The 144,179-nt window shown below is 37.3% G+C and overlaps 2 protein-coding genes across 3 annotated transcripts; one reads left to right on the top strand and one right to left on the bottom strand.

Annotated features, from left to right (window-relative positions):
* Positions 1-27,448: 27,448 nt before the first annotated feature.
* LOC145788612 (serine/threonine-protein kinase TOR-like) lies at positions 27,449-29,114 on the bottom strand. Of its 2 annotated transcripts, none has more exons than XR_014337189.1 (3): positions 28,798-29,109; positions 28,050-28,223; positions 27,449-27,974 (listed from the first exon to the last, which is right to left on the bottom strand). XR_014337189.1 is itself a non-coding variant. In XM_028223085.2 (3 exons), the coding sequence occupies exons 1-3, from the start codon at positions 29,004-29,006 to the stop codon at positions 27,882-27,884; spliced, it is 372 nt and encodes a 123-aa protein (XP_028078886.2). In that variant the 5' UTR covers positions 29,007-29,114; the 3' UTR covers positions 27,450-27,881. The 2 variants fall into 2 exon arrangements, 1 of the variants encoding a protein (XP_028078886.2); XM_028223085.2 differs by having other exon boundaries at positions 27,450-27,974; positions 28,902-29,114.
* Positions 29,115-41,096: 11,982 nt separating this feature from the next.
* On the top strand, positions 41,097-121,576 carry LOC114266467 (uncharacterized). The gene is made up of 8 exons (XM_082885635.1): positions 41,097-41,137; positions 43,550-43,622; positions 43,749-43,852; positions 44,096-44,222; positions 44,305-44,399; positions 44,644-44,767; positions 121,058-121,138; positions 121,382-121,576. Exons 1-8 carry the CDS (start codon positions 41,097-41,099, stop codon positions 121,574-121,576), a joined length of 840 nt encoding a protein of 279 aa, XP_082741761.1.
* The last annotated feature ends 22,603 nt before the right edge of the window (positions 121,577-144,179 follow it).

Here is a 144,179-nt window from a genome sequence, read left to right as displayed (position 1 = left end):
TATCCGGATCTGAGATCAATCTTAGAGAACACTTGAGCACCCTGTAACTGATCAAATAAGTCATCAATACGCGGCAATGGATATTTATTTTTCACAGTTACCTTGTTTAGTTCACGGTAGTCAATACAAAGTCTCAGTGAGCCGTCTTTCTTTTTCACAAACAAGATAGGTGCGCCCCATGGCGAAGTACTGGGCCTGATGAACTTCCTATCTAACAATTCTTGCAGTTGCACTTTCAATTATTTCAGTTCAGTCGGAGCCATTCGGTAAGGAGCTTTAAATACTGACTGTGTACCCAAAATCACATCAACGGTGAACTCAATCTCCCTATCAATCAAATCCCCTGGCAGATCATCTGGAAATACATCTGAAAATTCTCTGACTATATGAATACTGTTCACATTAGCGTTAACATCAGTAGATACAGTCAATACAGAACAGAAATACACTTTACACCATTTTCTAATCAGTTTGTATGCTTTCATAGATGAAATCAAATATGGGGGAGGTACCACTCCACTTCCGTTAAACACAAATTCGGGTAGGCCAGGTGGACGGAAAACAACTTGTTTTGTCACACAGTCTATAGTAGCATGATATTTTGTTAACCAGTCCATTCTCAATATCACGTCAAAATGATCAATGTTCAGAGGCAGTAAATCAATATACAGATGCATATCCCCAACAATAATTTCACATGCAGGGTACATATAAGCACAAGTCACAGATCCCCCAACAAGTAAAGATACAGCTAACAAGTAATTCATGGGTTCCAATGGTCTATTCAATTTTTGCGAAAAAGCATGTGATACATATGAATGTGTAGACCCTGAATCAATCAAAACATACGCATTTTGAGCACAAATTGAGAGTATACCTGACACGACGGTCTCGGTATTTTGTACGTCTCCCGGTACGAGTGCGAACACTCAGCCTTACCTCATAGGCTCTTTTCTAGTAGCTTTGGGGTTGGGTTTTGGTGGAGTAGTTGATGCTGCTGTGCTTGGTGCACTCTACTATTGCCCTGAGGAGTGGAAGGGTAATCTTTGACCATGTCGCCCACTTTGCCACACCTATAACAAGCACCAGATAATTTATAACAGACCTCTCTGTGTTTCTTACCACATTCAGAACAGGGCGGTATGGAACCACTTCCCTGACTGGAACTGGTTGTTGACCCTGTATTCTGCTTCTTATTCGATGAATTGTTTCTGCCTTTCTTGAATTTAAAACCCCGTCTCTTCCCGCACCACTCAATTGCGGGTGTTTCTGTCTGCTTCAAAGCTTCGATATTTGCTTCGGCCATAATGGCTCGGTCAAGAACATCCACATATTTCAGTAACTTTAGCACAATTCTGTCCAGTATTTCTACATTGAGGCCGCCTTCAAACTTCCTGGCCTTCTTGTAGTCAGTGTCCACCATGTGTGGTACATATCTAGCAAGTTCGGTGAACTTTGTTTCATACTTTGCTACGGACATGACGCCTTGTTTCAGTTGTTCGAACTCGGTCACCTTTCTGTCCCTGACACACTGAGGGAAGTACTGTTCGAAGAAGGCTTCTTTGAGTTGAGCCCAAGTCATAACAGTGTTGACATCACAGATAAGCATACACCACCTTCTAGCTTCTTCTTGCAAAGTAAAGGTGGCTAGTAACACTTTGTGTGCTGAAGAACATGGAAAAACATCAAATAACTTTTTAGTCTCAAGAACCCAAGCTTTAGCTTTTAGCGGTTCGAGGCCTTCCTGAAAGGATGGCGGTTTCATCTTACTAAATTTCTGTGTCAGAGCTATGATATCATCATTCATAGGTGGCTCTGGTTGTACTGGAGGAGGTGGGGACTGTTGGTTCTGTTGTTGCTCTAGTCTTTCAGTTAGTAGTTCCACCATTTTCTCCAACCTTGCCATTCTTGCCTCAGAGGATTCAGTTTCATCAACATTTCTTGCGTTGTCCATCTCACTATAAGTAGTTATAACAATTATAAACATGGCAGTTGCATACGTAGACAGATTATCATATTAATAGTTATATTCATGTCTTAGCCACACACACTTATCATGCTCATGTAATGCCCTAATCACTTTTCTAGGACATCCTATAGCTTATTTGGACACGTGTGTGCGGTATAACTCGTGATTTCATAACGCTCTGATACCACTCTATCACGACCCAAACCCGCCCCTATGGGTTTAGCATCGTAACCGGCCAGTAATCCGAGATTACCGAAGGCCTGCTTAACAGTAATACAGTAATACAGAGTACATGGGCTGGAGAAGCCAAAACAGTAATTAAAAGATGTCCAATGAGCTGTGACAGTCTGTATGCAAAAGACTTTTCATATATATATATACAATCAGTACCAAAACAATATGTACAATATATACAATCATTTAGGACAGGGACTTAATCCCTATTAGAATAGTACAGTACAACACCACTCAATCTATACAGTAATTACAAAACAGATATAAAAGGGGAGAAACTAAAACACCCTAAAAGCCCTAGCTTGAAGGACTTGGAACCTCTCAGTGAGGCACGTTGGTTGGCTTGACAAAACTGGAGTTTACCCTGACGCTTCTAGCAACGGTTCGGTGCCTGTACACCTACATATATATATGAACAGTGAGCTAAAATCCAGTGAATAACATAATGTGTAAAGAGGTTAAGAATGAATGTCCTTACAGTAACAAAAACAGTTCATTGAATCAGTATTGTCACGACCCAAACCCGCCCCTATGGGTTTAGCATCGTAACCGGCCAATAATCCGAGATTACCGAAGGCCTGCTTAACAGTAATACAGAGTACAGGGGCATGGCGGAAGCCAAAACAGTAAGTAAACAGTGTCCAATGAGCTGTGACAGTCTGTATGCAAAAAAACTTTTCATACATATATACAATCAGTGCAAAACAGTTTGTACAATATTTACAATCATCCAGGTCAGGGACTTAATCCCTACAAGACAGTACAGTACAGTGTCATCAGTCTATACAACATTACAAAAACAGATACAGAGACAGATGGGGGAAATTAAAACACTCCTAAGCCATAGCTTGGCAGGCTCGGAACCTCGTAGTGAGGCACATAGGTTGGCTTGACAAAACTGGAGTTTACCCCGATGTTTCTAGCAACGGTCCGGTGCCTGTACACCTACATATATATATGAGCAGTGAGCTAAAGCCCAGTGAATAACATAACGCATAAAGAGGTTAAGAACGAATGTCCTTTCAGTATTGAAAACAGTCAATTGATTCAGTATATCAGTCATTTAGTCATAACAGTCATATGTGGTACATCTAGTAGCAAAACAGTACAGTAGGTCTTATCAGACCAAACAGTCAGTTGATGGCCATCATATCAGTAAACAGTAGTGGTTCCAACATGGGAATCGACAGAGATCTCTGTAACAGTAGCAGTAATAGTAAACAGTAACAGTAGTTGCTAAGGATGCCGCAATACAGTTCACAATTAGGACATCATTCTTTCAGTAACAATATCATTTCAGAAAAACAGTACAGTTCAATTGTTCAGAAGATAATCATATTTAAACATATCTTTACACAGTTGTTACTCACAGAGTTCTGGGCTACAGTTAAGCTAGAGCGCGTCCTTAGATGCCAACCCTACACAGTTACAGAGTGAACACACACTAAGTTCACAGTTGGGAAACTAATAACTTAATCCCTATCTTGACTCGGTGTGGTTCTACATTTATATCCTCATTAAGATGCCTTAAACTAGGCCTAAGAATGCCTAGGATGAAATGAGGATACAAAGATACACTTTAAAAATATTTTCAGAATTTTCAGAAAATAGGGGTCTCGCTCGAGCGTAGTGCAAAACAGTCAAAAGTGCTACATGTGTGAAAATTACGCTCGATTGGACGCTCGACATCCGCTCGAGCGTAAGACACAATGTCCCGCTCGAGCATAAATTACCCCGCTAGAGCTGACTTAAAAACAGAACAAAATGCTGGGAGCACGATTTTCACGCTCGAGCGCCAGTAACCCTGCTCGAGCGTGAGTTCAAAATCTGGAATTCCCAGATTTGAACCTCAAGCTCAAATTCAACTCCAAATGTATCAAATTCGATTCCTTTGGGCCCATTTCCTAGAAAAACACTTCAAAACTCATAGTTTAACATGATTCAAAGCTCAATTGTAAAAATCAAAGCCCAAAGGTAGTTCAAATAAATCCAATTTCAAACCAAAAGTCAAGAACATAACTCAAACATGACATGCATAAGTTTAAACCAATTCAAAGCTTCAATTACTTGCTCAAATGAGTCAATTCCTTCAAAACCAAGATGAGTTCATGGTTCAATGCAAAAATATGAACATGCAAGTGCCAAATTCTATGTATTCAACCTCAAAATGCTAGGATATAAGCATGCATGCATGGAATGAACTTCAATTCAACAATTTAAAGTTAATTCATGCCCTTAATCTCTAAACTTCCATAAACCATGCAACATATAACTTGATTACATGAGTAAGAAGGTACAATCTCTACCTTAAGTCCTGAATCAAAGGCAAGGAGGCTCAATTATGCAATCTCTCTTCACTTCCTTCAAATCTCCAAACTAAAATTGATGAATTCAAGTTGAAAACACTCTTTTCCTCTCACTCTCTCACTCTAGTCGGCTATGCTCTCAAAATGGCTGAGGAAGAGTTGTGTAATGCAAGACTAAGTCTTAGACAAAGTTTGGTGTAGTGGCCCACTCAAATGGCAAAGTTGTAATTAAAGGCAACATATGTAATTTATCAATATTGATCCAATTTAATCATACCAAATCAGTTTTCAAATAAACAAACCATAAAATCACATAAATTCTAATGATCAAAAAACATTAATCGATTCCGGATTCGGCCGCTGATAAAGCCTTCAATTCGCAATTTAAACATAAAACATGAACAGATAATTTAACAGTCAAACAGATAGAAATGCATTTAAACTAGTGCATTCAATCAGTTAATTCAGTATTTCAGTCGATTCAATTACTTATCACAATCAGTCTCAGTTTAGCAGTAATCAGTGGTGAGGGTTATTACGGTCTCCTCTCCTTAAAAATAGTTTAGTCCTCTAAACTCGAGTTACCTTCATTCTGGAAGAAAACAGGATTTAGAGGGAATAGTTCAGGATATCTCTTGGCCATGTCATCTCCCCTTTCCCAAGTGGCGTACACGCCACCATGATTTTGCCAGTCAACTTTCACTAACGAGATCTTTTTGTTTCTCAACTTGTTGATCCGTCTGTTTACAATCTGAATAGGCCGTTCCTCGTAAGTGTAGCCATCACTCAACACTACAGGAGTAGGCTCTATCACGTGAAAAGGATCCCGAAGGTAATCCCTCAACATAGAAATGTGGAAGACGTTATGCATATGCTCCATTTCAGGAGGAAGCGCTACTTGATACGCCACCGGATTGATTTTCTCAATAATCTCATACAGTCCGACATATCTCGGCGCTAACTTGCTCTTGACTCCAAAACGAGTCTGGCCTTTCATCGGTGTCACTTTTCACAAAAACGTGATCACCTACTTCATACTCTCTGTCTTGCCTTCTGACATCCGCATAACTTTTCTATCGGCTCTGTGCGGTTTTCAGTCTCTGTTGGATCAGTTTTACTTTTTCTGTAGTTTCATACACAATCTCGGGCCCAAGCAATGGCCCATCTCCAACTTCTTCCCAGCAAATCGGAGATCGACATTTTCTGCCATGCAATGCCTCGAAAGGCGCCATACCAATACTTGAGTGATAACTGTTATTGTAGGCGAATTCAGCCAATGGTAAATGGCTTTCCCAATTTCCCTAAAAATCAAGAACACACATTCTTAGTAAATCCTCCAGAGTCTGGATGGTCCTTTCTGACTGGCCATCTGTCTGAGGATGATAGGCACTACTCAGTCTCAGTTCAGTACCCAATGCAGTCTGTAAGCTTTGCCAGAATCTCGATGTAAATTTCGAGTCCTTATCAGAAACAATAGACATAGGCACTCCATGCAATCTAACAATCTCATCAATATAGAGTATAGCCAATTTGTCCGCATTATAGATTGTTTTGACAGGTAAGAAGTGAGCAGATTTAGTCAATCTATCAACAATAACCCAAATTGAGTCCATACCTTTACTGGAGCGAGGTAAACTAACAATGAAGTCCATGGTGATATGTTCCCATTTCCACTCCGGTATAGGTAAGGGCTGCAGTAAACCTGCGGGTCGTTGATGTTCGGCTTTGACTTGTTGGCAATGAAGACATTTCGATACAAAATTAGCAATTTCTTTCTTCATTCCCCGCCACCAGAAATTCAGTTTCAAGTCTTGATACATTTTTGTATTTCCTGGGTGGATAGAGAGTTTCGAATTGTGGCCCTCTTGCAGAATTCTTCTTTTCAGTTCAGAGTCATTCGGTATACACAATCTTCCCTAAAATTTCAGTACATTATTCTCAAATTTGAAATCTGGTCTTGGTTTAGATTCTCGTTCATCGATGATCTTCTTCAAGAAGTCATCCTCTTGCTGCCTCTCTTTAATCTCTTCAATCAGTGCCGGTTGAGCAGAAATAGCAGTTATTGTTTCGCCTTGTTCTCGCAAAACAATCTCAATTTCAGATTTCTCAAGGTCACAAAGCAACTCTTTCTGTCCAGTGAGTAAACAGGCTAAGTTCGCAATCGATTTCCGACTCAATGCATCGGCAACGATGTTGGCCTTTTTCGGATGGTACAAAATCTGTAGGTCATAGTCTTTAATCAATTCTAGCTATCTCCGCTGTCTCATGTTCAGTTCCTTCTGTGTGAAGAAATATTTCAAACTCTTGTGGTTGGTATATACTTCACATGTCGCCCCATAAAGGTAGTAACGCCAGATTTTCAATGCAAATACTACTGTTGCAAGTTCTAGATCATGGGTCGAGTAGTTCTTTTCATGCGGTCTCAGTTGTCGGAAAGCATAGGCAATAACTCTCCCATTCTGCATTAAAACACATCCCAAACCCTTATGAGAAGCATCACTAAAAATGGTAAAACCATCCGTACCTGAAGGTAGGGTAAGAACCGGTGCAGTCACAAGTCGAGTTTTCAACTCTTGGAATGCTAATTCCCTTTGGTCAGTCCAGTTAAATGATATCCCCTTTTGAGTCAATTGAGTCAACGGTAAGGCAATTATGGAGAAATCTTTGACAAATCTTCTGTAATATCCAGCTAATCCCAAAAAGCTTCGGACTTTTGTAACGTTGGTTGGTCTAGGCCAATTCACTACTGCTTCAACTTTCTGTGGATCAACTGAAATTCCATCCTTGCTAATAACATGTCCCAAAAACATAACATGATCAAGCCAAAATTCACATTTAGACAGTTTAGCAAAAAGTTTCTGTTCTCTTAGGGCCTGTAGGGCAAGTCTCAGATGATGTTCATATTCTTCTCTACTCTTAGAATAAATCAGAATGTCGTCAATGAATACAACAATAAAGTCATCGAGGAATGGTTTAAAGATTCTGTTCATGAGGTCCATAAATGCAGCAGGTGCATTGGTAACTCCGAAAGGCATAACTAAAAATTCGTAATGTCCATACCTCGTTCGAAAGGCAGATTTATGAATGTCTTCTAATTTAACTTTCAGCTGATGATATCCGGATCTGAGATCAATCTTAGAGAAAACTTGAGCACCCTGTAACTGATCAAATAAGTCATCAATACGCGGCAATGGATATTTATTTTTCACAGTTACCTTGTTCAATTCACGGTAGTCGATACAGAGTCTCAGTGAGCCATCTTTCTTTTTCACAAATAAGATAGGTGCGCCCCACGATGAAGTACTAGGCCTGATGAACTTTTTGTCTAACAGTTCTTGCAGTTGCACTTTCAATTCTTTCAGTTCAGTCGGAGCCATTCGGTAATGAGCTTTAGACACCGGCTGTGTACCCGGAATTACATCAATAGTGAACTCAATCTCCCTATCAATCAAATCCCCTGGTAGACTATATGGGAAAATATCTGGGAATTCTCTGACTATAGGAATACTGTTCACATCAGCATTAGCATCAGTTGGTACAGTCAATACATAACACAGATACCCTTTATCTCACTTCTTAATCAATTTACAGGCTTTCATGGATGAAATCAGATACGGGGGAGGTACTACTCCAACCCCATTAAACACAAATTCGGGTAAGCCAGGTGGACGGAAAATCACTTGTTTAGTTACACAGTCAATAGTAGCATGATATTTTTGTAACCAGTCTATCCTCAATATTACATCGAAATGGTCAATATTCAGTGGCAGTAAGTCAATATACAGATGCATATCCCCAACAATAATTTCACATGCAGGGTACATATAAGCACAAGTCATAGAACCCCAACAGGTGAAGATACAGCTAGCAGATAATTCATGAGTTCTAATGGTCTATTCAATTTTCGCGAAAAGGCATGCGACACGTATGAATGTGTAGACTTTGAATCAATCAGTACATAAGCATTTTGAGTACAAATTGAGAGGATACCTGACACAACGGTCTCGGTATTTTGTACGTCTCCTGGTACGAGTGCGAACACTCGGCCTTGCCTCATAAGCTCTTTCCCAGTAGCTTTGGGGTTGGGTTTTGGTGGAGCAGTTGATGCTGCGCCGCTGGCTGCAGCTTTACTATTGCCTTGAGGAGCAGAGGGGCAATCTTTTACCATGTGGCCCACCTTGCCACACCTGTAACAAGCACCAGATAATTTATAACAAACCCCTTTGTGTTTCTTACCACATTCGGAGCAGGGCGGTATGGAACCATTTCCCTGACTGGAGCTGGTGGTTGACCCTGAGTTTTGTTTTTTGTTCAGTGGGTTATTCTTGCCTTTCTTGAATTTAAAACCCCGTTTCTTCCTGCGCCACTCAGTTGCGGGTGTTTCAGTCTGTTTCAAAGCTTCGATATTTGCTTCGGCCATAATGGCTCGGTCAAGAACATCTACATATTTGAGCAGTTTCAGTACATTAATCCTGTCGAGTATTTCTACATTAAGGCCACCTTCAAACTTCCTGGCCTTTTGTAATCTGTATCAGCCATGTGTGGTGCATAACGGGCAAGTTCTGTAAACTTTGTCTCATACTCTCCCATGGACATGGTACCTTGTTTCAGTTGTTCAAATTTAGTCACCTTTCTGTCCTTGACACACTGAGGGAAATACTTTTCGAAAAAGGACTCCTTGAACTGAGCCCAAGTTACAACAGTGTTGGTATCACGGACTAACATCCGCCTCTTCTCGCCTCTTCAGAGCACGGGAACACTTCAAATAACTTTTCTATTTCAAGAACCCAGGCTTCAACTTTTAAGGGTTCAAGGCCTCCCTAAAAGGATGGCGGTTTCATTTTACTAAATTTCTGTGTCAGAGCTATGATATCATCATTAACAGGTGGCTCTGGTTGTATTGGAGGAGGTGAGGGCTGTTGGTTCTGTTGTTGTTCTAGTCTTGCGGTTAGTAGTTCCACCATTCTTTCCAACCTCGCCATTCTTGCCTTAGAGGATTCAGTTTCATTAGTAGTGCTTGTATTATCCATTTCACTATATGCAACATTATAATAATAAACATAGGAAGTTGCATACTTTAAACATTTAAACATAAGCAGTTATATGTTTCAACACATTAACACATATTCATGTCATGTCCACACACACTTTTCATGCTCATGTGATGCCCTAATTGCTTTTCTAGGACACCCTATAGCTCATTTGGACACGTGTGTGCGGTATAACTCATGGTTAAGTATTGCTCTGATACCACTTTGTCACGATCCAAACCCGCTCCTATGGGTTTAGCACCGTAACCGGCCAGTAATCCGAGATTACCGAAGGCCTGCTTAACAGAAATACAGAGTACAGGGCCATAGCGGAAGCCAAAACAGTAAGTACACAGTGTCTAATGAGCTGTGACAGTCTATATGCAAAAAGACTTTTCATACATATATACAATCAGTGCAAAACAGTTTGTACAACATTTACAATCATCCAGGTTAGGGACTTAATCCCTATAAGACAGTACAGTACAGTGTTATCAGTCTATACAACATTACAAAAATAGATACAGAGATAGACAGGGGAAATTAAAACTCCCCAAAGCCATAGCTTGGCAGGCTCAAAACCTCGCAGTGAGGCACATAGGTTGGCTTGACAAAACTGGAGTTTACCCCGACGCTTCTAGCAATGGTCCGGTGCCTGTACACCTACATATATATATGAGCAGTGAGCTAAAGCCCAGTGAATAACATAACGCGTAAAAAGGTTAAGAATGAATGTCCTTTCAGTATTGAAAACAGTCAATTGATTCAGTATATCAGTCATTCAGTCATAACAGTCATATGTGGTACATCCAATAGTAAAACAGTACAGTAGGTCTTATCAGACGGAACAGTCAGCTGATGGCCATCATATCAGTAAACAGTAGTGGTTCCAACATGGGAATTGATAGAGATCTCTGTAACAGTAGCAGTAATAGTAACAGTAACAGTAGTTGCTAAGGATGCTGCAATACAGTTCACAATTAGGACATCATTCATTCAGTAACAGTATCATTTCAGAAAACAGTACAGTTCAATTGTTCAGAAGATAATCATATTTGAACATATCTTTACACAGTTGTTACTCACAGAGTTCTGGGCTACAATTAAGCTAGAGCGCGTCCTCAGATGCCAACCCTACATAGTTACAGAGTGAACATACAATAAGTTCACAGTTGGAAAAATAATAACTTAATCCCTATCTTGACTCGGTGTGGTTCTACATCTATATCCTCATTAAGATGCCTTAAACTAGGCCTAAGAATGCCTAGGATAAAATGAGGATACAAAGATGCACTTTAAAAGTATTTTCAGAATTTTCAGAAAACAGGGGTCTCGCTCGAGCGTAGTGCAAAACAGTCAAAAGTGCTGGATGTGTGAAAATTATGCTCGATTGGACGCTCGACATCCGCTCGAGCGTAAGACACAATGTCCCGCTCGAGCATAAATTACCCCGCTAAAGCTGACTTAAAAATAGAACAAAATGCTGGGAGCATGATTTCCACGCTCGAGCGCTAGTAACCCTGCTCGAGCGTGAGTTCAAAATCTAGAATTCCTAGATTTGAACCTCAAGCTCAAATTCAACTCCAAATGTATCAAATTCGACTCCTTTGGGCCCATTTCCTAGAAAAACACTTCAAAACTCATAGTTTAACATGATTCAAAGCTCAATTGTAAAAAACAAAGCCCAAAGGTAGTTCAAAATAAATCCAATTTCAAACCAAAACTCAAGAACATAACTCAAACATGACATGCATGAGTTTAAACCAATTCAAAGCTTCAATTACTTGCTCAAATGAGTCAATTCCTTCAAAACCAAGATGAGTTCATGGTCCAATGCAAAAATATGAACATGCAAGTGCCAAATTCCATGTATTCAACCTCAAAATGCTAGGATATAAACATGCATGCATGGAATGAACTTCAATTCAACAATTTAAAGTTAATTCATGCCCTTAATCTCTAAACTTCCATAAACCATGCAACATATAACTTGATTACATGAGCAAGAAGGTACAATCTCTACCTTAAGTCCTGAATTAAAGGCAAGGAGGCTCAATTATGCAATCTCTCTTCACTTCCTTCAAATCTCCAAACTAAAATTGATGAATTCAAGTTGAAAACACTCTTTTCCTCTCACTCTCTCACTCTAGTCGGCTATGCTCTCAAAATGGCTGAGGAAGAGTTGTGCAATGCAAGACTAAGTCTTAGACAAAGTTTGGTGTAGTGGCCCACTCAAATGGCAAAGTTGTAATTAAAGGCAACATATGTAATTTATCAATATTGATCCAATTTAATCATACCAAATCAGTTTTTAAATAAACACACCATAAAATCACATAAATTCTAATGATCAGAAAACATCAATCGATTCTGGATTCGGCCGTCGATAAGGCCTTCAATTCGCAATTTAAACATAAAACATGGACAGATAATTTAACAGTCAAACAGATAGAAATGCATTTAAACTAGTACATTCAATCAGTCAGTTCAGTATTTCAATCGATTCAATTACTTATCACAATCAGTCTTAGTTTAGCAGTAATCAGTGGTTAACCAGTAATCAGTGGTGAGGGTTATTACAAGTATATCAGTCATTCAGTCATATGTGGTACATCCATTAACAGAACAGTACAGTAAACAGTAGGTCTTAAAAGACCAAACAGTCAATGATGGCCATTGTAACAGTAAATAGAAGTTCCAAGATAGGAACTGATAGAGATCTCTGTAACAGTAGCAGTAACAGTAACAGTAGTTGCTAAGGATGCCACAATACAGTTTAGAATAGAGGACAAACATTCATTCAGTTAACAGTAAACAGTTCAGAAAACAGTTCAGTTGATCATTTAGAAAATATTCATTTTCGAACATATCTTTACAACATTGTTATTCACAGAGTTTTAGGCTATAAGCAGCTAGAGCGCGTCTCCGAAAGCCAACCCTATACAGTGACAGAACGAACACACACTAAGTTACATATTCGGGAATCAAAGACTTAGTCCCTACTTTGGCTCAGTGTAGTTCTACATCAATATCCTTATTAAGATGCCTTAAACTAGGCCTAAGAATGCCTAGGATGAAATGAGCATGCAAAGATGCCATTTTAAAACACTTAACAAATTTTCAAAAAACAAGGGTCCCGCTCGAGTGTGGGTTTACCCGCTTGAGCGTACAGGCAAAAAAAATACTCCACTTGAGCGCGAGTTACCCCGCTCGAGCGGACTGTAAAACATGTCAAAAGTACTGGGTGTGTGAAAATTACGCTCGATTGGGCGCTCGATACCCGCTCGAGCGTGTGACACAAGTCCTCGCTCGAGCGTCCAATACCCCGCTCGAGCGGACTGTAAAATAGTGTAAAGTGCTGGATGCACGAATTTCACGCTCGAGCACCAGTCACTCCGCTCGAGCGTGAGTCCAAAATCTGGAATTTCCAGATTTGAGCCTCAAGCTCAAAAACAAGTTTCAATGCATCAAATTCGATCCTCTTGGGCCAATTTTCTGGAAAACACTTGTAAATTCATAGTCTAACATGATTCAAAGCTCAATTTGTAAAATCAAGGCCCAAAGGTAGTTCAATTGAACACAAATTCAAACAAATTCCATGAACATGATGTAACACATAACATGTATGAATTAAATCAACTTCAAAGCTTCTAATTCAAGAACAAATGAGCCAATTCTTTCAAAAACATGAGGAATTCATGGACTATAACAATAATATGGACATGCATGCAAGAATTTCCATGAAAACAACTTTAAACTTCCAAATATGCACATGCATACATGAATTAAGCCTCTATTCAACAATCTACAACCAATTTATGATCTTAAGCTCCTATTTACCATGAACCATGCAACAATTAGCTTGAATTCACAAACAAGAAGGTAAATGTCCTACCTTAGGTCTTGAATTATAAGAAGAGAAGCTCAATTTGCCAAATCCTCTTCAAAACTACTAAGTTTCCAAGCAATGCAAGATGAAGACAGGTTTCTTCTAGCTCCCTCTCTCTCTAGTCGGTTGAGTCTAAGGAACTGGCTGAGGAAATGTTTTGCCTAAGTGTATTTAAGCCTCAATATGTGTAAGGAAGTGGGCCACTAGGTGGTAAAGTTGCAAATAAGGCCAACTCTTGTAATTTAGCATTATTTAATCCAATTTAAACGTACCAAAACACATTTCAATTAAATACACCATAAAATCATATAAATCTCAATTAGCATAAAACACTAATCAATTTCTAGTTCGGTCGCCGATAAGGCCTTCAATTTGCAGTTTAAGGCATAAAACGTGAACAAATAATTTAACAGTCAACAGATAGAATTGCATTCAAACTAGCACAATCAATCAATCAGTTTAGTAATTCAGTCAGTCAGTCAGTTAACATGCCTAATCATAGATTAGCACTAATCAGTAGTGAGGGTTGTCACATCTACTATTTTTCTAAAAACACTAGGGCAGAGAGATCAATGAATCTAGGAGAAAATGTAGAGAGACAGAGTATTTTAGAGAGAAAATGTGTCACTTTAGGGTTTTTAGAAGAAAAGATCTAAAAAAGTGACGTAAAAAGTCATTTTCGCGAATTGATATACGCACAGTCCGCTCGAGCGCAATAGTTGACGCTCGAGCGTCAAACACAATAAGTTGTTCTGCTTGAGCGCAGAATGCACACATCCAGTACTTCTGCAGACAACAGAAAAACCGCTCGAGCATAAAAAAGGTCGCTCGAGTGCCCACCCGCTCGAGCGTAAGAAACGCCGCTCGAGCGTAGAAAACACTCTTCTTGTACTTTTGCAGATGTGCAAAGTACTGAGAGTTCGCAAATCCCGCTCGAGCGCAAGAAGTGCCGCTCGAGTGGAGGACCAAAAATTCGGGCAACATAAGGTTTGAAAACCAAGCAACCAACCTATTTTGAACACCCTCAACACGTCCAAATAACAAAATTTAAGGAAGAATAAAGAGAAAACAACAATGAACAACATTCAAAAACCATAAACCCGAATCTGGACTACCACAAGTGTCGGTTCAAAACTGGGATCATTATAGAGAGAGAGAGAGGGAGAGAGAGAGAGAGAGAGAGAGAGAGAGCGAAAATGTGTGAGAATTAAGCACAGCAGAAGAGTGAGTTGAAAAATCAAAGTCGATCCACTCGAGCCTCGACTATTTCAAGTTACCTAGCGGGATTGTTGACATTTAGTAATTGTCAGTACTTGGCCATCGTTTCCTCTAACTCTTAAAAGAGAAACCATTTTAGTTGAAAAAAATAGTTTGACTCGTTAAGTTTGACTATTTATCAATCCTCTATTTCCAAATTTATTTTGATGACGTGAATTATTGTTTTTTTAGAGTTCGTCAAATAAATTATTCATGCAAAAAATTAGTTGATCGAATATTAGCAACCACTTGATTGCATCAAATTTGTTCAAAAAGCAATCAAATGACAATTTGATTTTAAAAAGGCGAACAATTTTTCTCCGTCAATATGTAGAATTCGTTGAGTACATCATTCTTACAACAAATAAAGTTAATTGGATATCAATAGCAATTTGATAAGATTGCATCTGTGTCTGTGATGTATTTTTAAAATTATAGTTACCGTTGAAACAAATGCAATCTGATCAATTGGTTACTATGATTGATCAGCATGATTTTTTGTAAGAATGATATAATCGACAAGCTCTAGATAGTTAATGGTTTGGATTATCGAGATAGGCTTGGAGTCATGCCCACCGTGGCCCAACAACACCATAAAATATGATTCCAGACTATGTTTTCTTTTAAAAATGAAGTTTGTTTAGTTTTTTTCAAGGAAAGTGTCATTTGATTAAGTGCTTAACGATGTTTGATTAATTTAATTTTTAACATAAATAATTTTGCTTACAGGCCTTATAAAATAAACTATTCAAATTGCTAAAGTAAGCCCATAATGAATTGAACTAGATGGAGAGATTAGCTACAATCTAGCCTAATTTTGCTTTAAAATTATGAGACACACATGATACGTGTTGTGCAAAATATTGTTAAATCCGCATTGATTCACATCAACCCGCCCATTAAATACGAGTTAGTTTGATTTGCAATTTGAAAATTATAATTTACAATCAAAACCGTCTCACTCCACTGTAGTATACATATATATATTTTTTTGTTTCTAATAAAATATCAAATTAAAATCAGTGTGAGAGATATTTAAGATGTAAAATTTATTGTAAACTAGAGTCACACACACACACACACACATATAGATTTAAATTATTTTTTAATCAATTAACAAATTGGAATCATTCGTAATTTGACTATTTGTCAATCCATTATTCACAAGCTAATTTATAATTGGGAAAGGATTCTATTCAGGCCACTTTGTGGACTGAACAATACTGTTGGGTCCGTAGGGCCCATCACAAGTCCCATTTTGATAATCTGAACTGTCAATGTGTAGAGTTCGTCGAGTATTTTATTCATACAAAAAATCACGTTGATCGGATGTCAATAGCCCTTGATTAAATCATATTTTTGTTAATGGTAAATAAGATTTTAAAAATAAACTATTAATAAAAATATATTTTGATGAAAAGACTATCGATATCCGGTCAATGTGATTTTTTATAAGAATAAAATACTTGATGAACTCTACACATTGAATAATTCGAATTATCGAAATAAGACTCATGGTGAACTCCACAAACCTAACAATACCCGTTCAATTCACAAAATAGAAAAAATAATTTTACATTTAAATCACTCCACACCACACACACACCTACACATGACAACTTGTTGGGAAATTCTATTTCCACACACCACATTATCTTTGTGTACATCATTTCTCACTCCACTCACTTAGTAATTTGATTCGTAGGCATTTATCTCAGTCCACACACCTTACATTCCAAATATACTTATTTAATAAAAAAATGTGTGCACACCCTCATATTAGCCTACACAAATATTCGTGGTTGTCATGCTGTGCCGGCAGGGCTTGCCATGATTGATGTCTCTGTGCCTGATTTGTTGTAAATTACTAGTGTAGTCCAATACACAATCAGGATGAACCTCACTTGCTTGAGCGGATACTTTATGCACACACACAAAACCAAAAAAAAAAAGAAAAAAAAAAGCTTGGAACTTCAGAGTCGAATATTTTAACGTATTTTGGAAGTTGGAATTCAAATGTTTTAATATATTTCGAAAATTAAGTTCCGAATGGTTTAATATATTTCGAGAGTTGAGTTTCGAATTATATTTCGGAAGTTGAGTTCCGAAGAAATTAATGTTGTTCGATTGTTATTTTTCGTATACTGTCTATGTATTCGGCACTATTTGCCGAATGGTGATTGTGAACAAAAATTACGCAAAACAATTTCTTAGCAAAAAAAGTTACATTTCCATCGCTGCATTGGTTTTTTTGCATATCCTTATGATTTTCTGAAATGTTTGGCAAATCTTCCATCAAGTTTTGTTTGATAAGCAACGGTAACCTAATGAGTGAACAATGGAAGAATGTTAGCAATGATGTCTAATGTGTAAGAAATAATGGAGGAAGAAGGTAGGCAATGGAGTGTGTGAGAAAGAATGAAGGAAGAAGGTAGACAATAAAATGTAAGAAAGAGTAGAGGAAGAAGGTAGTAATGGAGAGTGTGAAAAAGAGTGAAGTGTGTGAGAATGAGTGTCAATAACGTAGGCAATGGACAGTGGATGTGCACAGAGAGCTTTTACAAGAAAAAAATGTATACATAAATCTCTATTTTAAATGTTTAAGTGAGTGGGTGAGTGGATGGATGTCTATTTTGGTCATTTTATTTAAAAATAAATTTGTAATTTAAATAAAGTTCATTAAGGCTCCGTTTGGCAAGAGCTAAACGGGTTTTTTTGGTTATTTTAGCCACAAATGACAAAATAGGCTATTTAGCCACAAAAAATAAAATATCACATTCAACCCATAATCATTACATTCTTTTCCCACAAAAAAAGTCAAAAAGCCAAAAAGTCCTTCCCAAATCAAATTTTTTAGCCCAGACTAAAATAACTAAAAAAATTAAAAAATTAAAAAGTTAACTCATTTCTCAAACGAAAGCTAAGTATGTAAACAGAGACAATATGATATGTGGAAATAAAATTTCCGTAACTTATCTTCATTTATTGGCCAACATCCCAAAAAGTTCCTTTTGGCTCACTTTAGGCCCGCCAAAAGCATTTTATTTTAATTTTACCCAAAATCATTTTACAAACCACCCGGGAAATGTTCTAATATTCTTTTTCATTGGGGACTCCCAAAATTTGAAATCTCTCTCTTCTTCCTACTTTTTCTCTCTGAGACTCAGACAGACAGACATTTCAACCATTTGCCTACTTAAGAATTTAAAAACTACTTTCAAACTCAAAAATAGCATGAAACGAATCCTCCCTCCCTCGATCTAAAATGCTGAATTTGAACTCTCAAAACAAAAAAACTTTGAAGCAAAATACAACTTTTAATCATCCCTCCAAATCAAGCCTGTTTTACCCATCTTTATATCTAGCTCACTCCACCATACAAACCCATCTCACCAACATACCTGTGTGTGTGTATGTGAGAGTGAGAGAGAGAGAGAGAGAGAGAAATGGAGGGTGCCTCTCTCTGTGAGAACAAAGAGACCATCCCTCCATTCAGTGACAATATAACCAATCCAGTTCCTTCAATTGGTCAATCTTCCACATACAATGCCCAGAAAAGGTTCAGGAAGCCTTTGAAGGACATCACCCACCTCTTCAATCCTGGGCTCCAATCAACTTCTGCTCTATACACAGTTTTTTCTGAGCTTCCCTTCCCTGCTGTTCGAGCTGCTGCCCCACCGATTAATCTCCGTAAGCGAAAAGCAATCGATGACATTGATTTAGTTCAGCAAGCTAATTCCAAGTCAATGAGGAAGAATTTCCGATAGTTACTGTTTAATTTTTATACCCTTTTAATTTTTTCATATGATGGAAAAAAATTACACATTTTATTGTATTATTTTTGTGCTTTCTCTATAAACTCTGTTTCAACCTTCAAGTGCGATACAATTTGGTTTTAACAGCTGGTTTTGATTGAGTGAATTGAAACCAAAAAAAATATATATATATTTTTAAAATTTATTGAATAAATAAAAAAAGAAATTAAATTACTATGTAAAATGGGAAGAAATGGAAAGCAATAATGTTCTTTCTAGCGAATTAGGCTCCGATCTTTCGAAGATGGAGCATAAAAAGGACAAGTCTAGTGTGTTGGATTGGAGAGTGAAAAGACATAACGTCACTGAATAGATCAAATCCTATACATGCCGATACAATTGCGAGTCAGGAGCCTCTCCTTGCAAACTTGTGCTTGCGTCCGTCCTTGCAGGCCTTCGGGTCACTTTTAGGCCCAATTTTGATAATCCGAACCGTTTATATTTTATGATTTATTCAGTATATCATACCTGTAAAAAATCAAGTTGATCGGATATCAGAAAGTATGTGTTTGAAAAATTGAACTAAACACTATTTTTTAAAGAATTTAAAAAACAGTTTTCCGAACATATGCTTTCTGATATCCGATCAACTTGATTTTTTACAGGTATGATATACTGAATAAATTATAAAATATGAACGGTTCGGATTATCAAAATTGGGCCTAAAAGTAGACCCGAAGGCCTGCAAGGACGGATGCAAGTACGGAAGCTGCAAGGAGAGGATCCTCACTCATACATTGCTACCATCACGAGACTAATCCATATGTATATTTGTTTGCTTACAATTTTGTTTTGCTTATGTTCTCACAATAATACAATAAGCTTTCTTATGTCTCAACTCAAGCACAGGGACTAATAAAATTTTTAAAAAATGAAATGAAATAAATTATGATAAAAAACTTGATTACTGGATAATAAATACAATATTTTTGTGTGTGTGGAGTTAGTCTTTTTTTTGGGAAAACAAAAAAAAAAAAGAAGTTAATTTATTAACTAATTTACCTTATATCATATTTTTATTTTTTTGGTATATTTTTTTATAATAAACAAATAAATAGAAACAAGCTACTTTTCAAAATAGACTTTAGAAAGTCCACTCACATGTCAATCTACAATCACATCCAATTTTTGAAGCCTAAAAAAAAAAGAAACAGTTTAAGAATTTATTTGCAAATTTTTTTCTTTTTCTTTTTATTTTGTTTTGTTTTGTTTTGTTTTATTTTATGCTGGAAGTATTTCATTTCTTTATTTTATTTTTTATTTTTTCAAAAAACTATTGCCTTATTTGTTTTTCGAGGATCTTGGGTGCTCAAATATACTATCATATCTTCGCCTTTCCAAATCAGTGTATTTTTAAGAATTGTGCTGGTTTTGTTTTGGAGGAAAACACATACGACATAATGTTTGGATTTTACACGTGACAGGACAATGCAAAGAATCATTTGTTCAAGGAGTCAGGAGCCTCTCCTTGCAAGTTTGTGCTTGCGTCCGTCCTTGCAGGTTTTCGGGTCTATTTTTAGGCCCAATTTTGATAATCTGAACCGTTTATATTTTATGATTTATTCAGTATATCATACCTGTAAAAAATCAAGTTGATCGGATATCAGAAAGTATGTGTTTGAAAAATTGAACTAAACACTATTTTTTAAAGAATTTAATAAACAGTTTTCCAAACATATTCTTTCTGATATCCGATCAACTTGATTTTTTACAGGTATGATATACTGAATAAATCATAAAATATGAATGGTTCGGATTATCAAAATTGGGCCTAAAAGTAGACCCGAAGGCCTGCAAGGACGGGCGCAAGAACAGAAGCTGCAAGGAGAGGATTCTCACTCTTGTTCAAGGTTTCATGTTTGAAACCTCTGCTCGTCCAATTAAATTAATTGTGCTAGCAAGGTTGCATCTACCGGCCCACTCCGTCGTCCAATTTAGTCTTATTTTTAAGGTTTGAATTTCGTCCAATTTTTAGTAATTATCTACATAGGTCTTCTATTGTATTCTGATTGAAATTTGATCATATTTAGGATGATTAATGAGTTTCACTAGTGCTTTAGTGATGATTCCCTCGGGTTGAATCAAACAGGTAGTCGATTATCCTGAGAGACTTAGGCTTACAAAAATATCATTTTTTTACGTCGCAAAAAAAAAAAAAAAAAAAATATTGATGTTTTAACTCCTAAAGTAAGCCTGACCAATTTTTTTGACCCATTCAGCCTCTGTTTGGCAAGATGGTTTTCAGGTTTTTTTTGACTATTTTAGCCACAAAAAACAAAATAAGTTATTTTAGTCATAACAAACAAAATATCACATCCAACCTATAATCATTACATTCTTCTCTCACAAAAAAAGTTAAAAAAGTCAAAAAGCCCTTCCCAAACCAAGCTTTTTAGCCCAAGCTAAAATAGCCAAAAAAATCAAAAAGCCAAAAAGCCAACCTACTTCCCAAACCAAGCCTCAATTTTTGGACTGAAATTGGGAAAGAGATTTCTAGCCCTATATAGCCTTCTAATAAAAATACTATGGGCTTGTTTGGTTTGTTTTTGAGAGAGTTGTTTTTGAAAATTTTTTTGAGGAGAGAGTTTAGAATTTTTTTTTGATTTGTTTGGTTGTATATTTTAAAAGTAGTTTTGGAGTTTGGGATGATTTGATATTTTGTTGTAATTGAGTAGGTATGTGTAAGAAAAAAAGTGATTGAGAATGAGAGATGAGAGAGAAAAAGTGATTTTGGAAATTTTTTGAAAAAAAATCACAAACCAAACAAAATTTTGATTTTTTTTTCAAAAATAGCTCTTTCAAAAACTAACCAAACAAGTCCTAAATATTTCTAATATAATTTATTTATGTAAAAATACGAATTCATAAAATATATAAGTTATAATCCTTGATGATATAGCACTCTTTTTTATTTGTTTATTATTATTATTATTTTTTTTTAATACTAAATATAATTGAATTTCTAGACCCCACAAGTAAACATGATTTCCAAAAATATATAATAACAATAAAATTGGGAGATTTGGTAATAGTTCCTTCGGTGTCTAACTTGTCATTTAAAAGAACAATAATTATATAAATTCTTTCAAGATCCCTTATTATTTTAAAATTTATTTCTTTTACTATAATATCTTCATATAAATATATATATATATATATATACTAGTGTATGCTCGTGCTTGAAGACATGTTATAAATAAAATAAGTGAACAAAAAGAGAAAAATAAAATAAAGAATAAAAAGGAAAATAAAAAAGAGAGAGAGAATGTATAAGTGAACAAAAATAAGGAAAATAAGCTGGGTGAATGAGTAGGAGAGAGAGAATGTATAAGTGAATAAAAACGGAGAAAAGAAGGTGGGTGATTGGTAATTAAAAAAATCTTGACCCTAGGATGAATTTGGGAATTAATCTCAACTTTTGAAATAAAATGTATCTCTAAAATATTTTGACATATTTTCAAAAACTCTTCTACTTTATTATGTAGATATATGCATGTACATTAGACTACAATAACTTTCTCACATCTCAATCTCTCTTCTCTTTGTTTCACTTTTATCACCGTTGCTCTCCATTGGCGCCAACATCGCTTTCCACCATCGTTCACCATAGAACTCTTTCTCTATTATTTTCATCACCACTGTCACTCCTCACATCTACAACCACATATTCAAAATCATTTACAGTCGTCGTCACCAAAAAATGAAGGTTTGCAATGTTCACAAACCTCATATCTGAGATCCTTCACATACACACACACACTGTGTGTGTGTCACTCACTATTTATGCTGTCTCTCTTTGAACTCTGTCTCCCTATCTATCTTTTTTCTTCTTATGATGCTCTGTTATTTGAATAGTAAAATTTTACTCTGGTTCATGACACAACATTCTCTTGCAAAGCTATCCACGCAGCTCGTTTCCGAGTAAAGTTTTACTCTAAATCAGAGTAAATTTTACTATGATTCAAAGTGAATTTTACTGTTGTTAAGCAGATCAACATATTTGAGATCATTCACAGTCGTCGTCACTGAAAAATGAAGGTTTGCGATGTTCACAAACCTCATATTTGAGATCCTTCACACACACACACACACACACACACACACACTCTTTCTCTCTCTCTATGTGTGTGTGTGTGTGTCACTCACTATTTATGCTCTCTCTCTCTCTCTCTCTCTCTCTCTCTCTCTCTCTCATTCTTCTTATCATGTTGCTTTATCTTTGAACTCTGTTTTTCTATCTGTCTTTCTTCTTCTTATGATGCTCTATTATTTGAATAGTAAAATTTTACTCTAGTTCATAACACAACACTCTCCTACAAAGCTATCCACGCAACTTGTTTCCAAATAAAGTTTTACTTTAAATCAGAGTAAATTTTACTATGATTAAAAGTGAATTTTACTGTCATTAAGCAGATCAACATATTGTTAACTAGAGTAAAATTTTACTATTACAAAAAACAGAGTGCATACTAAATGAACGAACCAAATTCAAATTTTATTTTTAGATATATGAACAAACAAATAAAAAGCTCTTTCGTTTGATTTAGTTTTTAAATTATGATTTGCGTTTTGAGTTATATTTTGAGTTTTGAGTTTTGAGATTTTGAAATGAGTTTTGAAAAGAATTTTGAGTTGTATTTTAAGTTTTGAGTTTTTGAGTTTTGAGTTGTATTTTAAATTTTAAATTTTGAGTTTTTGAGTTGTATTTTGAAATTTTTCGAATTTATTTTTTAAAATATTAAAAAAACTTCTTAATTTTATTTTTTTAGGGTAAATATTTATTTATTTTTTTAATGTGCGCTGCATTTATTATATTTGTACACAGTATTTATTTTAAATATTTTTTAAAATGTTTTTAAAATTATTTTTTTAAGTATTTTTGAATATTTTTTATTTATTTTTTAAATATTTAATATTTAATTTTTTAAAAAAATTTTTAAAATTTTTTGATCACCCACATATATATATATATATATATATATATAAACCATAACAAATTATTTGGTCAACACTTAAAAAAATAAAAAAAAATTTTCTTTCAAAAAAAAATATATTTAAAAAAAAATAAAAATGAAAATAATTTTATATAACGAAATAAAAAATATTTTATTGGAATTTCTTTTTTCAACAGAGACGAGTTTTGAAAGAATTTGGTTATGAGTTTTGAAAATAGTTTTTGAATTGAGTTTTGAAAACTTTATTTGATTATGAATTTTGAGAAGAGTTTTGAATTTACTTTTATCTAAATCATGATTTGAGTTGAAAATCAAACGCAGTAAATGTTATTTTGCCTCCTAAACTTTCACATGTTTTTCAATTTGACTCTCAGACTTTGATTAATATTAATTTTACACCAAAACTTTTGAAATTTTGATCAATTTAGCCCTTGTCGTTACATTCTGTCTACAATTAGACGGAATGTGCTGACGTGACATCAAAATTTATTTAGAATTTCATTTTATCCCAAAACTATACCTTAAAAATTAATTTATTCTCCAAATATAAACAAAATTAAATTTAAATATTTAATAAATAATTTTTTATCTTAATAATAAAAAATTAAATTTTAAATAATATATAACGAAACATAATTTTTAAATGCATATTATAACTTTACTGGTCATCATTTTGATTATAAAAATTGTACTATCTTTTATCAAAAAATCATAACTTACTCCTAATGTTTAGCCTTTTCTTTTGAGCCCAAGTGTCATTGAACAATTAATTCAAAAGTAATGACTACGGCAACACAGGGTTTTGAGAATTGAATTCCAGCCTCCTTTGGGCTCTACACTTGTTGATCTTTCATGGGGCGAGGTGGGTTTGAAGTTGTATCTTGTAGGGGTGAGCATGGTTCGGATTAGATCGGATTGGGATAAAATCAGGATCAATCCATTATCTACGGTTCCTGAAAAATTGGAACTAATTCAATTCGTTTAAATCATGGAACCAATCCATTTAAATACGGATTGGATCGGTTTAGGACCACAGATTCACATAATTAAATAACAAAAATATATATATAACACTTTAATTTCATAAAAATATAAATATAGCGCTATATTAGTTCCACAATAGTAACATGTTTTTCTATAATAGTGACATACTGTTTTAGAATTTAAACAACAAGAAGAAAATAAGTTTCACCATAAGTATTTAGACCATTACAAATTAAAACTAAAAACTAACAAACAAAAGTAATAAAAGAAGATATTATATAGTTTTAGGTTTGAGTTTAGATTTTATATAAAATAAGAGAAGATACTATGGGGGGATGTATAATAAAAATATAGACTATTTGTATACGGTCCGGATCGGTTCCAATCCGGAACCGTGGGGTTCAATCCGGAACCAATTCATGGACTACGGATTTTTAATTCTTCAATCCGGAACCAAACCGCGGATTCAAAAAATCAATCCAAACCTATCGAATTAGACTGAATTAGATTAAATTACGAATTTTACGAATTCCTTACTCAGCCCTAGTATCTCGGTGCAAGATGATAGATCTATTAATCAACCTTGTCATTCGGCCGACCAGGTATATTCATCTCTTGTAGCCTCTGTATGTGACAAGTTAGTGTTTATTTTTTTTGGCTTGAAATTATTGCATGCCCGACCACCTCATTATTTGCATTTGTTTGCTTTATTTTTTCGCATCTGACAATGCTTCACTTGTTTGTTGGACCTATTATTGGCTTCTGATTACATTTTGTGTGTGTGTTTTTTTTTTGGTTAGAGAGGAAGTTTGTGATTACATTTGAATGTTGTCGTTAACTACAACTATATATTAGGTCTTGTTTGGCAAAGGTTATTTTTTGGCTTTTTAGGTTAAAATTCATAAAAAGATAAAATATGGTAAAATAGTTAATAAAATAAAATATCACATCAAATTCATAATCATTTCACTTTTTCTTTCACAAATATCAAATCTAACTACAAAAAAATTTAATCACCTTTGTAAATACAAAAATTTTAATATATTAAAATAGTTAAAAATTAAAATAACTTAATAAAATAACGAAGGTTCCAAACAAGAGTTATATGTCTTGAGCTTTTAAATGGACTGCTGACAATTAATTGGAAACCATGGGCAAAATTGTCTGTGCTCTCCGTAGAGGGAGTAAGTGATGTCTAAAAGCTTCTATTCACTACTAAAAAAACCACTTTTTGCGACCGCTATAAACCGTCGCAAATAATAAAAAACAGTCGCAAAAGACTTTTTGCGACGGCTCATGCGACGGCAAATGGGGGTCGCGAATATGGGGGTGGCAAATACTTTTTGCGACGGCAAAACAACGGTCGCAAATTATTTGCGACCACCTAAACTACTTATGGCGACCGCTATTTTGCCGTCGCAAAAAACAAAGAAAAACACTAACATGATCTTTGGCGACCATCTTGTTACCGTCGCAAAAAATTAAAAATAAAAATAAAAATAAAAATAAATAAATGAAAGTGTAGCGTTAAGCACTCTAGGAATAACAATGACAAGAATTCAGACAGTATAGCATTATAGTTTTATTGAACATTCTATTTGAGTCTCAAAATTTGAGCTACATGTAAAAGTTATTACAACTAAAAACTTGAAAAAAGTTCTTTTATGAAAAAAATACAATCCAGAACTGGCCAATCTTCTCATCAATTTTTTTGCTCGGGTGTTTCTCCACTCTATCAATGAACTGGCATAACACCTTGCACCCATATTCATCAAAATCATTTCAACAAACACTTCCACTAATGCTTTGGCAACCTATAATTGATGCCAACCAAAATGTCACAAGCAACAAAGATGAACATAAGAAAGCACACACATAATTATTCTATGTCAGATGAACATAAGAAAGACTAGAAAATATAACCAAAATTCTGGTTATCAGAACAAAAACAAGTGAAACAAGAGGGATTGCGGGAACTATAATATGTATAATAGAACTACTAGTGTAATCTATTGCCAAATTAAAAAAACCAACCTTTATTGGGTTGATCCTCATTTCCCTCAGAAATTCAGTAAACATGGCCACTATTTTTTGGGTCAATCAGCATACAGAACTTGGCTCTCTCTCGGTATTCGGTTCATAGGCCTGCAGCCCAACCAAATTTTCAAGGCCTCTTGAGGTGTCATTTAGATGAGCCAAGCCCCTAAAAAATGAAGGATTATAACTCCAAATGTGCTCACATACCCTCACACTTGTCCAAAGTTTTTTAACAGTTCGTCCACGTAAATTTCATCAGACACAACTCTTTTATATGTGGGAACCTACAGATTTAATGAGTTCACTTAGAGACTAGTTATGTTCGGTTCTGTGATCGATTATGTGGAATTAGAATTATTTAAGTTTTAACAGTGAGTGACTGGAGAATTATAATGAAACATATGTTAAAGTTTGAAGATTTAATCAAACTGAAGTTTGGGAGAAAACTAGAGAGTGAAAAGTATAATATAATTTTCTCATATATACAAAGAAAGAAATAAGGAAAGAAAGATTAAGCATCACCATAACCATTTGAACAGCAGAAGATTTTAATAGAGGTTACAACACAACAACATAAGGTATTTGCAATTTTTTGAAATCTATAGAAGTAACAAACACCAGAGAGAAAGGCCAAAGCCAAGAAGAGAACAAAATGAAACAAACAAACAGACTACCATAAACAGCATCCAAATCAAGCGAAAAAAAAAAGAAAAAGGCAGTTTGGTGTTGCTTTCTAGTACAATCATAGGATCAATCGAAATTGGGTCATGATTCTGAATACGGATGTAGTTAGACTGACACCTATGTGATCTTTTAGAAATTCACATACAGAAGTATAAGGAGTCGGGACTCACATTCTACTGGTTCCCTATAGTTAATGAGTGCATCTAAAGTCATCTACATTTAGTTACCATATCAGTTGAATTGAAAAGAAAGACCGTACACAGTGCACAAGTCTCACGCATAAGTGTAGGAGTAGCAGTTAGGTCTGATTTCCCTGACCCATGCCACAACATATCAGTTTAATTATGTATTGTTAAATGCACATGAACAATTACAGATGAAGAGCAAGACAATGTGAAATAATAAATTGAAACATAACTAATTTCTTTTTCTTCTTTTAAATAGTAACAAACAAACCATTTCCCTAACATCCATACAGGTTCAAAAAGATAAAATTACCAACTCTGTTATCTTGCTGCATTAACATCAAAGAAATTAGAGGATCCACCTACTGTCTAATAATGTGTTTACTAAGTTAATCCAGCATTCCAAAAAAAAAAAAAAAAATTGATGATTTTTACTTGTCAATGTAAATTATACTATGGTCAATGACCAAAAATTGTTGCTACAAAATAGAGGGGTAAAATTGGCAACCACAGGAATATAGAAAGATAGAATGCAATCATATGAGAAGGAATAAGAAACTAACCAACGCAGCAAGCTCAGTAGCTAAACATTTCCTTGCTCTCTCAACAAATTCGCGTGCTTCATCATACTGGAGATAAGAGTACCAGACTTTGATCAATAATTAATAAACCTAATTAGAAAAACTAACATAAAAATAGAATACCTTCATCTTGTGAACTAGTAGGACAGCCCTGAAAAATGTGCCATTACTACTTCCATCACCAGTAGCAGCAGTGTTTCCCAAAACCCGCAGTTTGGTTTCATCGCCATCATCCAGTCGAGAAACGTATTCTGCCATCTGATCCCACTCTCCCATGTTCCACGCAGCCCTAGCAGCCTGGAACAACCATGTCAGATGCTTAGAGTAATTCCAACAGCTTCCCTAAAGCTATTTTTTAGCCATTTTTAAGGAGTTTTGTTCCAAAAAAACCACTCTCCAACAACAGGCCATTTGGGTTTAGCCAAATGTAGCTAGCTTTCCATGTTCCCTAAATAATAATATAATATTATGTACAATATTTTGGTATTGTTAATTTTGGTTATTGATAGCCATTTGCTGACACATTTTGGTTGAAAAGCTCAATGCCCTCTGGACATCTAGCTCTCTTGTTAATGTGAGTTGTGCTATTTAAACATCAATTAACATGTAACTCTTGCATTGATGCCGTTTGTGTTCTACCGATTCAATTACTATTTGAAATAATTAATGATGTCCCCCCGCTTTGAATAAAAAAGGGTAAATATGCTTACTATATGTTGAGGTTGGATACTGCCATTACAATCAAATTATAAATTTTTATATTTGAGTTAGAAATTAATAAAAAATAATATTTCAAAAAAATAGAGAAAGAATAAGGAGTAGTGCTGGAGTAGCTTCATGAAAAAGTGATTCCCTAAAATAGGGAACTCACTTTTTAACTAAAATTTGGAGAAGGAATATCAAGCCTTGTTGGAGTTGCTCTTAGGTAAGAGTCTTAAGAATATATTTAACAGCCACCTAATGCCAAAAACAAACCAGTGGTGCCATTTCCAGTCGAGCAGCTGGCTCAACAGGGGTCCAATATTCCTTGCATAGGTTGTTAAGCTCTTCCCAACGAGCCAATGCAGCAAGGCATCGCATACGTCCTGAAGAACACACAAAATGGAAAAAGTACAGCCATTAGCACAACAAATATAATACTAAATTTTTTTAAGTTTTTGGAACTACAGAATGATCTGCAACACACGCACACACAAACATGACCATACTCCTATGTTACGACACAGTGAAGAAGGTAAAGCAAGTGTGCATTCCTTCATGATCTGCTAACAAACAGAAGACAAAGCCCTAATCACATATGCAATACACAACAGAGATGAATAAATATCATGAGCACATAGCAACGAAGTTTCATAGACTTTCGTAATATTTATTTCCTAGCTGCAAAATACAATGACACCACAACTAAAATTGGCAGCTTTATATGTCCCATTGCCCATTCCAAAATAGCCCACTATTTGTAGAATCCAAAACATAAGCAAATGCAAGATTTGCTAGGTACAGAACAGTACAAAACCCATTTGAAAAGATGACTTCCTGATTAAAGATTCCATATCAACGTGCATATGCAAAAGAAAATGGCGCTTAATTAAATTACATGTTTTATGCATTTAGATTTGAACAAAATTATGGTTTTTGTTAAATTCCATAACCATAACCAAATGAGAGATGTTCGAAAAACTGTGAATTCAGTACAAGCATCATAATCAAATCACTGCATTACATTGACATTGCCCTCTAATGTCCAGTACAAGCAATTAAATTAAACTACTACACTTGACAATGGTTCCTTTTATGGAAATTTATTATAGTAAGAGGCAAGGCAAGTTACAGATGATTAACAAGTTTACAATCCATCAGAGGATGTGCGTCACACTAAACTATATTTTAGCATTTTTACATTTTTTTTGGTATCATAATGCTCACTCCTTACACTGAAATTATATTTAAAAAAAGGGTACTGATTCACTATCACTACTATCATTATGCCATTTTCCAAAACTGATGCTAAAGGCTATAATAAATTCTGCTCTGACTTTTTATGTATAAAACTGTAATAAAAATCTATAGTGTCTATCAATGAAGTGTATTGCACACTAAAATCCTGCCCAGATCAAGTTTCTTTATTATGTCCAAAATAAAGACCTGCAACATAACATATGTTGATAAAGCCAGGAAACAAAGAATGCTAGCCTATCCATTGAGCATCGTGTGCATGACTTTGGTGTCACTACTAAATATATACCAATTATACAAAACCAAATGGCCAAGAGAACATATAAATAGAACCTCAAAGAGAAACCTCCAAAAAATAAATATAAATAAATAAATAAATCCAAAAACAACTTGTATGATTTGGAAATTTGAAACAAGATTATAAACTGAATATGGACACAAGAAGAAGAAAAAGGAAACAATAATCTAACCGTTGCCGCAATGAGAAGGGTAATTGGGTAATTGCGAGATTCACAACCATCGTGAATATGTGGAAAAAATTCAGACCTTAGAAAGGAAATAGGTCCCCCTGTACACAGCAATATGATTATCTATAAACAAAATACATACCCAGGTAGATATGTAGATATATTTATATACCTATACATAATTTCCCAGATGAATATATATTAGTACATTGCTTCAAGCCTCAGCCATTACAACATGACAAAGAATTCAATGCAGCAATGTGGAACTTCAAATCCTATTCATCGAAGTGGAACCAGAGAACATGAACTTGTTTACAGATGACAAATTTTGATTGATTGCCCCATTGTATTCAAAATGATATAATTCAATAAACAGAGTTAAACCAGGAGAAGCAAATGAACAAGGAAATTTGTGTCAAATTTTTATACCCACAACTTAATTACTTTGCAAGAGCAAACTTTCCCTTATACAATTTCAAGTGCCTGAGTAAACATTGAAATTCACAAATACATAATATATAGAGTTACATAGATAGGTGTGTTTACCTGAGGAGGACGAAGGATATCGACATAGCAGAGGTGCTGAACTGAGAAGAACATCAAGGAGAGTGTGTGAGATTGAGGGATAGAGAGAGGGAGAGAGAACAAGATTAAGAGGCCAGAGAAATTCTTATTGAGAGAGAGAGAGATGAACATAAAATAAAATAAATAAAAAAAACACATTCAAAAACAAAAATTTAGAAAATTAAAATAAAAATAAAAATAAAAAAAACCAGAGCATACTAGCTTCTAATGAGATGAGAATATCAACAAAAAAACCTTCTCTTGTAATGCTTGTACAAAGGCCTCAGAGGCATCACCACTAGCAATAGCCACAAAGTTTTACGATGATTTTCTCAAACCAACTAATCAACCAATAAACACGAAAAAAATCATAAAAAGAACAAAAAATTAGAACAAATCGAGCAATTTATGGATCAAAGAACCGAGCAGAGGTAAAAAAAAAAAAAAAAAAAAAGAAGCAAAAACAGAACTGATGACAGATCTGCATTGCGATGCTGAATACATATACATATGCATATAAGCATTCATGTAATTATGCATTGATAGGACGCTATGTACACAATGAAGCTCAAAGATAGTCTTTGTGTGTGTGTGTGCGCGCGCGCGTAATGTAGGTAAATTTTGAGGTAGGTGAAACGCATGAGAGGTGAGCTTACTCTGCGGCATTTGAGTGCTCCGAGAGAACTTTTCCATGGTAGAGTTAGGGTTTCTCTGCGACGAATCGCGCAAATTGCAGAGAGAGAGTAGATAATGTGTACGCAAATACAAAGAGAGCGAGATAGTGTGTGAGAGAGAGATTGAGAGATTGAGAGATCGAGAGAGGGAGAGAGATTGAGAGGGAGAGAGATTGAGAGATCGAGATAGAGAGATCAATCGATTGAGATCAAGAGGGATAGAGAGATTCATATCGGTGAGCAAAAGCGAGTGAGAGAGGTTGAGCAAGCCAAGCTAGGGCAAAACTAAGGAAATGGAGCAAATAAGTAAAAGAAAAAAAGAGAAGTAAAAATATAAATTGGAGCTTTTTTTTTTTTTTTTTTTTTGCGACGGCCAAACAAGCAGTCGCAAAAAAATAGTCGCAAAAGGTCAATTTTCTAGTAGTGATTTCTGCTGACAATTAATTGAAAACCATGGGCAAAATTGTCTTTTGACTAGTTGGGTGAAGATTATGTCTGAAGCGACGTCCTAGTGCAATTTGAATCCATTCTTAATTTCCTTAATCTTTTAGCTCCATTTTTGTCTTCCTCAATTTTTCTAACACTTGAAACTTGAAAATTATGAAAAAAAAACTATACGCATTACATTTCCAAAAGGAAAGATCTGTTGAGGATCGGGGGCACACCAGGGAACTCAAACAAGCAATAACACACAAGATTTAACGTGGTTCGGCAAGTCGCCTACGTCCACGGGCAGCGGATTCACTATATTGAACAAAATTGTAATTACAACACTCTGTAATTCTCACTCTCTCTTTGCTCTCTAAGCCTCTCACCTCTCAGCTGTACGTTTTCAACTCTCCTTAGTTTCTCTATATATAGAGATTACAAAGGCAAGAGGCACCCTTTGAAATGAGCTGGCTGCCAGCCCATTTCGGTGGCTTTCCAGATTGCTTCATGGCCTCATGGCCAGAAGCACGTTGAGGTGTTTTGTGACAGTCAGAGTGCCATTTGTTTGGCAAAGAACCAGGTTCATCATGCCCGCACCAAGCACATTGATGTCCGTTTCCATTTCATCCGAGAAATTGTGAATGAAGGGGATATTCTGCTTCAAAAGATTGGTACTGCAGATAATCCGGCCGATATGCTCACAAAGGTAGTTTCTGGGATCAAGTTCCAACATTGTTTGGACTTGGTCAACATCTCTCGGAACTGAGCACCTTCGGGTGCATGGTAGTGTTGATCGATCACTATGTTGGATAAGAGAATCCTCGCCAAGGTGGAGATTTGTTGAGTTGGCTACAGAGATTCTGGCCATGTGAAGGAAAGTAGCAGCCAGCTACATGGTGGGGAAGCCATGTGAGTTGGCCATGAGGCCATGAGGCCATGAAGCAATCTGGAAAGCCACCGAAATGGGCTGGCAGCCGGCTCATTTCAAAGGGTGCCTCTTGCCTTTGTAATCTCTATATATAGAGAAGCTAAGGAGAGTTGAAAACGTACAGCTGAGAGGTGAGAGGCTTAGAGAGCAAAGAGAGAGTGAGAATTACAGAGTGTTGTAATTACAATTTTGTTCAATATAGTGAATCCGCTGCCCGTGGACGTAGGCGACTTTCCGAACCACGTTAAATCTTGTGTGTTATTGCTTGTTTGAGTTCCCTGGTGTGCCCCCGATCCTCAACAATTGGTATCAGAGCTCGGGTTGCGAAAAATCGAATTTTTTCCGAAAGTGCCCAGATTTCGAAGTGCTCAAAATCCACTTTTGACCATACCAGGAGGAAGAACTCCCCGAGAGGAGTCCAGAACAGCAAAAACAGAGCCCAGAAGCCTCCACACGCGCCCTCACGCGCTCTCTGAACAAAGCGCGTCAGCCCTAGTCTCACCACGCGCCACCACGCACCGTTCAGGCAACCGGCGCGTGATCCCAGTCTCACCCACGCGCCACACGCGCGTCTCCAGGAAGAAGACGAGCCACGTGGCACCACGTCAGCGCCACGCCAGCACCGCGTCAGCGCCATGTCATCCGCCACGTCAGCGCCCCGTGTCCGACAGTCAGCCACGTGTCAGCCCAGTCAGCCTGAGCCGCTGACCAAGCTGAGCCGTTGAGCCGGTGCCGCGTTGACCGCGCCGCCGATCCTCCGTTGACCGCGCCGCCTGAGCTGTTGACCAGAGAAATTATCGGGTGCATCTCAGCGCACCAGATTTTGCAGATCTGACCCGTCCAAAGTGTTTTTGCCAGATCGGAGCCATTCGGAGTCCGTTTTTGACGATCCAATAGTGCTTCCCAACTATTTGGAGTATTCCGGACACATCTGTACGGTCAGTTTTTTGAATTGAAGTTTCTAAAAAATGGCAGAATCTAGAGCAACCGAGTCCGTAAGTAATTCAGCCAGTACAAGCACTTCTAGGCATTGGACTCCGGTGTCCCATGCCAAGTTCGAGGTAGAGAAGTTCGATGGAAGCAGTAACTTCGGCATGTGGAGATGCGAAGTTAAGGATATGCTTGTCCAAATGAACCTGCACTTCACTCTGGGAGACAAACCAGATGACCTGGACGAGATAGAATGGGAGAGGGTGAATCTCCTGGCTTGCAGTTCCATCCGACTTTGCCTTGCAAAAGAGAAGAAGTATGCCTTTACAGAATATGATATTGCGAAGAAGCTTTGGAAGGCGCTGGAAGATAAGTTCATGACAAAGAGCATTGAGAACCGGCTCTACTTGAGGAAGAGGTTGTTTCGTTTCGACTACATTAAAGGTATTTCGATGAACGAACACCTAAATAACTTCAACAAAATTATTACGGATTTGAAGAATTTGGATGATCACGTTGGTGATGAAGACAAAGCACTGTTATTGTTAAATTCCTTGCCTGACTCGTATGATCATCTCACTACTACTTTACTGTACGGTAAAGAGAAGATCAAGTATATTGATGTTACAAACGCCTTGGTGAACAATGAGTTCAGAAGGAAAGATAAGTCTGCAAATAGGGACTCAACATCCGAGGCATTAACAGTCAGAGGCAGAACAAATAACAGAAGAAATACAAGGCGAGGAAAGTCTCGCTCAAAATCCAGGGGGAAACCTTCAGACAAAAGACGTCTTGCAAAAGACGAGTGTGCAGCTTGTCACGAGAAGGGACATTGGGCAAAAGATTGTCCAAATAAAGACAAGACAGAAGAGAAGGTGAATATTGCACGAGATGGAGATAATGATGAAAGAGGAGCCTTCACAGTTTCATCATATGGCCAGTCGGATGAATGGATAATAGATTCCGGATGTTCATTCCATATGTGTCCTAACAAGCAGTGGTTCTCGAGCTTACGAGAGTTCGATGGAGGAGTTGTGTTGATGGGCAACGACCAAGCTTGCTAGACAAAGGGGATTGGAACAATTAAACTGAAGATCCATGATGGAACAATCAGAATTCTTGAAGATGTACGGTATGTACCAGATCTAACCAAGAATCTCATCTCAGTGGGAGTTTTAGACTCCAAAGGTTACAGAGTAACCATGGAAGGTGGAGTCCTTAAAGTTATTCGAGGAGCATTGGTTGCAATGAAGGGTACTCGACAGGGAAATTTATATTTCCTAGATGGCTCTACAGTCACAGGGAAAGTGGCTGTCTTCACCAGTTCCAGCTCAGAAGATGATGCATCAGACACTTCCAAACTTTGGCACATGCGCCTAGGGCATGTCGGTGAGAAGGCTTTACAAGGGTTGGTAAAGCAAGGCCTGTTGAAAGGCGCCAAGACGGGGAAGCTTGAGTTCTGCGAGCATTGTGTATTGGGCAAGCAAACAAGAATCAAGTTTGGTACTGCAATTCACCGTACCAAAGGGATTCTAGACTACGTCCACACCGACGTATGGGGTCCTTCCAAGACTGCTTCGTTGGGAGGTAAACACTACTTTGTGTCGTTCATTGATGATTTCTCTAGAAGAGTTTGGATTTATACAATGAAACACAAAGATGAAGTCTTAGACATCTTTCTTACGTGGAAGAAGATGATTGAGACCCAGACAGGCAGACGGATCAAGAAGCTCAGATCTGACAATGGTGGAGAATATACATCAGATCCCTTCTTTGAGGTTTGCCAGAATGCAGGGATAGTAAGACATTTCACAGTTCCTGGAACTCCGCAGCAGAATGGAGTTGCAGAACGCATGAACCGCACTTTGGTGGAGAAAGTCCGGTGTATGCTGTCACAGTCTGGATTGAGCAAGGCATTTTGGGGCGAGGCATTGAACTATGCTCGTCATCTTGTCAACAGACTACCTACTGCAGCATTAGATGGGAAGACTCCCATGGAGGTATGGTCAGGAGTCCCAGTTACTGATTATGATCAGTTACGTATCTTTGGATGTCCAGCATATTTTCATGTTACAGAATCTAAGTTGGATCCAAGAGCCAAGAAAGCCATCTTCTTGGGCTTCGGTGACGGTGTCAAGGGATACAGACTGTGGTGCCCTGAATCAAAGAAAGTTCTCATTAGAAGAGACGTTACCTTTGATGAGTCTGCAATGCTGAAGCAACCAGATCCTCAACAGAATGAAGAAGCATTGAAGAAGTCAGTGCAGGTGGAGTTTGAGACTCCAGCAAAGACTAGTCAACCAATCAACCATCCTGAAGAAGTCTCAGAGGATAGCTCTGAAGAGAGTTCAGATGAAAATGAAGATCCAGAGGCTCCGCAACAATCAGAACCCATTGCAATCAGGAAAGGAAAAAGGGTTACTAAGAAACCCAGTTGGATGACCGATATGGTAGCCTATGCACTTCCAATCATTGAAGACAATATTCCTTACACTTTCAAAGAAGCTGTGCATAATGCAGAAAGTGTCAAATGGAAGGAGGCTATGGATGAAGAGATCGGGTCACTTCACAAGAACCAGACTTGGGAGTTGGTGCAACTTCCAAAAGGCAAGAAAGCAATTGGGTATAAGTGGGTTTACACCAAGAAGGAAGGCATTCCAGGCAGAGACAACATCAGATTCAAAGCTAGATTGGTAGCTAAAGGCTATGCTCAGAAGGAAGGAATAGACTACAATGAGGTATTCTCACCTGTTGTGAAGCACACGTCTATTCGCATCTTGTTAGCTTTGGTTGCACAGTTTGATCTCGAGCTCGCCCAACTCGACGTCAAAACTGCCTTCTTACATGGAGATCTTGAAGAGGAGATATACAGGCCCCAGCCAGATGGTTTCAAAATTACTGGAAAAGAGAATTGGGCCTGTAAGCTGAACAAATCGTTGTACGGATTGAAGCAATCCCCGAGACAGTGGTACAAGCGATTTGATCGGTTCATGATGGAGACAGAATACACAAGAAGTCAATTTGATCATTGTGTATATTTCCGTAAGCTTCCCGACGGTTCCTTCATCTATTTGCTCTTATATGTAGATGATATGCTGATTGCATCTACGAGCAAGGTGGAGATTCACAAACTCAAGGCACAGTTAGCAAGGGAGTTTGCAATGAAGGATTTGGGAGAAGCAAAGAAAGTTCTTGGCATGGAGATCAAGAGAGACAGGAAGAAGGGCACGGTTTGTCTGACACAAACCCAGTATCTGAAAAAGGTGTTAGACAGATTTGGCATCAATGGGAAAACCAAAGCTGTAAGTACACCATTGGCCCCTCATTTCAAGCTTAGTGCTTCGTTGTCTCCACGCACAGAAGAAGAACGGAAGCATATGGCACAGGCTCCATATGCAAATGCAGTTGGTGCATTAATGTATGCTATGGTTTGTACACGGCCTGACATCTCGCATGCTGTGAGTATGGTAAGCAGGTATATGCATGATCCAGGAAAAAATCACTGGCAGGCAGTGAAATGGATCCTAAGGTACATACATGGCACGGTCAATCTGGGATTGAAGTTCGAGAGAGATAACCGACTCGGGCAGAATTTGGAAGGATATGTGGACTCAGATTATGCTGGTGACTTAGACAAACGCCGGTCAACAACAGGGTATTTATTTATGCTTGCTAAAGGGCCGGTAAGTTGGAGGTCAACGCTTCAGTCAATGGTGGCTTTGTCTACTACAGAGGCAGAGTACATGGCAGTGACGGAAGCCTTTAAAGAAGCTATTTGGCTACATGGGTTGATTGAAGACTTGGGAATTGTTCAGAAGCACGTTGAGGTGTTTTGTGACAGTCAGAGTGCCATTTGTTTGGCAAAGAACCAGGTTCATCATGCCCGCACCAAGCACATTGATGTCCGTTTCCATTTCATCCGAGAAATTGTGAATGAAGGGGATATTCTGCTTCAAAAGATTGGTACTGCAGATAATCCGGCCGATATGCTCACAAAGGTAGTTTCTGGGATCAAGTTCCAACATTGTTTGGACTTGGTCAACATCTCTCGGAACTGAGCACCTTCGGGTGCATGGCAGTGTTGATCGATCACTATGTTGGATAAGAGAATCCTCGCCAAGGTGGAGATTTGTTGAGTTGGCTACAGAGATTCTGGCCATGTGAAGGAAAGTAGCAGCCAGCTACATGGTGGGGAAGCCATGTGAGTTGGCCATGAGGCCATGAGGCCATGAAGCAATCTGGAAAGCCACCGAAATGGGCTGGCAGCCAGCTCATTTCAAAGGGTGCCTCTTGCCTTTGTAATCTCTATATATAGAGAAGCTAAGGAGAGTTGAAAACGTACAGCTGAGAGGTGAGAGGCTTAGAGAGCAAAGAGAGAGTGAGAATTACAGAGTGTTGTAATTACAATTTTGTTCAATATAGTGAATCCGCTGCCCGTGGACGTAGGCGACTTTCCGAACCACGTTAAATCTTGTGTGTTATTGCTTGTTTGAGTTCCCTGGTGTGCCCCCGATCCTCAACAAGATCAAATTACCATTTAAAAATATTAATTCTTAGTATAGAAGTCAGTCTGTGGACTAACATAATTTTTAATATATTTTTTCCTGTATGGTAGAACTAGTCCAAGTTTGTGAGAAAGCTTATTTAATCTGTAGTGAAACTACAAATAAATTTGCCTCTTTGCAATGCAAGATCTATGTTGTAAAAGCCCTTTAACAACCAAGTTCATTCAAACAATTTAACAAAGGAAAAAAAGAAGAATACTCTCTCCTTATTGACACTCTTCCATGACAACATGTCATTGGCCAGTTTCCTATGATGAATTTGGGAATTAATCTCAACTTTTGAAATAAAACATATCTCTAAGATATTTTGACATATTTTCAAAAACTCTTATGCTTTATTATGTAGATATATGCATGTACATTAGATTAACTTTCTCACATTTCAATCTCTCTTCTCTTTGTTTCACTTTTATCACCGTTGCTCTCTATTGGCGCCAACATCGTTTTCCACTGTCGTTCACAATAGAACTCTTTCTCTATCATCTTCATTACCACCGTCACTCCTCACATCTACAACCCCATATTTGAAATCATTCACAGTCGTCATCATCAAAAAATGAAGGTTTGCGATGTTCACAAACCTCATATCTAAGATCCTTCACACATACACACACACATGTGTGTGTGTGTGTGTGTCACTCACTATTTATGCTCTCTCTCTTTGAACTCTGTCTCTCTATCTATCTTTCTTCTTCTTATGATGCTCTGTTATTTGAATAGTAAAATTTTACTCTGGTTCATGACACAACATTCTCTTGCAAAGCTATCAACACAGCTCGTTTTCGAGTAAAGTTTTACTCTGAATCAAAGTAAATTTTACTATGATTCAAAGTGAATTTTACTGTCGTTAAGCAGATCAACATATTTGAGAATCATTCACAGTCGTCGTCACTGAAAAATGAAGGCTTGCGATGTTCACAAACCTCATATTTAAGATCCTTCACACACACACACACACACTCTTTCTCTTTCTCTCTCTCTCTCTCTCTCTTTCTCTCTATTTGTGTGTGTGTGTGTGTCTGTGTCACTCACTATTTATGCTCTCTCTCTCTCCTTCTTTTTATCATGTTGCTCTATCTTTGAACTTTTTCTCCTTATCTGTCTTTCTTCTTCTTATGATGCTCTATTATTTGAATAGTAAAATTTTACTCTGGTTCATGACACAATACTCTCTTGCAAAGCTATCCACGCAGCTTGTTTCCAAGTAAAGTTTTACTCTGAATCAGAGTAAATTTTACTATGATTCAAAGTGAATTTTACTGTCATTAAGCAGATCAACATATTGTTAACTAGAGTAAAATTTTACTATTACAAAAAACAGAGTGCGTACTAAATAAACAAACCAAATTCAAATTTTATTTTTAAATATATGAACAAACAAATAAAAAGCTCTTTCGTTTGGTTTAGTTTTTAAATTATGATTTAAGTTTTGTGTTATATTTTGAGTTTTGAGTTTTGAGATTTTGAAATGAGTTTTGAAAAGAATTTTGAGTTGTATTTTAAGTTTTGAGTTTTTGAGTTTTGAGTTGTATTTTGAAATTTTTCGAGTTTATTTTTTTAAATATTTACAATTTTTCTTAATTTTATTTTTTTAGGGTAAATATTTTTATTGTAAATATTTATTTTTTTTAATGTGTGCTGCATTGACTATATTTGTACACAGTATTTATTTTAAATATTTTTTAAAATGTTTTTAAAATTATTTTATTTTATTTTTTAAGTATTTAATTTTTAATTTTTTTAAATTTTTTGATCACCCATATATATATATATATATATATATATATAAATCATAACAAATTATTAGGTCAACACTTAAAAAAATAAAAAAATAAAAAATATTTTTCTTTCAAAAAAAAAATATTTAAAAAAAATAAAAATAAAAATAATTTTATAGAACAAAATAAAAAATATTTTTTTGGAATTTCTTTTTTCAACAGAGACGAGTTTTGAAAAGAATTTGGTTATGAGTTTTGAAAATAGTTTTTGAATTGAGTTTTGAAAATTTTATTTGATTATGAATTTTGAGAAGAGTTTTGAATTTATTTTTATCTAAATCATGATTTGAGTTGAAAATCAAACGGAGTAAATGTTATTTTGCCTCCTAAACTTTCATGTGTTTTTCAATTTGACTCTCAGACTTTGATTAATATTAATTTTACACCAAAACTTTCGAAATTTTGATCAATTTAGCCCTTGCCGTTACATTCTGTCTACAATTAGACGGAACGTGTTGACGCGACATCAAAATTTATTTAGAATTTCATTTTATCCCAAAACTATACCTTAAAAATTAATTTGTTCTCCAAATATAAACAAAATTAAATTTAAATATTTAATAAATAATTTTTTATCTTAATAATAAAAAATTAAATTTTAAATAATATATAACGAAACATAATTTTTAAATGCATATTAAAACTTTACTGGTCATCATTTTGATTATAAAAATTGTACTATCTTTTATCAAAAAAATCATAACTTACTCCTAATGTTTAGCCTTTTTTTTTTAGCCCAAGTGTCATTGAACAATTAATTCAAAAGTAATGACTACGGCAACTCAGGGTTTTGAGAATTGAATTCCAGCCTCCTTTGGGCTCTACACTAGTTGATATTTCATCGGGCGACGTGGGCTTGAAGTTGTTTCTCGGTGCAAGATGATAGATCTATTAATCAACCTTGTCATTCGGCCGCCCAGGTATATTCATCTCTTGTACCCTCTGTATGTGACACGTTAGTGTTTTTTTTTGGCTTGAAATTATTGCATGCCCGACCACCTGATTATTTGCATTTGTTTGCTTTATTTTTTCGCATCTGACAATGCTTCACTTGTTTGTTGGACCTATTATTGGCTTCTGATTACATTTTGTGTGTTTTTTTTTTTTTTTTGGTTAGAGGGGAAGCTTGTGATTACATTTGAATGTTGCCGTTAACTACAACTATATATTAGGCTTTGTTTGGCAAAGGTTATTTTTTGGTTTTTTAGGTTAAAATTCATAAAAAGATAAAATATGATAAAATAATTAATAAGATAAAATATTACATCAAACTCATAATCACTTCACTTTTTCTTTCAAAAATATCACATCTAATTACAAAAAAAAATTTAATCACCTTTGCAAATACAAAAATTTTAATATATTAAAATAGTTAAAACTTAATAAAATAGCGAAGGTTCCAAACAAGAGCTATATGTCTTGAGCTTTTAAATAGACTGCTGACAATTAATTGGAAACCATGGGCAAAATTGTTTGTGCTCTCCATAGAGGGAGTAAGTGATGTCTAAAAGCTTCTATTTCTGCTGACAATTAATTGAAAACCATGGGCAAAATTGTCTTTTGACTAGTTGGGTGAAGATTATGTTTGAAGCGACGTCCTAGTGCAACTTGAATCCATTCTTAATTACCCACATAAATACAAGACTATTGAACATATGCAAACTGCCAAAACATAGGTGCTCACCCCGATCAGGAAGAGCTTTCAAGTCAGAACAGAAACGATTAAATTCATCAGCCCAATTGTTCAAGATAGAAGCAGGTGCACCAACCAGAGAAGACCCCCATATATTTTTCCTGTATGGCAGAACCAGTCCAAGTTTGTGAGAAAGCTTATTTAATCTGTAGTGAAACTACAAATAAATTTGCCTCTTTGCAACGCAAGATCTATGTTGTAAAAGCCCTTTAACAACCAAGTTCATTCAAACAATTTAACAAAGGAAAAAAAGAAGAATACTCTCTCCTTATTGACACTCTTCCATGACAACATGTCTTTGGCCAGTTTCCTTGTACGAATTGCAGCACCCCTCATCAATTTAAGTGATCTACTCACCTTCCTTTTCACTTGAAAAAGAAAAAGCACCAGTAAGCTTCAAAAACAAAACTATAAATATGACAAGATTTTGGGGCCTATACTTACCCACCCTTCCTCGGCTTCTAGGCCCAAATCTCTTCTCATTAGCCATCATTGCAGCCAATGACCCAAATCAAGGGAACCCTTTAGGTAACAGGCAAAATCAACAATACTGCTAGCTTTTCATAAGCTTTAATTATCCTATGAGTGATGCTGCGCCCAAAATCCAAGTAACTAGGTTCATAAATTGATCTACAAAGTGTTTTCCAAATTTGAATAAAGAAAAAATATCATTTCAAAGTTCAAATGTCAGTGAAACAGATCTGCACTTATACTAGTTTTTGAGAAAAAATGAAACCTATTAATGCCATATTCCAGAGCAAAATCTACTTGATGATTATTTCTCAGCTTTGAGGACTAACATCGTTGAGAAGATCTGGTGTTGATTCAATTTTATTTAACCCACCTTGAAGCTCATTTCTCAATTTCGAAACCTTGGAACTACAATTTTTGGACTGGCATCCCAATTTGAGTAGTTTTAGGACTTGCAGAGGAATTATTGAGCCTCCTCTTGTACTTTTGAATGTGTTCTCCAATCATTGCTTGATACTGCTCCTTTGTAATATGCACATTGTAATTGCCGTTTTCGTCCTCATCACTACCATATGCTTAAATTATAATGAAGAAAAAGTTGCAGACAGTGATGCTGCAACTCTGTAGCCTGGTAGAACAAGGGCAATATTGTCCCTCTATTCATTCAATATGGTGGAAAAACTACTGCCCAATCATTCAGTCAATTCTAAGTGTGTGCATTACTCTCGCTGTTAAAAATGCACGGAAAAAAATGATAATTTCTCTTTTTAGTCATGAACACCAAGTTTAAGTGTTGCTTTTGAAGTTCGAGCGTATGTGTTTTCAACGTAAACCACCTAGGACAAAATGAAATTAACCCAAAAAAATTCTCCCAAGTTGCTTTACTTAATGCTTCAGGTTTTCTTACTACCCCCAAAAACATTCTTTCAAGTTGTCCTCGTGCCCAATAGCACCAATTGACTGGAACAAATTAGTCATTAGTCTCTGCAAATAGCCGATTAGATTGACCACTTCTATCATCTCATACTTTAAATGGTGGTGCCCTCACACTCTCTCATGTTATTAACTTGTACCTTAATGTTATACAGCATTTATGAGATTTTGCTAGCGTTTCTCAATGTTCAATCTTCCTTGTATTTGTCGTTCCATCTATATGCTGGATATGCAGGGCCAATTATAATCCATTACAGGGAAAGGATTTTACTATTGCGGGCAGAAAATACAAAAGACGGGACCTTGAGGCAAGTGTGGACATCCATTACCAAACTTTCAGCTTCCATTGCCACTACCTATTTACAATACGCATTCTGTTTCATATTTATTATGGTTTTAAGCTTCGCAGACTACGTATTATTTCGAATTTGCAGCTAAGGAATCAAAGAGGCCACACCTTGCAGTGCCGTCATTTTGTGCCTTCACCTTTCCCAGAAGACACTCCCCTACCTTGTGTTATATACTGCCATGGAAACAGGTTTGTCACAATCACTGAAGATATTTTATTGCCAGAAAACTTAATGCTTGACTGTGGGTTTAGCACTCATATGTATTAGTGAATCTTGTACGTGTAATATTTGCATATTGTTCTCAAAATATTCCTTGCTTGAGAAGATATATTGCTTATATCACTCTCTGAAAGAATTTGGAGTCTCTATGAAGAGTGCTTCACATATTAAGAGGTGGAAAATTAATCATTTTGTTCCTGTGGACCTTGCAGTGGATGCAGGATAGAAGCATTGGAGGCTGCTGCAATTCTTCTTCCATCCAATATTACTGTATTTACTCTTGATTTTTCGGGTTCTGGCTTGTCTGATGGTGATTATGTGAGCATTGGTTGGTATGAGGTGCATTTTTCTCTTTCTCCGTGTTAATGATATCCTCGAGGTGTTTGTCAAGCTTGTTAGTTTCTTTTCGTCTGCATGCCAGAAAGATGATCTCAAGGTTGTGGTGTCTTATTTGAGAAGCAGTGAACAAATATCATGCATCGGTCTTTGGGGACGTTCTATGGGTGCAGTCATTAGGTATCGCATCTTGACCCTTCTCTACCCAATTACTATTATATTTGTTTATCATAATTGTCTTTGTTATTGGGGAAGTCAATCTCCTAAAACTAAAACTTTTTGAGACCAGCAGACCAATCAAATCGACAACCATTTTAGTTTTAAATTATGTCTGAGGCATTAATTGGTAATCACTTTTCTTACTGTATGATATATTATTAGACTCCAGAAATGTGATGCTCTGATTTTGTTTGATGTAATGCAGTCTTCTTTATGGAGCAGAAGACCCATCTATAGATGGAATGGTGTTGGACAATGCCTTTTCAAACTTATTTGAAGTCGTGATGGAACTTTTGAATGTGTACAAGATCCGGCTTCCAAAATTTATAGTATGGGTCTCTTTTTGAATATGTGTGCATGTGTATATGTATATTGTACATGCATATATATATATATATATATTATACATAAACATATAGACGTGTATACATCAATAGATGTGAGGAGACATTTATCTTGAGTGCTTGTTGAGGATATTCAATCAAAGCCTAAGAGCAGCTCAAAGATCACTCGCAGCTCAGGTTGCAGCTCATGTTATAGTTCAATGAGTCTAACTACATGAAGCCTAGCTGCAGCTGAGTATCTGTGGCTGCATTAGCTTAAAGTTGTTATATGAGCTATGGATTAGTTAGATAGTTTGTTAGGGAGTTAGTTTGTTAGAAAGTTAGTTACAAGTAATTACACTACAAGAATTAACACATTTGCCGACCAAAAAATTGGTCGGCAAAAGTCTAATTTTTGGTCGGCAAAACATATTCCCGACCAATTTTTTTGGTCGCCAAGTTGGTCGGCAATTGAGGGTCGCGGAAAGTAATTAGCGACTAAAAAGATTTTTAGTCGGCAAAACATTCTATTTGGCGACTAAATTGTTGGTCGCTAAACATATAATTATTGCGACTAACCTATTTAGTCGCGAAAAGACTTTGGTCGGCAAAAATTACATTCAATGACCATACATGTTAGTCGCTAATTTGGTCGGCAAAAATTATTTTCAACGACCAACAAAATTGGTCGGCAAAAATTACATTCCACGACCAAAACTTCTTCGTCGCTAAATATATTTTTTCTACGACCAAAAAATTTGGTCGCCATTTGTTACTTTTCGCAACCAAAACTTTTGGTCGGCAAAAGTGAGATTCCACGACCAAGAACTGTTTTGGTCGGCAATAGATGTATTTTTTGCGACCAAAACTCTTGGTCGGCAATTGTCATTTTTTGCGAAAAAAAATTATTTATTTGTCGCGACTAATAAATTGGTCGCCAAAAGCAAGAAAACAATACACCTGTAATTCCTAATAATTCATTCAATCCATAATAAACCTATAATTTCAAAGCATCATTCAAATCAACTGAATCATTAACATTTGACAAAATACATAATTCATTAACATTCGACACAATACAACTATTCTAAGTTTTCATTCACAAGTCACATCCATCTAGTATAACAATTTGAAACATAACTATTTGTTATCCATGCGCAGCTATCAACAAATAAAACTACTAATATTTGTTATCCATACACATCCATCCAAAAATATTTAATCCTCCCAAAAATGCTTATACTGTCAAGTAGTCTTGTACAATTTAGCTTCGTGCACGAGATCATCCATCATCCATCTATACCAAAGAAAATGAGAAATAATGTTAGGTTTGGTTTTTAATGACAATATTTGAAATGGGTAATTAAATTATCAATTTCAGAGAATCGTAAGTTCAAATCAAAATTTCTAACTCATTTGCAGGTAATTAAATTATCAATTTCAGAGTATAAGCTACTAATTACAAATTTAAAATGGGTATTAACAGATTGGACAATGAGACTCATGTTTACACAGAGAAAAGTGCAAGGTTCATATATGGTCATGGCAAACACAATCAAGCTTGACAAGCACAGACAGACATAGAAGACTACTATAGTGTTGAAAACAATCTCTCTTATTTATGGTTTTCTCTGTTTTTTCATTTCTTTTCTTTTCTTTTTCTTTGTTTATGGTTTATTTGTTTCTCCTTATGTAGTTACTCCAAAGGAATGATCCTGAAAAGTTTGTGAAGCCCGGAATCGACCCTCCTAAGGGTGTTCTATGTTATGGTCCACCTAGTACCGGTAAGACACTTTTAGCTAGAGCTGTGGCTAATAGAACTGATGCGTGTTTCATCCGTGTTATTGGAAGTGAACTTGTTAAGAAATATGTTAGGGAGGGTGCCCGTCTGGTTCGTGAACTATTTCAGATGGCACGTTCCAAAAAAGCTTGTATCGTGTTTTTTGATGAACTAGATGCCATAGGAGGTGCACGTTTTGATGATGGTGTGGGTGGAGACAATGAGGTTCAGCGCACTATGCTTCAAATTGTGAATCAGCTTGATGGATTTGATGCTCGAGGGAACATCAAAGTTTTGATGGCAACAAATCGACCAGACACTCTAAACCCTTTTGTTACTAGTGGATCCGTGGTTGGTGCTATTTGATTATATAGTCCATCAAATGTATCATCATGACAGTTTGAGATTTGCAATAGCTTTGTTGTGCTAAAAAAAAAAAAAAAATTGTCTAACTTTTTATGTGCCACCACCAAGGTCGAACACAAGGATGTTCTTCTCACCGCCTTTACTGTCGAATCCATAGGCAATAGCTGCAGCAGATGGTTCATTTAAAATTCTAGCAACATTCAGCCCAGCAATAATACCAGCATCCTTGGTAGCTTGCCTTTGGGCATCATTAAAGTAGGCTACAGGTTGCAAAAAAAAGTAAAAGGGAGTACCACAGCATCCTTGGAAGAGTGGAGAACAATAGTAGTAATTTAGAAGAGTTCTACTCACCAACAACTGTGACAACAGCATCCTTAATTGAATTTCTTCCCAAGGAATGCCTCACAGTCTCCTTTATCTTAATTAGAATCATAGCACTGACCTTCTCAGGGCTACATACCTTGGGCTTTGCATCCTTAATCTTAACTTCGATACAAGGCTTTCCATCTTTATTCACAATTTTGTGAGGAACAAGCTTCATATCCCTTTGGATTGTTATTTTGTAATTTTAAAATTGTATTTGATTTATTTTATTTGATATTTGCATTTTTTTAGGAATAAGCTTATAACGTTATATTAGTTTCCTAGTTTTTTGGATTATCCTACAATATCTCCTAAATACCTAAATTATGGTTATTTAAAGACGCATTAATGTATACTAATTGGGCCCTTTTTCTTTTTTTTTTTTAATTGTGTATATAATAAGACTTCAAGTAATCATCTAAAGAAGTCAAAATTCCAACAGCATTCAAATGGTAGAGAGTCCATCTAGCAAAACATTATATCATTAAATCGAGCTTCTAGCACATAAAATTTATTGGGGGGGGGGGGAAATTCAAAAAGGGCATCTAGACAGATAGGTTGATCAAATAGAGCAATAGTTATCAGCTTCAAACTAACGACTAAAAATGACCATTTTCAAATGTAATGATATCATAGTTTAGAAAATGACCAGTGTTGGGCTGCTTGTGTAAGTTTTTAATTGTGTTTTAAAAATGACCATTTAAAAATACAGGGATGATCTGCAATAATATCATAAATATTCATCAAGCTCCCCGCAATAAGCACACATCGAATGAAACACAATGCAAGAATCAACGGAATAATTTGCGCTACCTTTGAGAAAGAATATAGTTCCAAACAATGTTTAGGGAAAAAAAAAGGTCTAACTTAATAGCAAGGGACCAGTACTTACAAGAGCTTGGCATTTTTCATCCAAAGAGCACGACTGAGGCGCCTAGACTGTTTCTTAAAATGAAAAGCACTGTCTTGCATTGTTGCTGTTTTGTCAACAAGAAGCTCAATCCGGTCACCCCTTTCCAGTTTGCTATATGTCAACAAGAAACTGTTCTAAAGTTATGCGTGATTTAAATAAGAAACTTGAACAGTTACATACAAGCAATTTGGGTATATCAGAAAATGAGTGACACTAGCTGAGTTGTGTGCTTCATATAGTAGTATAGAAAGTGTGTGTGTGTGTGTATATATATACATATATATAGAGAGAGAGCATACTTCTTCATAAGTTTCTCCTTTTGCTCCCAACAGAACAAGAAAGGCACTGATCAACGCCTCATTAGCTTCATGCAAAAGAAAATCCAAAGACGCCTCGGCCTCTGATTCCGACAAGTCAACTCGATTAATCAAAGACTCAATTTTTCAATTTTTAGTAAACTTTTTTGTCTTTAGTAGACTTTTTCAATTTTTTTTTGGATTTTAAGAGATTTTAGAGTAAAAGTCCCTGGAATTTTAAAAATATAAATTAAAATTTTAACAGTCCACTAAAGATGACAAAAGCCAATTATAAAAGCTGTTTTTTTCACTACTTTGCCAAATTAAGCATAATTTATGTTGTTCAGAACAATGGTTGGCAATTAGATTCTCTAGTGGTTAATTGGAAAAATTCTTGAGTTCCATGGAAATTAATTTCTCAAGGTATATCTCATTTCTCTTGATTTATTTGTTTTATGCAACACATGATGGTTGGTTGTTTGACAAATCCCACAATTTAGATTCCAACCCCTTTTAAGACCACTGTTTAGTTTGTACTTTCCATACAAAAGAACTGCGAAACAGGAAGACTACAAAACAAGAACGGAATTCAAAATTTGCAGTTTCAACTATTACCTCTTCACTTATAAGTATCAAGCTCAACATTGGTCTGCTAAGGCTCCACTGGTTGCCACAGTCCTCAAATAGGATAATCTCAAAGAGGGTTTTCAATATCTAGTTAAGTAACAAAATAAATAATCAGCAATAACAAAAAGGAGAGAGAGAGAGAGAGATGGCATGTATATCAAGAATTTAGATAAATATGGCATGAATATTAACAAAGAAGAACAAAAAATATTAAAAGCAAGACACATACAATTTTTCACTCATCAGTGAACAAAATGAAGTGCTTCTAAATTTTTGTGTGATCAGATGAGATGTATCAAAGGAAATTTGGATCCAAATCACACATTTATGAAAGAAATTTGTGTGATCAAATGAGATGAATCAATGGTTTTTTGTTACATTTAAAAATCATAAAATATCATTCCTCCATAAAGAATGCCCATCTAATGCATTCTACCAAAGGTCAAAATGATGTGTGTAATCCCTCATGATATTGTTCTGAAAATTATTGTGCCAAGAAAAAGAGAAGAAAAAATAAGAACAATTTCTCATATCACAAAGGATCATCTCGCATAAAGTGAGCCAAGCACATTATACAAAGGTATTGAAAATTATAAATAAAATGTCACCAATGCAAACAATATTGCGTCACCTCCAATTTATTATCATTTATCATAATTATATTTGATATGACACCATTCACTGTCGGCATTATGACAAACCAAACCCTATGGTTCTCAATTGTCATTAGAATATTTAAGCTGATAATATGCATTTCAAATGAAGAGAAATCAGTTAACTACTTATAAAAAAAGAAGAAAAAGAAGAAGCAACTTACTTCAGGAAACACACCAGGGCGACCTGCAACATGCCGAGCAAGATTAAGAGCAGCTGGTGTAGTGGGGGACTCTCCAACCGTTATGTGCTTGAAATAATAAGTAGCCAAATTATCAACTGCAGATGCACACTGACATAACAAATTCAAAGGATTATTTAACGGAAAAACATCTCAAGGGAGCTGCAGTACTCTTGTATCATACCATTACAAGAATGATTCTGTATGTTAAGAAAATTAAGAATGAAGTGCCTAAGTAAACACTCTCATAACACAATGGAAGGGTAAAAGCAATGTGAGAAGGGTTTCTAGGACCTAGAGAGAAGGAAAAAAAAAAAAATATATATATATATATAATATTTTAGTTTCGTCCAACACGAAAAAAAAAAAAAAGTGAGAACAAAATGTCAAGAGAGATAACAAACAAACCTGTGATATCATATTTGCATCCAGTACTCTTGGGAAAAACTTGAGTTTTTGATAGTGAAAATCCAAAACAGTAAGTACAGTACTATCACACACACACACAAAAAAATGCTTGCGCATCTGTTCTCCTAATTGAGGTGCATATTACATATATATATTTAATTAACACAAAAATACGAAAGAGGTAGAAAAGATACATATACATGTGGAACACATTGATATAGCAGAATCATGTGGTCCTGCAAATTAAACTCACTTAGTCTTGCAATCAGCAAGTTCAGATCATGATGAATAGACAAGCCAACAGAACAACCAATAGGTTCATGATATGGCAAGCTAGCTCACCTCAGAAAATACAGAAAAAAGTTTACCAATAAATTGTTAAACCCTTTTCACCCTAATGTTGAATCATTTGTGAAACTCTCTACAATATTACAATTTTGGGATAATTAGGAATCTGAATCTGAATCAATAAATACAGCAACTTGTGCAACAGATGCATAGATTCAAAAATTAAGATCAATTACAGAATCTGATTCAATTCAGAACAGATCACTAGACCATGATCAATTCCAAATAGTTGGGATAACTAGGAATCATGAACATGAATATTCCACACAGTAATCATAAAACGTGCTTTGAAGATTCAGATAAAAAAATAAATAACAATATTGAATCTTGCAAGACTAGCAACAACCCAAATCGCTATTCTAGCTAACATGATCTGAAAGAAGACAAATAAGAAAAGTGAAGTGAAAAGTGAAAAGAAGAACAAAAAAAAAAAAAGTCATCAAAAAAGAAAGAAGATAGATGCAAAGATAGAACCGAATCGAATGGATGATGATACTCATAGCCCACAAAGGCAAAGCAGGAGCTCGGCCAGTGATGATCAGCCAAACCCAACCATACCCAACAAAGTAACAGTCAAAACCCACATAGATAGAAATCAGAATCGCACAAAAAAACAAAAATCAAAAAATCAAAACCATTTTTTAACAAAGAAAAATAGAGATTGAGCTGATTGGAACCTCGTTGAATGATGAAATCGTTGGTGAAGTAACAGAGGACAACCCAGACACCAACGCTGCACATTTTCTGGTCCCAGCAATTGGTGAAGAAGCTTTGAAGACGTAGCTTCGGAGCTCATAACTCGAACCAAAATTCGCCGCTCGTCGCTCGCCTCCATGAGAGAGAGAGAGAGAGAGAGAGAGAGAGAGACGTGTTGTTTCGAAACAGGGGCGCTGCAAACCTGAAAGGAAATGAAAAAAGGGGGGGAAAGACGGTAAAAAGGGGGGAAATAAGTTTGGGCAGGCGGGTTAGTGAAAAAAAGGGGGAAATTTTTTTTCATTTTTTTTAATGAATTTTTTTTATTTGGTAGAAGTAGGGGTAATATTTCAATGAAAAATATTTTTCGTTAAAATAAAATTATTTTTTATGGTCAATTAAAAATATTTTTTTGTGGCCGATTTTTTTTTTATACTAAAAATCAAGAACTAATTTTTTGTGGTAGAGAAGAGAAAGCGACAGTAGTGGTGAAGGTGGTGGATGTGAGGTGCTGGTGGTGGTGGTGGTGGTGATGGCGAAGGAGATTAGTGGTAAAGTTGTGGTAGTGGTAAAGGAGATAGAGTGGCGGTGGTAGATGAGAGGTAATAGTAGTAGTAGAGAGTGAGAGAGAGATAGAGAGACAAAGAGAGAAAGAGATAGAGAGTGAGAGACAGAAAAAGAGACAAAGAGAGAGGAGAGATGAATGAGAGAGACAGAGAGAGAGATAGAGAGAAGAGAGATGAGCGAGAGAGACATAGAGAGATGAGAGATGAACGAGAGAGACAGATAGAGAGATAGAGAGAAGAGAGATGAGCGAGAGAGACATAGAAAAAGAGAGATGAACGAGAGAGACAGAGAGAGAGAGATAAAGAGAAGTGAGATGAGCGAGAGAGATAGAGAGAGAAAGAGAGATAAGAGAGAGCAAGAGGAGAGAGATGAACAAGAGAGATAGAGAGAAGAGAGATGAACAAAACAGACAGAGAGAGAAAATATATGAGAAAAGACATAGATAAGTGAGAGACACAGGGAGAGAGAGACAGACAGACAGACAGAGAAGAGTGATGAGTAAGAGAGAGAAATAGAAGAGAGAGAGGAAGATGACAAAATGGGTGAAGAGAAAGAGAGAGTGATGGAATGAGAGAGACAGAGGCGCGAGAGAATCGATGGCAGAGAGAGAGATGTGTTTAAGCCCTAACTCATTTTAGTGTGTTTGAAATCCCTCTAGAGTTCCTCACCAAATTAATTTAAAAATCCCTCCAAAATGATAATAAATAAAAAGTAAAATTATAATAATAAATAATAGAGAGAGAAAGAGAGAGAGAAGAGTGATGAGTGAGAGAGAGACAGAGAGAGAAAGAGAGAGAGAGAGACATGGAAAGAAAGAGATAGAGACAGAGACAGAGAGAAACAAAAGATGAGTAACAAATAGACAAAGAAAGAAAGAGAAAGAGAGCGAAAAGAGATGATCGAGAGAAAAACATAGAAAAAGAGAGAGATAGAGAGATAAGAAAGATGAGTGAGAGAGACAGAGAGAGAGAGAGAGATAAAGAGAAGGGAGATGAGTGAGAGAGATAAAGAAAGAAAAAAGATGAGAGAGATAGAGAGAAGAGAGATGAGCGAGAGACAAAGAGAAAAAGAGACAAAGACAGACAGATAGAGAAGAGTGATGAGTGAGAGAGAGAAAAAGAAGAGAGACAAAGAGAGAGAGACAAAGAGAGAAAGGGATAGAGAGTGAGAGTCATAAAAAGAGACAGAGAGAGAGGAGAGATGAACGAGATAGACAGAGAGAGAGATAGAGATAAGAGAGATGAGTGAGAGAGACATAGAGAGAAGAGAGATGAACGAGAGAGAGAGATAGAAATAAGAGAGAGATGAGCAATAGAGACAGAGAGAAAAGAGAGATGGGAGAGAGCGAGAGAAGAGAGAAGAACAAGAGAGATAGAGACAAGAGAGATGAACGAAAGAGACAGAGAGAGATACAGAAAGGAGAGAAGAGATAGATGAGTGAGAGACACAGAAAGAGAGAGACAGACAGATAGACAAACAGACAGAGAGAGAAGAGTGATGAGTAAGAGAGAGAAAGAGAATAGAGAGAGGAAGATGAAAAAATGGGTGAAAAGAGACAGACAAAGAGAGAGAGAGAAAAAAAGAGTGAAAAAGATAAACGAGAGAGATACATGGAGAGATGAACGAGAGAGATAAAGAGAAGAGAGACAGAGAGAGACGAGAGATGAGAGAGATAGAGAAAAGAGAGATGAGCGAGAGACACAGAGGGAGAGACATAGAAGAGTGATGAGTGAGAGAGAGACAGAGACAAAAATAGAGACACAGAGAGAGACAGACAGACCGAGAAAAGTGATAAGTGAAAGAGAGAGAAAGAGAAGAGAGACAGAGATAGAGACACAAAGAGAAAAAGAGAGGCAGATAGATAGAAAGAGAGAGAAAGAGTGATGAGTGAAAGTAAATTTTTATTTTTCTTTCAGCGAAGAAAATATTTTTTATGTCAAAACTATATATACCGCGACCAAAATAATTTTTAGTCGCTGAAATTAAGGTTTTGCCGACCAAACTTTTGGTCGCAAAAGATAAAAAATAATTTTTTATTTTTCTTTCAGCGACGAAAATATTTTAGTTGCCAAAACTATATATATCGCGACCAAAATAATTTTTAGTCGCTGAAATTAAGATTTTGCCGATCAAACTTTTGGTTGCGAAAGATAAAAAATAATTTTTTATTTTTCTTTCTGCGACTAAAATATTTTAGTTGCCAAAACTATATATATCGCGACCAAAATAATTTTTAGTTGCTGAAATTAAAGTTTTGCCAACCAAACTTTTGGTCGCGAAAGATAAAAAATAATTTTTTATTTTTATTTCTGCGACTAAAATATTTTAGTTGCAAAAACTATATATACCGCGACCAAAATAATTTTTAGTCGCTGAAATGAAAGTTTTGCCGACCAAACTTTTGGTCGCGAAAGATAAAAAATAGTTTTTTATTTTTCTTTCAGCGACTAAAATATTTTAGTTGCCAAAACTATATATACCGCGACCAAAATAATTTTTAGTCGCTGAAATTAAAGTTTTGCCGACCAAACTTTTGGTCGCGAAAGATAAAAAATAGTTTTTTATTTTTCTTTCAGCGACTAAAATATTTTAGTTGCCAAAACTATATATACCGCGACCAAAATAATTTTTAGTCGCTGAAATTAAAGTTTTGCCGACCAAACTTTTGGTCGCGAAAGATAAAAAATAATTTTTTATTTTTCTTTCAGCGACTAAAATATTTTAGTTGCAAAAACTATATATATCGCGACCAAAATAATTTTTAGTCGCTGAAATTAAAGTTTTGCTGACCAAACTTTTGGTCGCGAAAGATAAAAAATAATTTTTTATTTTTCTTTCAGCAACTTAATTATTTTAGTTGCCAAAACTATATATACCGCGACCAAAATATTTTTTTCGTCGCCAATTGTGACAAATTTAGCGACTAAATTTTTTTTAGTCGCCAATTGTGAGATTTTTAGCAACTAATTTTTTTTTTTAGTCGCCAAAAATTAATATACCCCGACTAAAAAAATTTAGTAGCTAAATATTGTACTTTTACTGACTAACATAATTTTTGGTCGCCAATTCCACTACTTTTGGCAACCAAAATATTTTTAGTCGCCAAAAGTGGTCGCCAATTGTGTATTTTCTTGTAGTGTAACGATGGTGGTAGGAATGGTAGTCGTAGAGGTGGAATGACAACAATGGTAATAATGCTGGTAGTGGAATGACATTTGCAGTAGTAGTGAATATGGTAGAGGAGATGGGTGGTGAGAGAGAGATGAGTGAAAGACATATAGAGAAGAGAGATAGACAGAGACAGAGTGATAGGCGAGAGTGAGACAAAGTGATCGCTAAAAGTGCATTTTCTTGTAGTGAAGAGCTCGGTAAATAGAGAAGAGGGAATGGAAAGTGTGAGCAAGGTGAACACAATGGGGGAGAGAGACAAACAAACGAACAGACACACAGAGAGAAAGAAAGAGAAGAGTGAGAGACAGACAGACATAGACAGAGAAATAGAGACAGAAGAGTGATGAATGAAAGAGAGACAGAGAAAGAAAGAGATAGAGATACAGATAGAGATAGAAACAAGAGATGAGTGAGAGATAGACAAAGAGAGAAAGCAAGAGATTGAAAAGAGATGATCGAGAGAAAAACATAGAAAAAAAGAGAGATAGAGAGAGAAGAAAGATGAACAAGAGAGATAGAGAGAAGAAAGATGAGTGAGAGATATAGAGATAGAGAAAGAAAAAAGATGAGAAAGATAGAGAGAGGTGAAATGAGCGAGAGAAAAAAGGAAAAAAAGACAGAGACAAAGACAGACAGACAGAGAAAAGTGATGAGTGAAAGAGAGAAAAAGAAGAGAGAGAGAAAGAGAGAGAGAGAGAGACAAAGAGAGAAAGAGATAGAGAGCGAGAGACAGAAAAAGAGACAAATAGGGAGGAGAAATGAACGAGAGACAGAGAGAGAGATAAAGAGAAGAGAGATGAGCGAGAGAGACAGAAAGAGAGATAGAGAGAAGAGAGATGAGCGAGAGAGAGATAGAGAGAAGAGAGATGAGCGAGAGAGACATAGAGAGAAGAGAGATGAACGAGAGAGACAGAGAGAGAGATGAGCAAGAGAGACAGAGAGAGAGAAGAGTGATGAGTAAGAGAGAGAAAGAGAATAGAGAGAGAGAAAGATGAAAAGATGGGTAAAAAGAGACAGACAAAGAAAGAGAGAGAGAGAGAAAAAAAGAATGAAAAGAGATAAACGAGAGAGAGGGAAAAAAAGAGTGAAAAGAGATAAACGAGAGAGAGACAGGAAGAGATGAGCGAGTGAGATAAAGAGAAAAGAGAGAGAGAAGAGAGACGAGAGAGATAAAGAGAAGAGAGATGAGCGAGAGACACAGAGAGAAGAGAGATGAGCGAGAGACATAGAGAGAGAGATAGATAGATAGAGAAGATTGATGAGAGAGAGAGAGAGAAAGAGAAGAGAGACAGAGACAAAAATAGAGACACAGAGAGAAAGAGAAAGACAAACAGACAGAGAAGAGTGATGAGTGACAGAGAGAGAAAGAGAAGAGAAACAGAGACACAGAGAGAAAGAGAGAAACAGATAGAAAGAGAGAGAAAGAGTGATAAGTGAAAGTAAAAAAAAAGACAGAGAGAGAAAGTGAAGAGAGACAGAGACAGAGACAAAAACAGAGACACAGAGAGAGAGAGAAAGACAAACAGATAGAGAAGGGTGATGAGTGACAGAGAGAGAAAGAGAAGAGAGACAGAGACACAGAGAGAAAGAGAGAGACAGACAGAGACACATAGAGAAAGAGAGAGAGAGAGAGACAGACAGAGACACATAGAGAAAGAGAGAGACAGACAAAAAGAGAGAGAAAGAGTGATGAGTGAAAGTAAATTTTTATTTTTCTTTCAGCGACTAAATTATTTTAGTTGCCAAAAATATATATACATCGACTAAAATATTTTTGAAATTAAATTTTTGCCGACCAAAATTTTGGTCGCCAAAGATTAAAAATAAATTTTCATTTTTCATTCAGCGACTAAATTATTTTAGTTGCCAAAACTATATATACAGCGACCAAAATAATTTTTTGTCGCTGAAACTGAATTTTTGCTGACCAAACTTTTGGTCGCCAAAGATAAAAAATAAATTTTCATTTTTCATTCAGCGACTAAATTATTTTAGTTGCCAAAACTATATATACAGCGACTAAAATATTTTTTAGTCGCTGAAATTAAAATTTTGCCGACCAAAATTTTGGTTGCCAAAGATAAAAAGCAAATTTTCATTTTTCATTCAGCGACTAAACAAATTTTTTGGTCGCGGAATGTGACAATTTGCGACAAAATTATTTTAGTTGCCAAAACTATACATACAGCGACCAAAATATTTTTTAGTCGCTGAAATTAAAGTTTTGCCGACCAAACTTTTAGTCGCGAAAGATAAAAAATAAATTTTTATTTTTCTTTCAGCGACAAAATTATTTTAGTTGCCAAAACTATATATACAGCGACCAAAATATTTTTTAGTCGCTGAAATTAAAGTTTTGCCGACCAAACTTTTAGTCGCGAAAGATAAAAATTAAATTTTTATTTTTCTTTCAGTGACAAAATTATTTTAGTTGCCAAAACTATATATACAGCGACCAAAATATTTTTTAGTCGTTGAAATTAAAGTTTTGCCGACCAAACTTTTAGTCGCGAAAGATAAAAAATAAATTTTTATTTTTCTTTCAGCGACAAAATTATTTTAGTTGCCAAAACTATATATACAGCGACCAAAATATTTTTTAGTCGCTGAAATTAAAGTTTTGTCGACCAAACTTTTAGTCGCGAAAGATAAAAAATAAATTTTTATTTTTCTTTCAGCGACAAAATTATTTTAGTTGCCAAAACTATATATACAGCGACCAAAATATTTTTTAGTCGCTGAAATTAAAGTTTTGCCGACCAAACTTTTGGTCGCGAAAGATAAATTTTTATTTTGCCGACCAAAATATTTTTTTAGTCACCAATTGTGGCAAATTTAGCGACTAAATTTTTTTTAGTTGCCAATTGTGAGATTTTTAGCGACTAAATTTTTTTTTAGTCGCCAAAAATTAATATACCCCGACTAAAAAAGATTAGTAGCTAAATATTGTACTTTTACCGACTAACATAATTTTTGGTCACCAATTCCACAACTTTTGGCAACCAAAATATTTTTAGTCGGCAAAAGTGGTCGCCAATTCTGTATTTTCTTGTAGTGTTAGCACATGTGTTTAGATACAAATCTGTTGTATAGGTTCAGCTATAGATATATACATATATGAACATTTTGTAATATTGAAAGAATGGAATAATAGTTTCATCTTTTCTTCATGGTATTAGAGCTGTGAAGCTCATAGAGGGTTCTTCCATGGCAGCTTCCGTATTATCTTTGTCTTCTTCAATTCCATGAAATCTTGCACTTCTGATCACAAATATTTCTTCATTTGTTACTGTTAAGCTTGACTCCACCAATTTCATTATTTGGAGTAGTCAAGCCTCTAATATACTTCGAGCTACCAATCTCCTTGGCTATGTTGATGGTTCTATTCTTTGTCCTCCTCCTACAATCATTGATGCTAATGGTCTTGAAGCTACTAATCCAGATTTTCTTCAATGGAATCTAATTGATGCTCACTTGTTGAGTTGCCTTAATGCTATTGTATCTCCTTCGATCTACTCCATCATTCTTCAATTTCATCATTGTGCCGAAGTCTGGTCTGCTCTTCACAAGAAATACACTTCTCTTTCAAGGTCTCATATCCATCAACTGAAGAATAAATTGAATTCTATGGTGAAGAAGTCTGAATCAATGGAGGAATATCTTTCAAAAATCAAAGACATAGTGAGTCAGTTGACTCTTGCATCAGTAGCTATTGATGATGAAGATCTTGTTCTATTAACCTTGAATGGCCTTCCTGATGAGTTTGATGCTTTCAAAACAACAATTTGAGCCAGATCTGGCTGTATCTCAATGGAAGAGTTGTCTTCTCTTTTGTGTTCTGAAGCAGTTCATATGGAAGCAAAGACGAAAGGTTTCAGAACCAACAGTAGCATTCTCTACCATAAAAGGTTTTACTTCTCCTCCTCCTACCTTTTCACCTCGAGGACACAATTTTGGTTCATTTCGAGGTCGATCCTCTTTTAGAGGAGGAAGAGGAGGCAAATTTTACAGAGGCAATGGCAGATTTTCTGGTAATTCTACTAGAGGAAGAGGATGATACTCTCAATCTCATTCTCAGATTTCTCAAGCCTGTCAAATTTGTAGAGGATTTGGTCATTTATCCCTTCATTGTTGGCACCGAATGGATTTTCAGTCTTCTTATCAGATGTCACATGCTAATCCTAATGCCTCTCCATCTTTAGCACCTAGGGCCTTTGTTGCTTGCTTCTTCTTCTGATGCTGTATCCTCATCATCATCAGTCCCATGGCACTTTGACTCTGCTGCTATTGATCACATAACTAATGATCTCAATACTCTTTCCTGTTATCAACCATATCAAGGTGCAGACCAGGTCACTATTGGGAATGGCAACTCAGTTCCTATCAATCACACTGGTAAAAGAATTCTACCTACTCCACACTATTCATTTCGACTTAATAATGTCCTTCATTCATCATCTATTTCATCAAATCTTGACTCAGTTCAGAAATTAGCTCAGGATAATCATTGCATCATAACATTTGATGACTCTAACTTTGTGATTCAGGACAAAATTACAAAGAAAGTTCTTCACAAGGAATCTAACATCAATGGACTTTACCATTTTCTTCCACCTGCTGTTTCTTCATCTGCTGATTCTCCATCTTTTTCACAGGCTTATGTTACTACTTCTGATGTATCTGCTCTTGTTACTACTACTGTTTGACATAATAGATTAGGCCATCCTTCATCTCTGAAATTTCATCATCTCAAACATCATTTGCATCTTAAACATGTACATCATGCTACTCAAGATTGTGTAGACTGCTGTGTTGCTAAAAGTCATAGACTTCCTTTTCAATTGTCAAATTCAAGTGTAAATAAGCCTCGTTCACTCATCCACAGTGATGTTTTTGGGGCCCTTTTCATTCTTATTCTACTTACAAGTTGTTAGCAGATATTTTAATATTATAATGTGTTATAGGTTTGATTTTCTTTTTTTCCCTCCAAGTTTTCTTTTCCTTTAAGTCAAGGTTTTCTTCTTCTCCAAGTCTTCCAAAACTTGCCCACCAAGTCTCCAAGTCAAGTCTTTATTCTTATCCACCAAGTCTCCAGGAAAACTTGGCCACCAAGAAATTTGCCTTCCAAGTTACCTCTCCTATAAATTGAGCCTTTCACCTCTCTTATTGTTAGCTCAAGTTCCTTATTTGAGAGATTATCAGGAAAAGAAATAAAAGGTGTATGTGATGAAGCATTGGGTTCAACCAATTGTGAAGTATTGGTGAACCATACGACTTAGTCGGGCTGTTGCATCTTGGGGGGGACAAGTCATGGTTTTTTCTGCTGCACTGGTGTGAGGCTTTGCCTAATCGCAGAGGGCTTGAATCTCCTTAAAGAGAGCGAATTTCCCGCGCTTCTGCCCTTACAATAGTTATTGTAATTTTTTTATTTGTATTATCTTTGTAATTATGACCAACAATTTTAAGGAGATTCAAATAGTAAAATTCATGGAGCTAGTATTGGAGGAGCCCAACAAGAATACCGGCGATCTCAACAAGCCCTTCCGGTTCAAGGGAACCCATTTCCCATTTCAAGAGATGGAAAGGCAAGGTGCTTTTCTGCCTCAGTCTCTTCAAGGTGGCCTATATCTTGACTGAGAAAAATCCAAACAAAGTCTTCACTGAAGAGATGACTGACGAGGAGTATGCCGTTCATCTTGAAAAAATCAAGAAATACAATACAGATGAGTATAAATGTCGGTATTATCTTTTGAATTGTCTTTCGGATCAATTTTATGATTATTATGATACTACTTACATCACCGCTAAGAAAATTTGAAAAGCCTTGCAGAATAACTATAACACTGAAGAGGCAGATGCTAAAAAATATGCAACAAGCCGCTTTTTTCGCTATCAGATGATAGATGGAAAATCAGTGGTGGAGCAAGTACAAGATTTTCATATGCTAGTGGTTGAAGTTAGATCTGAAGGCATCAAAATTGGAGACAATCTTGTTGTGGCAGGTATTATTGACAAATTACCATCATCTTGGAGGGAGTTTTAGAAGTCAATGCGTCACAAGCAAAAAGAGACGTCCTTGGAGACTCTAATCACACGGATTTGGGTGGAGGAGGAAGCACGGGGACAAGATGTGCTTATGATACAAGAGCATTTCACTGCAAAGGTAAACTTAATTTCAGGAAATACTTTACCTAAATGTTGATTTCATAAAAATAGTCACTTAAAGCCAGTTAAGAAAATCTGGAAAAATACTGGAATGCCACAAAAAAAAAAAATTACCTGAGGCAAAAAAAATGGAACCAAGAACCCCCATCACAAGATCTGACAAATGTGACATGTTTTGTGTGTGGCAAAAGTGGGCATATTGCTCGAACTTGTAAATTTCGGAAACAATAGTCTCGACCACAGGCTAATGTTACCGAGAAACTATTTGTGGCTATGATTACAGATATTTTTATGGTTCAATCTATGGAAGGGTGGTGGGCAGACTCTAGTGCCAATATGCATGTTTGCTATGATAAAGATTGGTTCAAAGATTTCACTCCTTTTAATGAGGAGAGGACTGTTATGCTTGGTCACTCTAGTTTAACCAAGGTACTCGAGTGTGGGGATGTTGAGCTGAAATTTACCTCTAGACGTGTAGTTGTTCTAAAAGATGTGTTATACATACCGTTCATGAGGAAAATTTGATGTCGAGTTATTTGCTCAACAAAGATGGTTTCAAGCAGACTATTGAATCTAACCAATATGTAATCACTAAAAAAGGCATATTTGTGGGAAAAGGGTATGCCTCTGATGGAATGTTTAAATTAAATGTTGAGAATAAGAAAACACATGTTTCTGTTTACATGTTGTCTTTTATGAATTTTTGGCATGCTCGTTTGTGTCATATTAATAGTCTATATGTGGGAGTCATGAGTAATTTTAGATTAATTCCGAAACTAACAAATAAGTTTGAGAAATGTGAAGTTTGCAGTCAAGCAAAAATAACTAAAATGCCTCATAAAAGAGTGGTGAGAAATACTGAACTGTTAGAATTAATTCACACTGATTTATGTGAATTTGAAGGAATTTTAACATGTGGTGGAAATAGATATTTTATCACTTTTATTGATGATTTTTCAAAATACACTTATGTATACTTGTTGAAAAATAAAAGTGATGCTTTTGAAAAATTTAAAGAATTCTTTCTTTAAGTTGAAAATCAATTTGGTAAAAAGATTAAAAGATATAGAAGTGATAGAGGCCGGGAGTATGAATCTTTTGGATTCAACTCGCTTGCTTAGTCTTTGGGAATAATCCATGAAACTACTCCACCATATTCACCTGCATCTAATGGTGTAACAGAAAAGAAAAATAGAACTTTAACTAATTTAACAAATGCTATGCTAATTGAAGTAGGTGCTCTTTCAAATTTGTGGGGAGAAGCAATTTTAACTGCATGTTATGTTATGAATAGAGTACCACATAAAAAAAACAAAAGTTACACCTTTTGAGTTGTGGAAAGGGCATAAGTCAAATTTGAGATATTTGAGGGTTTGGGGTTGTTTGACTTTTGTTAGACTTGTGGACCCTGAAAGACCTAAATTGGGTGTGAAAGCTACCACTTGTGCTTTTCTTGGATATGCAACAACTAGTACAACCTATAGATTTTTTGATATTGAAAACAAAATAATTTTTGAATCAGGTGATGCAATTTTTCATAAAGAAAAATTTCCTTTTAAATCTAAAAATGGTAGGGGTCAAAATTATCAAGAAAATATTTTATCTGAAACCGGCTCCTTTACTCATCTTTTACAAAACCAAGATACTGTAGTTTTTGAACCTAGAAGGAGTAAAAAAGCCAGATTAGAAAAAGATTTTGGCCCTGATTATCATGTTTTTAATGTGGAGGAAATTCCATTAACTTTACAAGAAGTTTTAGCATCTCCTGACTCTGTTTTTTGGAACGAGGCTGTAAATGATGAGATGTAATCATTATTATCTAATAAAACTTGGGTATTAGTAGATTTACCACTAGGTTGTAAAACTATTGGCTGTAAATGGGTTTTGAAAAAAAAATTTAAACCGGATGGAACTATTGATAAATATAAAGCAAGGCTTGTTGCAAAATGTTTTAAACAAGCAGATCTTGACTTTTTTGATACATTTTCTCTGGTTATTAAAGTTTCATCCATTGGATTATTAATTACAGTGGCTGTAATTCACGATCTAAAAATTCATCGAATGGATGTTAAAACAACCTTTTTAAATGGAGACCTGGGTGAAGAAATCTATATGGATCAGCCTGAGGGTTTTGTGGAACCCGGTTAAGAAAGAAAAGTGTGCAAGCTAGTTGAATCCCTATATGGCTTAAAATAGGCCCCTAAACAGTGGCATGAGAAATTTGATTACTGCATGGTTGAGAATGGCTATAAAACGAATGAATGTGATAAATGCATCTACTATAAATCTGAAGAAAATTCACATGTCATTATTAGCCTCTAGGTGAATGATTTACTTATATTTGACTCTAATTTGCATATCATTGTGGAAACTAAAAATATGCTTAGTAGCCAGTTTGATATGAAAAATCTTGGTGAGGCTAATTATATTTTGGGAATAAAAATTACCAAAACTTGTGATGGTATATTTCTTGATCAGTTGCATTATGTTGAGAAAATATAATTTTTACAAGTGCAAGCATGTTCTTACTCCTTTTGATCCTCATGTGCGTTTATTTCCTGTTAAAAATGATGAGGATGTAATTAATCAAAAGGAATATGCTAGTATGATTGGTAGCTTGCGTTATGCGACTGACTGTACTAGACCTGACATTGCCTATGCAGTTGGAGTACTTAACAGGTTTACTAGCAAGCCTGGTAGTGATCACTGGCTAGCCATTGAGCGGATTATGAAAGATTTATCTGGTACCATAAAATATAGCTTGTTTTATAATAAGTATCAGTACTTGAAGGTTACAGTGATGCCGATTAGAATACCTTGTCAGGTGGTTCATTATTAACCACTGGTTACCTATTTACCTTGAGAGGTGGTGCTATAAGTTGGAAATCGAAAAAACAAACTATTATTGCTAATTCAACAATGGAGACTGAACTTATTGCTTTAGCTACAGCCAGTGAAAAAGCAAATTGGTTAAGAGATTTGTTAAATGAAATATTTTGTTGGGAAAAACTGATTCCACCTATATTGATTCATTGTGATAGCACCGCAGCAATTGGTTGAGTTAATAACCGTTGTTATAACGGTAAATCCAGACCTATCAGAAGAAAACATAGTACTGTGAGATCTTATATGAATAATGACATCATAAATGTGGATTATATTAAATCTGGTGATAATCTTGCAGATCCATTAACTAAGGCCTTAGCCAGAGATAGAGTCTGGAATACATCGAGGGGGATGGGATTGAAGCCTATTGAATATAGCAGGAGCCATGTATGAGGATACTCAACCCAGGGACCAGAGATCCTGTAACTGGATTCAATGAGAAAAACGATCATATGATGGCCGTGAGAAATGCACTAAATTACTTTTTATCCATCCCTATGATGTAAGTGCATTTATCCTGCAACGTTGTAGAGGTTGAGTTATTAAAAAACTCTTAATGAATTTCTGTAGCTCTTATTGAGTGAGGTGTCATAGTTATAGGAGCACCCTTGACAGAATTCACCTATGTGAGTGTTGTAGTGGGGCCGCTACCTATGAGATTTGGGCTAATTCTCAAACACACTCATGAATCCTGGGATCGCACAAGGCTGTAATGTGTTAGCTCTTAAAGCTTATGTGAACACCTGAAATATTATGTGTGTGCAATAATTATTTATTTCCCTTAAGCAGTCATAGTTCAATGCTGAGCATACTATTGGCTCTGGAGTAGATATTATTGTTTTTATTAATAGAGGTTCAATGCAGAGCACACCTATCATGATGCATAATATCCTTCTTTGCCTAATAATCTCAGATTTTGCTACCTATAATATTAAAATAGGTGGGGAATGTTAGCAGATATTTTAATATTATAATGTGTTACAGGTTTGATTTTCTTTTCTTTCCCTCCAAGTTTTCTTTGCCTTTAAGTCAAGTTTTTCTTCTTCTCTAAGTCTTCCAAAACTTGCCCACCAAGTCTCCAAGTCAAGTCTTCATTCTTATCCACCAAGTCTCCAAGAAAACTTGGCCACCAAGAAATTTTCCCTTCAAGTTACCTCTCCTATAAATTGAGCCTTTCACCTCTCTTATTGGTAGCTCAAGTTTTTTATTTGAGAGATTATCAGGAAAAGAAATAAAAGGTGTATGTGATGAAGCATTGGGTTCAACCAATTGTGCAGTATTGGTGAACCATACGACTTAGTTGGGCTGTTGTATCCTGGGGGGGACAAGTCATGGTTTTTTCTGATGCACCGGTGTGAGGCTTTGCCTAACCGCAGAGGGCTTGAATCTTCTTAAAGAGAGCGAATTCCCGCGTCTCAGCCCTTACAATAGTTATTGTAATTTTTTTATTTGTATTTTCTGGTGTTTTATTTGTAATTATCACCAACACAAGTACTATGTCATTTTCGTTGATGAGTTTAGTAAGTTTACTTGGTTGTATCCACTAGCCTATAAAAGTGAGGTCTATGACGCATTCTTGGAATTCAAAGCTTATGCTGAAACACAATTTGAGACTGTTTTAAAAATACTTAGAATAGATGGAGGCACCGAGTTATGTAATAATAAAATGAATGAGCTTATTGTTGCTAATGGCATTGTTCATCAATACTCATTTCCATAGAAAGAAAGCATAGACATATCACAGAGACTGCAGTTGCCTTGCTTCATCACTTCTCCATGCCTCTCAAATTTTGGTTTGAGGCTATTGCTACAGCTACTTACTTGATTAACATACTTCATTCTACTCAGTTACAGCATAAATCTCCTTTTGAAGTCTTATTTCATCACACTCCAAATTATTCCTTTCTCAGGGTATTTGGTTGTCTTTGCTATCCTTGGCTTGTACCATATTCTTCTAATAAACTCCAACCTAAGTCTCTACCTTGTGTGTACAGGTGTCTTGATCATAGCACAAACGACATTTATCTTTCTAGACATGTCATTTTCAATGAATCTACATTTCTTTTTGCTGGATCATCCACCACTTCTTCTTCTCCTTCCTTACCTCAAATTCAATCTTTCTTTTGGTTCACTATTTCTTCTCCATCATCTTCTTTCCTTGCTCCATCTACTCTTGCTCAACATGTTTCTCCTTCTCCTTCTAAGTCTCCTACTTTCTTAAATGAACAGTCTAGTTCTTATCCTCATTTTAATTCTCCAATCAATCCTTCTTCTCATCCCACAAATACTCAACCTCATTCAAATACTCCAACCAATCCTATTTCTCTAACTCAGCCTAATTCTGTTAAGTCATACTTCTTCTATTCCCATTCACTCTATATCAGTTCACTTACCTCTTTCACCACCTGCATCTACTAATGTTCATCCCATGATCACTAGATCTAAACTTTCTTCTCAGTGTTTACTTCACACTAAGCCTCAGCCTACTAGTGTAACTCATTTTCTTTACTCAAACACTGAACCTCCATCTCATCAAGAAGCTTTTTTTCACCTATTTGGCATAAGGCTATGCAAGAAGAATTTGATGCTTTGCAAAAGCAAGAAACCTGACCTTTAGTTTCTCTTCCACTAGGCAAAAGTGCTATAGGTTGTAAATGGGTATTCAGAGTTAAAAAGAATTTTGATGGAACAATAGCTAGACACAAAGCTAGGCTTGTTTCCAAGGGTTATCTTCAACAAGGAGTGGATTTTCAAGAAACATTCAGTCCAGTAGCAAAGCTTTCCACAATCAGAATTTTACTTTGTCTATATCTCCATCATAAGTGGCCCTTGAAGCAATTGGATATATCTAATGCATTTCTTCATGGGGTTCTTGAAGAAGAGGTTTTTATGCTTCAACCACCTGGTTTTGCTCATCCTACTTGACCTTATCATATCTGTCATCTCAAGAAAGCCTTATATGGTTTGAAATAGGGACCAAGGGTTTGGTACTCTACATTTTTTAGCCTATTTTTTATCTCAAGGATTTCAAAATAGCAGATGTGACTCTTCTTTGTTTATTCAAAAATCTAGCACTACTTTTACTGTTCTTCTAGTCTATGTGGATGACCTTTTAGTCACAGGAAATGATGCTTCTCATATTCAATCACTTATCTCTTATATGCATACTGTTAGGACTATGAGACACTAGAAATCAATCACACACAAGAACACAAGAGATTTACGTGGTTCGGCAATTGCCTACGTCTACGGGAGATATATCCACTATAGAATTATCCCGGAGGGAGATTACAGTACTCACACCTCACAACTCTCTCTATAGCACTCTCACTCACAGATTATACACTCTGTGTCTGCTCTTTTACACTGTGTTTTCCTTAGTGTGCTCACTGCATTATGTCTTCAACCCCTCCTCACTCATCTCAATTTATAACCAAAAGAAGAGGAGTAGGTGAAGTGACAGCCATAATTGGCCAAGGTGGTGCCACCCTCATTATCTTCCTTTAGTGAGTTAGTGCTGCCCCCACCACCTTCTTTTAGTACATGGTGTCACCCACACCATGTGGAGTGTGGGCTGGAAGCTAACAATTCTCCCCCTCTACGCCCATATGGATAACTGACTTCTCACTTGAAGTCCATCCCGGTTAGATTCTTGCAAACTTCCAGTTTGTCTTTGGTGACACCCTTAGTCATCATGTCAGAAGGATTCTCGTCCGTGTGAATCTTCACTAGCTTCATCAGCTGCTTTTCCATCACTTCTCGTATCCAATGATACCGGACATCAATGTGTTTTGTACGTGAATGGCACATGGAATTCTTGTTCAGACCAATTGCACTCTGACTATCACAATGTACCTTGTATTCTTCCTGCTGTAGACCGAATTCTTGGAGAAATCGCTTTAACCACAACATTTCCTTTCCAGCATCTGCGGCAGCAATGTACTCTGTCTCTGTTGTAGATTAAGCAACATACTTTTGTAGTTTGGACTGCCATGAGACAGCTACCCCTGCAAAAGTGAACAGAAATCCTGATGTAGACTTTCTTCCATCAAGATCACCTGCCATATTGGCATCTGTATAACCCTCTAAAATTGGTTCAGCTCCTCCGAAACATAAACACATCTTTGAAGTTCCCTTCAAGTACTGAAGAATCCATTTGACCACCTGCCAATGCTCCTTTCTTGAATTGGTGAGGAATCTGCTCACAACGCCAACTGTGTGAGCTATATCTGGCCGGGTACATACCATTGCATACATCAAACTTCCTACTGCGGAAGAATAAGGGATTGCCTCCATTTCTTTCCTATCAGAGCTGGTCGTGGGATACGAACGCTTTGTCACATTGAAATGGTTGACCAGTGGTGTGCTGACTGGCTTGGTATCTTTCATGTTAAACCTTTCAATCACCCGTTCAACATATTTCTCCTGTGACAGCCATATCTTCTTGGCTTTCCTGTCACGAACAATCTTCATGCCCAAAATCTGCTGTGCTGGGCCTGTATTCTTCATGTCAAAATACTGCGACAAGTCATTTTTCAACTTGTTGATCATAGCAGTATCCCGTCAGATAATCAGCATATCATCGACATACAACAGTAGGATGATGAAGTTTCCATCCGAAAATCTTCAGAAATATACACACTGGTCTATTACTATTCTTGTGTACTCGTGATCCATCATGAATGAATCAAACTTCTTGTATCATTGTCTCGGCGCCTGCTTCAAGCCGTAGAGACTTTTCTTCAGTTTGCAGACTAGGTTCTGTTTCCCTTTAACTTCAAATCCTTCTGGTTGCTCCATGTAGATCTCTTCTTCCAAATCACCACGGAGAAGGCAGTCTTGACATCCATCTGTTCTTCTTCCAGATTCAAGTGAGCTGCTAATCCCAGAACTACTCGAATGGAAGTCATCTTCACAATTGGGGAGAAAATCTCATCAAAATCCATTCGCTTCTTCTGCCTAAAACCTTTAACCACCAAACGAGCTTTATGCTGCAATAGTTTACCGTTGCCATCTTTCTTCAACTTATACACCCATTTGTTTTTCAAGGCTCTCCTGCCTTTTGGAAGTGGAACAAGCTCATAAGTGTGGTTCTTCTGCAAAGAACTCATCTCCTCCTTCATGGCTTGCATCCAACAATCTTTCTCTATATGATTCTTTGCTTTCGAAAAACTCTCGGGCTCCCCCTCATCAATAATCAGAATATACTAAGAAGCGGGATATTTAGTTGATGGCACGGCAGCTCTTCTAGATCTCCGCAACTGAGGCCCAGTTGCCTCTGGTTAAGGGGGTTGCTCCCCCCGCTCAACACCCTCTTCATCCGGGTCTTCATCTCTTTCCTCTTGATCCTCAATTTCTGGCATAGGATCCTGCAACTCTGGCACTTCTTGTTGCACATCATCACATCTAGCATTTTATAATGGCTCGGGAGATGGAAACAAGTCTGGAGTGATGACATCTCTAGACTTTGCAGATTTCTCAAAATCTGCTACTGTCTGGTCTTCCTGGAATACAACATCTCTGCTCCTGAACATCTTCTTGTTCACTGGGTCCCACACCTTGTACCTAAATGATGCATTTGAATAGCCCACAATTATGCATGGAGTGGACTTGTCATCAAGCTTCTGTCTGTTTTCCTTGGAGATGTGTGCAAAAGCCTTACACCCGAAGACTCTGAAGTGAGAATATGATACCTTTCTTCTGGACTAGACTTCCTCAGGTATCGCAAAATTCAACAGGATTGAAGGCGACCTGTTGATGAGATAACAAGCTGTACGGGCGGCTTCAGCCCAGAATGACTTTGGCTACTTTGCCATTCTGAGCATGCATCTGACTCTTTCAATAATAGTGTGGTTCATTCTCTCTGCCACACCATTGTGTTGTGGGGTGTCGGGAACTGTTGTCTCGTGCCAGATAACTCTGTTGGCACAATAGGCTGCAAAAGCATTGTAAGTGTACTCGCCTCCATTGTCTGTGCGAAGACACTTCAACTTCTTCTCGGTCTATCTTTCAACCATTGCATGAAACTCTTGAAAGTTCTGAAATACCTCATCTTTTATCTTCAGGAAATACACCCACAACTTCCTTGATGTATCATCAATAAAAGTCAGAAAATACTTGTGGCTGCCATGTGACTCCACTTCGATTGGGCCACAAACATCCGAGTATACCATACTGAGCACTTCTGTTTTCCTCTTGCTCGTTGAACTAAATGATACTCGATGTTGCTTGCCATAAAGGTAATGATCACACGGCTTCAAGGCACTCCCTTTGAATAAGGGTATTCTGGATTGCTTTGCTAACAAATACAATCCCTTCTCACTCATGTGAGCCAGTCTTCTGTGCCATAAGTCCGGTGACTTCTCGTCTTCTGCTGCATTAAGACTTTCTAGATAGATCTTCGTTTGAGTCTTATACAGTGTTGAAGACATCTCTCATCTGGCGATTGTCAAAGCTCCTCTTGTCAGCTTCCAACGGCCATTTCCGAATGTACTTGTATAGCCCTGACGGTCCAGGGCACTTCCAGAGATAAGATTGAGGCGCAAATCTAGAACATGCCTCACATCTTTGAGAACCAGCTTGTTCCTGACAATAGTCTGAATAATAATGTCGCCAATACCCTCAATCTTCGAATAGCTAGAATTCCCCATTCGAACAGTGCCAAAATCTTTAGCGTTGTACGAGTTGAAGAGTTCTCTGTGGAAAGTGGTGTGATAGGATGCAGCTGTGTCTATCACCCATTCTGTGTAGCTGTGGTCAGCCACGTGAAGGCAATCCTCCTCTTCACCAACTGCAAGAAGTATTTCATCAGTTGTTGTGGTTGTTGTGTTCTCATCTCCTTTTGACTTACTGCTTTGGCCTTTCTCTTTCTAGCTTGGGCAGTTTCTCTTTTTGTGACCCTCCTGGCCACAGTGAAAGCAAGTGAAGCTGGAGTTACCTCAACCTTTGTTGTCTCTGGATTTACTCATGTTGTTCTAGCTGCCTCTGCTCTTGCTTTTTCCTCTACTTCTTCGTTTACCTCTTTCTATGCCGCTATCTTCTGTGACAAGAGCATGAGACTGATTATCTCCCATGTCTTTCCTTCTTGTCTCTTCATTGTACGTGGTGTCTGTGACTAGGCTCATGGTCAGTTTCCTTTCTAGTGCAGAGTTGCTGAGAGAGACCACCAACGTCTCCCAGTTGTTCGGTAAAGAACTGAGTAGTAGTACGGCTTGCATTTCATTGTCTAAGCGCATCTTGATGGTTGCAAGCTGATTCACCAAATTTTTGAATTCACTGTTGTGCTCGGCAACAGACATATCATTCTTCAACTTCAAATTGACAAGCCTTCTCATCACCAAGGCTTTGTTTTGAGCAGTCTTTGACCGGTACATGTCGTCTAACATTGTCCATAAAGAATAGGCATCTGTCTCCTCGGCGACATGATGGTACACACCGTGGTCTATTCATTGTCTGATACAACCGATAGTCTTGCGGTTCATCTTTATCCAGTCATCATCTTTCACTTCTTCAGGTTTAACCCCTTTTACAAAAATAGGGTCAAATAGGTCTTTACAAGACAAGATGTCTTCCATCCGTGCCTTCCAAATTGCATAATTGGAAGGAGTCAACTTGAACATAGATCCTGAAATTGATGTAGATTCCTCCATTATATTCTTTATTTTTATAAAAAACTCTGAATGAAAAACTTGACCTTACAGATGTGTCTAGAATACTCCAAATAGTTGAAAAGCACTATTGGATCGTCGAAAACGGACACAGAATGGCTCAGATCATGCCAAAACAGTTTGGACAGTTCAGATCTGTGGGTGTACCTTAGCCACGCAGCAGCGGATAACTTTCGCCTCTGGGTTGACTAGCCAATAGGGTGCTGACATGGTCAGCCACGCGGCACTAGGCCTGATGACGTGGCATCCACGTGGCACTAGGCTTGCTGACGTGGAAGCCACGTGTCAGTGACGTGGCGATGATGTGGCAGTCATGTAGATGGCAACGTGGCGTGTGACGTCACAAGACGCGCAACATACTCGTCTTCCTCCTTGAGCAGCGTGTGGGGCGCGTGGGTGAGAGTGAGATCACGCGCCGGCTCCTCTTCACGGCGCGTGGGGCACGTACAGGGAGTGGGATTCACATGCTGACTTTAGAGAGCGCGTGAGAGCATGTGCAAGCTCTTCTGGGGCTCTTCTTTGCAGTTTTGGACTCCTCTCATCGTGACCTTGCTCCTGGTATGCTTAAAACCTGATTTTGAGTAACTTGATTTTTGGCAGTTTTGAAAAATCGCACTCTATTTTTCTGAAATACGACGGACGAGGCTTTGATACCACTTGTTAGGACTATGAGACACCAGAAATCAATCACACACAAGAACACAAGAGATTTACGTGGTTCGACAATTGCCTACGTCCACGGGAGAGATATCCACTATAGAATTATCCCGGAGGGAGATTACAGAACTCACACCTCACAGCTCTCTCTGTAACACTCTCACTCATAGATTATACACTCTGTGTCTGCTCTTCTACACTGTGTTTTCCTCAGTGTGCTCACTGCATTATGTCTTCAACCCTTCCTCACTTATCTCAATTTATAACCAAGAGAAGAGGAGTAGGTGAAGTGGCAGCCATAATTGGCCAAGGTGGTGCCACCCTCACTATCTTCCTTTAGTGAGTTGGTGCTGCCTCCACTACCTTCCTTTAGCACATGGTGCCGCCCACACCATGTGGAGTGTGAGCTGGAACCTAACACATACTGCTTTCTCTATGAAAAAACTTGGTGATTTGTCTTATTTTCTGGGTATTTCCATCCAAATCACCCCCACAGGCTATGTTTTGTCTTAAAATAAATATGCTCAAGATATTCTTACCAAGGCAGGTTTAGCTGAATGTAAACCTTGCTCCTTTCCCATATTAGTTAAACCTCATTCTTCACCTGATTCAAATCAATTGTTTCATAATCTTGCTCTCTATAGGAGCTTAGTTGGTGCTCTTCACCTTACCATCACTTGCCCAGATATCTCTTTGGCAGTAAATCAATCTTGTCAACATATGCATTCTCCCACAGTTGGTCACTTTGTTACAGTGAAAAGATTGCTTCGATTTGTTCAGAGTACCATTGGTCATGGACTGACATATTCTCCAAGGTCTTTTGATATTCATGCATTCTCAGATTCCAACTGGGTTGGAAATATTTCTGACAGAGAATCTACATCAGGTTATTGCATATTTTTGAGGTCCAATCTTGTGTCTTGGTCAGCAAAAAAGCAAGCCACAGTCTCTTGATCCTCCATTGAAGCAGAGTATAAATCTCTTGCTCATACTTTAGCCGAATTAGCTTGGATTGGCATGCTTCTTACTGACTTATCTATTTCCTCCCCTGTGCCTCCTACTCTCTGGTGTGACAATGTATCTGCTATTGCTTTGGCATCTAATCCTGTGTTTCATTCAAGATCTGAACACATTGAAGTAGATTGCCACTTTGTCCATGATCAAGTTCTTGTTAAGAAGCTTATTCTGAAGTATATTCCCACTATTGACCAGTTGGCTGACATCTTTACTAAACCTCTCTCAGTCTCAAGATTTTTGTATCTCAAAGACATGCTCATGGAGTTCAATCACCCCATTAGCTTGAAGGGCGATTTTGAGGATATTCAATAAAAGCCTAAGAGCAGCTCAAAGATCACTCGCAACTCAGGTTGCAACTCATGTTATTGTTCAATGAAGTCTAACTACATGGAGCCTAGGTGCAGCTGCGTATCTGTGGCTGCATTAGCTTAAAGTTGTTGTATGAGCTATGGATTAGTTAGATAGTTTGTTCGGGAGTTAGTTTGTTAGAAAGTTAGGTACAAGTAATTAGCACGTGTTTAAATACATATCTGTTGTACAGGTTCAACTATAGATATATATGAACATTTTGTAATATTGAAAGAATGGAATAATAGTTTCATCTTTTCTTCAGTGCTATACATCAATAGATGTTGTACAAATAATATAATAATTATTTTTTTAATTATTTTTTTAGTTATTATATTATTTGTAATATATTAAAAAAAGGCAACCCAATACATGAGGCTCTTGCCATTGTAGGGTCTGGAAGGTAATGTTTTCAAAATCGGACCGGTGAGCGAACCGGAAAAGGGACCGGGTGGACGAGTCACCGGTTCAACCGTCGGGTCAAAGCGGTCGAACCGTGACGTCATAATTAATATTATATAATTAAAAAATATAATTATAAATTATAAATAAATAAAAATATATATAAATAATCAAATAAAAACAAAAATTGTTGCATAATATTTATTAATAATATTTAATAAAGTCATAATTGATAAAAAAAAGTCACTTATTTCAGAGAAATTAAATTTTTTAAACATTCCCTCCAAATAAATTGATTGAATGCTAGATTTAATTTTGGAGGGAAATGAAATTTTCAACTCTCCCTCCAATCAATATGTTTCAAATAATTTGATTGAATCTCATATAGAATTTTGTAGGTTCTCTTTGAAAAATCATTTCCTATAAATAGGAATAGACTTTCATAATCTTCTCAAACTTTTAATGAGACTCTTTCTTATGAGAGGAGACTCTTAAAATAAGAATTTTTAGTCAAAATTTTGAAAAATATATATATATATATATAAATGGTGGAAGCAGAATGAAGAATGAAGAATACGAATTACGAAATCAAATATGATTAAAATTGAATAACAGAATTGGAATGCACTAATTAACCAAAATCATTTTAATATAAAACTTTGTAATTAAAATACAGAAAATAACTTACAATTACAATTGTAGCAACTGCAAGGATCTTACTTGGGTTACAAACGGAAAGAGGTAATTTGTACTCAGAACACTCTGGTTTTTCCTACAACAATAGAAGGAAAGAAAATTGAAGAATATCTGAATGAATACATTTGATTACAATATATAGAAAAGAAAATTAACTATGCAGCATGTGACTTGGTTGATTGATCGAAGGCAGCTGGCAGCATTGGAGACTGAGCAGAGCTGACTGCTGCTTTCAGCTGATTGATTGAACCGTTGAGCATCTTTAGCAAAAGTTGATTAAGTGAATAGTGACAGTAAACAGTAAAAGTGAACAGTAACTTTTACTATGCATCACTTTCGGTGGAACATGTGAATAAAGGAATGAATAAAGGAATCAATATAAATACAAATTAACAGCTTTTCTCAACAGAGTATTGACTGAAGCTAATTTGTATTTATAGGGAATCCTATGTTGATCAGGCATATGGATCCTGAGCATCTTGGAACTCAGATCTTCCATATGAGACGGGTTGAGTAGTTGATCCTTCAGAAGATTGTGAATGGTCTGGATTGTCTTCTGAATTTTCTGAACTGGTTGACTGGGCTTCATCTTGATCCATGATCTGTTGAACTAGCTGGAGCACTTCAGCTTTAGATAATTTGGACTTGTTTTTGGTTTTGACTTTGGACTGAGCAGGAGGTGAAATGGGCTTTGATTGAACCTTAGATTTGGATTTTGACTTGGGCTTTGGTTGAGTCTTAGGCTGAGCCAGTACTGCAGGAGCTTTGGACTTAGCCTTGGACTTTGGTTTATCAGTTGTGGGTTGAATCTTGGACTTGGATGAAATGGGCTTGGAACCACTAGATGAGGGGCTTCCAAGGTTGATTGGAGGAAGACTGGGCTGACTTCCTTGGCTGATTGCAGCAGTTGGGTTCTGCTGGGCTTTAGCAATTGCAAGGGTAGGAATACATTGATCAATTGGGAGTTCTTCGTGAACAATTTCAAATATGCGAGGCTCATTGAATTTAGCCCACCACTTAACTGAGTGTTGTCGAATGATTATTTTATTATCAATTCCATAATGCCATTTAAATATCCAAGGGATTTTATATTTGGATATAAAAATTAACAAAGATGGAAATGATCATTGATGAGCAGTGAATGGGTAGACAGAAACAAAGTAATTAATTAACTCAATAAGATCACCAGGGAGGATATCTGAAATGGTGCCATAGTGAGTCCACCATCGCAGAAACCAGCAAAGTAATTCAGATTTGAATTTTTGATCAAAAGAAATGAACCAGGAGTGACTGAAAGTTTCATTTTGGTACAAGAAGATCTTGAACCAGGCATCAATGTAATCATGGTAATTGTATTGAATAGAGTGACCAGGTAAATCACGAAGCTGATAAGGACCCCATTTAGCTAAGGAAACAATGTTATGAATGTAAATAGAATGATACATAACCTTACTAGCATAGGTTCGATCATAAATAGGTTTGATCAAAACTGATTGGTTGTGGATCAGAATATCTTTGTAATAGGTGAGTGTTTTTTCTGGATGGGAGAGGGTGAAATGGCATCTAGAGCCAAAATAGGATTTAGCAATTTCATGAATGGTTTGACTCTTGGGGTGACTGGGTTCTTTGTAGAACAGGTTAGTAATGTATGATTTAGTATAATTAGATCGAGATGACCTGACGGGATTAGCAGGGAATGGAGTAACTGAAACTGCTTGGTTGGAGGAAGCAAAAGGATCAGAAGCCAGAGCAGAAGAATAATTAGGTCTGGGGGTGTTGCCAAGAATTTGGTAACGGTTAACTAATTCAATGGGTAAATTGGGATATTGGTTTACTAACTCCAAAGGAGGAGGAACAAAAGGTTGAATAGGTTGACTAGAAGATGGGACCAAAGCCTTGGAAGGAGGCCTTGGGCGAGACATCTGTGATTGAACAAAAAACAATGATTAGCAACCAGAAAGAAGATCCAAATAATTCTGGTAATAATTCAAATGACTAACGTAATCAACAAGTAAATTATGTCGAGCTTGCATCTGGTGGTGATTGATGTATTGGGCTCTTTTAGTAGTGGGTCTGGCTAATTTGAGGCGATGAATATGGTGTTTAACTTGGCGTATCAGGGTTTTGTAATGGGTAATTTGGGTTTTAATATAGGCAATATGTGGAGTAGCACTACTCATCATCCCTTACCCCCCTGTAAAAATTCCCGGGTAAGAAAATCAGGAAGGGAATTTTGACAACCAGGGATATAGGTAATATCAAAATCAAAAATACTTAAAATAGATTGCCAACGGGCAAAAATTTGCTTACTAGCAAGATTTTGAACATCTTTTTCTAAAACATATTTAGCAGATTTGCAATCAACACGAAGTAAAAATTTTTGATTTAAAATATCATCTTGAAATTTTTGAATACATAAAACAGTAGATAAAATTTCTTTTTTAATAGTACTATAATGTAATTGTGCTTTATTCCAGACACCAGAATGATAACGAACAATTTGTTCAGATGATTGAGGAGTGATTTTCTGGAGAAGAATGCCACCATAACCAATATCAGAAGCATCAGTTTGAATAATTTTGAATGAATTCTCAGTAAGAATACCAAAGCAAGGAAGAGACTTAACATATTGTTTGACTTGTTGAATAATAGCAGTATGAACAGAAGACCAAGGAGGAGGATTATCCTTTAACCTATCAAACAGAGGTTGACAGACTTTCCGAAGGTTTTTATAGAACTCAACAATGTAATTGAGGGAACCTAAAAACCTTTGTAATTGGGTTTTATCAAGAATTTCATCAAGAAATTTAGAGGCAAACTCAATGGAGCGACTAATGGGTAAAATAGTATTATGGTGAATATCATAACCTAGAAATCTGACTTTTGTTTGAAACAATTTAATTTTAGGAGCGGATATGACTAAACCATGACTTTTAATTGTATAAAAGAACGCAGTTAAATGCTTCCAATGTTCATTAATGGATTTGGAAAAGATTAATATGTCATCTATGTAAACAATAGAAAAATGACTAAAGGGATATGTCATCTATGTAAACAATAGAAAAATGACTAAAGATTAATATGTCATTCATTATATTTTGAAATTCACTAGGAGCATTTTTTAATCCAAAGGGCATGACATTCCATTCATATTGACCAAAAGGGGTATTAAAAGCAGTTTTATATCTATCTTTAGGATGAATTTGAATTTTCCAAAAACCATTTTTAAATCAAATTTACTAAAAATAATAGCTTGACTAAGTCTTTTAATCAAATCTTTTTTATTAGGAATAGGGTATCGAATCCATTCTAAAACAGCATTTAATGGTTTATAATTAATGACTAAGCAAGGGACGCCTCGTTCTAATTCAGTATTTTTATTAACATAAAAAACAGGGCAAGACCATGGAGATTTACTAGGACTAATGATTCGATTTGTTAATAATTCATTAATTTCTTTTTTACACATTTCAAGTAATTCATGATTCATTTGAATAGGTCTAGATTTAGTAGGAATTTGTCGTTCATTAAAATTCTTAATATATGGTAAAGTAACTACATGCTTTTTCTGATGCCAAAATGCAGTAGGTAAGGTTGAACAAATAGTTGATTCTAATTTTAATTTAAAATCATTAATTTGAGAAATAAGAATGGGATCAGTCAATTGTTGGTCAATTCGTTTATAATTAATTTCTTTTATAAGAAAGTTTAAATGTCGAGTTAATCGATTGATGGTATGAGAAATAGAGCAATCTTTTAATTGATTTAATTCTAACATTTCAGGTGGAGATAAAAATTTAAATGTAACAGGTTGTCCTAAAACATGAGTAGTTATGCCTTCACTACATGTAGTAAATGGATATAGTAAATAGATAAATGGTGTATCTAAAATAATTTTATTAGTCATATTTTTAACTAAAACAAATGAAGTTTTAAAACATACACTATCTTGACAAACATGAACTTTAGGTAATTTGTATTTAATATACATTTGACTACCATTAGCAGAAGTTAATTTCTCATGACATTTCTCATAATATTTAGTAGGAAGTAATCCTTCTTGTATGCAGTTTAAATCAGCACCAGTATCAATTAAAGCAATTAATTTTAATTCAGAATCTTTGACCATTATTTTAATTTTGGAGTACCATTTTTGAATATAAATTTTATTAATTAGATTTAATCATTTTTCTTCAAGATCATTAGATTGAGAGCGATTATCAAATAAGAGTTTATCTGGATTAGTGTGATCAGAATCATGTTTAGAATTATTGTCAGATTCATGAGGTGATGGATTAGGTTGGAAATTGTCTAATCGTTGATTAAGTTTTAGACTAATAATATCATCTTCTAATTTTTTATCTTTATGTTGTAAGTCTCGAATAGTTTGTTTAATTTGGTTGATTTCAGAATGTAAATCTTGTAATGTAATTTCTTTGTTTTTATTTTTAAATCATTCTAAGGTTTTGGATAAACTAATAATAGGTTTATTAAACTTAGGTTTTGTATCTGAATGAATTAATAAAGATTTTAATTTATCAATATATTGTTGTTTTAAAGTAGGGTCATGTAATTTGCTAATTAAATCAATTAGAGCAGATTCTTCTTGATTTTGTTTAGTGAGAATAGTAATTTGTTTAACTGGTTTACAGCAGACGTCATTACATCCGATTGTTATGTTATTATTGTCAGAATCAGAATCAGTATTGGTTGAATGACTATCTGAGGAAGTATCTAGATTATCAGAAGAGGAATTACTAACAGATTGGTTTAATTGAAATATTTCAAATATTTGAGTCTTAGATTCATCAGTTATTTGTAATTGATTAACTTTGTCTTTTAATTTTTGTTTTTCTTTACATTTATTAGAATAATGACCCTTTTGACCACAGTTATAACATGTAATATCTTTACTAGATTTAGATTTTGGATGTGATTTTTTGTAATATTTCTTTTTTGGGTTTAGTATAAAATTTATCATTGGGTTTGGAAGGTGAATAATTCTTTTTGTATTTATTAGAATATTTGGATTTATATTTTTGCTTAGAATATTTATGTGATTTCCTACGAGAGGGAGCTACTGGAGGTAACCATATTGTTCACAAAAATTTTCTAATTCATATTTAGCTTTATGCTTATCTTTAGTGGCTTTTTGACTAAGTTTAAGATCAATGCACATTTTTAATCCTTCTTTTTGAATAGTGCTAATTATATCACCATAGGTTAAATTATCACATTCAATAACACCAGTAGGTTGGCTAAGAACATCTCTAATTTTGTGAGCAAATAAACTAGATAGTCCATTAATAATTTTTTCTTTCCAAAATGATTTAGTACATTCTTCTCTTAACATAACTCTAGAGGTAAAGACATCTTTATACCATCTAAAATCACTTAAGGTTGGACAGGTAAGATTACTAAGTTGATTATGTATGCGAGAATAAATATTAGTAGGGGTGCCAATAAAATGTCTAACAATTGTATAGATTAATGCATTAATACCATAAGGCTGGCAACATCCAATATTTTCATCAAAGATAGGTAGATCGTTATCATCAGTTTGATTAGCATAAATTATGGATTCTCTTTGATCTTCAGTTAAATATTTTTCCCACCAAGATTTGAGCATATCAGTGAAACCGGAAGTAATTAAAGTAACAATTTCAGGTTGAGTATATTGGGGATAATTGGAGAGATAACTATTGAAAACCATGGATAAATGGTTTAATTTTTGGAGAATTTGATCTTCACTAAGACCATCAATATTCCATTCGTATAATCTTTTAGCAGAAACATAAAATTGATTAGTAAGATTAGTTTCTTCAAATTGGAGATCAGGAGTAGGTCGAGAATACCAATTTTTGATAGTTTGTGGATTAACTTAAGGATAATGAATTTTATTAAGATTAGAAGATTGGAATTGTTGACCTAATTGATTTATTTCATTATCAGTGGTTTCAGTCTCAGATTGGGTAGAAACAATTTCAGTATTAGGTTGTTGATTTAAAACAGTAAGACCTTTGTCTTTAGAAGGTGAAGCATTGTCAGAGGTAGATAATTTAATAAATAATTTTTCAATAGCTTTGACAGTGGATTGATCATTGGTGATTAAACTAGTCCTTTTAGAACGATTACTGGGTAGATTAAGTAAAGGTGGATCTAAAGGTTGTTTAGTGGATGTGTTTTGAACAGATTCTAAATTGGTTTCTATCTTGTCTAATTGTTTACCAATTGTGTTTAAACATTGATTAGTATAATTATTTTGTTCAATAACTTTTTTAATTTCATTATCAGTACCAGGTAATTTGAAAGGTGAAGCAGGAATTTCAGAACTTTGTTGAGTAAGAAGTATTTTCTCTAAAGGAGGATGACTAGAACTAACAGAAGTAGTGTTAGAAGTTTTCCATTTATGTTTGTGATTGTATTAATTTTGTTATAATATTTGTCAACATATTCTAATAGAGGTAATTCAAAACCATATTCAGGTATAAAATCATACCATTGTCTAGTTATTTTGGACATTTGAGCAGAATTATATTTAGTATAATAAGCATGTCTTTGAGTTCTATTTTCTTTAGATTTGAAGTGTATAAGTAATTTATCGAGATCAGGTTTAAATTCTTTTTTGATTGTCATTAATTGGGGATTGACTGGAGGTATAAATTCTTCGAAATCAGTTTGAGTTGGGGAATTATTCGAAGCAATTTCTTCTTCAGGTAAATGTGTGTGTGTTGAATAAACAGGTTTACTAATTTGGGAGGAAGTAATATTATCAATTCCTTTTAATTTACGGGTGGAAGTTTGACCAGTTTGACCAAGATGTATTTGACTATTTTTGCGAAATAAAGGAGTATTAAATATTTCATCTTCAGTCTCAATTTCAGTTGGAACACTGGATGTACTATGTCTGGAAGATTGACTACGATTAAATTTAATTCTCACAGAACCATCATTTAATTGTTGAATGTTTTGGATATCTTGAATTGATGATTGTTGTTGATTATGTTTGTAGTTTTCATTAACAGTAACCCATTGATCAGGTAAATCTACATTTTTCCATTCAATCATTTGAGGAACATTAATATGTGATTCTCCATCATTAGTACTGCTCTAAATTAATAGCGTCTTATCTTTAGGACTCTTATGTAAAGCATGAACATTTAAATTAGTTTGCATGCATTTATAATGAACACGATAAATTAAAGCAATATTATGGACTTTTTCTTTCATGTTAGTAAATGAATCATGTAATTGAATATTTAATGTTAATGTATCTAAAATATGTGGATCTCGTAAACTAAGTGTAAAATCAGGAAAATAATTAAAATGCACTGGACCTTTATGAACACCAGTTTCCATCATACCCATTAAACTATCATTGTAATCAAGAAAACGAGCATCTCGTAAACATAATAGAATAGAGGTATTTTTGCCGACTATGGTTAATGGATTAACACCAACTTGAATTAAACCAATATGCATGAAATTGTAACCATTATTTAAATGTCTTTTAATTAATTTAGCATCAAATAATTGACAGGTTTCTCTGGGTTTTTCTAAAGCATATACTTGTTCAATTGTTTTAACATGCAGAGTGACTTTAAAAACATTCTGTATAAAAGTAGTTTTATAAATTTCTTTAATTGGTAGTTTCGGTATATTCCATCCTGCATCAATTTTATCATTTTGTATTTCAACATCTTCTTCATTTAGTACTAATCCTTGATTTGGTATCAGAGCCATAGTTATGTTGTATCCTGTTTCTAACTGCTTTGTTTCTTCCAATTAATCTATTCTGTTGTTTATTTGATTAATCTAGTTTTCAGTTCATCTTAATCACCCAAAAGATCAGTCTGTGTTTATCCACCTGGTTTAAGTCACCCACTTTCGTTCCCTGTCCAGAGTAAGTCCTTAGGGTTAGGTAGTGTAGGACATAGGGGTCTTCCGAATAGGGTTTGTACTCAAACTATTTTGGTCTGTGATAACATGACTAGAATATGGTATGTATTAAGATATCTGTAAAACTGATTAATTAAACAAAACAATGAATCGATTATTTCGAAGTAACTCATCAGTCAATTCTAGGTCAACAACAACTTATATATATATATATATATATAAGTGTAGACACCCCATTTTTGACCGTCCTCAAGACTTGGACGTCACCGTTTGAACACTCGGTGATTATCCATGTTTGTGTTCGTTTGGAGTTCCTGGGGGTCTCGGCTATGCACCCTGCCTCAAGATCTCCGAACTTGACCATTTTGTGTCTAGTTTTGCACCAAACACTTGTGTTTTGCCTTGGAGGGGCAGGGAATGCCTTGTGAGGCATCCCCACACACCACCGGCAGTGGCTAGAGGTCACCGGCTGGTTTTTGCTGTCATCGGCACTCTTTGTTGCCGGTGTGCACTCTTTGTTGCCGGTCGGCACTCAATTTTGCCAAAATGGCATCTTTGGCCGGCCGACTACTGTGCATCTGCTTTTGCAGATATTTTATCACAGCTGTCTTGCTTTTTGCTCCCCTCCATACACGTGTATGGAGGGATCTCTCTCTTTAAAAGCTTGTCTTGTAAGCTTTACAAGACAAAAAAGGCTCCATAAGAGAGAGTCTTCTCTCTTGGCTTGGGGGAGACACTTGAGAGACTTGAGATATTTTTAGATAGCCATTTTTAGGATTTTGAGTTCTAGGGTTAGAAACCATACACTTTCTATCTCTATATCTCCCTCTTGTGTGTGTTTAAGTGCATTTGTGTCTTACTATTGCACATAAACATATAGTGTTTCACCTTCACTTAACTACTGAGGTTCTAAGAGGTTGGTTTTGAAGTTTTGGAGCTATTTTCAACCTAAAAGGGGTTGTTGGAGCACCATTGTTGAAGGGGTCTTCAAGGGTAACAATTTTGCCTCTTTATTCCCCAATCTTGCATTGTATTTCTACCTATCTTAAAATCATTTTTGAGCTTAGTGTATAATACAAAAAAGTTCTGTTTTTTAACTCTCTTGACTGTTTATTAAGAGTGTTTTGTGGTTTGGAGGTGTTTGACCCCTCTTAGGCCTTGAAAGGCCCCATTTTGTGCTGTTTTGAGTGAGATTCGAGACTTTGGTGTTTGGGCCTCTTCACCACTGAAATCTTGAGGGATTTCAGTGGCGGAGATGGTGCCTTGAAGTCTCCAAAAGGGGAGGGCCACCCCCTCTCCTTGTTGTCCTTGAAAGGGACCCTTTTCGGCCTCTTGAGAGAGCATCATGTTAGAATGTGTATTGATCATATCTTGGCTGCTTTCCATGCTTATTATGCCATGATATAACCTTGTTGTGTGTTGGTTTTGGTACACCATGCATGCTTAGCATACCTACCATGTAATGCCATGTTATTGCCTTAATATGCCTTAGGTTGTTAGCCTTTGTTCTAGCATGTTTTAGGCTTAGCCTTGTGAAGGTTTTGTGCTCATTTTGCCATGTCTAAGGTCTGTCCTAGGTTGTTTGGGTTGGACTTGGCATGCTTAGTATAGCTCCTTTGCATTCCGGCTTGTTGGCCTTAAGTGTATGAATGTATAGCATGATATTTTTGCATTGATTTAGTGGTTTGGAACTATCCACCATGTTATTTCAGTCCTCTTATCATGCTCATATGCTTGCATTTCATAACCCTTTTGATGTTTCAAGAATTGATGTTTCATGCTTCATGTTTATGCCATTGTGTATGCCTCTAAGATTAGGTCATTTGGATGCCATCTAAGTGGTTCTTGAGGCTTACTTTTGCATGATTTGGGGCTGTTTTGATTCAATTTGGTCATTTGCTTCATGAGTCATATGGTCATGTTTTAGGTCCTTAGGTTTGGATGCATGCATAGCTTGCATTGGTAGGTTAATTTGGCATCATTTCCTACACGTTTTCAAGGCTTATAATGCATGTCATATGTCCATGATCATTCCCTTCTAAGTGTGCTTAGAAGTAGTCTTTTGATGCTTAAGCATTTAGGCCTTCAACATGTGCATGTGTGTATGTGTTTAGTCCTTTATTTTGGTCACTTTGGCCACTGTTTTAGGCCTATTTAGGGTTGCCTAAATCATGTATAAGTCCACATTTTCATAAATTTGCATTGCCTCATGTTTGCTTGTATGCTTGCATAAGTGTCTTGCCATGCCATGTTGCATCCTTAGCTTGTATGCCTAGGTTGCATTGCATCTTGCATGCATGCCTTGTTCCTTGACTTGGTGATAGGAATTGGGCCTTGGTTTGTTTGTTTGGTTTGCATTTCATTTGATATGAAAGTTGCACACTTGATTCTTTGGGCCATCATGCATGGAAATGCGTAATTGGTGGTCCGAGAATCGAGACACATGTCCTTTTGAGTTACAAACATGATAGGGGGCATGATTGGTGCATACATTGTTTGAATTGTATTGCTATGCAAGTTCTGTCCTCTGCTGCTGTGAGTTGCAGGTTCTGCAGGCATTCTTTGCCGACTGGCAGTGTACATTGCCGACCGGCAGTAATTCACCAGCCGATGGATTCATTTTGTGCCGGTGACCACATACCACTGCCGGTGGTAATTTTATTCAGCCGGTGGTGATTCCCAGTATCCAGAGAGGCATCTTTGAGATTTTGGTAGTTTTCAGAGGGATAGAGCAGGGAAAACAGAGGCAGACTATGCATGGCGGTGCACTTTCGAGCAAGACCCGAGCACGCGCTGCATCTGGCTCTCCTCCCGAGGCGGTTTACTGCTTTTCTTGTGCTTAGTTAATTTGTTAATTAATTAGGTGATTTGTAATAATTAATTAGCTTGCGTAGTTAATTAATTTGTATTATTTATTCGGTCCCTCCGAGTGAGGGCAAATCTGTAATAAGTGTGGGTGAGTGTGTGTATGTCTTCCAATCCCCACTTCTTTCTTCCCTTTTATTTACCTGCTTTGGTGGTTAGTATTAGGGCACGTTTAAATTAGCATACCTCATGCAATGCATGCGTGCATTCATACATTTGTCCTGCATGCACCAAGCTCGGTACATCATGCTAATTGCATTTGTACTTCAAATTCCGAATTGAATACATGTTATTTGTGCATCTTCACATGTCATTCATAGACTAGCCGAGCCTACTCTAGTGACATTTTGTATGCGATGCATTAGGCCCTTAACATGGACTTGGATCATGCATTGATTGCTAACATGTTCCTATTTTTGGCACGGTGTACGATGTAAGTATTTATGCTTTAGCATCTCGCATGCGTGTGAATGTTGCCATGACAGTATGTTTGCCATGTGGCTAAGTGCTTATATGAGATAAACTGTTTGAATGCCTGCGGGTGAAGGTTGGATTGTTTAAGTTGGAAAAACTCGTTGAAATCCGTGTTTTAGCCTACTTGCGAGTAGCAAATTCCAAAGCGCTTTTCAAAACAAACGGATATGCAATGCTTGTTTCCAAATTAGGCAATCTAGTCTATACTTGTTTGCTGTGCGCATAATATGGTAATTCTAGGCTAATAAATGGAATAAGAACACATAATGTTTTCAAAAATGGATATCGCGGTTAGTAGAGGCCGATCTTCAGATCGGGCGAGAGGGGGTGCTCATAGCTGACCTTCCCCAATCGTACCCTAGCTCTCGAGCCGAGACAACTCCGGTGATGACAGACATGTGGCCTTCGGCACCGAGTCAGGGTTTCCTAAATTCCCCATAAAAAATATTTAGGTGGCGACTCTGTATCTGGCAAAGCAGTCCATGTTTGGCACTTCTTTTCAAAAATCTGTTTCTCAAAACGATTTGCCGGATTTGGACTCTTTGGTTCAGATTAAGAACCGTGACAATTTGAGAGTTCGAGCTGTAGTGACCCCACAAATGAACAGAACGGGAACTCACCCTCCCGGGGCGTTCAGGGACGTCTACAATAAGAAAGAAAGAAAGAAAGAAAATAAAAAAAAAAGTAAAACCCAAAAAAAAAAAAAAGACAGATCGGTTTTGGCCGGTTCGACCACTGGGTCACTGGGTTTTCCCGATTTTGGCCTCAATCCGGGTTTAAGGGGTTGACCGGACCGGAACAAGGCCCGGTTCCCGGTTCAACCGGTCGGTCCGATCCGAGTTTGAAAACAATGCTGGAAGGGTTATGTACAAAAAATTTTCCTTGCATGTGGAAAGGCTGTTTTCATGTTTCAAACCCACATCGCACATGTCACAATGGAGCAACTTTTTTGCTACATCAAATCCACTCTTGCTGAAAATATATTAAGATAAATATATTTATTGTGTTTATATACTTGCATATTATTGGAGTTATTTGTTTTTCTTAGAACAAGTTCCCTTCAGTCAATGCTATTATTGATCAAATGTCAACCCTCTCTTCAAGATGGTCACTTCTTATATTATATACTAGGTTGCCAAATAGAATGATCATTCTCTCCCTCCTCCTAGAGTAGAATAGTCATTTCAAAAAATTGTGAGAATACATGTTTCAACCCTCTCTTCATGTGGCCAATATCTTTAGTTATGAACATGTATCTTTTGTATACCCTTTCATTTTAGCTACGACCTTACGACATTAGCTCGTAATGAATTTTCATATTTCATCAAGTTGATAAATACCTATTGTGCTAAGTTGTTTCTTGAGCTAGCCTGTTAGCCTAGTGACGCAAAGGTATTGAAAGGGTGCTCTTTAGGTTTGGACTTCAACCCTGAACACCCCCTTCCCCCTCTCCCTCAGGTTAGGAGACTTGTATGAATTAAGTTGCATGTATCCCAAAAAAGTAAATTGTTTCTTGATGCAATTTTTGGGTCCATTAATACAAGTGTTCCATGTATATGGTGTACTTCACAAACAATCTTATCCTAGAGATTTACATATCATAATTTGTATGGTGAAATATTGAAGACTTCCATTCTATAATGCTATAATTAGGAAAATTTTGCGTTGTTCAGTTTTTACAGGAGAGGGAGAGCTTGCCTAAAGATGGGTGGTTCCTCTATTTATATCATAGCTAATACCATATTTGGTGATCAATTGCCACAAAAGCCTAAGTTGTTGGGTAACAGGCTCGCTGATGTATATCAAGCTCCGACACCCTCTTACATGTGCAACTTCTCTTGCTTGTCGAGAGACAAACTAACTCTCAAACTGAATTGAACAAGGCACACGAGCTTATACTAACCAAATGTGACGGCTAACAAACATAACATCGGAACAAATAGCCATGACAAGACTTGAACTTAGGACTTCTTAGAACCATAGCTTTTATAGTTATACCATGTTCGGTTTATGGAGGAGAGAGAGAGAGAGAGATCACTATCTTTTTTTACTTAATTATTTGTTATTCATCTCATCAATTGCAAAAATCACTACCAACTTTAGTTATACATTCCAACAATGTCATTTACATATGCCTATACTTACTATTTCACTTCTAAGAGAATTTGGTTTGCTTCCTTCCTTTTTTTTTTTGTTCTGTGTACCTGTTGGCTTTTTGGCTTTTCGAAGGGTATTTTTGTAAATGTGAGCGTGCCAGCAAGGATCAATCAGTCCTTACAGAAATTGTGATTGCCAACCAATTATCAGACGATTGTGTTTTAGTTCTTTTCAGCCTCAATGAAGAGGACTTTTACTGGTGGCTTGACTTAGGAGAAATTAAGAGAAATAACAGTAATACGAAGAACAATTGAAGTATTTCATAAAAATGAACACTTACAATGGTCCGAACTCAGCCTCGGAGAGGTTTACAACTGCAATCTACTTGAATCTACTTGAATCTACTTGAAGCTACTCCTATGAATCGAAGTGCAGTGCGGGTATTTAAAGTGCAGGTATTTAAAGAACAGGTATTTAAAGACTGGAAATGTAAAAGACTGGAAAAGAAAATATATGAAGTAAATGACTGATTTGTATGATCTGAGTCCCCCCTTTTTTCTGGGAGCTGCCCTGCTATTTATACTCGTCAGTGATGTCCTTCGAACTGCACTTCGAACCGTCGAACTGCTCCTCCATGATCGCTGATCATGCTTCCTTACAAGTAGCTCCATTACGCCATTACTGGCAGTTGAGTTTCCCTCTTGTACTTGAATTTGAATATGAGTAACCGTTGAAGATATGTCATCTTGCATCTCGTTATTGATCTAGTGTTACTCAGATCATGTGAGGACCAATATTTATTGCCACGTGTACGATCAGGATTAAAGGCTTGAATAACCTCCCTTTATTACCCTTACTCTGCCACGTGTCGAACTGTAACTGGCTTTTACAAAATATGTAGCCAACATTACCCCCCGCACTAATATACCCAATACTTGGTGATATTAGTGGATTACAGTTTTCCCGCGCCTCTAGATCGTGTATGGAGTCCAAATTCTGGAAATACAACCGTCATCCATTTGGTGATCATTTGCATTAACTCGTTGAACATCCCAATACCTTAGTATTCGAATAGGCTATGGCTGCATCAACTTCCCTTACTACTGATCAAGCATATGAAGAGCCTTTGAGTGATGTTATTCCTCCTCGAAAGAATCTTCACGCATTCATTAGCCACCTTTACCCGCCCTTCTCTATTCAGGTAATGGAGGCTTTTGCAGATTATAAACCTTTGGACTACGAACACATTGCCTTTAATCCCTTGGTTTACAAACTTTCAGACACAAAGAGTTCTTCCCCTAAGCTCCCTTTGTATTTTGACCGAACTACTCTCAAGCCTTTGCTTCGACAAGTTGAAAATATGGACTTAGGAAACTCTTCTTCACAGACCTCTGCATGGGATGAAACTGTAACCTCTTCACCCTCTGGGGCTTCTGGCTGGACAAGCTGGTCAACTCCTGAGACTTATGATTTAAGGGAGCGAATCAATCACCATTTTGTTGAGTTCACTGACCCCTTGGAGTTTCCCTCCTACGCTCGAAGCTCAGTGGTCTACCCTTACGTGCCCATTGACCTTCGACGTAGCTTGGAAGAGACTCTGCTTGTGGCTTGGTATACTTCTTCCATGCCTACAAAGATAATGCACCCTGCCCGGCGTCCAGAAGAAGCACAAGGGTATACCCCTTCATTCTTAGCCAAGAAGGCGAAGATTTGTTCTTCTGATTGGCTTGATTACATTAATGCCTTTGTTCCTTCTGCTCCCGTGCCATCTCCCATAATAGAGGCATCCACACCCTCTTCTGCATCTTCTGAGATAGAAACATCTACTCCCTCCCCTTTGTCTTCTGAAGCAGAGCCATCTACTCTCTTCCCATCTTCCGAAGCAGGATCATCTTCTCCTTCTCCTTCTCCCATTCTTTCCTGGACAGAGAAACTAAGACTTGCCCTTCCAATGGACAAAGTTTTTCCACCTTACCAACCTCCGTCACCCCCTTCTCCAGCCGAGCGAAAGCAAGCTCAACTTTTGCTCGCGGCTTTCTCCCACCTGCCCTTCAATGTTCTTGAGGATGACATTCCTCTTAAGAACTTTCAATGGGCTTGTGATGTCCTAACTAGGGGTCATGTCCTCAACCCTCTTGCCCAGGCAGAGCTCCATTTGTTTTTGGACCAACTCCCAGTGCTCCTCTACTGGCATCAGAATTCTAAGATCACCATCCAAAATCTGGATCAACTTTCATCTCTCCGAATTCATGCCCAGTATGAAGCAGAGAATTTTATCGAAGAGTTCGATGACTTCAGGAATAAAGATTCTGCGTACTGGGATGATTTGGTTATAGATGAATTGGAACAAAAATCGAGGGAAGAGGCTTTCGAAGCGAAGGCTGAAGAACTCTATTATGAAGTGAGAGCTCACCAGCTTATGCAACCAACTTTAGAAGAGATAGAAGAAATAATAAAGAAAGAACAGAAATTTATTGACCATTGCTGGACAAAATTTCATGACCTTGTTATTTATTCTATTCCTTATTTTTATGAGCTTGAATTTGTACCCAGATAGGGTTACTTAATGTAATCATCTTGGCTTTAATATAAACAAAGTCTTTCTGTATTTAACACTGTTTGACTTTGTTTCCTTTTATCTTTAACAGCTAACTCGTAACTTCGAATTTGAACAATCTCACCCTTCGAATCAATTGTTTAATGAAGTACTAAAAGAACTAATCATGTCTTTTTCCAATTCATGGAGTAAAATTGACAATTCTGGCAGATATTATTTTAGTACTTTGATTTTAATGACTTTACTCTTCAACACTAACTGTAACCAATATATGGTCATGGTTGGTAAAGCCAATCAATTTTAAACTGATCTCTTTTGGCTTCGAAGGGCAACCTATGGCAATTCCTTCTTGCTCATATAGAAACCAATGATTGGTCTTGGATGTTGCGAACAGTGCCCCTCTTCCTTAAAGAGTCCTAGGGTTTGCTTCGAATGTTGTCATTTTGACTGATAACCTTCAAACAGGTATTTAGATTTTTGAAGTAGACCAATACTTTGAGCATTCAGGCATTTTTAAGCATGTAGTATGCTCCGAACAGCGTTTCTCATACTCAGAAAATACTAGGTTTTGCTCCGAAGGTCGTTACTTTGATTTATAACCCCTAAACAGACCCATAATCAAGCAATTTAGCACCTTTAAGCATATACTAGGCTTCAAAGCCGACTTATGTATTTCGAAGCCGTTGTTATTTGATTTTTTGACGCCAAGATCTTGTTTTCGAAGCCAAATATTTCATTTCGAAGCTGGCCCCAATCCCCGGAATAAGCTTTTCCCTCCAAAACTATCAATATTGGAAGAAATTCCTCGCATTCGTACTTTTAGTACTTAACGACTTACGGGGTATAATTTCGGACACAAAGGTTTTAAAACCCTCTCGTTTCGTGTTCCGAAATCTCTTGCCTTTTACAAACCCTACTCTCTACTGGTTCTTCTGATCTTCTTTGCTCTTCTTTTGTTTACTACCAATGGATCCCTCCTCTCTAAAAGTACTTGCTGGCGACCATATCAGTCCGACCATGGCTTTGAAATATTGTATCGATGAAGAAATCAGCAAGCTGACATCTGGTGAGTCAAGTAACATCGATGGTCGTCTTTTCGTTCCTCGCCACAGCAACAAACAGGAGTACGTCCTAGGTCCTATCTTCCGGGAGGTTCCTGCTCAACTCCCAGCTCTGTACCCTCGTTTGGAGGACCATTTCCTTCTCTACGAAGGAAGGCTTGATTGGGGAAATTGGAGGGTAAACCGTCCTCATCGTTGCTGGCCGACATTGAGGACTGAATGGGAGGAATGGTATGACAGAGTGGTGCCTGCGAGAGAAGATGACATGCAAGAGCTTTATATCCTCGATGCCCTTCGACTTTCCAGGTTCATTATTCCTGAAGACCCCTTTTTGATTCCTGCTGCCTTATGTTTTTGGAATATGGCTTTCAATTTCTTCCAGTTTCGGTGCGGTATGATGGCCCCCACCGTTCTTGATATTTGCCATCTCCTAGGGCTTTCACCCCATGGTTCTCCTTTTACTCCCAACTATCCAGACCTTCCTGTCAAATTTTCTCTTCCAGCCCTAAGCTCTTCTTATAGTGACTTCGTAAAGGCTGAAAATAAGAGAGAAGGTCCTGTGCGGGACAGAGAATTCTTCTCCTTCGTATTATACTGGTTATGCAAATTCCTCTTTTGCACCTCATCTCAGAGGATTATGCCTGAGTTTGCTCCACTTGCGAAGGCACTCGTCTTGAAGAAACATATCGCTCTTGCTCCTTATCTTCTAGGTCATGTCTACAGAACCTGCTCCCAATTTTGCGAAAAACCCCTCGATGCTAACCAAGGAGGTCCCCTCTGGGTGCTCCAACTCTGGCTCTTTACTTATTTCACTGACCTACATCCCAAGTGTTTAGGATTCCTTGTTCAGGATCCTAGTACTTACGGGGAAAAATATGCCAGGATTGCCCTTTACCCTGCTTCCTTTGCTTATTACTTTACCTTCTTTTATCAACTTCCTATCTCTTCATCTGTTTCCTTCTTTTGTCCTTTCGAAGCCAATAGAGGGCCAACCTGGCTACAATCTTTTCTGGCTGATAAGGAATGTTCCACTTCTCCCCACAAAGATATGTGGGCCTCTATATTATTACCAAGGGAGCTGTTCATTGGCACTCTGAACCCTCGAGCCTATAAATGCATATCTGAGGTATACTGCCCTTCTCAATTTGCAAGGCAATTTGGGCTCTCTCAAGGGATACCTGTTCCTCTTTGCAGTCTTTCAAATGTCCATCTCACTGCCAGGGATTTGAGAATACCCAAATCCAAGCCAGAGGCAGCAGTACTCAGACTGCTGAAGGAATTGAGTGAATTCCAATTTATCCCCTTTCGCCCCTTTGGCTCAGTTTTAAAAAGGTTTAAGAACTGGTGGACAGCCAATATGGAAGTGCGCCTCTCTGCACACCCTCATGACTTGTTGGTGGGGTTGGGATTGCCTTCGAAGGATAAGTTAACAACAGCCCAGAACACTTCTCCCCCTCCTGAAGTTGTCACCACCACTCTTGCCACTTTACCCCTTCCAGCCAGGGTTACTAGAGCTGCTTCGAAGAAGGGTGAGTATCTTCAAGTTCTTCTCCTCCCCTTTTATTTCTGAATCTTTTGTTGGTTTCCTTATACTCACGCTTTTGGTGTAGGGTCTTCACAAGAAGAGTCTCCCAAGAGAGCCGAGACTTTAGCTATTCTCAAGAAGAAACAACAACAAAAAACAAAAAGGAGACTAGTCCTTCCTCCTGAAGTACCTGAATCTCTTGAAGAAGAAAGAGAGGTTGAGCCAGAGAAGGAAGTGCCCTTACAAAGAACAAAGAGACAAAAGGTAGCTGTATCTTCATCTGATGCTATTGAAAATCCTGTTAGCGAGGCAACCACCATAATAGCGGAGAAAGAACTTATCTCTGGAGAGTCTGAACCCCGATCTGAAGAAGGGGAGGTTGGAAAAGAATTGGTTGTATCTCTGCCAAGGGAGAAGAGAAAGAAAATGACTGTTCCTGTCACTGACCATGTTGAGGACTCTACTCATAAAGCAGCCGCCAAGGCAGTCGAACAAGAACATTCCAAGGCAATCGTTGTATTTGAGAGGGCCAAGAAAAGATGGCAAGAGCAAAGAGAGGAAGCTGCTACTGCCGATGCAACACAAGGGGAAATGGTAAGAAGGCAGCAGACTACTGGACATTACTCTCTCCGCAGTTCTCCCATCAGTACTAGCGCCTCTAGAACAAGTAATTTCTTTCATACTTCTGCTGTTTTTTACTTTGTCAGCTTGTGGTATTGAAGTTTAACATTGTTCTGCATTTCTTCCTTTTGCAGCGACAACTACTGCACTCACCTTTCCAATGAGACCTTCCTCAATTTCGGTTGAGGTTGACCAAATGCAGAATGTCAGGGTTGTTCGAGTCGTACTTCCACTTCCAAAGCCTATATTTTTCGTACCTTCTTTAAACTCCAGTATTCCTGCATCTCTTTTTCTTGGATTAAAGCCATACCTCCCTTTTTTGGCTCGTGACCTACCTCAGTCTACTTTTCCTTCGAGCCTTGCTCTTTCTCCGTCCTTTATAGAAACTCCAACTGCTACTCCATTCCCAATGGCAGTTGATTCTTCCACAGAAGACACTGGTAGCCCTTCAATTCATGGTTCATCACCAATGCCCACTTCCAGCCCCTCTTCTCTTGATTTGCTGGTGGCCAAGACCATAGAGGCTGCCAAAGATGCTCCATCCGTTTCTCCCATCCCTATGCAGCCCTTTGTGTCTTCCACCACAACACTTTCTATGCCTTTCATGTCAAGGGACGAGGTAGACATCTTCGAAGGAAGACTAGCTAGTCTCTTTGACATACCTTCTACCTCTCCCACCTCTACTGCTGAAGCTGAACCATTAGCCTTGGCTGACTCCCTACTGGAAATTTTCAATAGTTCTCCTTCCTCCAACAACAAGCCTTTTGCACCTTCAGTAGATTTGGACACATGCTTGCAACTGTTGACTTCTTTTTCAAGGATCCCCTTCGAGGCTCTACAAAGGCCTATCATCAGGAATGGGTTCCTTCAATGCTGTAATATTGCTGAGCAGTCTGCCATGAGTGTCTCAAGTCATCTATCTCAGGCTGCAGCTACTATTGATTTTTATCTCAATATTTGTCATGCTGCTAAGACTGCGGATGAGAAGCTGGCTAAGGACCAGAGTTTTGTTTCTTAAGTGCATACTGAAGTATCGACTCTGAAAGAACAACACTCTTCTGCCTCCCACTTTCGAGTCCAACTCCTGGAGAAGAAAGCTCAGCTTGAAGAAGAGTTAGCCGCAGTAAACCAAGCCTTGGTTCGAACTGATAAGAAAATGCACATCACCAATCAAGGGCTGGCTAATCGAAAAGAAGACATGGCTGTGGCTATCTAATTATTTCCTTCCCTTAACAATATGAAAGCTATTGTACAAAAACAACTAAAGCATTGTAATGATTTTTGGGCCAATTTGTGGCACAATGTACTTGATTCTTTATGAAAGCACAATATTTTGTATATCATTTGAGCAAGCTTGTGTTTTTGCATATGATGCTTGCATATGATGTTTACTCTATCCCTTGTGTTTCCCAAATGGTTGGAAAATAAGGTTTTAAATATCTGCCATTAATCTTTTTGGGATGTACATAACCATTCAAATTTCTTAAATGGTATGCTCCAAAAGGCAGAACCCTATGAATTTGATATGGTCCTTCCCAGTTAGGTGACCATTTGCCAAACTTATGGCTTTTAATCCCAATTGGGAGTATTGTCTTCCATACCAAATCACCTTCATCAAAGCCAATGTGTTTGACTTTCTTATTATAATTCTTGGCTGCTTTCTTCTTTTGGAAAAGAATGCTATTTAATGCCAAAATTCTGGCTTCATCTATGCCTTCTAATTCTAAGCACATACTTTGATGGTATTGTTCAGGATTCAATTGATCTTGACATCTTACTCTCAAAGATTTAACATTAATCTCTACTGGTAAGACTGCATCATGTCCATACACCAAGGCATAGGGAGTGACTCCTGTGCTTGACCTCGGTGAGGTTCTATATGCCCACAAAACATCCAATAATAGGTTATGCCAATCCCTGGGATTGTCATCCACAACCTTCTGTATTCCTTTTTTCAAGGACTTATTGGATGACTCAGCTTGACCATTAGCTTGTGCATAATAGGGTGTGGAATTAACAAGGCTAATTCCAAATTCTGCCACAAAAGCCTTCACCATCTTCCCATCAAACACAGTTCCATTATCAACTGTTATGGTTTGCGGGATGCCAAATCTATGGATCAAATCTTTAATAAAACCAATAACCTCTGTTTGGTCTACAGCCTTGTATGGCTTAGCTTCGACCCATTTAGTGAAGTAGTCAGTGGCCACTAGAATGAAACAATGATGCTTCGAAGAAGGTGGGTGTATTTTTCCCATCATATCCATGGCCCACCCTCTGAATGGCCAAGGCTTCACTACTGCATGTAGGTCAGTTATGGGCACGTGCCTTATTGTGCCATGCTTTTGACATGCCTGACACCCCTTTGCATATTCTATGCAGTCTTTAAGGATGGTTGGCCAATAATAGGAATGCCTTCGAAGCAACCATCTCATTTTTACACCAGGTTGATGAGCACCACAGATGCCTTCATGAACCTCAGCCATGGCTGTTAATGCTTCTTTCGGGCCTAGACATTCTAACAATAAGCCATCTCCCCCCCTTTTGTAGAGAGCATTACCATATATCATATACTGCATAGATTGCAACTTAACTTTTCTACTGGCCTTCGAAGATGGACCAGCCAAGTACTGCATTATTGGATGCCTCCAATCTTGTTCTTGTAAGTCATTATGATTGACTTCCAAGATCACATTCCTTTTATTCAAAGGTTGTATTAATCTCTGATATGTTGTTTGGCTTATGTCCCTTTGGGTATTATCCCTTCTCTTGAAGTTCGAAGCCTTTTGAGCCACATCATTGGCTCTATTGTTCAAGAATCTTGGAACATGGGTTACATTTGCTATTTGAAACTGAGAAAGCAAATGTAATGCAACAACATAATATGGCAGGATACTTATGCTTTGACACTTGAAAATTCCTTTCACTTGGTTAACCACCAATTGAGAATCTCCAAATATGTCAACTGCATGTACTTGTAATCCAATAAGAATCTCTAGTCCCACAATTAAGGCTTCATATTCAGCCTGGTTATTGGAACAGGTAGCTTCATCCACTCTAAAACCATGGGTAGTTTCTGTCCCCTGTGGAGACTTGATTACAATACCAATTCCAATTAACCCATTTGCTTTCGACCCATCGAACCACATTTGCCATAGCTCAACACTGGCCATACCAAGTTCCATTATCTCCTGGCTCTTTGTTTGAGATGGATGATCTGCCAAGAAATTGGCTAAAACCTGCCCTTTTACCGCCCTTTGAGGGACATATTCTAGATGAAATTCTGATAAGGCAAGCATCCATTTGCCAATTCTTCCCCTCAACATTAGTCTAGATAACATATATTTAACCAAATCTGTGGTTGCAATTACCAAGACAGTTATAGGTAAAAGATAGTATCTCAATTTCATGGCAGCAAAATACAAAGCAAGGCACAGCTTTTCAACAGCTGAGTATTTACATTCACAAGAATTTAAAAACCTACTAAGGTAATAAACAGCTTGCTCCTTGCCTTCTACATTGTCTTGGGCCAAGAAAGCTCCCAATGAATCTTCTGCTGCAGCTATGTACAACTTCAAGGGGTTGTTACCCTTTGGTGGCATCAGCACTGGAGGGTTGGCCAAGTAGGCCTTGATACCTTCGAAAGCAATTTGATGCTCTGCTGTCCACATAAATTCCTCTTCATCTTTCAGCCTTAACAAGGAAGAAAATACTTTAGTTTTCCCTGCAGTGTTAGAAATGAACCTTCGAAGAAAGTTAACCTGCCCAAGGAACCTTTGTAATTCTTTCTTACTTGATGGGGGTTTGGCTTCAATGATTGCTTTGGCTTTATTCTGATCAATCTGTATTCCCTTCTTGTGAACAACATAGCCCAAGAAATTTCCAGATGATACACCAAAAGCACATTTAAGAGGATTGAGCTTCAACTTGAACTTCCTCATCCTTTCAAAGGCTGCTTCTAAGTGAAGCAGGTGTTCCTCCATGGACTGGGATTTCACTACAATGTCATCAATATAACATTCTAAATACCCTCCAATGAGGTCATGAAAAATGGTGTTCATAGCCCTTTGGTATGTAGCTCCAGCATTCTTCAGGCCAAACGGCATCTTAACCCATTCGAAGGTGCCAATATTTCCAGGACATCTGAATGCTGTCTTATGGACATCCTCCTCTGCAATGCAGATTTGATTATAACCAGAGTGTCCATCCATCATTGATAAAACTTGATGCCCTGCTGAACTATCTACTAGCAAATCTACTATGGGCATAGGGTACTCATCTTTTGGAGTTGCTAGATTCAAATTTCTGAAATCGATGCATACCCTCATTTTACCGTTCTTCTTGACTACATGCACAATATTAGATAGCCATTCAACATACCTGGCTGTCCTAATAAAACCTGCCTTGAGTAGTCTGAGGATCTCTTCCTTGACCTTCTGAATTACTTCTGGACTCATCCTTCTTGGTTTCTGCTTATATGGCTTGAAGTTAGGCTTCATAGGGAGCCTATGTTCCACTAATGACCTGTCCAATCCTGGTAGTTCATTATAAGACCATGCAAAGCAATCTTTGTATTTCTTCAGAACAACCAACAGCTGGTTTCTGTCCAGAGCATTCAAACAAGCACTTACATAAGTGGGCTGTTGTACAGAACCTTCCCCCAGATTTACTTCTTCTAAAGGGTCTTGTGCATGAGAACTCCCTCTGGTTTCTTCTACCTTTGAAGTGATCTTCAAGCTTGGTTCTGCCCCCAGGTTCTTCAATTCAATATCTCTGCCCTCCTCTTCATAGACAAAATCTGTCCACAAGGCTTCCTCTTCCTGTATCTCCTGGACTTTTGTTTCAATGTCCAAGGCACAGTACTTACCAAGAGTCAAGACTCTAGCCTGTTGCTTCTGCTGTTTGCAGCCAATTATCATGGCCTCTCTCTCTTGCTCCTGAACTTTCTGGACTATTGCTTTTATATCCAATGCTGAAAATTCAATCAAAGCCAAGGACTTGGCTTCTTGTGGTTCCTCTCTTTGCCTATAACCAGGCATCATTGTCATCTCTAAGGACAACCTCTTCATCAGCACTTTCTTGGACTAAGTGCTTCAGGTGTGTCACCTCCTCATCAGCCGTCACTTCGGCTGAGCTGTCATCTTTCATCAGTATACTGAGAGGTGTCACTCCCTCAATATACAATTTAGCCTCCGCAAAGTCTGCACAGGCTATGAAGGGTTGAGGATCTGCATCGATTTCCTCTGTCTCTCCATTGCCTAAAGCCATCATGATTTTCTGATGTAAAGAAGAAGGCACACATTTGTTAGTGTGGATCCAATCCCTTCCAAGCAAAGCATTGTATTTAGCATTACTGTCGATTACGAAGAATGCTGTCATACAATCCCTGGTTCCCACACTTAAATTAATGGGTAGAATCCCCTGAGCCATTTGCTTATCTCCAGCAAAACCAGCAATGGTTGTGCTGGTTGGTATCAACCTGGGATTCTTTTTTCCTAGTTTCTTCAAAGAAGATTTCCGGAGTAGGTTTACTGCTGCCCCATTGTCTATCAGGACTCGGTTCAGCTGTATCCCATCAAAGAAAGCCTTGATGTACAAAGGCCTGACGTGCTGCGTCATCGAATCTGAGGGGTACTCGAATGGATACGATAGATTGATGCTTACCACTTCCTCACTTTCATATTCATCTTCCATCGGGGTAACCATTTCGAAGTTATCTTGCACCATGCTTGCTTGCGAGTCTTCACTAGAGATCTGAACTGGATCAGCTTCCTGCCCCTCTTGATTTTCATCTCCAGCTTGGAATTCCTGTGGTAGTATGTGTACCATGTTCACTGATACTGGGGGAAACGAGCCAAACTGGATGGCTGGCTGTACTTGTTCCCCCTCTTGGTTACTATGGTTGACTCCCTCAGAAACATCCTGCATGATGCATTCTGGTATTTCATTGCTAACTGATCCCTTCGAAGGATCTTTCTCAACTGGCTCTTCAGTCAGAAACGTTTGCTCAGCCATGAAGGCTTCGAACATCTCTTCCTCCACGACCTCTTTCTTCTGGCTTATGCTAATCTCTTCTTCGGTCTCGCTATCTGTCTCCATCAGAGCTTTCTCCAACCCTACCAAACTAGCCTTCTCTCTGGTTTTCAGTTCAGAATGAACCTTGGCCAACTGTTCTCGGCTGCAGACCACTTTGCTCTGTGGAACTGGCTTTGGAGCATAGTCTGACTTTGGGTTCTTCCTTCCTTCCGTTTTGACTGGTGAAGAATTTTCTCCACTTTCCTTCAGATCTTTCTGATACTGGGTGTACCTGTGCTGAATTTTTCTTCTCTGTGATCTTGAGATGACTGGGACCATGTCTGGTTCCCTTGTCTTTGGGTGTTTAAGCAGCACCCAGTTATTTGGAGCCACCATAGGAGGCATGATCATCCTGCCTTGGTTTACAACATCTCCTCGAACAGGCAATTCTCTAGGTTTGTTTTGCATTACAAACCAGTCTAGGACTCCAGGTACCCATGAACTTGCTGATTCAGACGCTGAACTGCCCCTTTCCACCTTCGAAGCCATCTTCGAAACTGGCCGTGAAGGTAAGTGCTTGGTTTTGTCTTCATGTTTTGAATCTGATTCAGATCTTCGATAAGGGTGACCATTTTCTGTCCTGCGTGGAACTGGTCTAGGGGGCCAATCTCTGGCTTTGATTCCATGAACTGAACCCCTCTCCAGTTTTCTTTCAGAATGGCTACTCTCCATTCTATAATAGTCATGTGGCCTGGATTCATGCAAGAGCTTCTTGCCTTTGTCATGCATTCTGTTCACCACAGGCTCAACCACTGGTGGTCTCTGCCTATCACTAGCTGGATACGGCCTTTTTTTGTAAGCATTGGTTGACTTAGGACGTCTCTGAACATCCCTGTAGTATTGCTTCCCATCAGTTGGAAGCCCCTTCAACCACTTGTAACTGAGTCTGCACCTGGGGCACATTCTCTGCATCACCGCTGCTTCCAAGGAGTTGTCATCTAGTGTTTCTTCGTCAGATTGCTCCTCCTGATGTGAGAAACCTTGTCCAATAGCTGGTGGGTTTCTAGCCTCCTTCTTAGCAGTTATCTGGTTGGCAGTATGCATTTGCACGTTGACCTCTTCCAACTCTTGCAGAGATAGATTCTGGAAGTTTGGTACAACCACATTAGCTGTGCCTTCTCCAACTTCTGGAAACGGATCACTGTCAATTCCCATGGCTTTTTCTGTTTTAGCTGGGAACTTCAAACTTCCTTTCCGAATTTGTTCTTGGATCCTGTCTCGAAAAACAATGCAGTTTTTAGTCGAGTGAGACCAAGAATTATGCCATTTACAGTATACTTTTCCTTTCAGTTCATCTGGAGATGGTAGTTTTACTCCTTTTGGTAACTTAAGGAAATTAGCCGCGAGCAAATAATCAAAGATGTCATCTGCTTTTGTTAAATCGAAAGAGTATTTTCTGTGAAAGTCTTTCTTTTTAAACTGCTGGTCTATAGTTGTATCCTTATGAATTAATGCTTCACAAATTACAGGTTCTTTGCCTACAATCTCTGCTGCATCTATTTCATAATTAGGATCTCTATAATATGTCTTATATGACGCATTATTTCGATCTTGTTCTTCTTCTAATAATGCTTCATATCGAGACACCTTATAGGTCAATTCGACCAAATCTCTGAATTCAGTTGAATCAAACTTCTTTCGAAGCCTGAATTCTAAACCATTTTGAGCCAATCTGACGAATTCTGGCTTTGGCAGGATGACTCTACATTTATTTCGAGCCCTTTTAAATCTGGCAATAAACTGAGTAGCCTTTTCTTCAGGCCTTTGACTCAATCTAGCCAAATCTGCCATAGATACTTCTGGCTCTGATTGGAAGAATTGGGCATGAAATGCCTCTTCCATTTGTTGCCAATTTTGAATGGAGCCAGGTGTAAGGTTGATGTACCATACAAATGCTCCCCCCGTTAGGGAATTTGGAAATAATCTCAGTTTCATATAGTCATGGTTAGTAAATTCACCGCATTGAGCAGCAAACCTAGCAATATGTTCTATCGTTGATTGATTTCCAGTCCCATAAAAAAGGGTAAAATCTGGTATCCTGAATCCCCTTGGGTATTCATGCACCCTATCCACCCATTCTGGGTATGGTTTTCTGTATATAGGAGTCTGGACCCCCCGAGCCATTGGTCCACATATCTCCCTAACAATATCAGCAATCTGGTCTCTAGGGACCATATTTTGTGCCTGCTGAACCACTACTGGAGGGGCAAACACAGGATTTGGTGGACAAACTTGTGCTTGTGGTCCTCTTGGTCCATAAGGTGGTAAATTTGGGGCTGGTTGTCCTTGCGGTGTAGGTTGCTGTTGGGGGTGTGGGTAACCCCTTTGAGCCTGACCTGCGAAAGGACCTGCAAAAGGTGCTGGAACAGGTGTTGTGTCTCTGCCATTTGTAGGAAAACCTTCTAACCCCCCGGGTATAAATTCGAATAAGGGATTAGTGTACCCCCTTGTGCCAGGCATGGCTTCGAACATGGGATTTGTAACCATTCTTATGCCAGTTTCTTGTACTTGGCCAGATCCACCAACCTGTGTGGCTTCATTATTAAGTACTGAGGCATTTTGGCCTGCTATAGGCCTTGAAATGGGTTCATACCAAGACTGAGGTGATGGTCTTTCAAAGTTTTGGGTACTAGTTTGACCATTAGAATGTCCATTAACTTGCATAGGCTGTTTTTCTCTAGCCAATCTTTGTTGGGGGACATTTACAACTTCCTCCGTGTGTCTTGTGTTTGTTGGTTGGTGGTTATTCATTCGATCCAAAAAGGATGTTGCCCACCTTTCCATTGTGTTCATTAATTGTTGTCCCATGGCATTTACTAAACCATCCCATGGATTTGTTGGTTGAATAAATGGCACAGTGGACGGTCCAATTCCTTGGTTTTGTCCAATAATATGAACATATGGTTCTTGTCCAGAAGTACTGGTCTGTTCGACCATAGGTTCTGACAATATAGGAGTTTCCACAGGATGTGTTACCACATTATCCTCTGGATTTGGTATTTCTACCTCTCCTTCCATGCCTTCTTCCAAGCGTTCATTTTCTCCTTGTCGTCTTCTTCTAGCCATTTTTAATTATGTCCCACTGGGCGTGCCAAAAATATATGTTGCCTTTTTGGCTTTTCGAAGGGTATTTTTGTAAATGTGAGCGTGCCAGCAAGGATCAATCAGCCCTTACAGAAATTGTGATTGCCAACCAATTATCAGACGATTGTGTTTTAGTTCTTTTCAGCCTCAATGAAGAGGACTTTTACTGGTGGCTTGACTTAGGAGAAATTAAGAGAAATAACAGTAATACGAAGAACAATTGAAGTATTTCATAAAAATGAACACTTACAATGGTCCGAACTCAGCCTCGGAGAGGTTTACAACAGCAATCTACTTGAAGCTACTCCTATGAATCGAAGTGCAGTGTGGGTATTTAAAGTGCAGGTATTTAAAGAACAGGTATTTAAAGACTGGAAATGTAAAAGACTGGAAAAGAAAATATATGAAGTAAATGACTGATTTGTATGATCTGAGTCCCCCCTTTTTTTCTGGGAGCTGCCCTGCTATTTATACTCGTCAGTGATGTCCTTCGAACTGCACTTCGAACCGTCGAACTACTCCTCCATGATCGCTGATCATGCTTCCTTACAAGTAGCTCCATTACGCCATTACTGGCAGTTGAGTTTCCCTCTTGTACTTGAATTTGAATATGAGTAACCGTTGAAGATATGTCATCTTGCATCTCGTTATTGATCTAGTGTTACTCAGATCATGTGAGGACCAATATTTATTGCCACGTGTACGATCAGGATTAAAGGCTTGAATAACCTCCCTTTATTACCCTTACTCTGCCACGTGTCGAACTGTAACTGGCTTTTACAAAATATGTAGCCAACAATACCATAATAATGTTAATGTTTCATGTTACACTGGTCTACTTTTCTTTTTGGACAAACTATAATGCCTTTAATACCGTGTATACATGTGCTGTTGAATGTGTTCCTAGCAAGTCTTGTTCACAAAAGGGATGATGACATTTTTAGTTTGTAAAATCACTGGAATATATACCATTTCCCCACTGCACACATTGAATACCGGACAGTTTCACTCTACATATTACGGACAAAATTTACCACCTTAAACAATTTAGTTATGCCCCATTCTTTTGATGCTAATGGGTAGATATACTTGCCATCAATATACATTTGTATTTGATAGTTGTTCCAATTCATTATTGCATATCAAAGCCTCATGCAATGAAGTGGTCCTAACAAAATATTCCAGATATTGTAATTTTTCAAGAAAAAAAATTGAAAGTTTTAATGGAAACCGATGAAGAATATTTGGGGGGCATTAGGTATAAGAGTTCGATTGCTTCAACTTCATGTGGTAAATCAGCACCTCATTTAATTATTTGGGATGAGAGAGTGATTTCTTTAAGTGAGAATTTTGGGGAAGTTTTTGTGTCTATTAGGTTTAGGAATTTGATAGTAATGATTGGTGGCTAACGGGTGTATATAAGCCTAATAGCTCAAGATTAAGAAAAGTTTTATGCGATGAGGTAGCTGGTCTGTTTGGAAAATGTTCTCCCAATTGGTTTTTGGGTTTGATTAAAACATCATTAGTTTTATTTTAGAGAAACTCAATAGGTATAGGGCTACTAGAAGTATGAGAGATTTTGATGCATTTATTAAGGAGTGTGATTTGATTGACCCTTCATTATTGAATGCTTTGTTCACTTGGCCTAATCTTTATGCAAATTTGGTTTATAATAGATAGGATAGATTTTTTTTACTCTTTCAAGCAGGAGGAGAGGTTCTCTAATATAGACATGAGGCACTTCCTAGAGTAGCTTCAAGTTATTGTCTTGTGATGTTTTGTTTGATCTTTTGTTACCTCGACTGTATTGCCTAAATCATTCTCGTAATGTCTCTAATGCTTATATGTCATCTTCTTATTTGATCTCGATTTCTTGGAATTTTAATTTCTTTAGGAACCTTAACGATCATGAGGCCAATTAGTTGAGTTGTGTCATCTATTCTTGATGGTGTCTTTTTGAGACATGATGCTAGTGATAAGAGAATGTGGACTATTCGTTCGTTAGAATATTTCTCTTATAAGTCCTCTTTGATGTGGATATAAGGAGAATTGTTTGTGATGAGCCTCTCAAGCAAGTACTTGGGTTGCTTGGGTAGGTGACAAGATGTGTTGTTTGGAAATCTAGTGTGGAGGCTGCTTGAGATGGGTCCTATGCCGCTCAAGTGCGCAACAATATTTTTTAACACAAAGATTTTTAGTGTGCTTCGCTTGAAAATGCGCTCTAGTGGAAAATGCCACTAGAGATGGTCAAAGGTTGCTCTAGTAGGTTGCCTAGCATAGAAGGCTATTCGAGAGGGGTGAAAGGCCGCTTTAATGAGGTTGCCTGTTTTTTATGCGATAGGAATGGTAGTTTCCCACTTGATTTTGGCAACTATACTTGTAATCTTGGTAGTCCTATGTAAGCTTGGGACAAGAATTATTTCTACTCTATTACTCTATTGTGAGTAGTGTATTTTGATCTTGAGAGGTCTATACTACTGAGAGACTAGATCTATAAAGAGAGTTGGGCGAGAATGTGAGGATTTGTGAGATTTCTGTAATTCTGTTATGTTTGTTTGGAGAATAGAGTGAAGATGCAGCAACACCATGGACATAGTTGTTTTTTTGACTGAATTGCAAAAATCTCGTTTTTTTATTCTTGTGTGTTTGGTCTTTTCTCTGTTCTAGATTTGTTTGTTTTTGTAATTGCTCAGGTCTTGGGTTTGATTTGTTCAATTTGTTTGAACAAGGAGTTCTGATTGAGTTGATCAACAATTTCATTGATATCTCATTTCATAATAAAGTTAAGGCTTTGACACTGTTACCAAGTCTTCTTGAGAGTTGGAACACCTTAGTCATCGTATTGAGCAATCACAGGCATGGTAAATATATTGCGTTGTTGGTTTGGTTCTAAGTAAAGAGACCTACTAGAAGATGGCAATGAAACCTCTGGTTTGACATTGGCTACATATGACATTGACAAGAAGCCTAATAGAGGTGGCAACAATCAACACTACAAACCCAGACTTATGAACCCATAATTTATCCAAAAAAAAAGAATCAATGGTTCAAATTCATTTTACATATAAATTATTAATTCATAAGAATGGGTTCATAGCATTTTTGGGCAACAATATACAGAATACAAGCAAATAGAGGTTGGGAAAAGGCCGATCAATGTCTCAACCAAAGCATGATGGCAAGTGTTGCAACTGCAACAAGAAGGGTTACATGAGGTGAGATTGCAAAGTACTTAAGACAATGGCGGAGCCAAAAAAATAGTTCAGAAGGGGCAATTCTTAATTAAAATTGTGAATTTTTTTTTCTCATAATCAATAAAATAGATAATAATTTTTAAATTAATATTAAGCACAAAATCTTAAATATTTAATATAAAAGTTTTAAAATTTTTGTTTTACAATTGACCTTGTGAAAAATCAGAATTGGAAATATATGGTATTACTTATAATTAGTGTATTATAGGCAAAACAAAAGAGTATGGTATGTCTTATGATATATTATATAATAATGTATAAATAATAATGATGCCACATCATTATCAATATATAGTATCACTAACCAATAGTAAAATAACGAATGGAAGGTCAATTTCACTTGTCAAATATAATTAATAATTTAATAATTTCTCATTTTCGTAGTGAGGTTAACTATGTTTATGAGGATATCACTGTCCAACTAAGGTGCTCACTAAAGGTTTTGGCTAGCACGTCTGTCAACGACTTACAGGTATAAACGGTCAACACGCAATCCCTACTATACGACCTAACCCTACGCGACTTGGGTGACGTCCCATTAACCTTAACAATTAATTAACCTTACATTAGCACAAACCCAGGAATAATCATACACATAATATGTAGATAAACGAAATAAATTACAACATATATGATCCCATTAATTTACTGTTGAGGAGGTGGAGGCCTTCTGGCCGCCCACGCAACTATCTGTTCGTTAATCAGAGTCTGTAATTCGGCTATACGCTGATCACACTCTGATATACGCTCAGATAAATACAGTTGGGTGTAAAAATCTACAGGTGTATTAATATAATAGTTTTTCTGTTGTTGACAAAACTGCAGATAAGATAATAACTGTTCTAAAGCATTAACAGAGGGCATGCATACTTACAAACATGGAGCGTGCACACATAAGCTTGATATTATTAATGGAGGAAGTACTACTATTTTACAAGAGGGGTTGGAAGAAATACAAGAAAGTAAGTATAAGCTTAAAACTTAGTCTATTCTGTCTCAACAAGGGTGAGACCATCCCTATATATAATACAAAGAAGATAAGAGGGAATCGAATAAATGGACAGGTGTCTGCTGTAGAGAGGACCGACGGATTGCACCTTATCCTGAAAGCCTTATCTTCAACTTTTTTCGGATCATGGAGTAAGAATCTCCTTTTGCCTGGTAGCGAACATCTTCTTTTTTCCAAAGTTGTTTGTCTGGTAGTGCCGACACTCAACACGATTACTGCTCTGGACCCTTGCCTTTGCCTTTAGTCATTTTCTCCGCAATTACAGATGTTAATGAGTCCCAAAAGTCACCAAGGTTGGGCTCATCTTCTTCTGGAAGCAGTGACTCTCCTGCCAACACGTGTTCGGCTGGATCACTCTCAGGTTCTGATGCGGTATGACTGGTGCCTGATCTCACAGAGACGTCATCATCTGGACTAACTGTTTGGAGGAACTGTTCTTTCAGAAAATCCATGCTTTTGATTATTAATTCATGTTCTGAAAGATGAGGAAATTGCTGTTTTAATTCTTTTTGGATTTGAATAAAAGGATTACTGGATAATACTGGTGATGGAGCAGATAAAACTGGTTGCTTGACAGAGTCCCAACATGCTTGGGTATGCTGTTGTATTTTCTGGATAGTTTCTGTTAAATTAGGGTTCATACCCTTATCCCACCATTTTACAAAAAAGATGCGCTTAAGGCGGGGAACCTTATTCTGGTAATCACAAGCAAAGTCCCACTTCCATATCCAAGGAATACCAAAACGGATAGTGAAATGGACTATGGATTTACTGATAGAAAGGTCTCTGTTTTTATTTAAATAGGAATATGCTCGGGCATAAGCAATATTCCATTCATTGAAAGCAGTTCGGATGGATTCGGGTAAAATGTCAAGGGAAAGCCCAAATTTATCCCACCAAACGAGGAACCAATTAGGGACATCGTTTTTAAGGACATCAGGGCAAATACGGATAAACCAAGAGTGGTTCTTGATGGGATTCTGGTAGTAAAACACTTGGGTAAAAGCATCAACATAATCCCAGTAACTGTATTTGGTCTGTTTATTACGCAAGTCAACATCGCGAGTCGTGTGCGGATGAATGCCCCAGGTAGAAATGGGCATAATATTACGGATAACAATTTTACAGAACTGGATTGGACTAGTGGTTTTATTAGCATCATGAAGAGTGTGCTTAAATTCCGCTGCCCCGGTTTCGGTTAATATCTGTTCATAGATATATCGATACTGGTCAAAGTGAGGCGGAGATTGTTGCGTGGTAAGATACCTACGCTTGATCTCCCATGGATCAGACATCCATTGCTCATCGGCGGATTCGATATAGAGGACTGTTTCCTCGGTGATACTGTTAGGGGTATACGGTTCTTCAGTCTTAAGGAGAATATCCTTAGCTGATGGATTACTGGTTTGTCCTTTGGAAAGGGACGGAAATTCGGTTGGATCATAGCGAGGGTTGTGACCCCGGCCACGACCTCGACCACGATGGCCTCGACTGGTCATTCCTCTTCAGGAGTAGATTTCTGCAAATATTCACGGGTCAAGAAATCAGGCAAAGAGTTAGATTCTCCTTTGATATATTTAATATCAAAATCAAAATTAGATAAAAAACTTTGCCATGACAAAAATATCTGTTTGGATGCAAGATTTTTAACATCCTTTTTAAAAACCTGTTTAGCAGCAGAGCAATCAACTCTGATGAGAAAATGCTGATTTAAAAGATCATCCTGAAATTAATTACACATTTGACAATGGCTAAACATTCCTGTTTTATTGTTGGGTAATTTAAAGCGGCTTTATTCCAATGACCAGAATGGAATCTTAATAATTCCTCTTTCTTGGTATTGGGATTAAGCTGTTTTAATATCCCACCAAAACCTGTATTAGAAGCATCGGTTTCAACAATCTTTTTCCAGTTAGGATTGGGTAACTGTAAACAAGGTATCTGTTGAACTTTAGCCTTAATTCGTCTGACAGCTAAAGTATGTTCTTCATTCCATGGTGGCGGATTCTTTTTTAGCCTAGTATACAGAATACTAGCATCTGCTGATAACTGATGATAATAATCTCTAATATAATTAAGACTGCCTAAAAATGTCTGTAATTGAGTTTTATCCTTAATTTCATCAGGGAATTTAGAGGCAAACTCAATACTTCTGTTAATAGGAATAATACTGCCATTGGAGATATTATGACCTAAGTATCTAACTGTTGTTTGGAATAATTGCATTTTTGGTGTGGAAATAACTAATCTATTTCTGATAATAACATTCTTAAAAATATTAAGATGTTTTATATGCTGGTCAATTGATGAAGAAAATATTAAAACATCATCAATATATGATAAAGCAAATTCTATATAAGGAGTAAAAATATCATTCATGATATGTTGAAATTCTGATGGAGCATTTTTTAAACTAAATGGCATTACATTCCATTCATAATGCCCAAAGAGTACTGTAAAAGCGGTTTTGTAACGATCCTGTTCTGTAATCTGGACTTGCCAATATCCTGATTTAAGATCAAATTTAGAAAATATGATAGCATCCTGTAATTGATCTAAAAGATCTATTTTGTTCGGAATTGGATACCTAATCCATTTAAGTACTTCATTTAACGGTTTATAGTTAATGACAAGGCGTGGAACACCTCTCTCAATTTCGGCATTTTTATTAACATAAAAAGCGGTACAACTCCAAGGAGATTGACTAGGTCGGATGAGCTTCTTAGCAAGAAGATTTTGGATTTCTGTTTTACACATTTCCATATATTCCTTTTTCATTTGACTAGGGCGAGCTCTAGTTGGAATATGTTTTTCATTAAAATTTGGTTCATATGGTAATGTGACTGTATGTTTTTTACGTTCCCAAAAAGCATTTGGAACATCATTACAAACTTCTGTTTGAAATTCTTTTTCAATTAACTTAATTTTCTGTTGTAAAGAAGGTTGTTGTAACCTTTGTTCGGTTGTAAAAATTGAACTTCTTTTTGTAAAAAATTTATCTGGTTTTCTTTAAAAGTTACTAGACCACGAATTTGATCTAATTCTTTAGTATAAGGTTCCGTTATGAATTCAAAAATAACTGTTCGTCCCTGTATTTGAGTGTAAATACATGTTTGGTCAATTTTCTGTATAGGCATGAGAAGGCACAGAAAGGGAGTTCCTAAGATGATATTTTGTGCAAGATTTTTGACTAATACAAAAGATGTAGGTAGACAAGAATCTTGATTACAAATATAAGTTTCTGGAATTTTATACCTGATTTGGAGTGAGTTTCCACTAGCATTGGTTAGACTTTGAGTAGTTTTTTGGAAATACCTGGTAGGAACTATTCCTTCTTGGATACAGTTCATATCTGCACCACTATCTACTAAGGCGATAGCATCTTTAATCCAAAAGTCTGGTTTTTATCATAAATGAAATTTTGATATACCATTTCTGGAAAGTGACTTGATTAACAAGTAGTAAATACTGGTTTGAAGATTCTGGCTTCGTATTTGGTTCAGTTTGTTTAGTTTCTTCGGGTTCCTTTGGCTTGAGCTGACTATGAAGATATTTAATATCTTTGGTAGTAGCCGCGCTGGTTGTTTGTAAATGCTTAACTTCTGTTTTTAAAATATTTATTTCCATTTTTAAATCCTGGATTGTTGTGGGTTGTTCTACAAATGTAGAAGTTAAATTCTGAATTCTTTTAAATACATCTTGTAGATTGTAAGAATGTGCTGGTATTAAAGGTTGTTCTTGAGTTGCCTGTTGTTGTTCATAACACATTTTTAAATATTTAATTTTTATTTCTGAATCCTGGATGTGATTTGCTACAGCTAGCATATCTTTTTGGGTGTCTGTTAAAACATTAATACTGCTGGGTTCACCTAAATGTAAACCATTCATTTCAACTATTGATTTCCAATAATTAATTTCGGATAGTTGGTCCTGGTTGGTTGAACAAGGGCAAAGGGGTTCATTCATCTTGTTCTTCTTCACTACTGGAGGGTGAAAATAATTCATTAACTTCATCTTCGGAAGGAGACTCATCTTCGGTTGATTCTTCCTCTATTGTTTGGAGAAGTTGTCTTTTAATATCTGGATCAAGATTTAACTCATTAATCTTGGACTTGACTTTAGATTTGCATCGGTTCGCATAATGACCAATTTGGCCACACTTATAGCATTTAATTTCTGATTTGGATTTTCCTTGACTCTTTCCTGTATTTGAAGCTTTTTTGGAATAAAACTTCTTACTAGGTTTCTGTTGGTATGTCTTATGTGATTTTCTCCGCATGGGTTTAGACTGTTTTTTATGGAAAACCTTTCTAGGTTTAGCTGGATATTTAATACCTAGTTCATAAACAAACTGGTCACAAAATTCTCCTATTTCTTTTCTCCCTGTTAAATTCTGTTGCTTCATTTGATAATGAAGTTTAAGGTCATTACATAAGGATAGACCTTCGTCGGTAACAATGGAACATAGTTGTCCATACGTGTACTGTTCATAAGGAATAGACATCCGGTCATGGCGGTCCCGAAGTTTTTTCCTAACGCGTTCAGCAAAAAGGATAGGAAGGCCATCAATAAATTTAGCCTTCCAATGGCTACTGTTAGCATCAGGTCGCTGGGTGACCTTGATGAGGAAAACATCTTTATACCATTTAAAATGGGTTAAAGAAGGGCACTGTAAATTCTGTAAGAGTTCACGACTACGATCGGAAAAACTAGTACTGCTACCAACAAAATGGAGGATGATGGTCTGGATAAGAGTGTAAACGGCATCCTCTTGTTGAACAGGCTGTTGGGTGGTCGGATCAAGCTTAATTTTAACAGAAGTGAGAATTTCAGTGTGCTAGAGAGGAGTGAGAATATTATCCCACCATCCTTTTAGCTGGCCGGTAAATCCATCAATAATAAATTTAACAATGGCGTGGTCGCTATTACTGTATTGGCGGCAAACGGTTGCATACATCATCATTTGATGTACTTTTTTATAAATACCATATTCGGATTCGCCATCTATATTCCGTTCATAGATAGTTTTACCATGATAGGATCCCTGATCATTGATGTACGTCTGTTCATAGAGTACATCAGGTGGTGTTGGTCTAGCATAATAATTTCTAGTTGGTGGTAACATAACTGGTCGAGAAGAAGTGTAATTATGAAGTTTGTTAACGGATGTGGGTTCCTGGAAATTAGATTGTATTTCGTGAATCTGTTCAGGGGACAGATCGTCGTCTAATTCTGTAAGATTTGCTCTAAGCATTTGGATTGAACCAGAGGGTTCCTGGGGTTCTGTTCGAACATTTAATGTTTTCATTTTCTGTAATAGAGTGTCCATAAATTCTGTATTAGAGGCTTTTAATTTAAAATTGGTTACCTCTAATGGTGGCTTAATGGATGCGGGATGGATTGTAGAAGGTCCTACTGTTGGTGGAGCTAAATTCCTATCTCTGAAAGTATTGATAGCTTCTTCAATTCTAGTCAACTATTTACCCATTGTTTGACAAAAAAAATTAGTACAATTATGTTGTCTGCAAACAAGGCCAAGGTCTGATAGTTTAATATAGTCGGATTTGGTGAATCTAGCAGATTGAGCATCTATATATGCTGTGGCAACTAACGGTTGACGAGTTACTTCTCCATTGGGAGCTAACTCTAAGGATTGAGGTGGTGGATGAAGGGCATGAATTACTTGTCCTTCAGTAGTAGTCCAGGTCTTATACTGATCTTATAATATGTTTAATTAAGAATTAAATGCTGTATTATACCATTCTACAAAGGGTATTAATTTCTGGTGTAGTTCAAGGTGTTGATAATATTGAATCTTATATTCTTGTAACTGTTGAGACGTATGGTTTGCAAAATACCATGCCCTAAATTCCTGATATTGAGGTTGAAGAAATTCCTGGTTTAAATACTTACGATTCTCGCTTCCTGGTGTAAAATCCATTAGATTTCAAAATTCATATCACTGGCCGTTGGGCTATCTGGTGCTGGGGTCTTGTAGACACCATGTGGTATTTGGTTATTAGATATTCTAATACCTTGTATCTCTGAAATCATTGGGTCCTCACTAGGATCGCTAGGTGGTCGATTAGGAGGTCTATCGGGTATAAGGGAATCTACAGATTGCCTACTGGATTCTGGTAAATCTACTCTATAAGGAGGAGCAGAACGAAAACTGTTATTAGAAAAGCTTCAAGGGCCTGTCCTAAAGCTAGCATTAGAAGAATTACTTCTAATTAACTGCTATGGAGGTTTCTGGTATTGGATATACACATTACCTCCTTGTGTCTGAATAACATCATCTATATTTTGACGGATAATAGGTTTTACTGGAACAGCATTAGGAATATGCCATTTTTCTGGAAAGGTTATCTCATTCCAAGGAATTAACCTAGGAACTGTTACTTGGCTACAGTAAAGTTTAGTGTCTATCAATACTGTTTGTCTTGTAGTAGTCTTCTTACGGGTGTAAGGGTTTAAGGTAGTTAGAACCTTAAGGTATATTCGGGAATGAACAGAGAATGGTGGAGATCCTGGTTTATACTCATAACCATGAGTCAAAACTCTCAGTTCCAAGACATCAGATAAATTAGCATCAGTCATTGCTATGCTGAGATTCAGATAAATATCAAAATATACTGGCCCATGAGACAAACTGGTCTCGATGGCTCCCATCAAGGAAGCTCTCCAGTTGAGACACCTACCATCACGTAGTGTACATTGTATACTGGTATTTTGACCTAAAAGAGTCAAAGGCTTTAAAGCTATCTGTACTAATCCTATGTTGTAATTTATTTCGTTTATCTACATATTAAGTGTATGATTATTCCTGGGTTTGTGCTAATGTAAGGTTAATTAATTGTTAAGGTTAGTGGGACGTCACCCAAGTCGCGTAGGGTTAGGTCATATAGCAGGGATTGCGTGTTGACCATTTATACCTGTAAGTCGTTGACAGACGTGTTAGCCAAAACCTTTAGTGAGCACCTTAGTTGGTATCAGAGCCATGTTTAGTAATAGACAGAATATGATTATAAACTTAATAAATTAGACATATATGATCACAGCACATCCATGGCAGAAATTAATAATGAAATACAACCAGTAGAATCAACAGGTAATGAATCAGTAACCACTGTAGGTAATACAATTACCTCATTAGCAGAAGCAACTGAGTTAGTTGCATATCAGGATGTAAAAGATGCCTTAGATAAATGGACAATCCCAACAGTAGATCCAAAAACAATTTATAAAATCGAACATTTTAATTTCTTCAGTAAATAGGTAATTAAAACCTTTGAGCATGCCTCATGTATCCAGAACAATGATGAAATCATAAGATTAATTCATATAAATGATTTTATCCCTTTTATCGGTAAGTACAAGTATATCCACATAGGATTAGTACAGATAGCTTTAAAGCCTTTGACTCTTTTAGGTCAAAATACCAGTATACAATGTACACTACGTGATGGTAGGTGTCTCAACTGGAGAGCTTCCTTGATGGGAGCCATCGAGACCAGTTTGTCTCATGGGCCAGTATATTTTGATATTTATCCGAATCTCAGCATAGCAATGACTGATGCTAATTTATCTGATGTCTTGGAACTGAGAGTTTTGACTCATGGTTATGAGTATAAACCAAGATCTCCACCATTCTCTGTTCATTCCCGAATATACCTTAAGGTTCTAACTACCTTAAACCCTTACACCCGTAAGAAGACTACTACAGGACAAACAGTATTGATAGACAATAATCTTTACAGTAGCCAAGTAGCAGTTCCTAGGTTAATTCCTTGGAATGAGATAACCTTTCCAGAAAAATGGCATATTCCTAATGTTGTTCCAGTAAAACCTATTATCCGTCAAAATATAGATGATGTTATTCAGACACAAGGAGGTAATGTGTATATCCAATTCCAGAAACCTCCACAACAGTTAATTAGAAGTAATTCTTCTAATGCTAGCTTTAGGACAGCCCCTCGAAGCTTTTCTAATAACAGTTTTCGTTTTGCTCCTCCTTATAGAGTAGATTTACTAGAATCCAGTAGGCAATCTGTAGATTCCCTTATAACCGATAGACCTCCTAGTCGACCACCTAGCGATCCTAGTGAGGACCCAATGATTTCAGAGATACAAGGTATTAGAATATCTAATAACCAAATACCACATGGTGTCTACAAGACCCCAACACCAGATAGCCCAACGGCCAGTGATATGAATTTTGAAATCTAATGGATTTTACACTAGGAAGCGAGAATCGTAAGTATTTAAACCAGGAATTTCTTCAACCTCAATATCAGGAATTTAGGGCATGGTATTTTGCAAACCATACGTCTCAACAGTTACAAGAATATAAGATTCAATATTATCAACACCTTGAACTACACCAGAAATTAATACCTTTTGTAGAATGGTATAATACAGCATTTAATTCTCAATTAAATATATTATAAGATCAGTATAAGACCTGGACTACTACTGAAGGACAAGTAATTCATGCCCTTCATCCACCACCTCAATCCTTAGAGTTAGCTCCCAATGGAGAAGTAACTCGTCAACCGTTAGTTGCCACAGCATATATAGATGCTCAATCTACTAGATTCACCAAATCCGACTATATTAAACTATCAGACCTTGGCCTTGTTTGCAGACAACATAATTGTACTAATTTGTTTTGTCAAACAATGGGTAAACAGTTGACTAGAATTGAAGAAGCTATCAATACTTTCAGAGATAGGAATTTAGCTCCACCAACAGTAGGACCTTCTACAATCCATCCCGTATCCATTAAGCCACCATTAGAGGTAACCAATTTTAAATTAAAAGCCTCTAATACAGAATTTAAGGACACTCTATTACAGAAAATGAAAACATTAAATGTTCGAACAGAACCCCAGGAACCCTCTGGTTCAATCCAAATGCTTAGAGCAAATCTTACAGAATTAGACGACGATCTGTCCCCTGAACAGATTCACGAAATACAATCTAATTTCCAAGAACCCACAACCGTTAACAAACTTCATAATTACACTTCTTCTCGACCAGTTATGTTACCACCAACTAGAAATTATTATGCTAGACCAACACCACCTGATGTACTCTATGAACAGACGTACATCAATGATCAGGGATCCTATCATGGTAAAACTATCTATGAACGGAATATAGATGGCGAATCCGAATATGGTATTTATAAAAAATTACATCAAATGATGATGTATGCAACCGTTTGCCGCCAATACAGTAATAGCGACCACGCCATTGTTAAATTTATTATTAATGGATTTACCGACCAGCTAAAAGGATGGTGGGATAATATTCTCACTCCTCTCCAGCACACTGAAATTCTCACTTCTGTTAAAATTGAGCTTGATCCGACCACCCAACAGCTTGTTCAACAAGAGGATGCCGTTTACACTCTTATCCAGACCATCATCCTCCATTTTGTTGGTACCAGTACTAGTTCTTCCGATCGTAGTCGTGAACTCTTACAGAATTTACGGTGCCCTTCTTTAACCCATTTTAAATGGTATAAAGATGTTTTCCTCATCAAGGTCACCCAGCAACCTGATGCTAACAGTAGCCATTGGAAGGCTAAATTTATTGATGGCCTTCCTACCCTTTTTGCCGAACGCGTTAGGAAAAAACTTCGGGACCGCCATGACCGAATGTCTATTCCTTATGAACAGTACACGTATGGACAACTATGTTCCATTGTTACCGACGAAGGTCTATCCTTATGTAATGACCTTAAACTTCATTATCAAATGAAGCAATAGAATTTAACAGGGAGAAAAGAACTAGGAGAATTCTGTGACCAGTTTGTTTATGAACCAGGTATTAAATATCCAGCTAAACCTAGAAAGGTTTTCCATAAAAAACAGTCTAAACCCATGCGGAGAAAATCACATAAGACATACCAACAAAAACCAAGTAAGAAGTTTTATTCCAAAAAAGCTTCAAATACAGGAAAGAGTCAAGGAAAATCCAAATCAGAAATTAAATGCTATAAGTGTGGCCAAATTGGTCATTATGCGAACCGATGCAAATCTAAAGTCAAGTCCAAGATTAATGAGTTAAATCTTGATCCAGTTATTAAAAGACAACTTCTCCAAACAATAGAGGAAGAATCAACCGAAGATGAGTCTCCTTCCGAAGATGAAGTTAATGAATTATTTTCACCCTCCAGTAGTGAAGAAGAACAAGATGAACCCCTTTGCCCTTGTTCAACCAACCAGGACCAACTATCCGAAATTAATTATTGGAAATCAATAGTTGAAATGAATGGTTTACATTTAGGTGAACCCAGCAGTATTAATGTTTTAACAGACACCCAAAAAGATATGCTAGCTGTAGCAAATCACATCCAGGATTCAGAAATAAAAATTAAATATTTAAAATTGTGTTATGAACAACAACAGGCAACTCAAGAACAACCTTTAATACCAGTACATTCTTACAATCTACAAGATGTATTTAAAAGAATTCAGAATTTAACTTCTACATCTGTAGAACAACCCACAACAATCCAGGATTTAAAAATGGAAATAAATATTTAAAAAACAGAATTTAAGCATTTACAAACAACCAGCGCGGCTACTACCAAAGATATTAAATATCTTCATAGTCAGCTCAAGCCAAAGGAACCCGAAGAAACTAAACCAACTGAACCAAATACAAAGCCAGAATCTTCAAACCAGTATTTACTACTTGTTAATCAAGTCACTTTCCAGAAATGGTATATCAAAATTTCATTTATGATAAAACCAGACTTTTGGATTAAAGATGCTATCGCCTTAGTAGATAGTGGTGCAGATATGAACTGTATCCAAGAAGGAATAGTTCCTACCAGGTATTTCCAAAAAACTACTCAAAGTCTAACCAGTGCTAGTGGAAACTCACTCCAAATCAGGTATAAAATTCCAGAAGCTTATATTTGTAATCAAGATTCTTGTCTACCTACATCTTTTGTATTAGTCAAAAATCTTGCACAAAATATCATCTTAGGTACTCCCTTTCTGTGCCTTCTCATGCCTATACAGAAAATTGACCTAACAGGTATTTACACTCAAATACAGGGACGAACAGTTATTTTTGAATTCATAACAGAACCTTATACTAAAGAATTAGATCAAATTCGTGATCTAGTAACTTTTAAAGAAAACCAGATAAATTTTTTACAAAAAGAAGTTCAATTTTTAACAACCGAACAAAGGTTACAACAACCTTCTTTACAATAGAAAATTAAGTTAATTGAAAAAGAATTTCAAACAAAAGTTTGTAATGATGTTCCAAATGCTTTTTGGGAACGTAAAAAACATACAGTCACATTACCATATGAACCAAATTTTAATGAAAAACATATTCCAACTAGAGCTCACCCTAGTCAAATGAAAAAGGAATATATGGAAATGTGTAAAACAGAAATCCAAAATCTTCTTGCTAAGAAGCTCATCTGACCTAGTCAATCTCCTTGGAGTTGTACCGCTTTTTATGTTAATAAAAATGCCGAAATTGAGAGAGGTGTTCCACGCCTTGTCATTAACTATAAACCGTTAAATGAAGTACTTAAATGGATTAGGTATCCAATTCCGAACAAAAAAGATCTTTTAGATCGATTACAGGATGCTATCATATTTTCTAAATTTGATCTTAAATCAGGATATTGGCAAGTCCAGATTGCAGAACAGGATCGTTACAAAACCGCTTTTACAGTACCCTTTGGGCATTATGAATGGAATGTAATGCCATTTAGTTTAAAAAATGCTCCATCAGAATTTCAACATACCATGAATGATATTTTTACTCCTTATACAGAATTTGCTTTATCATATATTGATGATGTTTTAATATTTTCTTCATCAATTGACCAACATATAAAACATCTTAATATTTTGAAGAATGTTATTATCATAAATGGATTAGTTATTTCCGCACCAAAAATGCAATTATTCCAAACAACAGTTAGATACATAGGTCATAATATCTCCAATGGCAGTATTATTCCTATTAACAGAAGTATTGAGTTTGCCTCTAAATTCCCGGATGAAATTAAGGATAAAACTTAATTACAGAGATTTTTAGGCAGTCTTAATTATATTAGAGATTATTATCATCAGTTATCAGCAGATGCTAGTATTCTGTATACTAGGCTAAGAAAGAATCCGCCACCATGGAATGAAGAACATACTTTAGCTGTCAGACGAATTAAGGCTAAAGTTCAACAGATACCTTGTTTACAGTTACCCAATCCTAACTGGAAAAAGATTGTTGAAACCGATGCTTCTAATACAGGTTTTGGTGGGATATTAAAACAGCTTAATCCCAATACCAAGAAAGAGGAATTATTAAGATTCCATTCTGGTCATTGGAATAAAGCCGCTTTAAATTACCCAACAATAAAACAGGAATGTTTAGCCATTGTCAAATGTGTAATTAATTTCAGGATGATCTTTTAAATTAGCATTTTCTCATCAGAGTTGATGGCTCTGCTGCTAAACAGGTTTTTAAAAAGGATGTTAAAAATCTTGCATCCAAACAGATATTTTTGTCATGGCAAAGTTTTTTATCTAATTTTGATTTTGATATTGAATATATCAAAGGAGAATCTAACTCTTTGCCTGATTTCTTGACCCGTGAATATTTGCAGAAATCTACTCCTAAAGAGGAATGACCAGTCGAGGCCATCGTGGTCGAGGTCGTGGCCGGGGTCACAACCCTCGCTATGATCCAACCGAATTTCCGTCCCTTTCCAGAGGACAAACCAGTAATCCATCAGCTAAGGATATTCTCCTTAAGACTGAAGAGGTTGGTAATGATGTTACCAAGTGTAGGAGTGCTTTTGGAGTATTGTGTAATTGATGCACGCCCATGAGGTCGAAAGTAAAATTTTACAAACCGACTATTAGACCAATAATGCATAAAGGTACAAAAAACTAAGAAAGATAAAATTAGGAATAACATAATTCGTCCTCTACTATTGAATAAAATGTGAAAACCTCAATTAAGATGGTTTTGCCCATGTTCAAAGAAGCCTGTTTGTTGCCCAATTAGGACCCTGCTGAGGATAATACTAAGGGATGAAGAAGATCAAAATTAACTTGGATTAAGATACTAACAAAAGATATGTTAGTTTGTGGTTTAACTAAAATTATGGTCCCTTGTTCAAGCTGAATGCGGACTTGATTCATATAGCCGACCCAAAGTAGTGGGGACAAGTCTTTGTTGAGTTGTGTTGTATTTCTTAGACACTACAGCACTAAGAGCTTTGCGTCCCATTCCTAGTACCATATTAATCTCAACCTCAAAAAATATGTTTGTTGTTATTAATTGGAACGGAAAACCAAAATAAAAATACTTTTATATGATAGCTATCCATGTTAAATGGTATATTTGACTTTCTGTCGTCCAAGATTATGGGACATGAAGAGTTGTACTATCATTCCTTTATTATGTTGGACTGTTCCATTTAATTAGCATTAACATTTCCTTGTTAGGATTGACTTTCACATGCCCATGTAAAAGCATAATCGTTGATCATATAGTGAGATTTCTTTGTTTCCTCTTCCACTAGGTTAAGGTTGCAGTACAGTACATGCGGCAGGCAATTCCAAAGAAGGCAAAATTTGATATCATGGACCTTAATTGTATACAGGTTTGTGTGCATAAATTATCAAGAATGATGACTTTGGCCTTCTATCCTACCATCATTCTTTTTGGTTCAACTAATTTATGAATCCAATCAATCAATCACTTTACAGGAGAATTTTATTTAATTGTGAAATTAATTACTTAATATGCTCATGATTATACAAATTAGGCTGGATACAACTGTTTATTTTTGGGGTGTATGTGTGCACATTTCTCCCCTTATACCATTTGTTTGTGATTTGTGCAGGGGCATAAAAATATAATAAAATTTGATGGTGATCACCCCTCTTCTCGACCAAAGTTTTATTACGATTCAGTATCCAATTTCTTCCATAACATCCTTCATCCCCCTCTAGTTTCTTCTGTTCATTCAAGTAAGCTTGAGAAATATTATGATTTGGGGTACTTAAAAGTCAGCACTGGTATGGATAAGGTAATTTAATTTCATAATGTATCTGTGGGGATATATTTTCTGAATACCAACACGTGGCAAGGTGACGCCGACGTGTGAGCCGAAGTGCCACGTGTCCTGGTTGTGACGCCGAGGTTATCTCGGCGAGACCGAGGTTATCTCTGAAGATATTGGAATCCGAGATTAGTGGATAATGGATAAGGGGCAAGAGTCCTAGAGAAAAGAGAAGACTTTGCTAAGATAAGGATAAAGCTCTTAGGGAGTTTATCTTTATCTCTTAAGAAATCCAAAGTAAGTACAGAATTGGAGTCCATAGAAGTCAAGCTTCTAGTGGGACTAAGATTGAGTAAACTATAAAAAAGGGGCACCCCCGTGGGTCTAAGGTACGCTGTTTTATGTTTTGAGTAGTGAGTTTAGCACTTGATTATCTTTGAGAGATATACTGACTTGATCGTCGGAGCCCCGGGTGGAAGAGCCACCGCCGGAGCCTTTTCTTTTTGTTACAGGTTTGCTGAAGCCATCTATTCTGCTGGTGCTCTCCAGCTGATTACTAGGCGGGCAGTGTGGTCAGAAAATCACTCACATAATTTGGCGCCGTCTGTGGGAACTTAGAAGAATAGATGGCCAGTAACGGACAGAGGGAAAATATTGGGGGCGACACTCCTGCTAGGAGTGGCAGACCAATTGACCTTGACGTTGAAGGAGACAACCACAATACAGAAACTCAGGACCAGGGCCACGGTGAGAAAGACGTCGGCTAGAAGGGTGACGCTTCGAAGAGGACAGACCAAAGCAAGTATTATAACGAAGATAACCTTCAGGTATGGAGGGATAGGTGCCTACGAAGGGATGAGGAAGTAAAAGACTTGGCAAACAAGTTAGTAGACCTACAGTCAGTGGTCAACTTCATGATGCAAAACAATGTCATGCAGCCACCAAACCCGCTGCAGGATACGCCGATGCCAGCATCTAACACCCAGAAGGGAGGAAGAAGAACAATCCCCGAAGTCCCTCAGCACATCAGGAGCGGAAGACACTATCATCGACCTTCCAGGGAAGGCGGACGAGAGGAGCCGAGACGAGAGGAGTCCCGAAGAACATATCACACGAAGGACCCAGAACCCAAAGAACATCGGCATGTTCAAGGGCAGGCGCTTTGCTTTGACACAACACATGGAGAGAGATCAAAATGAGCCCACCACGAGGCCGAAAGTAGTGTGCCGAAGAGATTGAAGTCCAGAGATAGCCGAGCTCCAGGAAGAAGTAAAGAAGACTTGAGAGATTACCTCAAGAGGAAGCAACAGAATGCTGAAGCCAAGGTAACTTCCCCGGTTAAGCCGAGGACACCATTCTCGGTGGAACTGGACAAATTTCAAGCACCAAAGCGATTCAGTATGCCGAGGTTCCAAATATATGATGGTAAGTCAGATCCCAACTTCCACGTCGGGCTATACCTGAATTCGATGGCATTATATAGTGGGAACGAGCCGTTGCTCTGCAAAGTGTTTCCCTCGTCCTTTGGGAAAATTGCATCAGATTGGTTCCATAAACTATCGAAGGGAAGCGTAAAGACTTGGGAAGGCCTGGCCGAGATGTTTGTGGCTAGGTTTGTGACGAACAAACTGCAGCCATTGAGGGTGGATGCATTGATGGCTCTGAAGATCAGCAAAGACGAAGGCCTTAGGGCCTATGCGAAAAGGTACTATAAGGTGTTCAATCGAATACCAGAATGTAATCAAGAAGTAGCGGTCATGTCATTCAAGAACGGCCTGAAAGATAATTGTCCACTACGGAAGTCTTTGGCAAAAACTTTGCCAAAAAGCATGGAAGAGCTCATGGCGAGAATTGAGAAATATGCCAGAGCCGAGGAGGACACATCGGGGAATAAGGAGGTAAAGCAGAAAAAAGGGAACGACGAGCCGAAGCGAAGACGAGGTAACAATGGATTTAACAAATCGGAGATAGAATTGAGGAGTAAACAGACAGTGACGACTGTGTTTCGAATCCCAGTACACAAAGTCCTGGATCAAATCTGAAATCAACCTTATTTCAAAGCACCAACAAAGGCCCCAGGGGAATACATGGAAAGGAACGTTGGTAGGCGTTGTGCTTACCACAATGAAGAAGGGCACCCAACTCAGGGCTGCAGAGCCCTAAAAGCATACTTAGAGGACTTAGTAAGGCAAGGCCATCTGAGGGACCTCGTCGACGAAGCCAGGACAAGAGAAGAGCAGGCAAGATTGCCTCAAGCACCAGCGGCCCCGCCCCCCCCAGCACAGCAACCACAGGGAGGGGGACCTAGGGTGGTTAATGTAATTCACTCAAAAGTGAACGAAAGTGACATTCGGGGAGAAATCCAAAGAGTAAAACACCTGCAGCACGTGAACCAGGTCGGACATAAAAGACCTCGGCCTGAAGAGTGCCGAGGACCGATGATAGCCTTCACTGAAGCTGACCTAGAGATGGTCCAGCATCCGCATAATCATGCCTTGGTAGTATCCCTCTAGGTTGGGGAGTGCCAAGTGAAACGCATCCTAATAGATCAAGGCAGCTCTTGTGACATCATGTACGTTAGATGTTACAAGGAGCTAGGCCTTCACCCAGACGACATGGAGTAATCGAATGGCCCGATGGTCGGCCTCAATGGAACGTCGACGTGGCCACTGGGCGCAACAAGCTTGGAAGTACAAGCTGGCACTAAGAAGATCAGGACAGAATTCATGGTGATTGACACACCTTCACCATATAACATCATCTTGGGAAGACCATGGTTGCATGCAATGGAGGCGGTTCCCTCAACATTGCATTAACTACTACGGTTCCCAACAGAGCATGGGAATGAAGAAGTCAGAGGAGACCAACTGCAGGCAAAAAGTTGCTCCATGGCAGCAATGAAGTCTACTTGCAGCGTTCGAGAGCCAAAAGAGGCAGAAATTGAAGATGAGGACATGGAAGTACTAGAAGACGTTGGCAAAGAACTAGCCGAGAAGAGCGAAGAGGCGCTAAAGAAAATCCTCGTCCAGGATGGAGACGAAGAACGCTTCTTTCTTCTCGGCTCGGGCTTAGCCGAAGAAGAGGAAAAAGAGTCGGAGACTTTTTTAAGAGCCTACATTGAGGTGTTCGCCTGGACACCTTACGAAATGCCTAGCATTGACCCCGAGGTCACTTGCCATAGACTGAATGTCGACAGGTCGACAAAACCTGTGATTCAACGAGCCAGAAGACCGACGTTGATGCACATCAAAGCAGTAGAAGAAGAAGTGGACAGACTTTTGGAGGCCAGGGCCATCCGAGAAGTTCATTACCCGACATGGCTATCCAACACAGTAGTGGTAAAGAAGAAGAACGGTAAATGGCGGGTCTGCGTAGATTTTACAAGCCTGAACAAAGTTTATCCCAAAGACTGCTTTCCTCTACCCAAGATTGACCAGTTGGTAGACGCCACATCTGGACATGGAAGGATGAGCTTCCTGGACGCTTACAGAGGATACCACCAGATAGCCATGTACCCTCCAGACGAAGAGAAGACAACGTTTATCATCTCGAAAGGACTGTATTGTTACAAGGTAATGCCTTTTGGGTTGAAAAACGCAGGAGCAACTTACCAAAGGCTAGTAACCAAAATGTTCAAACACCTGATTGGCCAAACAGTAGAAGTCTACATCGATGACATGGTCGTGAAGACCAAGGAGCCTAAGAGTCATCTTGCCGACCTAAAAGAGGTATTCAAGATCCTCAAAACATATCGGCTCTAACTCAACGCATCAAAATGCGCGTCTGGAGTTAGATCTGGTAAATTTCTGGGGTACCTGGTAACAAGGAAGGGCATAGAGGCTAGCCCAGATCAGATCAAGGCCATCCTAGACCTATAGAGCCCAACATCGGCAAAACAGGTACAAGTTCTTACTGGAAGGGCCGCAACCCTAAACAGGTTCATAAGCCGAAGCTCAAACAAATGTAAACCCCTCTTCAACCTGGTGAAGAAGACCACGGACTTCTTATGGACTGAGGAATGTGAGGCCGCTTTGGCCGACCTAAAGAAATATCTGACCACGGCTCCGGTCCTCTCGACACCTGAACTTGGGGAAGAGCTGTTTTTGTACTTAGCTGTGTCAGAACACGCAGTAAGTGCAGTGTTAATCCGAGAAGAACAAGGAGAACAAAATGCGGTTTATTATGTAAGTAAAACCTTGGCCGACACAGAAACAAGGTATCTACCACTAGAGAAATTAATGCTGGCCTTAGTAATGGCCTCAAAAAAATTGAACCATTATTTTCAGGCGCATAAGATTGTGGTACTCACAGAGCACCCACTAAAGTCCCTGTTATAACAAGGAGACTTAACAGGAAGAATCGCAAGATGGGCAGTTGCCTTGGGCCAGTATGACCTGGAGTTTAGGCCCAGAACAACAATAAAGGGCCAAGTTTTGGCCGACTTCGTGGCAGAATTCACGCCTGAAACCATCGAACATCGGGCTCCGTTGAGCCAGGATGAGCATTGTCCCAGCAAGCAAGGAGAATCCCAGCCTAAGGCAAAAGAGCAAAGGAAGGAAAAACTCAGACCCTGCAGTATCTACATTTGCGACTCATTCAGACTGTTTGTCGATGGAAGTTCGAACAGACAAGGAGCGGGGGCAGGAGTACTGCTAATATCTCCAGATGGAGAAATAATAGAACAGTCCATCTGTTTGGGGTTCAAGGCCTCAAACAATGAAGCGGAATACGAAGCATTAATTGCAGGGCTAAAACTGGTAGCAGCAGCAGAAGCAGATGAGGTAATAGTTTTTTGTGATTCACAGCTTATTGTTAACTAGTCAACAGGAGAATTTGCAGCCAGAGATGAAAGGATGTCGGCATATACAAAAGAGGTCAACAGATTGGCAGCCCTATTTCAGAACTGCCGACTACTCCAAGTTAGCCGAGATGACAACACCCTCGCCGACGCGTTGGCTAACCTGGCAAGTTCAATACAAACTGGAAAAACAAGGACAATTATGATCGACTATATGTCGGGCCCGAGCATAGAACCACAGAGCACAGAACAGGAAGCAATGTGTGTGGACATGGGGCCAAGCTGGATGGATGCAGTTGTTGCATTCTTGAAAGAAGGAAAGCTGCCAGAAGATCGTAAGGAGGCACACAAAGTCAGATTGAAATCGGCAAGATTCAGTCTGACAGAAGATGGACACCTCTACAGAAGGTCCTTCACTGGACCCCTTTTAAGGTGCGTACACCCTTTGCAGGTTGAAGATTTCCTATATGAAATTCATGAAGGAATTTGTGGAAGCCATGCTGGGGGCAGATCATTAGCCCACAGGGCCATTACCCAGGGGTATTGGTGGCCCTACATGCAAAAGGATGCTGAAGCCTACGTGAAAAAATGTAAACAATGCCAAAGGTTTGCACCTTTGATACATCAGCCAGCTGCTGACCTAAACCCAGTATCCAGTCCTTGGTCGTTTGCCCAATGGGGCATGGATCTTGTTAGGCAACTTCCTCAGGCAACTGGGCAGAGAAAATACTTGCTGGTAGCAACAGATTACTTTACAAAGTGGATAGAGGCAGAACCTCTTGCCAAAATCTAAGATGTGGACGTCAATAACTTTATATGGAGAAACATCATCACCAGATTTGGGATTCCAAGAGCAATAGTTGCCGATAATGGAACACAGTTTGACAGCAAACTCATCAAGAACTTTTGTGCAAAATTCAAGATCAAGAATTACTTTTAAACACCAAGTTTTTCCCAAAGTAATGGGCAAGCAGAAGCATCCAACAAAGTAATTTTGGATGGAATAAAGAAGAGGCTGCAGGCAGTAAAAGGAAAGTGGGTAGACGAATTGCCCAGCGTGCTTTGGGCATATCGGACTACGCCGAGAAGATCAACAGGGGAATCCCCTTTTGCCATGGCTTATGGCACAGAAGCAGTCATTCCACTGGAAGTCGGCATCCCAGGGATCCGAACCCAGGGAGTTGAGAACGGGACAAATGACATACTCTTAGCCCGAGATCTGGATCTTTTGGAAGAACGAAGAGAGAAAGCTGCAATTCAGCTCGCAGTATACTAGCAACAGCTTGCCAGAGCTTACAACAAAAAGGTCAATCCAAGAGATTTTCAAGTCGGTGACTTAGTTCTGAGAAAAGTCGTCGGCAACAAGAAGGATCCTAGAGAGGGCAAGCTTGGCCCAAACTGGGAAAGACCCTACAGAATTACTTCGGTATTAGGCAATGGAACTGATCGGCTTGAAGATAACGAGGGCAAAGCACTGCCAAGACCTTGGAACACTTGTAATTTGAAATTCTTCTATCATTAGATGTGCATTATTTTTGGTCGAGGTCATCAATAAAATCTTTTCCCTTTTTTTTTTTAAACACATATGATTAATAAAGTTACATATTGATGTTTTTAGAGACATGAATAATGAGAACCCAAGTAGAACTCAAGTTCACATCGGGGGCAGAGAAAAGACAGAGACACTTAATTCACTTGCTGAAATTTGTAGCAATTTACAAGTTGAAGTTAAGCCAAAATGGTTCCTTATCTTCACTTGTTGAAATTTGTAGCAATTTACAAGTTGAAGCTAAGCCGAGATGGTTCCTTATTTTCACTTGTTGAAATTTGTAACAATTTACAAGTTGAAGTTAAGCCGAGATGGTTCCTTATCTTCACTTGTTGAAATTTGTAGCAATTTACAAGTTGAAGTTAAGCCAAAATGGTTCCTTATCTTCACTTGTTGAAATTTGTAGCAATTTACAAGTTGAAGTTAAGTCGAGATGGTTCCTTATCTTCACTTGTTGAAATTTGTAGCAATTTATAAGTTGAAGTTAAGCTGAGATGGTTCTTTATCTTCACTTGTTGAAATTTGTAGCAATTTACCAGTTGAAGTTAAGCCGAGATGGTTCCTTATCTTCACTTGTTGAAATTTGTAGCAATTTACAAGTTGGTGTTAAGCTGAGATGGTTCCTTATCTTCACTTGTTGAAATTCGTAGCAATTTACAAGTTGAAGTTAAGCTGAGATTATTCCTTATCTTCACTTGTTGAAATTTGTAGCAATTTACAAGTTGAAGTTAAGCCAAGATTACTGTTTTTCTTCGCTTGTTTAAATTCGTAGCAATTTACGAGTTGAAGCAAAGCCGAGGTTATTGCTAAACACTTGTAGCAATCTACAGGTTGGTTAAACCAGAGAAGATGCTTAACACTTGTTGAAATTTGTAGCAATTTACAAGATAACGTTAAGCCGATATATGATCATCTGTTGAAATTTGCAGCAATTTACAGGTTGAGGAAAAAGTTAAGTATGTTGTTTAAACACTTGTTGAAATTTGTAGCAATTTACAAATAGATTATTGTTTAACACTTGTTATGTTAATCCTTGTTGAAATTTGTAGCAATTTACGAGTACGCTAGACCGAGATCACCGTTTAAACACTTGTTGAAACTTGAGAAAAAGTTTGCAAAGTTAACATTGGGTAGTATATGTTTCACACTTGTTAGAATTTATGAAAAGTTTGCAGGTCAGTATCTTGCCGAAGTAAAAGTTTTGTAGCTATTATACCCGAGGTATGTAACCCCGAGAAGATTGCACAAAGGAGGCAAAGTATGAAAGGCATACAAAAAATTCTAAGTATAGAATCAAACAGAGGCAGTCAAAGAAAAGGCTAAAAAGAATGCAGTCATTCAAAGAAAGATAGTTATGTTAAAATATCCAACACAAACAGAAGGCACATCGGCCGTATAGAGAAGCTTCTACTGTCCAGGAAACAAAAAAGTATAAAAGACAAGAAAAGAGGGACATCAAAGTTATGATTCTTCTACTTCAGGCGCAATTTGAGACTGGACCTCGGCTGATTCTTGGAGAACTACCTCGGCTGAATCCTGGAGAGCTACTTCGGCAATCTTTTCCGCCTCGATTTTTGCGTTAATCTGCGCAAGGGTTTCATCAAGACTTTTTTCGGCTGGAGGAACGTCAGATGAGGCCTGTTCAGGAGTAGTTTCCTTGGCAACTGCATCACCATCATCATCTTGAGTCAGGTCCAAGACCTGCTCATTCAAAGAAGGAGACTTAGGCCCAACAACCTCCTTGGATTTCCTTACTAAAGCCTCATCCTCACCTTCCTCCTCATCTTCAGACTCAGATTCAGATTCTTCTTCAGCTTGACTTGGAGGTGGAGGAGGAGGAGAATAGCTTCGGCCTTGCGCAGAGGTGAATCTTCAGGAATATTGAGCTTTTTGGCCAGGGACATCCAACCAAGGGAAAAGCCCCTGTTGCATGCCTGCCTAACTTGTAATTTGTATTCCTCTGTAACATCGGTCATTCCTTGGGCATAGGCTTTTTCGTTGGCCGCTTTGATTTCAGCGTCTTTAGTGGCCAAGGTCTCCTGAAGTTCCTTTTCGGCTTGGGCCTTTTTGTCCTCGGCTTCTCTCTTCTCGGCCTCGGCAACCTTCTTGATGGCCTTAGTAGATTTGGCCTTTTCTCCGGCTAGGGTTTGGGCTTTGGTGGCAGCCTCGGCCAGGTCCTCCAGTTTTTTCATTTTTGATTGAAGAGTTTTGTTCTCCTTTTTAAGGGCAGAAACCTCCCTCTTCATGTCGGCCAACTTTGCCCTATTTTCAAAAGCTTGCATAGAGAGAGAGTGGGCATGTTGAATGGCCTGAAAGAGCACAGGGCAAAAATTATTACAAAATTTTACAAAGTAAAAGAGAAGACAAGTTTCCATGTAAAGACACTTACTTGGACAGAACGTTGGAGCATAAAGGCATAGTTCTCGTACTCACTCATCTTGGCATTCCGCTCAAGATCACCTGGGAGAAGTAGGGCGGTACTGAGTGCTACGCCAACATTAATATCATCGGCACTATCGCTGGCAAGAACAGGCTTATCTTCTAAAGTAATTTCAGGCGTCCAAGGGACTTTTGGCATTCTGGACCCCGAGCTCGTCGTAGACGATGACCTCGGCTTCTTTGATTGTGTGGACTTTGATGGCTGTGTCTCAATAGACCTTTTTTTGGGAACGGAGGCCGTCTTCTCACTCCCTGCCAATTGTGAAATTGTCAGGGTATCCTCAGCCTCAACTTCAGTGGCTTTAGCCTTTGGCTGGGCTTTCTTGGTTCGCTTCGGCTTTGGTGGGGGCATGGTTTGCGTCGGTTGAGCATCGACGTCAATAGGGAGATCGGCAAGGAGGTCTTGAGCAACGGGCTTTGGGCGACCCATCTCAGCAGTTTTGACAAGTCTTCGCCGACGTTTTCGTTCTTGTATTGGGACCAAGTATGGGGCCAAAGTAGATGGTTGATTGGTTGGGTCAGATGTTGACTCTTGATCTGTTCGTGATGTAGAGGCGGTTTGAGTTGTGGCAGTACGAGGAGAAAGGCTTTTCTTCTTTCTTTTGGGGACGTTGGGCAAAATCGATTTGTATGTAGGAATAAAGTTGAGAAGAAGAGGTGCTTTTCTTTTGTGAACTGGCAAGTCCAGGAGTTTTTTCAGGTCCTTACTTGGAACGTAAGATTAGCGGAAGTTTTTCGCTGGCTTGCGAACGTCTGCAAGAAGAAACAAACATTAGAAACAGATAAAATATTGAAGACTTGAACAGAAACAACTAAGTATTGACACTGGGCTCTTACCCTTGCCCTCTTCAACTGATCGGGGAAGAGGGTGGAGATGGGCGTCCTCGTCTGCGCCAAACTCCCAATTCCCGAAGTAATAACATAATCATCTCCAGCCCCCTTGTTGGAGTCTGGAAGGTCGGCTACGATTTTGAATTCAGTGGACCTCAGCTTGAGATAATAAATGAAGCCTTTTTCTTTCAAGTTAAGGGCACACATGGTGTAACAATACTGTATGTCGGCTAAGGTGATCCTAACGTTTTCCTGTTTAGCTAAGGCGATAATACCAAAAATCACTCGATAAGAGTTGATTGCCAGTTGCATGGGGTTCAACTTATAATAATGAAGAATCTCGCGAAAAAGGATGTTGAGTGGGAGCCGGAGTCCGCACTCAGTAAAAGCTACAATGGGAAGGGGCATGGCGTTTTCTGTAGGCATGATGGAGTCGTCATCCCCAGCCAGTCTCAGGTGGACATCGGCAGGGATGGAAAACTCTTACCTAAAGTACTCAAGTTTGGTCGGGGTATCTACCCTATGTCTCCACATACCCATGATATCGGCTTCTATTAGAAGGGTTGAAATTCAGAAAGATGTTTCTTATTGATGGGACCTCGGCAAACAGTGAAAGTAGGTATAGGTTTTAGTTTTTTCCCAAGTTATGGGTTCTACAAACAAATCCCAAACCTAAAGCTATGAAGACGAAGATCAAAGGTACAGATCTGGAAAAGCTACAAAAAAATAGAAAACAAATACGAAGTTTCAGAGTCAAGAACAGAGATGGACTATTAAGAACATGAAGAATACAAAGGGTTGAAGGCCAGGAAATAGTAGCAAGACGTGCAAGAAACACTAAGAACAGTACATGTATTCAGGGCATAAGCAAAAAAACAAAATTAACGCATTCAGATGTATGATCTACAAATTGATTACTTAAGTAAAGCAGTAGTAAACAAGAAATTTTAGGAAAGATCAAGAACTGGAATAGAAAGAAACAGATGCTTACCAGAAAAAGGGAGACCGGAAAGGGATTTGCTGACGTCCTACGACGGTTGCAAGAGCAGAAGACCGGTGGAAATCTCGCCAGAAGGGGTGAACGGAGAAGGATGCAGAGCTTTGGAAGCTTGAGCAATGGCGGATTTGAAAGAAAGAGTTTTAGAGAGAGAAAAAAGCAAGAGAACTCAGATGCAAAAGTGAAGAGACGAAAGAAAGGGGGAAAGATTTTGTCAAAAAATGAAAACGGCGGCAAAAGCAATCAATACGCCTAAAAAAGCGCATACGTCAGACGGCGCATGTGAAGAAGAGATGACTTATGGGCACGTCACAGGCACGAGCCAGTAAGAAAGAAACGCGTGTCTAAAACGGTTGAATTGAAGTGCATGATAGCTCATGCGCGTAAAAAGCTCCTTAAAAATCTTTGATTTTTTAGGGAAAGCGTGTCGGCTAGAAATGAATGATCTCGGCTGTCAAATCTTAAGCCGATTTACTGGAAGAAAATACAGATATAGGTTCCATCACCTCAGAATGCCGAGGTAATAGAACCTAGGGGCAGTTGTGGGGATGTATTTTCTGAATACCAACATGTGGCAAGGTGACACCGACGTGTTAGCCGAAGTGCCATATGTCCTGGTTGTGACGCCGAGGTTATCTCGGCGAGGCCGAGGTTATCTCTGAAGATATCGGAATCTGAGATTAGCGGATAATGGATAAGGGGCAAGAGTCCTAGAGAAAAGAGAAGACTTTGCTAAGATAAGGATAAAGCTCTTAGGGAGTTTATCTTTATCTCTTAAGAAATCCAAAGTAAGTACAAAATTGGAGTCCATAGAAGTCAAGCTTCCAGTGGGACTAGGATTGAGTAAACTATAAAAAAGAGGCACCCCGTGGGTCTAAGGTACGCAGTTTTATGCTTTGAGTAGTGAGTTTAGCACTTGATTATCTTTGAGAGATATACTGACTTGATCGTCGGAGTGCCCCCGGGTGGAAGAGCCACCGCCGGAGCCTTTTCTTTCTGTTACAGGTTTGCTGAAGCCATCTATTCTGCCGGTGCTCTCCAGCTGATTACTAGGCGGGCAGTGTGGTCAGAAAATCACTCACACAGTATCTTTTGTAAAATAAAAATATTGTTTTCATGGACTACTTAAAAGCTATGAACTTACTTCCCTTTTAATTAAATTTTATTTTCTTCCTTTTACTCCCAGCTTTATGAATTTGTGCCTACACATCTCAAGTAGAACCAATGATTTCTAATTGCAACTGGTTTCATATTGCCCCAATACTCCTAGCAAGAGGCTGGGAGTTTTAGCTACCTCTGCACTGCATATACAGTAATATGATGGGGGCCATAATGTACTTAGGGATATGCAGTCTACGATCACATGGTCAGAAGCATTGTGCGGAAAAAATGCGATAGCACACATCTAAACACTAAAACCTTGCCTACTTAAAGTATCTGTCACAGCCCAAAGAGGCTAGGACAAACAAACACATAGGTAAATAAATTACACATCAAATGCCACACATCAAATCTGTCCATGAGCCATCAAATAGCCCATAGACTGTAAATAAGATCAGACACGTGCTGAAAGTTCATGTGAATTGAAGCATATAGGCACAAATTAGATAGAGATTAGCTGAAGGGAGAGAGCTAGGTTCTTGTGGCTTAATGGAGATAGAAAAACATATATATATATATATATATATGTGTGTGTGTATTTATTTATTTATTTTCACAAGATAGCTAATGCCCACAAAAGGTGCAACTGTGCAACCATATAGGAAGTGTTGTCGTGAATGGAGTGGAGATGAGGAGGAGATTCAGGGAGGAGCTAGTTTGTTTCCATAAGCAGTTGTATACTGAGAATTGAGAAAGGAGTTCTTGTTTGGATGGCTTAGTGTTTGTTTCTCTTTCTAAGCAAATATAATATAACGAAATTGGAAAAACCTTTTTCTAAAGAGAAGATTGTGGCAACTCTTATGCTGTGTTTGTTAGGGGATTTGAGGAGGGATTTGGAAAGGGAAAGGGAAAGGAAAAGGGAAAGGGAAAGGGAAAAGGAAAAGATATGTAAAACTAGGTGAAATATAGGTATGTTATATTCACATTTTATCTACCTTTTCCATTTTCATTTCCAAATCCCTTATCAAATCATCTAACCAAACACAGTATTAGGGACTACAACAGGGACAAAGCGCCTAGACTAGATGAGAAGACTACATATTCTCTTCTTGCAGGTTGGAGCATTGTGAGAGGGTAGGTACTGGCTTTATTTCAGTACTTTAATGAGCATGTCGAGTTTGGTGGGATGCATCAATAATTTGGTGGCTAAGAAGTTGGCGCTGAGATTGAGGAATGTAGTGGGATTAGTGTTTTTTACTTTTGTTAATGGGAGATAGATTTTAGTTGCGGTTCTCATTGCTAATGAAGTGGTAGATTCAAGAATTAGGAGTGGAGCCTTAGGTGTGACATGCAAACTAGACATAGAGACTGCATATGATAATGTAAATTTGGGTTTTCTAATTTATATGATGTAAAGGATGGATTTTGGGGATAGGTGGAGGTTGTCGATCCCTTTTTTCTTTTTGTTTTTTTTTTTTTTTGTTTTTTCTGTGTGCGCGCGCATTCGGCAGCAATATTTTCAATCTTGGTTAATTGGTCTCCAGCAGGTTACTTTTCTAGACCTAGGGGGGTGAGATAGGACGATCCATTATCTCCCCTTTTGTCCATCCTAGTGATGGAGGCTTTTAGTAGATTCTTGTCCAGAGCGGTTTGGGGTTTGAAGTAAGCAGAATTGGTGGTGCTTTTGAAATGGTGTTTCACTTGTTTGTTGACATCCCATCATCTTTTGTTTATTAATTGAGTAGTTGTTGATCCCCAATTTATTAGATTTTTTTTTTTTTTTGGTTTTCTATTTTTCATATCACCTACTTACTTGGATTCTGATTTTTGTGGGTTTGTTGTATGATGAATGATTCCAGAGGAAACAAGAAATGGAAAAAGTTGTAGAAAAGAATGCAGAATTGGAGAACCAATTTACACAACTAACAACTACTATTGATCAACTCAAGTCTTCATCTTCTCATGCAAGTAATAGTAATGGTATCTTTGTTCTGTTTTTTTTACTGGAATACCCAAAGTCACAACTATATTTCTGTGCTTGTGTTTGATTATAATCCTTTTTCCTCTCTCTCTCTCTCTCTCTCTCCCCCCTTTTTTGCTTCGTGTTGGAGAACAGGAAACTGACTTGACCACTCCCATGGACGCAGAACATGGAATCCAAGGCCACGAGACAAAAGATCTTGTTAGCTGCTGCCTCATAGTTTTTATTTTTTTAGTTTCTGTTCTCATTGGTATGAATCTCTAAGTAGTAGCTCAAGATATTTCTGTTCTCATTCTTATATTTTAATTTTTGTATTAGTTTGGTCATTATAATTTTAATTGGTTCATTTTAACTTTAAATTTATGATTTTATTTCGATTTAATTCAATTGATTATAGTATTTTTTTTATATAAAAATCTGAACATAAACGGCAGACATATGTTATGTTTTTATGGACAAGTAAACTTGTTCAAATAAGAGAGTTACCTTTAACCAATTTGGGGACTATTTTCTTTTAAAAATTGTAATGGACAAATTAATTAGACCAAATTGACACAAAATTTAAAATTAAGAATTAAAATAAAATCAAACTAATTAAAATAATTAGAACCAAAATAAAACAAGAGACAAGATGCAGAAACTATCAACAAAATTTGCCCCTCCCCCCAAAAAATTCTCTTTTGTTAGTGTTTGTACCTTTTTTGGCAAAATTGTCACGTGGCAATTTGCTCAATTATTTATGTCATGTGGCAATGAAGATGAAGAGCCAATGATTTTATGGGACCACCATCGAAGTCAAATGGCAGCGGAGCAAAATGAAATTATTTTATTTAATTAATTAACTAAGTTGATTGGTTGATTAAATAATTGAATAAAATAATTTAAATTTGATAGAGAAGGCAAACCTTAACCACTCCAAAGATTAGGAGGTTGTTGAGGCTTATCCCCTAAAAAAGTGCTTTATCTCATAATTTGTTGGTAAATGACTGATATGAATAAAAGGTTCTGCTCCATTACAAGATTCAGACCATCTCTCAAAACCCACAATTCCGCCTCCATACTGGTAGTAAACCCTATGTTCCTGCAGAAACCTGTCACCCACTACCCCCAAGTGATCACCAATTAAACCACTTGCAAAAGTTGTACTTGGATTTCCTTTGGCAGCCCCATCAGTGTTAAGCTTAAACCAATCTCTTTTGGGAGGTAACCAACCAACAGAGATACAAGACTTGCTTCTACTACTAGATTGGAAGGTTGATAGGAATTTCCACTCAGTAGCTTGGGCCAACACAGAGGAAAGTTTTAGGATTGATGTTTGATTGGTGGCAAAGAGTTTGGTTTTTCTGTTTTCCAAATGGCCCAGCAGGCATGGGGAAATATAATGGGCCACTTTAAAGATGAATGATGGAGAGAATTTGATTGACAATTTGCCTTCACCCACTCCAATAGACTCAGAGAAAAAGAATGAAGATCAGATGGAGGAATGCTGATTCTAATCCAAAAATCAAGCACTATAGCATAGTCTCTAAGAACATGGATAGTGATTTCAGGGCTACCACATGATTCACAGAAGTTGTCATTTACCATCTTTCGATGGAAAAAGAAGGGATTTGGTGCAAATTCTTTGACGCAAAACAAGCCAAAAGAAGTGAATAACTCTAGGGATGGAAAGGATTTTCCAAACCCAGTCCCAGTTTGGAAGAGACTCGGAAGAGGTGTAGACATTTGCTAGAAGTATCCATCTGTTGTGAATTTCCAAGTGACATGATTCGGTTGACTACCAAACCATTGGGGGGAAAACTTGATTAACCATTGAACTGTGCTAAAAGGGATATTAAAGGAGATATTTTCCAGATGCCAAGAGTTGTTCCACCAATAATCTCTTACTTTACTAGCGAACTCCTCACAAGTAGGGGGACCTGTCACAGAGTTTCTAATTGGACCAAGTCCTAGCCAATTATCCCACCAGAAAGAGGTGTTGAGACCACTCCTAATACGAATGCTAGTGCCTGAAAGGAATAGGTATTTACCTTTTTCCACACCTCTCTAAAACAGAGATGACCTATTGTTAGAATTTTGTTCATACTTGGCTTGTAGAACCTTAGCCCATAAGAAGCTAGTGTCAGTAGCCAGCCGCCAGTTAAGCTTGGCCATAGCAACCGTATTGACAATTGCTGTTTGACGGATGCCCAGCCCCCATGTTGCTTTGGTTTGGTGATGGTTGACCATCCAATCGGATGTAACTTGCGTTTTTCACAAGTAGAACCCCGTAAGAAATCCTTGTTGATTTTGTCAATGGTAGAAGACATAGACTTTGGGAGGTGGCTACACTGCATGATGTGGTTTGGAATAGAAGAATTCATTAATTTGATGAGGGTATGTCTCCCAGCTAAAAAGAGAATTTTTGATTTCCAGCCAGACAATTTGGTGGTGTTTATCAATAATGAATTGAAAGTTACTGGCCTTGGTTCTGTTATGATGAATGGGGCGGCCTAGATATTTTCCTTAAAGGTCTGGTTTTGGAAATTTGAAGGCAATCCGCAAAGAAAACTTGTTTATCCAAGTCTACGTTATTTGGGAAAATGATTTCAGACTTGTTCAAGTTGACTTTTAATCCTGAAAAGTTACAAAAATCATTAAAAATGGCCAAGATATTGGAACAGTGTTGCTCATTAGCCAACACAAACAGAATAAGCTCGACTGCAAAAAACAAATGAGAGAGTTTATGACCAGACCTATAAATCTTAATGGGCTTTCACATTTTTTTGATACAAGCCTCTGAAATTGCTATGGAAAGGTACTCAAGACGAAGAATAAACAAGTAAGGAGATAATGGGTTTCCTTGCCTTATACCTCGAGTAGAAGTAAAAGTTTTCGGGACCCCCCCTCCCAATTGAAAAGGATGGATATAGACGAAGAAGAGACACAAGAAATAATCAACTCAATCCATTTTGGAGGAAAATTGAAGAATGGAATGCTTTTTTCGAATAAAGCTCCATTCAGGGCGATCGCAGGCTTTTTCCAAATCAATTTTAATGAGCATATGGCCAACAGACCATATTTAGCCTCAAAAGAGTCTACTTCTTGAACAATGGCTACATTATCAGTACCTACTCTATAAGGGATGAAGTTAGCTTGGAAAGGACTGATGAGGACATCGAGAAAGGGTTTAAGGGCTATTTTGGGAACTTGGCTAAAAGGCACTTTTTTTTGTTAGTAGCAAAAGCCAAAAGTTGGCTTTTTTGGTTTTTTTCTCATTTGGCAAGTTGGTTTTTAGCCAACGGTGAAATTACAATTTTACCCCTCATGGGTCACAATGTGTTACATAGGTTCAGTTGTAAATATTTTAAATAAATAGGGGTAGTTTAGTCATTTTATTATGATTTAACATCATAAACAAATATTAATCAAAAAAGTCAAAAGTCACTTTTTACCAACTTCCCAAATCATTTGTCTAAAAGAGCCAAAAGTTTGGTTAAAAGCCAAAAAGCCACTTTTTACCATCTTCCCAAAATAAGCCTAAGTCTAGTTGATCACAATAATATTGATAATGAGCTTATAGATAGTGTTGCAAAGACGAAACTGGGTCGCATACTCAGGTTTATCTAATTTGGGAATGAGGCACAGAAAGGTGTTGTTTAGATTGATATCTATTTTACCAGTAGTGAGAGTGTGAGAAACCACATTTACAACCGAAGGTGGAAAATATCCCATCATTTTTGAAAAAAACCCGGATGCAAGCCATCTGAGTTTTGTGAATACCCATGAAATGATGGGTTTTTATTTGAGAAAAATGATAAAAATTTTATCCATTGATATATGCTTGAGATATCCATGGATGGATGGATTGTTGTTGAATAAATTACCATAAAATGATATGATTGAGATATGCTTAGATTATAAAATTTGATATTGATTGTGAATATGAAATATTGTCACATGTCACGTATATATTGTTGGGTGATATTCAAGAATATCACTCAACATTAATTTATTTAATTGCATTCAATTTCATTCATTGCATAGCTTTCGAATAATATTTTATTAAAGTTATGGTTTTGGAAAATTGAATTATGATTTGAGAAACTTTCGAATTTGAAATGTTTTGGGATAAGTACGTTTGGTAAGTCCGGATAGGGGGTATAGTTGATTTTCGTTAAGTTGGCTTGAGGTCCTTGGTGAAAATCCAGAAACCCGCGCATTATGTTCCAAATTTTCTTTTGGTTATGAGCCTGTAAAGTGGCGACTGGTAGTGCTTGATATGCCTACTTGCAGACACCAGCTTAGAGATTACTTGAGTTGTATTTACCGCCCTGTGTTTGTATTTCAAATTTATTAAGAGACGGGTTTTTGAATTGAGCATTGCATATGATTTTCGAAAGGATAAAATTCATATTTTGGAGCATGACATGGCATCACATCCATATTATAATATTGGCGTAAAACATATATATACTTTATTAAGATCTTCTTACTGGGTTTTGTGTTCACCGCTAGTGGATTTGTGTAAGTAAAGGATGTGGATATTCTGCCTTGTTGAAGGCGAGTGGATGTTTTTGAGAGCGCAAGACTCTTTTGCTTATTTATTACATTTTTGACAAGCCAAGAGCTTATGTGTATGGATTTATAAACCATTTACTTGCAATCGGGCTTAAGCCTTGGAACTTGTAGCTCGAGAGGCTTTCTTTTGTATTTGTTTTCTTTTCTTATATTACCTGTATCACATGTTATAGATTCATACTGTAGAGGAGATTGAATATGTAATTGCATGTGGACCTCTTTCGTAAATCTCTCATATATTAAGAAATACAACTATGGAGATTTGATTAGCAACATGATGACCAGAGTTTTGTGATTATTTGACTTAAAGGGATTAAACCATGATTATTGTATGTTAATTATTTAGGGCGTTACAGAATCCACTCGTAATAAGTCACCCAATCTCTAGATTTCAGTTTTGGTTTCTAGTTTCTTGAACGTGTTCATCATATTATTCATACTTTGTCCAGATTTATCTAGTTTTCCCAGAATTTCTTGTACATTCAACTCCTTTTTTGCATTTACAGACTAAAATTTGAGTTTGATCCATTAGAGAACATATAATTTAGAGGATCCGTGATCCATCAATAAAATTTCCAAAACCCCTGCACTGAAAACCTTAGATTGAACTTGCCAAGAACACACTGTCTGAAAAATGGATATACACAAGTGGCAGGTAGACATCCCGGCCAAAATCTAAGGCTTTGTTTGGTTTGTGTTTGTAGAGTAGTTTTTGAGATAAAAAGTACGAAAACTTGTTTGGGTTGCCTTTTTTCAGAATGGTTTTGGAAAATTATTTTGGGAAGAGAATTTTAAAAAAAGTGATTGATTTGATGTGTATGAGAGAGAGTGTGATTTTGGAACGTAGGTAACCCAACAAAATTTTGAGATTTTTTTTGAAAAAATTTGTTTGGTTTGATTACTCTTGAAAATTTGTTTGTAGAGAATTTTTTCTTAAAAACAAACCAAACAAGGCCTAAAACTTCCGCCAAGAATTCGATATCCTAGATGATGTCCACATTAGGCTAGCCGACGAGAACGACTGCATTATGCTTGGATGATTACATACCTTTCCCCGTAGCATTGTTCGTGGAGGTTGAAATTAAATTCCCTCTCCACATCATATTTCGTGAAATGATGCATTACTATAGATTAACACCCATATGATGTTGGAAAATTTATAAAGAAGTAGTTGTGAATTGAAATAGACTCCATTTTGAATGAAAGGGTGTAAACTTTCATGGTGTCTTTTTGTTTTATAGAAAGGGTCAAACCTCCATTTGAATGAAAGGGTGCAAACCTTTCATGGTGTCTCTTTATTTTAAAGGAAGGGTTATGTCCCTTCTTCATACCTTTTCTATTCAAATTGAATAGGTGCCAACAAAGTCTATATAAAGGTAGCCCCATTCCAATTTTGATCATTTCCAAAAATTCATTTTCCTTGCCTTCATTTTGCTCTCTTACGTCCTTTATTCTTCATATTATTTTAGGAAAAATTTCAGAGAGTAATAGAACACAAGGTTCTAGTTCACCGGACAAATTTGTTTGAAGTGCTACTACAAATTTGTGAAGGTCATTGTATCCTGGGAGATAAACGCCACATAACCGTAAGCACCGTAGCGGGGCGAATCTGTCTTAAGGAGAGAGTGTCACACACTCGACTTGGTCTTTAATTATTGTTACGGTTCAACAAAATAAATTATGTAAATTTATTTTATTTCGTTTGAATTATTTCAATTTATTTTATTTACATAGAAGATTGTTCCAACAATCTTAAGACAGATTCGAATTATTCTGTTTACAGAATTTTTCGTTTGTTTTCTTTTCTCTTTCTTCTTTTAAAAAAATTATTTTCTGTGGATTTACAAAATAATATTCTGGTTGGAAAAATAAATAGTGATTATATGCTATTTGACAGATAGTAGTAATATACTGTCTCTTTTCTTTGACAACTAGTAGTACGATACTGGTGTCATTAACAATTAAGAATATATTTTTGTGAAATTTTTTCAGAAATTAATTTTGGGTTTTAGAAATTATTTTCTGAGTTTTCATTAATTAAAATTTTGTTTCATTATTTTAATTATTGAAGTGTTATAGAAATTAATTTTTTGTGTGGAATTAATTTGGTTAAATAAAATTTTATTTTATTTCCAAATTAATTGAAAAATAAAAGTTATTTTCTTATTTCTTTTATTTTACAGAATTTAATTTCCTGTGTGGGATTAATTTGGTTAAATAAAATTTTATTTTATTTCTAAATTAATTGGAAAATAAAAGTTACATTCTTGTTTCTTTTATTTTTACAGAATTTAATTCTGTGAATTTGGATTAGTTTTCTGTGTGAAATTAATTTGGTTAAAAAAATTTCCAAATTAATTGAAATAAAAGTTACATTTTGTTTTGTTTCTTTTATTTTAACAGAATTTATTTCTGTAGTTTGGTTTAATTTGTTTAAATAAAATTTTATTTTCTTTTCAAATTAATTGGAAATAAAAGTTACAATTCTTGTTTCTTTTATTTTTACAGAATTTAAAATTCTGTGTTTTTTGGTTTAAATTTTCTGTGTAGTATAAAATTTTAATTATAATCTTATTTTATAATTTAGAATTTATGGCTACTAAAACTGGTCAAACTTATGTTCAAACCACTACTGGTATGGTGATTGCCATTACGCCAACCTTTCCTTATGTTGGGACTGTGCCAGTGAATCGTGGTGAAAAACCAGAGAAGTTCTTAGGAACTGTTTTTAAAAGATGGTAGAAGAAAATGCTATCTAAAGGAGGGGAAACTAAAAAGTACAAGTTTAATGGCATGTATTACATTTGTAACAAAGAGGGACATCAGGCCAAAGATTGCCGTTGCAAATGTAAAGGCAAAAGAAGATCAAGTAAAAAGGTTACTAAAGCCAAAATGACCAAAATTGATAAATTTCCAATGGTGCAAATGTCATAAATCTTTCTGCAGTTGTTTCCGAGGCAAATCTTGTTGGAAATCCTAAAGAATGGTGGGTGGACACTGATGCTACTCGCCATATCTGTGCTGACAAAAAGATGTTCACATCTACAGTGGATAATGGTGAACAACTTTTTATGGACAACTCCTCAACTTCCAAAGTTGAAGGACAAGGAAAGATTATACTCAAGATGACATCTGGAAAGGAACTCACTCTCAATAATGTGCTGCATGTACCGGACATTCGCAAGAATCTTGTTTCCGGATCTTTGTTGAGTAAGAATGGGTTTAGGCTAGTTTTTGAAAGTGATAAGTTTGTACTTACCAAAAAGGGGATATATGTAGGAAAATGTTACATGTCTGATGGTCTTTTCAAAATGAATGTAATGACTGTTGTACCCTCTGGTATTAATAAAGACACATATTCTTCTTACTTGCTTGAGTCTTCAAATTTATGGCATGGTAGACTAGGATATGTTAATTATGGATCTTTACGTAGATTAATTAATATGGAATGTTTACCTAAATTTGACATTGATTCAAATCATAAATGTGAAATTTGTGTTGAGGCAAAATTATCTAAAATTCCTTTTCATTCAATTGAAAGAAGTACGGAACCACTTGAACTAATTCATAGTGACATTTGTGATTTTAAATCAATTCAAACCAGAGGTGGGAAAAAGTATTTTATCACTTTTATAGATGACTATACTAGATATAGTTATGTTTATTTAATTCGAACCAAGGATGAAGTTTTGGAAACTTTCATTCAATATAAGAATGAAGTTGAAAATCAACTTGATAAGAAAATCAAGAAGTTTAGAAGTGATAGAGGTGGTGAATATGAATCACCTTTTGGTGAGTTTTGTAAAGAACATGGAATAATTTATCAAACTACTGCTTCTTACTCACCTCAGCAAAATGGAATTGCTGAAAGAAAAAATAGGACTTTAAAAGAAATGATGAATGCCATGTTAATAAGTTCTGGATTACCTCGGAACTTGTGGGGGAAGCAATACTTTCTGCTAATTATATACTTAATAAAGTACCCCGAAAGAAAGTAAATCAAACACATGAATTATGGCATGGAAGAGTACCATCCTACAAATACTTAAAAGTGTGTGGGTGTTTGGCTAAAGTGGCTATTCCTAGTCCTAAAAAGACTAAGATAGGTCCTAAGACCATTGATTGCATTTTCATTGGTTATGCCAAGAATAGTAGTGCATATCGGTTTTTGATTCATAAATCAGAACATTCCGAAATACATGTAAATACTATTATTGAATCTCGGAATGCGTCTTTCTTTGAACATGTATTTCCAAATAAGACTAGATAAGAGACTAGTAATAATAAAAGATCTCATAATGCTATTACTAGTCAGGATCAAGAACAAGAGTTAGATCAAAATGAGGTAGAGAAACTTAGGTGTAGTAAACGTGCTAGAACCTC

This window comes from Camellia sinensis, chromosome 8, assembly GCF_055761805.1.
Source record: "Camellia sinensis isolate YWXY chromosome 8, ASM5576180v1, whole genome shotgun sequence".
Classification (NCBI taxonomy): Eukaryota; Viridiplantae; Streptophyta; class Magnoliopsida; order Ericales; family Theaceae; genus Camellia; species Camellia sinensis.
Note: the sequence above shows the minus strand (reverse complement) of the source record. Positions and strands in the feature narration are given on the sequence as shown.

What these genes read in the sequence shown, in the direction of transcription:
- LOC145788612 (XM_028223085.2), bottom strand. Translation starts at nt 29,006, where the DNA reads ATGCGATGCCTTGCTGCATTGGCTCGTTGGGAAGAGCTTAACAACCTA. An exon ending in GACTGGAAATGGCACCACTG is followed by an intron (nt 28,224 to 28,901) that starts GTTTGTTTTTGG and finishes TGGTTGTTCCAG; the next exon opens with GCTGCTAGGGCTGCGTGGAA. An exon ending in TACTAGTTCACAAGATGAAG is followed by an intron (nt 27,975 to 28,049) that starts GTATTCTATTTT and finishes TCTTATCTCCAG; the next exon opens with TATGATGAAGCACGCGAATT.
- LOC114266467 (XM_082885635.1), top strand. Translation starts at nt 41,097, where the DNA reads ATGATAGATCTATTAATCAACCTTGTCATTCGGCCGCCCAG. An exon ending in ACAAAAGACGGGACCTTGAG is followed by an intron (nt 43,623 to 43,748) that starts GCAAGTGTGGAC and finishes TCGAATTTGCAG; the next exon opens with CTAAGGAATCAAAGAGGCCA. An exon ending in TGAGCATTGGTTGGTATGAG is followed by an intron (nt 44,223 to 44,304) that starts GTGCATTTTTCT and finishes TCTGCATGCCAG; the next exon opens with AAAGATGATCTCAAGGTTGT.